The sequence below is a fragment of the Leptosomus discolor genome, chromosome 2 (genome assembly GCF_034619465.1).
Source record: "Leptosomus discolor isolate bLepDis1 chromosome 2, bLepDis1.hap2, whole genome shotgun sequence".
NCBI lineage: Eukaryota > Metazoa > Chordata > Aves > Leptosomiformes > Leptosomidae > Leptosomus > Leptosomus discolor.
The window spans coordinates 91,848,828-91,970,723 of NC_141392.1; the positions used below are offsets into that span (position 1 = coordinate 91,848,828).

The 121,896-nt window shown below is 38.1% G+C and overlaps 1 protein-coding gene across 1 annotated transcript; it reads left to right on the forward strand.

The window, feature by feature from the left end:
- The first annotated feature begins 58,475 nt into the window (after positions 1-58,475).
- On the forward strand, positions 58,476-120,231 carry IMPG1 (interphotoreceptor matrix proteoglycan 1). The gene is made up of 16 exons (XM_009959335.2): positions 58,476-58,542; positions 71,543-71,776; positions 76,509-76,675; positions 76,889-76,917; positions 79,566-79,633; positions 80,670-80,761; positions 83,760-83,906; positions 86,970-87,028; positions 88,853-88,873; positions 90,265-90,518; positions 91,806-91,882; positions 92,363-92,900; positions 112,148-112,701; positions 113,481-113,700; positions 117,307-117,517; positions 120,192-120,231. The coding sequence occupies exons 1-16, from the start codon at positions 58,476-58,478 to the stop codon at positions 120,229-120,231; spliced, it is 2,778 nt and encodes a 925-aa protein (XP_009957637.2).
- The last annotated feature ends 1,665 nt before the right edge of the window (positions 120,232-121,896 follow it).

The window sequence follows — 121,896 nt, forward strand, 5'->3', positions numbered from 1 at the left end:
GGCAGGACTGATTGGCACGCAGGAGAGAAGAGTTTTGGGACCCTCAGAGAATACCTGTATCAAGGTATCAGTGTTTGACGCAGCTGTCATCAGAGGGCTCTCAGGTCTGTGGATGAGATGGGGTGAAGCACTTGGCTACACGCTCAAAAGCAAATGGACACTTATTTGGAAGTATAGTGCAATTATTCTCTGGTTTAAATGAAAGAACTTGAAAGGCAGGTGCTGGGAAATGGTGTCTCTAGAGCCTATCTTGTTAGCCTTTATATATTCAACATTATCAAAAGCCAGCTGCCAGTTTTTCACTCTCTCACTGGCCAGAAAGGAAAACTTCCTTTTGTGAAACATAATAACAAGCACTAACTTTGCTTGAAATTCCCCACTTTGGCTACCATTCAGCTCTCCATAACAGAAATATTCTTCTGGGCTAGTGTTGGAGTTTCTTTGGTATGAATCAAATGATGAGAATAAGGAATCATAGAAAGATTTAAACAAAGACACCAATAGTGATATTTTTGCACCATCCACTGCTTTCAAAAACACTCATTATTGCTCCTCTATCTTACTCTGATTTAAAGGCATACTTGCAGTTAATTTATAGTGAGGTTTTGTTATGCTTACTATTCTGAGAAAAATATTTAAACTATGTTCTTGTTCTTATAGCTTCCAAGGGCAGGATAACAAGGTGTAGAATCCAGTTGGGGAATCTTCTGCTAGTCATAAAAGATCCACCGATTAAAGGGATATTAAAATAAAAATCCTTCTTACAGATTAATAAATCACTTGATTTCTTTCTAAAGGTAGCTTTCTATTCTTGATAATAATGAGAGGATTCAGATTTCTTATTCACAATTTTCCAAATAGAGGATGATTTTATCAGCTTGACATGCTACTAGGGAAGTAACACATACTACATTGCACATTAGTAGAAGGGAAGAAAGCCGTAAAATGCAAGAGCAGCTCCTTTATATATTAAAAAATATATAGTTTAAGAACATCTAGAAAATCATATTTGACTATTCAGATAGCATTTTGCCAAAATGCAAACTCCACTGAAGGACATATCTCCTTCAGAAAGAGTGTTCCCCCTTCCTTGTCTGTACAGGTGAACTTCAAAGAAAAAAAGTTTTGCTAAATTTTCCTTTCAGCATTATACAAAGATTGAAATAGGTATTCAGCCACAGGGAAAACCTGGTCATTTTCTTTGTTGGACAACCCAAATTCATAAGATCAAAATCCAAGAAAAAGCTACAAAAACTGCAAGGAAGTTTCTGGGTTCAGAACTGAATTTGAATCTCAAAGGACAAAATGATTGTTGTGTGCCAAAGCAAGCAGAAAAGGGTTATGATTTAGGATAGCATCTTCTGTAAGGTCTTAAAATTGCATGTTTCTTAACTTTTTCTAAAGGGCTAGGACTAATGCGAAATTGAAAATGTGAAAATGGTTGAAAACGTGTATTTCTGTGATGACAACAGAAATATATGTTTTGTGTATTCACCACAGAAATACACGTTTTCAACCATTTTCACATTTTCAATAATGATACAGATCTTTGAAGGAGGGTCGTAGAGAGCAGTGAAAGGTGGAAACTGTTGTGTCTGAGTGGACCAACAAGAGCAGGCTTTGAAAACATCTCAGAGCTATTTCTCTAGAACACATCTAAGAGTCAATGGAGAGAGATTCCTGGGACCCCCTGGCTCAGGCGTAAAAATGATGCAAACTGTCCTATCCATTACCTATCTTTCTTTGTTAATGGTAGGAGGTGCTTATCAAGAAGGGTAGATAAGACACTCACCTTTCAGATGGCTAAGATAGGTGAAACTAATTTTTTCCTAAACAATGCAGAACATGTGCTTCCTATTTCCAGATTTATCTGTTAAACTATGAGAAACCACAGTAACCAATGAAAACTCAGAGATAATTCATTATAAGCTGTAATTATGGAGCAGTGGGGGAGTAAGTATACAAAAGACTTTAAAACTCTAATTAACCCTAGGAAATAAAAAATGAAAAGTGACTGAATGTGCATCCTAATAAATGCAGATAAATTATGCTGCAGTGACAGCTCAGACAAAAGACTTTTTTCAGTTAAAAGAAGATGATTTCACATTTAAACTGAACTCTCACTTTTTGAATACTAAGTTTGTAAAGGTGAATTAATATATCTAAACTGGTAGTGAAATGCCCAGAGCTTTTATATTATTTTCTCCTGTCGAACAACTCCAAAATATTGTGACTCCTCCATCTGACAAAAGTTTACTCACCTCTCCTTGTCATGACGGGAAAGATTACTTAGGAGCACTTCAAGGTTTTCAACTGCAGTAAGAAAAGCTCGCCCTTATTCCTATTTTCCCATCTACCTATTTTCATCCCCACCTCCCAAAACAGGCACCTGTAACTGCACCTGAATTTTGCTCTGTTTTTTTAACTTCCTTAGTGAAATAAGAGTCAGTGCTCTGAGCTCCATCTCCACCACCTTGAAAAACTTCCCTTACAATAGGTCTCCCATCATTCACCATCTGCTCCTTTCCTATCTCCTGTGTGTCTAGGAGCACCAAGCTGATTAGAGACATATAACTTCTTTACCTTAGCATTCTTGCTTCACTCCATGTACCCAGTGAACAGCATCCAGGGAATGAAGCAATGTGATCTACTGCATTTTGGAAATGTTTCCAACTTAAATTGATCCTCAGCCCAGACTTTTCAAAATTCTTATGATTCATGGCAGCACCTAAATTCAGTGTGAAGAAATTCAATTTGACCTAAACCATCAAAATTCAAGTCTTAGGAACCACAAACAAGGAGACAAATTTAATGGAATGTAGTCTTCTGGATCAGATCAGTTGACTAAAATAGATATGTTCACTTTCTGGAGCGGTGTCAGTGTGAAATCTTTGTGAAGCACCCAGATTTTATATGATGAACCATAAAGCTACTGAAAAAAAAAAAAATTTTTTTTTTTCACAGTAGAGTTTGATTACCATGCAGTAAGTAATATATATACATTCATTTTGAAAAAGCAAAGTCAAGCATATGGAAATGTGTTTCCAGCCTTAATTTCAGCCTGTTATATATATGTGTATATATATAACTAATATATATATATAAAATATATGTGTGTGGTTTTTGTTTAATCAAGTATTTCATTGACACAAGTTTTTGAGAGAAGCATTACCTACTGGGGAATTATGCTGACAGTCCCAGAAAGCATTAAAAATACTTTTAATACAGTATTTTTCATGTTTCAGGGAAAAAAAAAGTTATTCTAAAGTGTTGGAGCATTTTGGGGAGAAAATGGTTTATGAAAAGCATTAGGCTTTTTTAACTGGTTTGAGAAAAAGAAAATTACAGAAGATACACTTAATGTGTTTCTAAGAAAAAAAAAAAAAGTAAAACCAATCCAAAATTTCAAGCAACGGTTGTTTCCCTGTTACAAACAATGCTGATTACTGTTCCATCTTTCAGACTCTTACAAAACCAGAAGCTGAGTTGGCCCTACAGGACATGCAGTTAATTTTACTGTCAACAGATGTGAAGTCCGTATTTTTAACACTGAAGTGCTAAAAGATACAAGATTTTAAGTTGTCACTTGTGCATGATTGAAAAATGCCTTCCTGTACTCAGACCAGCTTGTTTTGGAGGTAAAATTCCTTAGCTGATGGACAATAAAGTTTTATTTTTAAAAGACAGGGCAGCTATTTAAAGCACCTTAGAGACTTGGAGCATTAAAATTTTCCTAGACAAGATAGTTGCCTACATAGAAGAGTGATGAAATAGATAAAATATTAGAGGCATAAGAACTGCAGTTAATGATCTGACTCTGCAATTTATGATATATTTATTATTCTTGCCAATACTCACTGTCTCTGTAATAGAAATAAGTAGTTGATCAGACCAAAATAAGAAGACATTAATCTGCATTCAGGGATTATTTTTAATGAACAGACAGTTTTAAGATAAAGACACAAAAAAGTGGATGAACCACAATGTAAAAAATATGGTTCTGACAAGACTAAAAAGAGAATAGATCAGCTGACCTTGTTAGCACAGGAAAGGACAGTCTGAATATCTGGTCCTTCTATTCATACCTTTTACAAAAACTACCTGGATTTCAAGGAGACACACTGTGGTGGATTGACCCTGACTGGATGCCAACTGCCCACCAAAAAACACTCTATAAATCCCCCTCCTCAGCTGGACAAGGGACAGAAAATATAATGAAAGGCTTGTGGGTCGAGATAAGAACGGGAAAAGATCATTCAGCAGTTACCGTCACAGGCAAAACAGCCTTGACTTGGGGAAGTTAGTTAATCCGTCTTTCGAATCAGAGACGGATAATAAGAAATAAAGTCAAATCTTAAAACACCTTCCCTCCACTCCTCCCTTCTTCCTGGCCCCAACTTTACTCTCGATTTTCTCTACTTCCTCCCACCAAGTGGCACAGGGGATGGGGACTGGAAGTTGCAGTCAGTTCATCACACGTATTTTTCTGCTGTTCCTTCCTCCTCACACTCTTCTCCTGTTCCAGTGCGGGGTCCCTCCAACAGGAGACAGCACTCCACAAACTTCTCCAACATGAGTCCTTCCCATGGGCTGCAGTTCCGCATGAACTGCTCCAGCATGGTCCCTTCCATGGGGTAGGGTCCTTCAGGAATGGACTGCTCCAGTATGGGTCCCCCACAAGGTTGCAAGTCCTGCCAACAAACCTGTTCCAGCAGGCTCCTCTCCACAGCATCACAGGTCATGCCAGGAGCCTGCTTCAGCAGCAGCTCTCCACAGGGTCACAATTTCTTTCAGGCATCCACCTGCTCCAGCGTGGGTCATCTATGGTCTGCAGGTGGATATCTGCTCCACAATTAACCTCCATGGGCTGCAGGGGGACAGCCTGTGTCACCATGATCTTCACCACAGGCTGCAGGTGAATCACTGCTCTGGCACCTGGAGCACCTCCTTCCTCTCCTTCACTGATCTTAGTGTCTGTAGGGTTGTTTCTCTCACGTATTCTCACTCTTCTGTTGCAACAGCAACAGCAACTTTTTCCTCTTCTTGAATACATTATCCCAGAGGCGCTACCACCATCACTGATGGGCTCAGCCTTGGCCAACAGCAGGTCCATCTTGGAGCCAGCTGGCATTGGCTGTATTGGACATGGGAGCAGCTTCTAGCAGCTTCTCACAGAAGCCACCCCTGTAGCCCCTCTACTATCAAAACCTTGCCACACAAACCCAATACACACACTGAGTCTCACTTCTCCTGCTAAAACAGAAACCAGAAAAACCCCACAATCTTCATAAATGACTTAATCATTATTGTAAATACTGATCAAACGTTTCTGACTTCTAAAACATACTGGGATATCAAAAAGCTAAAAGGAGTGAGTTAGTCCGAGTTATGTAACTGATTTAATTTAGGTTTAATTAATACAAATGTTACAAATCAAGAAATTCAGAAGTCATTTGATAAAGTCAAGTAGCAGACAAACTGTTAGTCACCAACTCCCAGTAAATCAGTATATTCAGTCAGTTCTGTCAATCCAGGGGACAAAGCAAGGATAAGGTGCTGCACCTTCTTACACTCTCTTATTAAATATAATCAGTTTATTTTACACTAGTACCTAGAAGCCATAGTCCTAGACCAAGACCTGTGCTAGAATCTGTGTTATACATAATGATAATAAACTTTTATTACAGCTGCGCTTAAAGGTGCAAATCAGATTGAGAGCCTCCATTGCAGTCCATGGGGCGCAAATGGATAAAGACAACATTGATGAGGGTAACAACTATACGACTGACTAGAAAGCACAGTGATTGACATATCGACAGAAGAAAGTAACCAAGATCTCAAGATCCTGAAACAATGGGAACACAAAAATTAAAGATTCTCTTAGTACAGGGTCAGGAGTTGTGACGAAGTCAGGAAGGAATCAGGAAAAAGAAAACAGAATGTAAATGAACACCGCATTTGAAAGAGAAGATAAAATATGGAAAAACAGAAATTAAAAAAAAAACCCACAACAAAGAAAAGTAATACCATGTTGATAGGCTCTCCAAAACTGCCTTCAAATCCTCCTCCATCTTTTATATTATTCATTTAAAATACAGTAAGTTTAATCCTAAAATTGAGATACTCCAAAAGCCTCTTCCCATACATCTATGCCCATTTTTGCCTCATAAGAGGTAAGTAAAGTAGAAAAATAAAAGTAAAGTAAAGTAAAGGAGCCTTAGGAAAAGAGGCAGCTCTGGAAGAGAGAACCAGAAGAGATGATACACATGACACTGCTAAAAAGCTGCTAGGATTCCAAGAAATGAGGTAATGAAGAGAGTGGACAGGAGTCAGCTGGGGAAAACAAAGACCGACTACAACTTGTAAGAGCAGAAAATATGGAGGGTACATACTCAGAATAACTGACATCTAAAAATATGGGAAGTAAGCATCTGTTGGCGAGAAATGAGCCTGAATTCGTTTCTCTCCAAAAGCTCCATTTTCCTTCCTGACCCCTGTTGTGGGACCTGTGGGACCATATTGTTGTTTCTCTTCTCTCTCCAATATGCTCTTAGTAGGACGGGCTACTGCATTTCACAAAAGAAAACGTAATAACCATGTTCAACAATTTTACTTCACAGCCCGTGGCATATATATAAACCCAGTATTTATAAAAAAACTATTCATAAACCCAGTACAAACTAGCTGTGCATTGCATAGCAGATCACACCTTCATTTCCTGCTTCTCTCCTTTTGCAAAGCATAGTCAGCTTTCACACGTAAGAGGGTGGAGGATCAAAGCCTTATACCCCTTCAGTATGAAACTTTGTATTTGTCACCATCATCCTTTTTTAAGCTGTCCAAACTGCAGTGCTTCTAAACAAAGGGTACCACGGACAAATATATTTTCCAGAGGAAAACTCTTGGCTCAGCTCTTTCCACTACTGAGACACTGAAAGACTTTTATACAGGCACGAAATCATCAGTATGAAAATATCTGACAAATGGAATTGTAGGTAGAACAAAGTTGTAAATAAGAAAGCACAAGATAAATTTATTCTTGAAAACACAAATGTGCTAGCACAGGAAGAGTATTGTTTTCAGTTTAGTCCAAGATGGTCATTTACAAATTGCATGAGATTTTAAAACTCATTCCCAAAGGAAACTTTCCTTTGGGAAGGCTGTGCATATGTCAGCATTCTGCCTCATCATTTTTAATACTCAGGGAAAAGAAATGTATCAGCGAGTAAGGCAAATAGATTATATAGCAGATAACAACAGTTCAGTGAAGACAGTTTTTTCATGACAGTTGACGCAACATGTCTGTAAGATATTACCCATGGAAGTCCATACACTGCTAGAATATCTCATAAAGGGGGAAAAAAAAAAAAAAAGAGAAGATATTTCTCTAGCTTCTTTTTAACATCTTGTTTTATTTAGCATTTTTATTATTGCAATTTCTTTTTCATAAATACCTTGTCTAATTGTTTCACTTTTATTACTGAAAGCTAAATGGGATTGAAAAAAATACCTTATTAAATAACAAAAACTAAAGAAATGTGTCAGCCTGTTAGCCTGTTCACCAAGAATACCTAAGAATTACCAGTGCAAAGAAAAATCTTTTCAGTACAACTTAGATCTTATGAAAACAGCTGTAAACAAACTACCACATCAGTGTTACATCAGATAGGTGTTGCATTAAAAAGAACCTTTAAAATGGTTTGCAAATTAAATAATGTCCAATAACTGATAATAATATTAGGCATTGGTTGGTCATTGTTGTTTTTTAAAGAGACATCTTTATCATGTAATGAAATCATAATGTAAGTGGCTATACGAGTAATTTAATCTGAATTCATTGAAGACATTCAGTTTTATATGGCACATTTAGTCTAAATCTGGTTTGTCTATATGTATTTGCAATCAGTTATCACCGTGGTTGGTCACCGTGGTTGTTCACCATGGTTCTAATTTGGCCTTTATCTAGCTGCATATTTCCAAAATATTATTTGTCAGTTGAAAACCTCAATTTTCTTATTTTAAAGTTCACTATTTAATATTCAAATTGCTGGTGCACAAAGGATCAAAAAGTACAGCCTACAGGTCACATGGACTGTGAGAAGCTTTTGTATGCAGACACGTAGCTTTTCTGGCCACACTTCTGAAGTCATGATTTTCTTATGCACCTTCAGGTTATATCCTAGCAATTAAACAGTCTTTAACGAGCAAAACCTCAAGGCCCACTCCATTAGCACTTGAATGACAACACATTCAAGCAGGAAAATCCTATCTTTGCACCTGGCAGATAATGTGTTATTTTTCAGGTGTGTACACTCTTTGCCTCAAATGAAACAGAAAAGTCTTTTATGTGCAAACAGAGCGCATTCAAAGCCAGATGCATTGACAGCAACATATTATTTTCATCCACGGAGCCCAAGCACAATCCCATGCCCTTAGCTCGTACTGTATCACTGTACATCAGCTATCTCCTCACAGAGACAGCTCTCATCCTGCATCACAACTCAACAGCAAAATCCAGAACAAAAGCCTATGAAGTGCTATTACGCTCCTGCAGACTTTCTGGATAGAGGAGCATGTGTAGTGAAGAATGCACCTTACATTATTATTCCTAAAATACAGCAACTACATATTTTGCAGTTCTGACTTGTGAATGTTGGTAGATTCAATTTAGTGGCTAAAGATGCTCCTGCCACAAGATATCCACCCTTGTATGTTCCTCGGTTGCTGTTGCTAGACAGGATGGTGGAATAGCCCCAAACCCACTACAGCACAGTCATGTAAATGGATATTCATTTTCAGTTACCTTAGTCTGCTTGACTGTAAATGCTTCCGCTCAGGAACTGGTTCATTTGTGCTTCAGCTAGTCCTGCCATTCGTAGCAGCAAGATCTGCTACAGAGCAAACAATAGAAAGCACCAGCTCCCTCAGACACACGTCTTTAATCCATCTATTTTTGTCTGCATTTTATTAATATCTCACTAGCGGATAGAAATTCTCCCTTACTGGTGTAAACAGCAGCAAAGATATGTAATAGATGAACAAATGCTGAATTCTGTACATAAGCAGTCTGAAAATAACACTTAGCAGAGTGCCAAGTAACAGTGCATAAAACTGCTATGCACAGTAACATGATTGTTCCAGAGGTATTTTTTTTGAAAACCATGCAATTTGCAGAGACAAAACCAAGATCTAAGAGCAAAATGGGAGACCACATTCTGAAACACATCTACACTGAGAAAGATTCTGGGGTCATAGTAAATGAGCTAATTAAGCATGAACATTCAGCACAGTGCTATAGATAAGAAAATGACTGTGATTCCTGGATGCTTAAGCCAGCAAGTACTAAGATTACTGAAGAGCTGGTATTTATCTCTGTAAAGAGCATTAGTGAGACCATTACTGGAACATTATGTCATGCTGTGCAGTGCACACTTTGAAAATTACTTGGTAAAAAGATAGAAGGGACTCAAAAAAGGTCATCAAAATAACTTATAATATGGGAAATCCATCTGTGGATGTGTCAATAAGCTCTAATTAGTTTATCAGTTAGAAGGCTAAGGTATGACTTGATCAGCATCTACAAATACACGTAAGTAAAAGATTCCTGGCTTATAGCCCCTTACAATAACATTTTTTTAAATGTATAATGAGATCCATTAACCAGAAAGCAATGAAAGATAAAGTTCACACTCAGGTTTACATTTCAACAGTGAGCCCAAAGAACCCTGGCGAAAATATTAGGATAGAGGTGCATTCTCAAGCATTTTTGTCTTTTTTTAACTCATACCTTTTTTTTCCAACATGTGTCGTATCTTATGCAGAAATTATGTGCAACCTAGGGACTATTACTAAATGAACACAGTGGTCCCTTTTGCTCTTAAAATTCATGAAGCCCTGAGTATTCCTCAAATTGCATTGTTAAAATGAAATTTTTAAAAAGGGAGTCCCCAGGAAAAATACATTTATTTTCCCATAGGTTTCTCAAGTGGATACCATATAGAATAGTATCAGATTGTATTTCAAAATCCTTCACTGTCTATTCAGAACCTATTTGTCATATTCAGTACTCAAAGATTAGTTCCTAAAGACTTTTTAAAAGGCACATAAACTGAGCATCAGGAATCACCAAAGACAATCACAGAAAGTGCATTCAGCTAAGGGAATCTACATCAGACTCCTTCAGAAATTACTTTTCCCCCAATATGAAATTATTGCACGATGTTTTTAAGTACTGCTGTTTCCAACAAGTCAAGGAGTCTTCCTACAAAGAACAATATCCACTAAGTATCATATTTAACTATTCAAAACCAACTTAGCTAATTCCTGCTACCAACCTTCACCTTTTTGTCCTTACCTAGTAATTTTTACATCTCCGTTTCTCTAGGTTTCCCCTATTGCCATTTTTCTCAAGTTCACTGAGTGCAAGCATCTATTTGTTTACTTCACACTCACCCCTTTCGCAGATACCTTTCCAGCCCTGGCATCACCATCTACATCTGCTTCGTATCTATTTCTTCGATTTTTCAACACTCTGTATAGTTATGTTACTGCCTAGATACTATTTTCAGTCAGCTTCTACCCTTCTTTCCAATTCTCTTGTACGCCATTCACGTTCTTTTTGTAGACGTTTCTCAAAATCTCTCATTTTTTGTCACCTGATCCCTATACACAGAAATACTTTTGGAAATGGGTATACACATAAAACTTCCACTACCCTCTGTAATCTCCCCTCATGTCCTGGCATTTTTCCTAATCTCCCCAAAAATAGTTTTCTGATTTCCAATAAACTGAAGAGTGCTGCCTTGTTCTTCCCTGATTCACAGCTCAAGAAAACATTTTTTTGCCATCCATAAGACCATGTGTAGTTCACTTATGTTTCTAAAGTTAATCCGTCAAGATATGTACCGTATGTAAATAAATGTATGATATTGTTCCCATTACTTTCTTTTATTCTTACCTTGCATCTCATATTATTTATTCTTATTGCAGATGTCAAAATTACACAATAAGTCTTTGTAGATATCTTTAGCTGCTCTGTAATACGCCATGCTCACTTTTGGCTGCTGCATAGATGATGTAAGCAATGGAAGTTTTGTATGAACAACATGAAAAGAGTTTTGGTAATGTAAGGAGCACTCTAAGAAAGCATAAATCCCACAGGAAAAAATAAAATTGGACAGTTCATTGCACTAGGAGAGCACTATGAGATAGTAACAAAGAGACAGGTGGTTAATATCAAAAGCCTATTAGCCACTGATGATTTAAAATATTATTTGGTAATACTCTCATGCACACTTGCATCCCCATTTTAAATGAGTGAGCTGTCACAAAGATACACAGCTGCACTGTCAGCAAAAGGTAGCTATTGTGCTCAATAACCAGGCCAAAGTTGAAGTGGAATCTGAGCCAGAATGTGAAAATATGAACAAACCGAAGTTGTGAAAACAAATTTGCAATTGGCCCTACAAGTTGAAGTACAAGAGACACTCTGTTTGGTCTTGTGTGTTTAAAAAGGCACTAACAAAAGTAATTAAAAAATATATGACGGAGCATGCTAAGCTATTCACTATGTAAGGGGATATACTTTGGTACCCGTATTTTACTGCTCACCTTTTCAAAAATAGCTTTTGCACGTGGAATCACACTGGAGAAGCTGATGGGAAATCTAGCGGGCCTTGTTGATTTGATATCTTCCTTTTATCCCTTGCATTCAATTTATTAATCATGAAGTGCATCACGAATGCCATTCCCCCTTGGTGACCACAAGCTTTCAGAACTCTTTTCAAGTCACACAGTGCTGTAGCTTTGTTAAACAATAACTGGGCTGAGCTCTTCATACCATGTCCCTCATTTTGTCCTGTCTTTTCCCCATTCTCCATCACTCACACTAGGAACTTAGTTACAAATGCTAGAACAAATATCAACACAGCTGTGCTTTGTTTTAATGTTTGGTTTAACCAGACTTCATCTTGATAAGTGCACTTTTAAGACTACAGGCTGCATAGAAGAGGTGCATTAATCAAGCATAGCTAATAAAAGAGGGATTTAACATCAGTCTTGTTTTGCAAAAATAGGGGGCTTTTTAGACTCCCTGTTTATTTGCCATGTGGAGCATTCATCAAGATGGGGCTGATTCGATGAAGGAAGATTCTTTTCAGATGAACTGGAAAGAAAAATAAGGTTTCAAGGGAAAACACTCTACTCTTCATTCTGCAGGAAGTCGTGCAAATCTGATTTGACTAACTTGCTAGTGCTGCAAAAGTACAGCACACGTAATGAAAGAATAACTTATTTATTCATAGCTGTTTAGGGACAGTAGGCAAAAAGAAATCTTTCTGAGTTCAGTTAAAAATAAACAGACAAAATTATTCATATATTAGTATGCATTTCAAATAAATACTGAATTTATAAATAACATTATATTTCATTAAGTCTTCAATTTATCAATTCATAAAAGAATTTAGGGTAAAAGATTTAGGGACAAATTTTGAGAACCAACACCATCTGGACCTTAAGTTTATGTCCAGAAGGATAATTTCTGACATCAAACATACCTGTCATCTCATGTGTCTTTATCTATCTTATCCCAGTATACTGAAAGTCAAAATCCTCTTTTTTGTACCCACATCATTTGTGTTCACCAGTGGATGGTGGCTCAAAGTCGAAACTTGGTTTTAAAACTTGTTCTAGAACTACTTTACATAAGCTGTTCTGTGAAGAGAAAAAAACAAAAAGCAGAACACAGTTTTGCTACTTAGCATAGTTTAGAGGAAATTACTTTCATATATAATTAATTAAAGCTCCAGTATTAGACAGGTTAAAGTATTTTTATCTAATGGATTTCAGTGTTACGAATCCTTCAGAATAATAGTCAAAAATTGAATAATCTTGCTTTATTTGTAACTATGGTGGAGATAGGCGTTTTGGTTAATGCAGTTATTAAGGAACTTTCCCGAGCTGCAACTCTACTTCATTAAATTCCAAATATTGCCATAGATGGATGTACTGGGAGAAGCTTATTTTGCCCAGTCCATCCTAAGGACAGCGCAAATTAGCAGCATGGTCCATTTCAAGCTGCATCTCCATCTTTCTCTTTCTGCTAATTCTGAAATCAAGAATATTCTGGACTGCCTGCTGTACCATCTACGCTTCCTATTGCTAAATATATTTCCCATGCAAGCATGTATCTGTGATTCCATCTCTTCATGCAAATGATTTTTCAATTTAATGACAATGAAATATTTAATGACAATGAAATATTTAATGACAATGACATATTTAGATCAGAAATGTAAATATTTGTTTTCTTCAACAAAGCTAAAAAGCAGTGGTTTTTTATTATTTCAGGGTGAATCAAGAGTTTCTCTTCTCTCATTTTTCTTAACACCTAAATATTAACAATTAGTGGGATAGACTGAGAAGACATTCCCAGAATTGATGGGGCAGATGCAGCATCTTCATTTTTTCTGAGCAGCCCAAAAGCAGGGGCTTTCAGTCAGATGTGAGACTCATGTTCAAAGAGATACCTATTCTTTTTGATGGGATTTGAAGTTTTATATCCCAGGAGAGTATCTTTACCGACATGTTTTAGTATATTTCTCAGTAAATTGTTCTCAATCCCTCTTCTTGACACCAACACTTTTTATAGAAAAGTACAATATATATTGCTTTAGAAATATATATAGAAAGGGAGTAAGAACAATTTTACAGCTAATAGATAGCTTACTTGCAAAACCCAGTTTTCAGTCAGTGCCTCAACTATGTGCTTTCTGCAAATGGAATAGGAGGAGAGACCACAAGAGATACCGTGCTTGCAATTTGCCTATGGAAAATTTGGACCAAAATGGCTACCGAAGAATCTTCAGTTAAAAAGTGTCTGGAAAGCATTGCCTGGTTCTCATTTTTCTGAAAGATTTATTTTTCTATACAATAAGAAAAACCCAATTCAAAAATCACAAACAGTTTTGCATTAAATTTTTAATACCTTCAACAAATAAAATCATTTTAAATTATCTATGTCATGGATCCAAAGGCCATCCAGAACTTCTGGAAAAGCATTCTTATTTTGACAGTGGGAGAAAAACATTTCCAAAGCTGGATTGTAAGACACATCTATTTTGCTGTCTTCAGATAGCAAGTTGTCTCAGTACTAGCTCAGGTATCTGAAAATATTACTGGGTTTAGTTAAAGAAGTTTGCACTTAAAAAAAAACCCTCATAAGGGTTTACAGATGTCTGTCATGTTCAGATATAATTTCTCCACTTCTTGCTTGTTTTTCCTAGCAGACATATATTAAAACAAACAAGAAACATTCCCACAGCTTGGTCAACTCACCACACCAGCAAAAGATTGCTGTGTGGCTCCAGATCAATTGTAAAACTGACAGAGGCTACAAAAAGACTATTACTTCTATTTTTCTGTTGAAGTGTTGAAGGAGCCAACATATTGACCAGCATAATTCAGCAGACAATATTTTAGCAATCGAACCGAACCCTAGTTCAATCACATGATAAACTCCAGATGAGAAAATATTTGCAACTGCCAAAGGGACCCTGTGAATGCAGAATAACACAAAGCAGTGCAATCCCTGAAATAGCCCCAAGCCTCTCTGTATGGCAAAATGGCGCAGGCAGACAGAGTGAAATTATTTTAGCTACTAAAGGTAGCTAAAGGAGTACAGGGGTATCTCAGTGACACTTGGTTAAACAAATGAACTGTGCTTTGTAAGCAAATAAACAGTGCTTAGCAAAAGTACTTCATTGCTGCGAGATGGCTACGTTGCCTCCAACTCCAGTTTGGTGGGAAGAAGCAAGGTGAGTACTCATTCAGGGTTGCCTCTACCAGGCTCCACTGAACGACATGAGCGTGGTCAGAAGAGTTGAGGGACACAGGTCCCAGAGACTTTCAGTGGAGTTTCCATAGACCACCCTTGTTTTCTAGGTGGATGTGATTTAAAAGTAAATATTTTTGCATTGGTGCCACATTAGGTGGAACATGTGAGATATACACACATGCTTTAAAGGAGACCTATAGGAAAGATGGGGAGGGACTCTTTATCAGGGAGTGTAGTGATAGGACTAGAAGTAATTTTTTCAAACAGAGAATGTAGATCTAGATTAGATATTACGAAGAAATTCTTCACTGTGAGGGCAGCGAGACAGTGGAACAGGTTGCCCAGAGAAGCTGTGGCTGCCTCTTCCCTGGAAGTGTTCAAGACCAGGTTGGATGGCGCTTGGAGCAACTTGATCTAGTGGAAGGTGTCCCTGTCCATGGCAGGGGGGTTGGAACTAGGTGATCTTTACGGTTTCTTCCAACCCAAACGATTCTATGATTCTATGATTTTAACAGAGAATTCTTCCCAAAGAGTTGAAGTATTTAAAAAGGAAAACATAAACAGTATCTGTTGAAATTATTTTAGGGAATCATTCAAGAGTGCCCAAAAGGCAAGGCAACTCAACAAGACCCTAGCAAGGCAGCCAGCTGGCAAGTCCACAGCATTTCCAAAGCAATACCTAGAGCAGGATGTGGCAGCTACCAGCTGATGAGATAGTATTTTTCCATATATTCATATCTAAATCCACTACTATGTAAAACATACTTTGTTCACAAAAACGAGCATACAATAGACAACTGATGCAAAGAAGAAATTTAAAGGCAAAATTATATATTTGATGTTTAAATGGAAAAGTTACACTCCGTATTTCAAGAATGCACAGGGATCAAAACCATAGTTCACCATCTCTTCCTCAGATACTTCAAGGGATATAGTATATTAATAGATTTGAACCTTCAAAAAAAAGCCCCTTTATTCTACAGAAAGGCCTTGCACACTATCCACACAGAGGTCTGCAGAAGTGTTTTCAGGCTCTGGTCATGGGACCCCACCTGTGCAGATCGGATTGTAAATTCAAAGGAAGCACTGACAGGATGAGCTCTTGGGCTTGGAACTGCCTTACAAGACAGGCTGAGAGTGGGTGCTTTAAGGCACAAAGTCAGTACTCCTGTGCTAAAAGCAGCTCCTGCCCTACCTCCCAAGCCAACATCCAAATTACTGCTTTCTCTGGCAAGGCAACCACCATGGTTTGAAGGCAAAGGCATGAATGAAAGATGGCAACTCACGGTCTAAGTATGTTGTTCTAAAATCAGGTCACTGAACTCTGCACTGGCTCCTCACCTCTGAGCTGCATGAACTTTTACAAAGGCTCAAAATGGCATATTTTCACACTGTTTATTATATATATCGAACAAGTCACCAGATGTTGGTGTTTGCAGTAATTTAAGTACTTCAGTGACTCACTGAGCATTTATTTCTAAGCTTCTAGGAAACGTACAAAGCAAAAGAAAACAGAAATACCATGAAGCACTAATCCTGTCTCTCAAAGCTATGAAATTCAAATAGCCACAGAAATCTTTCAATGTTGATTCTGTTTTACGGGCTCTCATCAAGTACCAAGTGAGGAAGCTAGCTAAAACCATTATGTCTTCAAAAAAAGTGTTATATGACAGCTTGACAGGAATGTTACATGTGAACATCTCTTTTCCAAAACTTTTATTAAAAGTGTCAGTGTCAAAGGCAACAAGTTAAAAGTGTTACTCAAAGTTTATTTAAAGACAATTCAGCAGATGTGCACTTAGCCCTTACAAGGCCCTTGTATGTGCAACATAGGACAGGACATAAGACTCTTTAGCATAGTGATCCAAAGAGGTGAAGCACATGAAAGAAAAATTCCAACTGAAACAAAAGATGATTAGAATTTCCTTCAATAGCAGTTGCCCTTGACAATACTGGCTTCACTGGGCCCTAAGCAAGCTCTGTCATGGACCACTAAGACACTCTGCTCCCAAACTTCAGCACTAACTTTAACACTGGGCCTCCCCTCTCCGATGCAGTATGAAGTCTGTAAATCACACTGGCTACTGTGTTAGTTGTTTCATGATGTAAACAAACAGGGACTAGATGTTTAAACTCTTATTTTTGTAGATAGAAGACAGTATCCCACTTAAACTACATTCAAGCCTATTTCAGTGATTCCAGTTCAAACCCCAGTTAAATCAGAGCCACCTAATCCCACGATCTGGTGGGGTTTTTTTTTCCCCTATTGAACTCAGTAGAAATCCTTCTGTTGTTCAGTTTGAAATTTTCACATCCAAAGTTTGTTTCTCTGAATTTCTCAAATTTTATGTCTTTGGAGAGGACAGACTTCTGAAATGGTTCAGACTCTCAATTTATTACTTCATTGTATTCTTAATGATATTTTCAGCTCTTCAAATCTCCATGTCTACAGAATTGGAGTTGAAGAGAATTTTCTTTTTTTCAAGGTCAAGTGCAACCCAATCTCCTTATTTCTTCCCTTTCCACACCCAAGGGATGCCATCTTAAGGAAAGAGAGCTAGTTACAAAAGGAAGAACAAAGGAGTCTGAGATATTCCTACCTGTGTTGCTTGTAAGCCTCTGATCTACTTTTGCAAACATGAATATGCTATTCCAGCCTGCTATGGATGAGAAAGGGCATGGGGGGCGGGAGGAGAGTAATCCTCACAGAGCTGCTTCTCACATCACACATATCCAGAAAGATAGCAATGTATTGGAACTAGTGCAGAGAGAGAAAAAAAAAAAAGAATTGAAGCAAACTATACTACTCGCTGAATGAAGAAGACAAAAGACACCAGATTAGTCACAATGAGGTTTCCATCTCCCTGAAGGAAGCTAAACAAATACATTGTCTCAGACTACATCTAGATTTCAAAATTACAAAATTAATGATACACAAAAGAATCTATGTTAAAAGAGCATGATTAAAGTTGCCTTTCAAGTGATGGAATTCAGAGTTAGGAAATGACAGAACCGTCTCACAGATACCATCGTTCACCTCTCATCCACTCCAGGAACAGATCACCTATAAGAACATTTTGTTGTGTAATCATACTCTGGGTGCAGACCTACCAAATCTCAGAGATCAACAGTTTGACTTGGACAACAGGCTTGCCTACATTTAGCCTGTACCCAGGGCTAAACTGTAACAAGTTGCTTTATCACCCAATGAACCCTCACCAACCAGGGAAAAGAACTGGGAAAAAGGAGAGAAGACCCATAGGTGAAAGTACAACATATATGATGAAAACAGCACCAGTACATACAGAAGAATACTTAGCCAAATAGATACACTGTTGTCACAATGTACTGCAGAGTAGTCCTCAGTAAAAGCCAGAGGAGGAGCAGAACAAATCACGGGACAAATCCCACAGGAGCTACCTCTCCATGACATTATGGTGTGGGCTACACCTGTAGCTCACTCAGGTTCAGCTGCCCTGGCTGACTCAAAACTGCTGACGGCCTGCCCGGCATGGCTTGGCTGGGATTCTGCCCCAGCCAAACCAGGGCAGGGCTCATACCCCATTCTCTCCCACTGCAAGCTCTGTACCTTTCAGCACAACATGGGTCCTTCCTCTTGTCCTATGACTTCACATCAGGTTTGCCCAAGTGCATGGATCTGAGGCAGTCTGTGTGCAGCCCACAGATGAAGCACTGGGAGAGGAGTTGTGCCTGGTGGGTAAGGTGCTACCCAGTTCTTCACCACTGTGGTCCACTTCATGTCATATTGTCCAGATGTATTGGATTGAGTACAGCAAGAGGGGGAAAAAAATGAAGCATGCATCATTTCTTCAACTGCAGAACCTGTCTGATTTGATGTGCAGAATGGGCTATTCTCAGCTAATGGGCTGGGCTCAATGTCACTAGTATGGCTAACTTACTGTTCTTTCTACAGAGGTCCTCAGTAGAATTTCTGAAGACTTCATGCACTTTCAACCATCTTCCCAAAACACACCTGTGAAAGAGGCTAGTGGCATTAACTGTGTATGGCTGAATCTGAAGCAGATGATAAAGTCATCGTTTTTCTCACACATTCCCATGCCTGGGATCCTGCCTCACTAAAGAGATCCCTAACTAGTTATCCTGTTCTATAAATCGATTCTTGATGTACTTGGCCAGCCCAGCTCATTCTTTGAGTCTTCCACTCTAATTCCCATTCTCCTCATTCTGCTTTTGAACAGCTGGCTCCTCGTTTCCCATTTCTTCCCGCTTCTCCAATTCTAACAGCAGGATCTCTGCTATTCCTTAGCCATTACAGCAAAATCCAATATTTTGTTTTGTTTTATCAACATTCATTACAAACTGCTTTCTCCACTTTCTCCTCCAGTTTTCTTTTCTGACTCTCCTGCAGTCTGTCTCACCACACTTTGAATTTACTGCATTTCCCTCTTCTGCTTTTACTCTACACCCCACAGCCAGAACAGATTACTTCTCTCCTGCAGGAGACCAGGCCCACCAGAAATCAATTGAGGGGAAAGGCTTCTGCAACTCCTGTAGCCCTGACCTCAAACATACCCAAATATTTTGTAGCAGCAGCAGTTATTCAGCATGGTCATTTCTGAGCTATATGGACCATGTTCAATTATTCTATAGAGATGATACAGATGTAGCTCAAGCATTGTTTTGGGATATGTCTGAGGAAAACCAGTATGAAGACGAAAGGCGATTGAATATTTTTTGCCATTTCAACAATGGAAATTCAAAAATTCTCTATCAAATATTTATCAATTTCAGTTTTCACACAGATTGCAAAAAGGTTCCCCCTGACAAAAAGAGAACCTTTTCTCCAAGCATCTGGGAAGCCTAAAGAATTTCAAAGATATAATCTCAGAACATTACAGCATGGGCAAACCGAAATATCTTTCCTCTGATAGTATAACTGTAACGGGTCGGCGTGGCAAGGTTTTGGTAGCGGGGGGATTACAGGGGTGGCTTCTGTACAAAGCTGCTAGAAGTTTCCCCTATGTCAGATACAGTCTATGCCAGCCGGCTTTAAGATGGACCCACCGCTGGCCAAGGCCGAGCCAATCAGCGACAGCGTTTTTCGCCTCTGGGATAACGTATTTAAGAAAGGGAAAAAGTTGTTGCGCAGCAGTAATTGCAGCGAGTGAGAGGAGTGAGAATATGTGAGAGAAACATCCTGCAGACACCGAGGTCAGTGAAGAAGGAGGGGGAGGAGATGCTCCAGGCGTCAGAGCAGCAATTCTCCTGCAGCCTGTGGTGAAGACCATGGTGAGGCAGGCTGTCCCCCTGCAGCCCATGGGCGGTGGAGCAGATGACTGCCTACACCCCGTGGAGGGACCCCACACCGGAGTAGGTGGATAGCTGAAGGAAGCTGTGACCCCGTGGGAAGCCTGCATCAGAGCAGGCTCCTGGCAGGACCTGCGGCCCATGGAGAGAGAGAGCCCACGCTGGAGAACGTTTGCTGCTGGTGACCCCGTGAGGGGGGCTCACACTGGAGCAGTTGGTTCCTGAAGGACTGCACCCCATGAAGGAGACCCACGTTGGAGCAGTTCATGAAGAACTGAACCTGTGGGAAGACTCACGCTGGAGAAGTCATGGAGGACTTTCTCCCATGAGAGGGATCCCGCATTGGAGCAGGGGAAGTGTGTGAGGAGTCCTCCCCCTGAGGAGGAAGGAGCGGCAGAAAACAACAGAGTGATGAACTGACCCCAACCCCCATTCCCTGTTTCCCCCCCTGCACTGCTGGTGGGGGGAGGAGGGAGAGAAATCAGGATCAAAGTTTTCCCCGGGAAAGAATGCAGGGGTGGGGGGAAGGTGTTTTAAGATTTGATTTTATTTCTCATTATTCCTCTCTGAGTTAATTGGTAATAAATTACATTTTCCTGAAGTTGAGTCTGTTTGCTTATGACGGTAAATGTTGAGTGATCTCCCTGTCCTTATCTCAACCCCACAAGCCTGTTCTTTTTTTTTTTTTTTTTCTTCTCCCCTGTCCAGTTGAGGAGGGAGAGTGACAGAGGGGCTTTGGTGGGCACCTGGCATCTGGCCAGGGTCAACCCACCACAATAACAAAGGAGAGCAAATGATAAAAGGCAGTGACTGGAAAAAATTACTGTATCATTTTATCTAAAATTTTCTGAAAAAAATTCAAATATGCAAAGTGAAAGTTTGAAAAGCCACATACCCATTAAGGTATCCTGCTCACAACAGTTTCCAATTGCCACTTATTGTAAGGAAATGCTGTAAAAGTTTTATACAGCTATGCTTATGTATGTTTTAACTCCTGTCTTTCTGCAGGAATTAAATTATTTATTAGCAAAAATTTGTATCCTTTTGCATATCACGTTTATAACTTAGATTATAAAACTAGAAACTCTATGACTTTCTAGGTTTAACAAATATTGGCCAGAAATGGCTTGTGTGCAGTCATTCTTGACTTGGGACAGGAGGATGGATTCATGCTTTCCTAAGTTTTCTTTCAAATTCATTTCTTCTGATTAACATAAACTCTTTTTACAAGTCCTACACCTACACAGACTCAAAACTACAAATTCATTCATATCATCAGTAGCCTAAAACAACCCCTTTTGCATGAGCAACATATAAAGAGAGGCAGTAACTGCTTATGCTAACTGCAGCTAAATTTATCAAACTGACTATTTTGCCTCTAGCCATTTCATTTACTACAAGTCATTAAAAGATATCACAGAAATAAAAAATCTGGGGACTGCTGAGGCTACAATTCCATTAGCAGGAGGTAGAGGTGCCAAGAGAAGTGGATTTATAGGTGAAACAATTAGTGCTGAGGACCTACTATTGGCAACAAAAGACAAACACACATTTTGGGTGTTCTACTATGGACTAGCCCTACTCTGGTCCCATGGACAGCCAGTTAGCTGTTGGAGTAGAGTAGGTGAGTACTTGGAGTGCACTTTCTGACTTAATTTTGTCAGAAATGAGATAGGTCCTGTCCAGTCTCTCCAACTGAGACACTCATGTCAAAAGAGCACTCCTGGCCCAAACCAGGACCCTAATGTAGGCACACCCTGACAATGAGGTTTCTGAAGGTATACAGTACAAATCAATACTGACCTTACTGAAGTTAATGTTACAAAGGGAAGTAAGCAAGATCTAAATCAGGACACTGTAACAATATTACTGCGCTTTAAAACTTAATTACCAATGCTTACATAAAGGTTTGTATTTGCCTACAAGGAAAAGGAAGGAAAGCAGACAGCTTGAGGTCTGAGCAGGTAAACTAAGAGATGATGCTTATCAACATTTAAAAAAATTGCCAGGAACTGTTACCTTAGTGGGATAAGCTAGGTAGCCTGTAAATTCATTACCATCTTAGCTGAACTCTCCAGATATGCTGCAGGAAGAGAAAATGTACTTTACTTTTTGTTGGGGTCATGCAGAGCTAGATGCAGAGAAGCTGGGTGGACTGTGTGACATGAGGAATTCACAAACTCTTGCAGGGTAGCCAGAAGCTACCAATTTCTAGATTCCCAGAAGTCCCTATTATAACAGAATTGTAAAAATTTAAGAGGAAGATGTAAACATATACATTGTTCTAGTTATAATGCCTGCAGCCCAAGTAACTCTTATCCAAATGAGGCATACAACTTAATTCTTCTCATGAGCAAGGGAGATTCTCTTCTTATTTATCCAGTGTGGGTGAAAGGACCTGTGTGCGTGTGGAAGGGTTTGGGGAGCTGTTTGTTTGATTTAATGAGCATAATTTCTGTATTGAATTTTCAAGCATACATGAAATTTCAAGCAGATCATTATTTCTATGCAGAATCTCAGGGAAGTATACCCTTACAGATCTCTAACAAAGAAAAACACGCTATACGGTTTGAGATATTCCTCCCTTCTACTTTTCCATAGAATGAAAATAAAAAACCCTATAGCAAAAACTGTAACTTAAAAAAACAATATTCAGCAACTATGAAAAAAAACAAACAAACAACGATTCAGGCTCTTTCTCCATGACCAGCTTTTCTACCCTCCTGATTCAGCCAGCTAAGGTAAGTCCAGTAAAAAGAAATCAATGCTTGATCCAGATCCCAGGCCAGGTACTATTTCTTTGACACATTTCTGTCTCTACCACAGGCGTTTGAAAGATTTTTCATTCTTCTGTTGTACCAGGGCCAGAAGATTCAAATGCAAAAAAACCCTTATTCTAGTAGTTAATCATCATTCATAATAAAAAGAAAATTACACCTTATTAATATAGTGTATTTTAGTAATAATAAATGAAAAATCTAATGTTAGGTTGTAAAGTTCCCTACTTCCCAATATCTGCTCCCTTTTTTCCCTGTAGACTGTAGCGAAATACATTCTTAACATTTCCTTCACAGAAATAGATGAATTTCCTTAAGTTTTATGAGTATAATCCAGATTTCCAGATGCCAAATAATTTCTCTGGTTCTTTCCTAATATTCCCCAGTTTTTCAGCTAATTTTTAAGTGTGAGCTCCAGAGCCAAACTTTAAACCAGAAGCTTAAAATATAGGTTTCAGAAATGCCGAGTACAGGCAAAATGTTATTATGTGAAGGCAAATCTTCTAGGTCGCCAAACTAGAAAAGAAAATCTGTCACCACTAAGGTGAACCTGTTTATGAAAGTCAGACAAAACCCAAGTGAAATAAAATGGTATAAACTGCATGGTTTAAAAGCTTTCTGACAAAGGGGTCTCAAAAGCATCTAGTAGAGTTCCAGGTTAACATGATCCTTGTCTGAAGGACCGTACAAGCAAAAGGAGACATTTAGCATTGAGGCCACTTACAGACACCTTTTGTGTACATTGATAATGAGTTGAGGCTGCTTATCCCTCTTGAAACTGGTTATAAGGCACTCCTGTTTGGAAACAGAGGAGATTACTGCAATTCACTGTGAGTTTTGTCATCATAGCTACCATGCCCATACCTGAGTCCTGAAACTCCTCAGCCCAATTCATGCTTTTAGAGACCTGGCCTTTCAGAGGCATTGACAGTAGATCAGGTCAGACTAAGAAGAATGAAGCCAAGGTTTGTGACTAAATTAAAAATGGTGCACAGACTTCGGATCCTGCTCTTAACATCTCCTGCCTATGTTTTTTCTAGCCCTTTTCTAACCCTTTCTTTTCTTTGGCATACTTCTGTCTTCATTCAATAATCTATTGGCTTAGCATACCAGGACTATGTCTCTTGAAATATGTTTTGAGGTCATGATTACTGAAAAACTAGAAGTTATACTCAACAGAACATGTGACTGACAGAAGTTGTTTCAGCTTTGGAGTGTGCTGGGTAGCAGTCTTCCAGCAATGAAGTCAAGAGCCATTATCACCCTCGAAACTACCTAAATCAAACCAGCCAGGTGGGTTTTTCTTCTAGAAATACTCACTAGCTGAAAGAATAAAGATTTTTTTCTAAACATAAGTTGTATTTCACAGCTGTTGTTGAAGCTGATGTATACTTCAAGTGTTTTAACATCCATCCTAGTTGTATTAACATGTGATGCTGGTCACCTACTATAAACTTTTAAAAAAACTTAATTTTTAAAGAGAAACCTCCTACCCCTTATGTACATTTACCACTTCACTGGCAGACTAGTCACTTTTTGACTCTCCAGCTCAAAACAAGAGAGGGGAAACTGGCTTCAAAGCCAAATGAAGAGAGAGAGGAGAGCAAAAGGGGACCATCAAGAAGAGAGGTGAGACAAGTTCAACTACAATCACATTGGAAGACCTCAGTACAACTCCACTGGATCTCGCACAGGACCTGTGCTTTCTACGATTACAATAAAAAGGGTTGGGTTTTTTACCATTTATAATTAGAATTGTTATGTGTTACTAAAAACAACACATTTCCACATAAAATGGAAAGCAAGTACTGCCAGGAAGGACTATGTTGAGGCTTTTTGATAATTATCCATGAAACTTTCGAATTTCCCTTCTGTTTTTTCCCTCTTAACAAGACAGGCTTGACAAGTGGCTAAAAGCCAAAACTGTAACAATCAGCAGAAATATTCTTTCTCTTCTCAATCTCCTCATTTTACTCAAAACTGTTTTCTTTTATCTTTGGAACAACCTTTCAGTCAAAAAGCTACACAAAATCAATGGGATTATTTTCTTTGTAAAGCACCATTTCATGTTTCACATTGAAACCTTGATAACTTTAAAGCAACCCATCCTTCCCAGGGGAGGAGAATTTGTCAGAATCTTAAATCTACTATATGAGCTCTGTGTTGTATGAACTAGACAAGAAAACTGTTATACGACATGATGCAGTATAAGTCTGTAATACATGAAATTTCTTTAAGTGAAATTCTGTCAGGTTACCCTGAGACAGTCAGTGAGTCAGGACGACCTCATCCAATACAGGAAAAAGATGAATGGACAACAGTATTGTCCAGCTGGAGGCTTCTACCTGGGAACTTATACAATAAGTGCAAAAGTGTTAATAATTCTTGTTAAATTAGTCTGCAGGATCTCAGCCCTATCCCAATGGGAGATCTCATGGCTCCACTTTTCATTCTGTTTTGCTGCAACCTCCATATCCCCCACCTCATTCCAAAACCTATCCTCTCCCACCCCTGTTGGCTGACCCACAGCTGACCTCCACTCCCTCTCCACTCCATAACCCTACTTGTCCAGGCTCAGACATGTGTTTTCAGATAGAGGCCTACAATGATTGCATGATCATTAGTGCACTTAAATTGCTTGTGCCTTCTGCTTCATCTGTAGGAAAGGTCACCCACATGCCACAAGCCCTCAGCAGGATCCTGAACCACTGAGTCAGCTACTTCCAGTCGGCAGAGAGAGCTGCTGGAGTGCTTCAGGCTCTATCAGTGAGTGGTAATGGCCTGTACTGTATGATGTGAAGGGGAAGAAAACCACTTCTATTTAGAAGACTTCTTTAGCCCTGACCATTACAGCACAGCTGCACTGGCAAAGCAATGTGTGCTGAGAGTTATGGCACAAGAAAGGGATTGGAGAAGGACAAAACCCAAGACCAAATCTTTCTCAGCTGGTTTTGCTGCCAGAGACAAATGGAAAAACCCAGCTAGTCTGATCAGGTGTTGTCCTGGAGAGTGGGGCAGACACATCAGGATGGGGCAGGGACAGGAATGGTTCACAGCTTGGGCAACTCTGTGGCCTCCCCTCACCCAGGCCTTTCTGCTCAGCTTTGTGAGGGGTCATTCACACTTGGCTCTCAGGGCAGCCGTGTTCCTCCCATTCCAAGGAAAGGGCCTTGCAGAAACATAAGCATTTCAAAATGTTTGGAAAAGGCTGTTGTAAGGCCTGCCAATTTCTGACACTATGCAACCTTGACTTTTTACATATCTAAAGAGAAAGTCCTGTCAGAAAGGTTTATTCTAGCAGAAGTTACCTTGTGAGGAAGAACATGGAAGCCCCATTTCAAGCACTCCTTCTTCTTTTATCTTTGTCTTGGGTACACTGACATGAAATTAATCTCATCTCAAAGTTTAAAGGACTTAATTCCGTATTCTTTTGTGGCTGCTAAAAGCAAGAAGCAGGAGGCAAATTTAACTACAATGTGAGGTTCAATTATTTCAATTACCACCTCCTGCCTAAATGGAGTCTGTTCCTTCAAAGACATCTGCAATTTTACACTCATTTGCTCTTAAAATAGCATTAATGATAATAGTTTCACTGGAAATGATAAAAGAATACATGAACAAATTAAATAATTACATACATACATTAAAAAGTTGCATACATGTTTAATTTATAAATTAGTTATTTACCTTACATAATTAATCATGCTGCCAAGAACATCTAAAGTAGTATCTCATGAATGTAACATGAGATTTTGTTCCCTCTTTTACACATATTGTAAAAGTCATATTAATATGGGATCCCATTCTGGAGGCCATTTCACAAACCAGGATAGATCTTAAGTAGTTGATACTTACAAAAAGCATACATACAACTTACAAGGGAAACTATCATGCTGTCACTTTGGTGCTGTTTCTGGGTTGGGGATGACAGGTGTTGGTGGGTCTGTTTCTCCATATGGGACTTTGCTAGAGTGTGGATCAACGAAATGAAAGAACAAAGAGAAAAAAAAAAGAGAAAAACAAAGCCGAGGAGGAGATAAGAGGAGAAGGAGAAGAGATAAGAGAAGATTCTTCCACAGTCAGAAAAGGAGTGAAGTGACTGTGAAGCTGGCAATGGTTCCCCCTGCAGGGTCCCAGGACATCCTCTGCAAAAAGCCTTCAAGGAAAAACGTGGATAAAGGCCCACAAAGGAAGGAAGGTGGATCTTTGTGACATTTTCTGTGGGTAAAAAATATTTGCCAGGCTCTGTGTAAGGATTTTACTTCAGTTATGCAAAATGGTAGCGAATAAAGGACTTACAGTGGAGAAAATACTTCAGTGTAGCAGGTATGCAGCAGTGAATGAGTTTTAATTAGGGACTACCCTGTTGTATGGTTGTTACTGAATTTAGTCAGAACAGAAAAAAAACTGACACAAAGGGGTACATTTCTGAAAGATATGTTTTAAATCATAATCATGTTTTGTGTCTAAGGAAATTTTTTGCTGCACCCGGAAAAGGCAAGTGCTGTAATTTTGAGGTGAATAAGCAATAAATTAATTTAATTTCTGCTTAGACTGCCAGATTCCATTCAACCTTACCTATGGAAATCACCTTCTATTTACCCAGAGAGAAATGGAATGAAAGATGTATAATCCCAGCGTGAACAATCTGCATATCAAAAATTTCATTCCCAGACTTCAGCCAGAAAAACTACAGTGGGCATTGACAACAAAACATTACAAGGAACCTTTAATTCCTCTACTGTTTTTACTGTACTCCACAGCACAAACTGATGCCATTGCTTTGCTGGAATCAGTCAAAGACGGCCCTACTTATTTTCTGAGTACTTCTGTGCTAAATACTTACTGGCTTCCAAAGACACGTACATACTGATTCTGCATTACTAGTCTGTAAGACTGAGTCAGGAAAACAGAGAAGAGTATACTTCATTTTTTTTGCAAAACTGTATTATTTGCTCTATTTAGATCTAAGGATGGAGTTTGTCATGATTCTGTAGTGAGTGTGGGTGACCAGGTTTAACAGCATGAATATTGATGGACAAGACATTGAAATTCTCTGCACAACGTTGAAGAACCTCTTGTGTTAACATTGTACTAAACATAATGCCATCATTCAGCAAATAATAATGAATCAGATCCCAGATGATTACGTATCTTTAAACCAAACACACGTACATCGATTTTATTCCTCATCTATAGAAAAATTCGCAAGTATTTTATTCTGGAACCATGGTCTGTACGTCCAGTTACAACTCAGTGACTCTCTGTAGGACATGTGAAAGCAGGGAATGGACTATTAAGAGTAACCCCTGAGTAATATCAGCAGCATTATGGGCAAAGAAATTGTATACACATAATAAACCGGACTTAAAACAGCTAGCATCTCTTCGCTATTATTTCAAGAATTTAACTGGTAAAGAGCTCAGAAAATCTTAGCCTTTGGGGACTCACTAAAGGCATATTTGCTTATTAGGATCTTGCTGAAGGAGGAAATTTACTGCACCAGGGCCAGGAGATTACCCTTTCTGATTGAGTAGTGATTAATGAGTGATATAAAAAGTGGGTAGAAGCACTGTTGAAACATGCGCTCAGAGATGTTCTAGCTGAATAGTGAGATTGTTAGATAATTAGAGGTGCCGGCTCCTTGTTCCTCTTCATCTCAAATAATTCCAGAAGTAAATCTTATATACATCAACTCCCACTATCTGACCTCTGATCCTTCAATCCTCTCTCTGTCTGTGCATTTTACTCTTTGTCATTCCTTGGTGCTTATCCTTAGCTGCATATTTCGCAGTTGCTAAAATTCTGCAAGTGTGGCGTGATAAAAACACCTAATCCAATAGCTAGTGTATATGTTTAAACCTCAAACGTTGCTGTATTAAAAATGCAATTCTTTTGTTCATTGGACATTTCCCTCTGCTTAATCAGACAGTGGCAGAAATAGACAATGATTCCCAGAAACAAGAAAAGAACACTGTGCAAAAATCTGACAGATTTTTTCCATGTATTTTTGGTACACAGAAAAGGTAAAATTGTGGGGGGAAAAAACCTCAGATGTTTATCCCAAATAACCTTCATTCATTCTCCATAGTGATACAAACTGTCCTCTGTATGCCCTCAAAGTCATAGAATATGGTTCAAATAGTTTTAATATTTAAAAGGAACCTTCACAAATGGGAAATAATTCTAGAAATTGGTGATAGTTTTATTTTCTGCTTTTCTTTGACTTTAAATTTATAAAAGATATGACATATTCCTTTATTAGTTGACAGCCTATAAAATTGCACTTAAAAGCTCTGCCAATGATATCTAAGCAACTATCATGCAGAAATTTCCTTTTCCTAAATTGTCCTCATGAACGCACATTACTTCTGGACATGATTCTAACCCATGATAAGTTACAGCTCTGAAATCTTGGACTGAAATACTGTGGCCTCAATTCTACTGACACTTTTCAAGAATTACCAGTTCTGGTGTCACTGGAAACACTCATATGGAATTTGCTGGCCGGTGCAGAAGGACAGGAGTCTTTCTTCCTCTACTGTGGCATCACCATCTAAGTGACAGTGAATACAAGGAGTCCCAGGATAAAAGAAACTGGGATCTGAAGTGGTTCCCCTGGAAGATGATCTTATTGCCTCTTTCAGAGGACAGAGCAAATAGGATCTGGGGCCAGAGAAAGGCAAGAGCTAGATAAGCTATCTAAAGAGCCCAGCATTCACTGAGATCTCTCCTTTGTAATTTTTAACCCATGATCCTGTGTTGAATACCCTGATACGGTAATTTCAAAGTGATCCTCTTGGCTACCTACGTGAACAGCAGCATGACAGCTACATGGGTAACTTTAATTCTCACATGAATGCATGTGCTTCCAAGGATACCCACAGTATTTGCTTTTCCCCAGAATGACATGATGGGGTGGGAAGGCACAGAAACAGTGACAACATGAGGCTGACTGTTAATATCATAATTCAATAGGATATTTCTCCAGGGGAACACCAGCTGGCCTAACCTCTAACACGCACCAGCAGATGTGGAGCAGAAAGAGACATTCCCAGTAGGTATTCTTGGAGAATACCACTAACAAAAGGAATAGCAGACAAACTGTCCAGTCCTCCCCAAGAAGAAGACTTTGTGTGGTCTGAGGCTTGCACCAGAGGCCAAGCTAAGAGGACTGAGTGCCCGTTTAGTGTGTGCACAGGATCTGACGGACAGACAGGAGCTGGAAACATGTGGCAATGCTCAGGGAGCTCCCGACCTGCTAGATGGGCCATCTGAGGTACATTTCTAATGGCTGCCTATGGGTCATGTAAGAAAAAACTTGACTCAAGATTAGGGCATGAGTCACGTCAGAGGGAGGCTGAGAGAGTGCAAGCAATGTTTCATGCCTTCCTCTCCACTGTGCCAAGCAGGCTGCCTCATGATACCCTCAAGAGTGGTCAAAGGGCCCGACAGTCTGGACACAGGCCCCATGACCACCTCTGAAATGCCTGCCTTGCTGACATACTTGCTACTGTCTAAATAGTTCTACAATCTGGAGACAAAGCAACTAATCACTAGAGTAGTCTAATGTATTAAGCATGCTATGGTCATTCATAATAAAAATAAAACATACCGACATCATTCAGCACAACCCAAATCAACAGTGGATAACTTAATAAAAAAAAAAAAAAAAAAAGATTTGAACACTGCTGAAGATGGACCAGCCATATGCTGCATAATAAATTCATTGTTCAAATCCCCATAGAGATTCTAGGCTTTCATCATGAAAAGGGAGTAAAAAGTCCCTTTCCAGTTCTCTGGAGAAGTTTAACCATTACACAGCGCTGTAATTACACACTTGTGCTGTTAGAGAACACTGACATAGAGCATAGTGATAATTTTCATTCAAGAAGCACAGTGATGGAATAGACTGTCAACCAGTGTTCCCACTCACCTCTGAAGTTTTAAAGATGACGAGACATGAGGTTCAGAGAGAAAGAACTCAAAACCACGTATTTAAGCGGTATTTGCATTCATCTAGCTCAACGTGTGGCTTTTTGAGATTGCCCTAGAACAGCCTAAATTTCTTTATTGCTTAAATAGAGAACCTAGCCACCTGTTGATGCTGCTGGGCTCAAAACCTAGCTCTTAGGCACTGCAACATTTAAAAATAACTTCAGCAGGCAGAAGGGATTTTATGCATTGCTCTTTTTTTCCTCAGTACTTTATCAACAAAATATCAGCACTTGTTTTTATTCCAGAGGTGATCATTAGCTGAGGAACAACCAGATACTAGGAAAACGAGGAGAAAAAAAAACCCAGCTTTAAAGAAATGTGTGCATTTTTTATGAGAGCTGCAGGTACATACACATCTTTAATTCACCTGATCTCATCTTTACTATTTTATAATCCTTCATTCAAATAGGAATTTATGAAAGTATCCAGGTCCCTGAAAATATCTGTAATGACACTGTTCCTGCTGACCTTTCTGTCAACAGAGATGTTGACATTTTTTAAAGACGCAACCGATCCTCAAAACAACGTCTCTTATGATGCCAATATAAAGCAAGTAGATTTGTGCCCAAGCTCAATTTCCATCCTAGTAAAAGGAAAGATTCAATGTCCTTAATATTTAGGTAAGAAACCTGGTGAAATATATGGAATTCTTCTATAATTGTTACTGATCTCTTTCTGCAACCTGTTAACAGATATCTCAGAAATGGCTCATCAGGAAAGAGCATTAATTCAATCAAGGAGGGTTTCAGCTGCTTTACTGCTTAGATTTTTTTAGCAGGCAAGAAAAGCTTCCTCGAGAAAGGAATATAAAGAAATATAAATAATACACATACATACCTGTGTTCTCTCAGTAGAAAAAAACGCTGTAATGTTTTTCAATGACCCCTTTTGTATAACCAACCAGTTTCATACATTTCTTTCAATTTCTTTTTGCCTTTGCTATTGCAGGTTTCCAGCATCTCCTCCAAGGCAAAGGGAAACTTGACTAAACTATAATTAAAGGACAATACCGAACCACTGTTTGTGGGCAGATTAGAAAAAGCAGAAGAAACCAGGAATATGTTAAAAATATTCTGCAGGTATTTTCTCTTTCCTCATGAAATTTCTCAGCCAAATTTTGTCAATACACTTCTGCAGAGTATAAGAAAACAATGTTAATATTCTACTGTTTATAGATAGTATGTCTTTCTATCAATATTTCACTTCAACCTTCATTTGTTTTTACAGCAGTAAGGTCTTTGAAAGAATTCTAGAGTTCACAATTTGTAAGCTATTCTAAGTGTAAGGATTTGAAAATAAAAATACGACACAACGGCATCTTAAGAAACAACAAGGATTGTCCTCCCCTCCTAATATTTTTTAGTATCTTTGGATACAAATAACTGCTGTAGAGAAATAAAACTATGCTTTTACCACCTTGCGAGGACAAGAATGGGATTCCATCAGTTCCCAGGTTGCAATTAAATGACTGAGATCAATACATTTATTTCTCTTTTTCAATAAGCTTCTATGATTATACAAATGCCTGAAGTGAGGCTTCAGTCATCTTACTACACAGATTTTCAATGAACGCCTTCTAACATGCCAATAATTCTTACAAAGTCAAACATATTTTATAGTTTTGTCATTTATTAACTATCAGAAAATAATTTCTTCACATTTAATACGGATTAATTATTATCATGTAATGAAACAGGAGTCTAATGAAAAGCAGGAACTCTATAATATTATCCTGGAACTGACAAATCTGTAAGACGCAGTGTATCTCTTTTCTCTCAGAAGTAGTTATATCGCAGAAACAAGTCCTCAGCGAATATCTTCCCGATGGAATGGCAAATATGGCCATAGAAAGGCTCAGTCAAAAGGTACACAATGACAAACTCAACATTACTGAGAGAAATGGGACCTGGTCCTAACTGGAAAATGGCAGTCAATGGTGCTAAGCAACTGTGAAATAAAAACTAAAGCTCATTCTGCGAAGAGAAAGCCATAAAAAATAATGTTCCTATAAAAATGCAACCACTACTACCAAACAAAACAGTTACTCTGAATTTAGAAAATAAAATCAAACTGGTTTTGCAGGTTGTTTTACAGATTTGTTTGTCTCCCTTAGGCAATGGTTAGATCCGGGTCATAGCGAAGCAGGGAACACTTTGCCACAGTCACTGTGTGACAGTGACTCAGCTTCTTTTTGTGCTAGCGAGTGAAAGGGAAAAATAGTTACTACAGTCAGGAATGCTTTCCAAAATATCTAGGGATTGATGTAGTTCTTGACCTAGGCTGAATGCTTCATGGGATGGAAAGTGGGAAGTGCAGGATCTGTTCACCTCTAGGCTGATGTACTTACCTGTGCAGGCAAAGGTAAGCTCCGTCTGCCGCTGAATGCATTAAAAGTTCTGTTTGTGTTGAGTACTTGTGTGACCACATGCAGTGTACTGTGTCTGGTTCTGGGCTCCCAGGGTAGAAGAAAAACATTACACTGGAGCGAGTCCAGTGGGAGCCACAGGATGGTTAGGAGCTACAGCACAAGAAGTATAAGAAATGGCGAAGAGAAATGGGCATGTACAGCCTTAGGAAGAGAAGGTGCAGGGGAGATTTTATGTAATAAGAGGACAGACAGACAAACCATTCTCAGTGGTTAACAGTTTATAACGAATAAACAGCTTAATGAAGGCTGATAAACACTCTGAAGCAGGGTGAATTTTGCCACGATGTGCTCTGTTCTTACATTGTGGCTACATCTATATACTGGGGATACATGAGTAGATGTGGCTTATATCTGTGGCTGCACTCGCCAGATAACGTGGGCCTGCATACAGTCACACAGCAAGGACCCTTGAGGTGAAATGACGCTAATAAAAAAGAAATTGTCAGGCATTATAAGTGGGGAGGGAAATAAAATACAACCAAGAGATATTGTACAGATTTTTGCTACACATTATTAGTAAAAACACAGAAGGCTTGCTTTCAGACTTATTGTTCTACTTTACAGATAAATCATATCCTGTAGTCCAGGTGCAAAACTGTTCAGTCCTTTAATTGCAGCTTGTATCAGCCTGACAGTTCTTGATTCATCAGGAGTCCTCAGAGTTTTTCCAGTATTATGAATGTAGCATGCTAGCAGAGATTTCCAAATGCTGGTCATATATTTGGCCTGCAATGTAAAGGCTTTCCCATGTCAGTTGAAGGAATCTGCCTATAAAATATCTAAATTCTTCTTCTTTCATAAGAAAAGCTTTAACCAACTTCATAGTATGAATGGCATCACTTTAAACTGTCAACTAACAGGCCTACAAAACTGCTGTAGCTTGTTGCTGTTGTTTTCGTTTAGCTAAGTGGAGGGAGCAAACTTTTCAAACAGTGTATTAACATTTCAAGAAACTCCAGTCTCTCCCTGATACTTCAGTTTGTGGCAGAAGCCAATGCAGCTGAAATTCTGCAGGCCTTGAGGGATCCTTAAGTTTGTCTGACAGAGCTCTTCAGTTGATGATTTGATGCAGTCAGCTTTTCCTCTAGTTTAGTCTGACACTTTGGTTCACTATTTGCTATCTAATAGGAAGCGTGAGGGAAGTTTTGCAACGCCAAAGAGGTTTGTGCTTTGTCTTCAAACACACTCATCAGTAACAATACAACACTCAGTAATTCCCCAGCAGGTCCTTCAACATTAATAGAGCTGTGCTTAGCTCGGAGGATCGAGGAAGTGCAACTCACCTGATATCTCCACATATACCCTAAATTTGCCATTAATCACAGTGCTGCAGATCCAGTTTAACAGATTTTAAGAACACATTGGTTGTTTCCTCACAGCAGTTGAGGAGTATATTAAAAATCATACTTTGAAAATCTTCCTAGAGGTACTTTGGTAAATACAAAAAACATTTGGCTCTTGTCATTCTGTACTAGTTCATTTTCATGCTGGAGGATGTAACAGTTCAGGTAAGTACTCTGGATTCTGAAGAACTCTAAAGTTCTAGAGGTATATGAATGTGAACAGGCCATCATTTGCATTTAAAAATACATACTTAGATTTGATTTCATGTCTACATCCAAACCAAGGTAAAAGGGCTCTGCATATTAAATTTGACAGCTTTAAAATAAAATTAATATCATGTGTTAGAGAGAAGTTATCATATCTCCCTTCTGAAAATAGTGCAACAATGTGTGTTGTGCATTCTTCAAATTAGTTTGCACTTATGTGGGAGAATGTGATGAAATTTGTATTTCATGTTCAGACAGATGAAAAAATTTTACTTTCAAAATCATAAGAATGACTTCAGCTTTTATTTAAATGCTGTTCAAGCTCCATAGGCACAACAAAGAACTTTTCCTCTCCTGTCATTTGAAAATATGATCTAATCCCACAGTTCAACGGCTAAAGCTTTTGACACATATTAATCATGAAACAAATTTATACATCTCATCGTCATCATTTAAGGAAAATAATGATCCTTATTTGGCTCTCATTTGCATGAGCACTAATAGCTACCATGTTACTGAAGTTAAGAAGTTATTTAGCCAACATAGCTAAGAACACAAGGTCCAATGCAAGGAGGGACACATTATGTATATATGATCTGCAGGGATACAAAAAAATTTGCCCAATATAAATACTTAAAAGGTAGAATTACTATAGAGGTTCTGCAGGCATTCTTCAGAGCATATCCTAGCATGGTAACAGAATGGCTTGGGATCAATCAGTTACTGCCATAAGAAGGGTTTGAAAAGTCAGGCTCAAACTAAACATCATTTTGGTGCAAGAATATTCAAATTAGAAATCCAGTGAATATTGTTTCTCCTGTTGTGGGGAAAGGCTTCATGATTTGACTCTTTGAGGGTATTTTATTACTTTTGTACCGCCTGTGAGTCACAATTGCACTCCTATGCAAGATTAAGTACATTGTCAGGACTCAATAATTAACATTAATGGTAGAAAAAGCTTATTAAAACAGTAACTCAATCAGTAAAATAAAGCCAGTGAAAAAGCTAATATTTTTAAATGCTGGGTCATGCTGAATATTTCTTTCCAATATTTGCACTATTTCTCATGTCTTTTAGCATTGCAGAGTGACAAAGGCCTTATGAAAAATAAAACATCACTAGCTGACAAGTGAATTAAAAAACTTAGATGAATTTTAAGAACTTGCTAGGAATAAGAATACAGCAGAATTGATGTAGGTATTAATAAAGTTCCAGCAAGCCAGTATTTTAGATTCATCTCACCTCTGCCTACTGCATTTCTTCCTCACAGTTTTTAAACTTAGCCTGAAGAGTAGCAAGTTATTTAAATTTTTAAGAGGTGTGAGCCTGCATTCAGAAAACACATGCCATACCTCTGAAAAAATACTGGACAATAGATTTCAGTTCTACAGCCTTTCATTTGTCTTCCCAGCCTACCTATTAAGTGCCAAGGTGTGTCTCTGCGTGTCTGTAAATAATTTATATGCCATCCAAAACTGACAACCTGCAATCAAATTCGAACATGGCACAAAATAAGTAGCCATAAAGTTAAATGATTTATTCTTCTGCGACAATTGTATCCTGCTAAAATTTTGTGACATTTAGACATCACAGTCTCTGTGTCCCTTTCATCTATGTCATGAACTCAAATTCAGGAAAAGAACAATCATTTCCAAATTGTCACCTAAACCAGTCTAGAATCTCATAGCAATAGTCCTTGCCACACTCTGGAGAAACGTCTCATCACTTCAATCAAACATAAGAAATGCTAAACGGCAATATTTCAGTGTTCAATTACATAGCTGAGGATTTGAAAGTCTTGCCCCTTAAATGAAAACAAGAAAAAGAAAGAACAGAAACATCAGCTAGACTTGACAAATTTCTTCTTCCATGACATAGAAATCTCACATTAAACCCTCAACGTAATGTTATGTTTCAGATTAAAAGGTGATTTCAATCATGATTTTTTCAGCCATCATAGAGTGTTAGAATTTACTTTCTTGGTTAAACAAAGTGATTTCATTAACTAAAACTCCAGTTTCCATAAACAATTGCATAATGAATCTTTACTTATAGAACATTTGCTGAAAAATTATCAAAAAGGTGTTTTTAAAATGCAATTCTGAAATCACAAAATGTGGATAAGTACTTCACCCAACTCTCTCGTTTCCCAGATGTGGAGATGCCTCCACTTACCTTTAATGACTAAGAAATGTATAATGCAAGAAAATAAACAGCCTGAAGCCAAGAATTTTGCAAGGGGCTGGAAACAATATCAAGAAATTATTAAAATCACATCTACTTGTGCTAGAACAGAAACATTTGCATAATGAATTTTCCTTCAGTGGCATGAAAGTAATAGATAATATATGTATATAATCTGCGTATATGCTATTGAGAAACTCTAATTACAAGAAAAATATGCAGACTTTTTATAGATCTAACAGATGAGAGGCTTACCACAACATACTCAGATAAATTATTTCCTATTCATATTATTGCTGAAGCACACCAGCATGTCAGACTAAATCCTGCTTTAACAGGCAACGTGTAACCCAGCTGAGACTGGTGCCTCAGCACTTCTTCAAAGCCTTATTGTTTCCTATAGTTACTCCCCTGCTACTGGACTGTAAAACCAGTAATTTCTTAAAGGGACAGGCTTGATTCAGATGGACTATAGCTCCAGTGTGTTACATCTCTGTGAGAAACTCAAGTGAAGCCAGAGCACAGTAAAGCCTTAGCTCCCCTCAGGATGTGGCCTATGAAATGTTAGAAATGCAAACAAATTTAATTAAATCAAAACTAATCCCCACAAAACCAGACAGAGCTGCTTCATTTATTTCCCAGATATTTTCAAGAGAGGTTATTAATCCACCATATCAATCTATATAACAAATATTTTAAGGGAGACGGCACTGTGTTAATGCTCCCTTGAAGTAAGGCAGCAAGTCAGACCTCAGCTAAGACTATGAAGTTCTCCGGGCCAATCAGACTCAAGGAGATTCATTTTAAAACAGCAACAACAGCATCAACAAAATCTACTGGACATAATTTGCTTCAACAAAGCTTCACACAATTACTTGTCCCTATTAATTCAACAGAGAAAAGCAGCCTCAAGGGACACCTTACACAGAATCACAGAATGTTAGGGGTTGGAAGGGACCTCGAAAGTTTGTCTAATCCAAGCCCCCTGCCAGAGCAGGACCACCTAGAGTAGATCACACAGGGATGCATCCAGGTGGGTTTTGAATGTCTCCAGAGAAGGAGACTCCACAACCTCTCTGGGCAGCCTGTTCCAGTGCTGCTGTCTACAACTACCTACGGGAAGGGTATAGAAAGGACAGAGATGGAATCTTCTCAGAATTTAACAGTGAGGAATGAGAGACAACAGGCAAAAGAGGCAGCAAGGGGAACTTCAATAAGATACTAGGAAAAAAAATCATCATGGAAGTGGTTAAGTCCTACAAGGGGTTGCTAAGACAGATTGTGGAATCTCCATCCTTGGAGATATCCAAAACATGATTGGTCCAGATCCATTGCAACCTTCTCGGACTGGATCTGTTTTGATGGGATGGCTGGATCAAATAACCTTCAGAGACCCTTTACAACCCACATCATTCCATGGTTCTGTTCGAACATGTATAAGAGTTGCAGTAATAAAGAGTTTTAAATACCACATTAGAGAACTCAATATTAAAGGCGATTAACTTCCACATAGCAGCAATCACAGGATGTATGTAAAGATCTGTAAAATCATAACAGATACTGCTCATTCATGAAACCTTTGATTGTAGGGAGAAAAAAATAATTGCTAAACAATTTTACTAAGCAAAAAAACCCCCAACAAATTACTAAGCAGTGTGCTAAGTAGTTTATATTTATAGCTATAGCTACAGCTATATCATAAATTTTAAGAAATCTATTTGTTATATTTATACTGATTAATGCATTCTAAGATCATAATCTATTCCTGAAGTGTTACAAACATCTAAAACAGATTTAAATTTTTCATAAGTGACTTACAAGGAAAATAGTCAAAGAGAGCTCAAGTGGTGTTTCAGTTATTTCATTGCAACCATCCTAATTTGACAAGCTAGGAGCCTTAATATGGTTTGGACAATGACAAAAAGCTCAAAATGATAATGATATTTGCAACTGATTTCGTTTTTTTTTTAATGAAATTGGATGTGAATTCTATCAATGTATTTAACAAGTATTAAGCCAGTATCTTAATCCCTGTCATAAACTAAATTGCATAATATTTCAATTTTATGAAAAGTAATAAAATTTCAAAACAATAAACTAAAATCCCATTGAAGCATGATGTTACTTACAAAGTCATATTCTATTGAACTTGGAACACATTACTAACAAAAGAGGTGGCCGTGCTTCCCAACAATAACAAAGTTAGCTGCAAGAGTAAGATGCACATGGTGAAATGTGCAGTAGTTCAAGACATTCCTAGGCAGCATATCCTTACTTGGGTGGCAGCAGAAGAAGCAAATAAACTAATAATATTTAGACTAAGCTCACAATACTAGAAAGAGAGGGCATTCTTCTTACTCTAACTAGTGCAAACTTACCCACCTCCAAACTATAGGTGGGCCATGAATGGAAGCATGACACAAAAAAAAGAAATGAAATTAAAGAGTATTCTCCAATTTTATTTACAACTGTAAATACAGATACCTCTAGGCATAAATCCTGTTGAGTTCACACGAATACTCAATCCTGAGATTCCTAGATCTAATTTTAGCTCTTGCTCGATATAGAGCAAGGAACACAGTTCACATACACCTAGAGATGTCCACCTTTTTTAGCAAGCTAATAGTCCATCGATCTGCCTCCAGCAACAGTTACTTACACTCTTTTTTCCTTCTAGGGACTGGCCTTTGACCCTGCAGCTTCTCTGAACTTTGCGCTAACTGTGATGTGAACAGTATGGACACCTCTATCCAGATCCGATATGTCTAACCTGCTTTTCAATGAACTCAGTTCATTTAAGACATGCTTTAAGACATGAGACTTGCTGACATTCTGTGTGTTTCTATAATATGCACAGAATGACCCTGTAAAGGCAAGCACAAGTTCTACAATAATTCTGTGTTGCTCTGCAGACTGTGTCTGTTCATGTTTCAACCTCATAACTGAAGTGTCTGTTCCTATTGTAACTAAATTAAAATCATTGGTGTTCAGTCCAATACACTCATTTCATCGTTGCTGCCAACTGAAAGCCAGTTAGCAGTCCCAAGTTGTATGAGTGGGGTGCTACCAGCCTGGCTCCAGATTCTCAAATGCCCCAGTCCAAACATACTGCAGAGGACCTGCAGCATTTAAATCAGTGTACCCTACATAATTGTTCTCAGACATGTATCCCAACAACACACAGCAGCAAGAAATCCACCAAGATGTGGCACTTAGGGACATGCTTTAGTGGTGGACTTGGCAGTGCTGGGTTAACGGTTTGGCTTGATGTTCTTAAAGGTCTTTTCCAACTTAAATGATTCTATGATATCGTCTATGATAGGAAAAATCACACTCCTTCCAACTGATGAAGCTGTGCCCTTGACGATGAGGTGACTTATGTAAAATATTATTGTAGACTGTGGGGTATCCATCCACCCCTGAATTCTAAAACCTTCCTAGGACTCAACCTATTTCACACCAGTAGTTTTGCCTACTGACAACCATTTCAGTGCTGACCAGGACCAGTGCTGACTAAGCTATGTTGAGCATCATTGTGGCGTCTGAAAAGATACACAAAAGTTACTGCATGAATTTTTGTTCAAAACTGACCTCAGCACCTCAATAACGGAGTCTCCAGAATGCTTCTGACACTTCATGGTTTGAGGTCTTGGGCCTGAAATGACACGGTTACTTGCCTGGCCTCCAGCTGCTGATCCAGATCACAAGTCTAGCAGAGCCAATGTGTCAGATCTGTCAGTCTTGTACAGAAGTTTTGGATTCCTTTGGGCACCTCCTATGACGTAAGATCTATATGGCATAACTAAATCAAGCCCTGGGGATTCTCTTATCAGCTGAATTTTTCTGACTCTGCTGACTAGATCTCCACTGACAATGTCTTAGACACTTATCTCCTGCGTAGACCACTACATTCAGAAACCTGAATTTCTATGTTTTGTTCTTGACCTGAACCCTTTGCTTAAGTATGAAGGTGGTCTTGGTTATTTGTTTAAAAAAGAGTAGAAGCCCATAAACATAATTTATGAGGTTCAGAAAGTTCTGTGGAGAATTACTAGTACTACTAGTACTTCTTCTTCCTCTTTTTTTATACTTTGTCCCTAAATATCTGCCATTGGTTACAGTGGTGAGAGACAGACAAACCAAGAAAAACATATGACTTGATCTATTATGTCTATTTGTATCTTTCTTGGGTTTTTATGAAGAAAATTTTGAAAACTGAAAAAAAAGATATCCAAATACTGTGTTTTTTATTTTGACCATGGTAGTTTTACAATGTAATCAAATGTCAACTTTTAAAAGAGATTCTTGGATATAAGTTTTCAGTAGAAATTTGATTTAAGATACTGAGTAGTTCTTCTTTAATAAAAAGGTCAAAGAAACATCAAAGACTAAGCAAATTCCTCCACTTAAGCAATGCGATCTTCCTTATATAACATAGAGTAATATTTGTTATTTATAAGTGGTACTAGAAAAATCAGCTGTATTAAAAAAAAAAGAAAAGTAAAAAGCAAGCTGCAACTCTCAAAGTAATTATCAGCAAGATTGTTGAGGAGACATAATAATTTCAGAATTTTTCAAATTTTTCATAGACATGGTGTTTACTGCTCTACTAGCTCATAGAAATGGTAGTGGTTAATCACAAAAAAAATCAGGTTGAAAATGAATTTCTATGCACAGATAAAATTACTTTCTTGAATTTTATTTTCAGCAGGTGCCTCATCAGAGATACTAGGATTTCATGAATGATTTATCTCATTTGGGAGGTACAATAGGTGCAGGATGAGCAGAAAACTTGTTTCGCAGGAATTTCAGACTGAGGATTAACATTTTGAAGCAATCAATACTCATGGTGTCTCTATAAGCATTAAAAATCTTTTTCATCTTAAAAGCTAATGTGATGTAATAATAATGCACTGCACCTATTATATCACCTTCCAACTAGGGATCTCAAGATAGTTATTGGGCATTCATAAATTAAGCCTCAAAAAATCATTGTTACATCAGATTATTTTGCTGGAAAAGAAACAGGAAAAGAAAGGTTCCATGTCTTGCTAAAGGTTATACAAGAAATGTTGCAGAGGAAAGATGATAGAACCAAACACAATATTCCAGATAAGGAAGTCCATGAAAACTTTACATAAGTTCAGGATCTTTTCTATTTGCAGTATTCTCTAACCTTGTCTTAGTTTTCACTGACGCATCAACAGTGACAGGTCTTGGCTGTCTCCAGTACCTGGCTGGGTCTATATTCAGACCCCAGTGAGAAATATGAGAAGTTCCAGTTATTCCTTCTAACACTGACTACACTGCATACATCAGTCATGAATTATGTTTACCATCTTACTGCTCAACATCCTAATTCCCCCAGGAGTTCCCATAAAGGTTATTTATAGAATCATAGACAAACATAATAGATCTCACTAATAATGCTTTCCAATGGCAAATATACCTGCATGTATTTTTGTATAAATGCACTGGCACAAGTTCTGCTCTCATGTAAGACGGTATGGCTGCTTTGATGTCAAAGTAGCTGAACACATTTACCATTGTGTAGAACTAAACCTTCTAAAATTTTAATCAGGAAAGGACTATACCGTTGTTGCCATCAATTCGACACTTCTCAGCAGAAAAGAGTTATTATTAATATATTGGATAGTTTCCTTTTTATTTTTTTACATTTATTCTTGTCTTTTAATAACCATGTAGCCAAAGTAGTAGTTCTGAGCCAGAGCATAAATGCACTTCCATACTACTCCTGCTGTCTACGTCTACAGTTCTGTATTTGCAAGGTTTCTAATAATTTTAGACAGATGAGTTTGAAAAAAGTGCACAAATTGGATCAGTGCAGGTAAATTCGAAGAATCTATCTGAATCCAAAAGTAATGTTCCTATTCTAGTCTTATATAAACAAACTTAAAGCAGCCCTTATCTTTCCTACAAATAAGCTATCACTCATGCTTCAGGAAATGCAGAAGAGAAGATCAAGATGATTCCTGAAAATTCATTTTATAAGAGAAAGACACAAACAGGGAGAATGTTCAAAGGTAAGATTGGCTTTCATTTCTCAGGAGAGAAATTTTCAAATAAGAATTTATAAGAAAAGAGAAATGGTATGGAGAAAATCACATCAATGATTTAAAAGCAACAGAGAGGCCTATAAAGTATGAGATGTCCCCAGAGTCCTGTCAGGGATTCTTGTTTTTTCTTTTTTTTTTTTTTTCGGTGGCCAATGAGAGTTAAATCCTAGAAAGATATTACAGTTAAATTACAGTTAAGCAGGCAATGACAGGCAGTCTTAATAATATCAGAGTTCTGTGAAATCTTTTCTAAAATTTCCCGCTGACTGAAGAGTCATCTCCTGATGAAAACAGAACTGACCAGCTAAAAGTTTCTTTGCTAGTGCTTTTATTCAGATCATCAACCTTATCTTGAAGTTGTCTTGCATGGTATCTAAAAAAATCTCAATAAAACTTTTTCTCTTATGCAAGAAAGGATATCCATACTATTATGATTCAGTCAAGCATCTACATGCACTTTTTGAAGGTATAGGTAAGGTCAGCAACTATGCACAAGTCAGCATTCCAGTTTTGAAATGTCTGTGGCGCTTCTCTTACTATCATAAAAGCACACTATTTTAACATGTTCATCCTCCCAGTACTGCATTGAGATAGGAAAGTTTTACGGGAATTAGTTAGACTGATCAATGAAGCTCCAGACCATCAAAGGCTATTAAGCCTCTAACTCCCCCTGACTGCAGCCTTGGGGATCTGAACCAAGGACTTTGCTGAAGGTCACACAGATGTCTGTAGATGAACACAGAATTCAATCCAGCTTTCTAAATTCCCAGAATACTATTCTAATTACACTTCCTCAAATCCCTGTGCCTTAAGTAGATTGCTGAGATAATTTTCCTGTTTGAGCAATGCTCTGATTTTTTACATGTAGATACATCCTGTCATTTTAAAACTACACACTGTTCAGTGGCAAAAATATGGGGAATGGAGGCTGTTGGCTTAAGTTGTTTCAATTAGCTTTAATATTGCATCGGTTAGGATTATCTCACTGACAGCATCATTCAGCGTTCATATTCAGATAATGCTTAATTTTATTCAGATTATGTAAGGCAATATTTGCATATATGTGAGGTAAGTTTTTGAACACCTACTTTGCCTGCACGCACCCCAACCTATCCTGTGTACACTTATTTCTTGTGTGCTCAGGTAGCCTGAGGAATATGTTTAGTTGCAGTCTCTGATTCAGTCATTAGATGTCCCTGTGCACTGTGAAGTCCCTGTGACTACACTTCAGAGTCTAGTCCCTGGTAAACAACATAGAGATGAACTGGATTGTTCTGGGAAGTCTGCTTGTTGTATTTATGCTTGTTACTATCCTGTTAACAGGCCTCCTCTTTAAGAAGGCCTGTTTACCATTTTGCAGATGCAATCCAGCTGATTACATATCTAGAAACATCAACTGGCTAATCCTAATCAAATAGCATAGTTCCTTTTATTCAGTAAGACAAGGTGCTGTAAACTGTCCTTTAAGTTGACTCCTTCAGTTTGTCCAGTTTAGATTAATGGCTTTACCAATGTGAACTAAAGATCAGATTGACTTGCTCATGTGCCGTGAGCATCTTTGAGTCTTCCTTTCCCTCTCAACTTGAGCCTGTGCCTTTGTACAGTTCTCTGGCTTTTGCTGTCTACACACCCTCCTTGTGCAATATGCAGTCTCCTGAATAATGGATTAGATTCTGTGCAGATGAAAACTTGCTGATTTTCTCATAAGTTTGCAGTTTCTCATTAGGTTGGAATTCTGGACTCGGCAATTTTATAACCGTTCCCCCTCATATTCACTACAAATTAGTTAAGAAGCCTTAAAAAAGTAAACAATAAATCACAAAATACAAAATACAAACATGAGTATAAAATACGACGCATTGATTCCCTTGAGACCATAAACAACTTCAACAGGAGCACTGACTGCACATTTAAAGCAGAATGGGGCAGTTTGTATTACATCAAAAGAATTAATATTGTCTGACATATCAACAGGAGGAATTAATTTCTGCAGTGCACTCAACAAAGGGTGGAATTTTCAGCACTGACCATCAGTATCAAAGTATCCATTCTGCACTTGTGGACATGAAATAAGCCTTGCAAAAACAGGGGAGAAAAGGTGTTTTTCTGCCCTATCACATGGCAAACTGAATGACTGCTGCACAATATTTTTATATTTTCTAATGCTTCAGTAGCTGTCGTGAATTTCACAAAGCCCTTTTATATTATGGAGTGGAAAATATATTCAGAAGCATCAGAATTCCCTGATATTAAATGTTTCTCTCCATAATGAAGTCTCTGTAAATGTAACAAAAGTAACTACTGTAGCAACAACTCTAATTACTTTCATATAGCACTGAAAGAAATGATGGCATTTCCATTAAAATGGAATTTAATCTCTGCAATTTAACAAAAAGATGTGTATTCTTATTATTTCCCTTATATTGCTTTAAGTGTTATGAACATGTGTAGGACTGTGTGGGTTTCCCCACCCTCAACAAGCATCTCACCAAAAAGATTTTTAGTGAACCTTTCACTTGCTGCTCTTTTCACAATTTGTGTGTTCTGTATAAAATGTATAAATTATCTATATATTTTTAAAGAGGTTCTGACAAAGTGTGTGTCATGATACATTCACATCCTAAACTTGTGCCAACCTTTGTAAACGCCGGATGCATTTAAATTCACATGTAAAAAATTTTAAGATATCTATGAAACTACAACCTACTTTTAGAATCCAGTCACAATCTAGAACAAATCAAAACCAGAATCCAAAACAAATACGTAGTTTGGATTGGTATATTATTTATACCATCTTATGGCCTCTTACATATAGTTCTGAGATTTCTGTCTCTGTAAACTGTAGCTGACTATCTAAGGTGACTAATACATTTATTATGCTGAAGTAGAAAACTCTGAACATAACTTAAGAAAAGTATGTATCCAGGGCTTCAGTCATATAAACACATGCATGTGTGCGACACTCTGCTCACAAGTGGAATCGGTTGTATTGTTGAAACTGATCATGCACTTGAAGTCAATTATATACCATTTTGTGGAATTCAAGCCAAGAAAATGATGGAATCAAGTCCTTCATTAAGAGTACATTTGGGGCACTTAGTTACAGGACTCTTCAGATTATAGCTCTCCATCTGTTGTGTGTTAATGGGAATTAGAATAAAGCTAATTTAAGAGCTGAAAGGCAATGCACTTTCACTAAAAAAACACAAATCCAGTCTACTAAGAGGGTTACGAGAAGAAGAATTGGTAATGCAAATATAAGATACTTATCTGATGTTGACAGCTCTGTGCAATTTTCTGGAAGGAGAAGCTATCTTCCTGTTTAGCAACAGCCCTATCTTCAGTCTCTGCAAGTTTTCAGTAGAACTGTCCGCTTTCATATTTGGATTTTACAGAAGAAAATTATTAAGTCCCATATGGGACTTTTCAGTTACTTTTACAAAACACTTAAACTGACAACTATTCTACAGCACACAATTCTTTGTGGAAAGTAATATAATTTAACCAATGCAATAAAATTAAGCATGGAACATAATACATAACAATTTAAATTTATGTGGCATTAACTGCTTTTCTGCAGTAAAGCAAAATATAATTCGAAAACATTTCTCCATTGTGAATTAAGACCCAATTTTGAAGTAATGATGTATCACAGAAACCTTTCTGTACCTTTTGGTAGGCTCTGTAATATTGAATGAGGAGCTATGTATCTTTGTTTTATGCTTCTCAGCCATCCTAGTGGCAGTGGTCAACTGTTTTACAGACAACTGTTAGTTCTGCCAGTTAAATCACTTGTACCTCTAGGTCTAGATATACGCAATCAGCATTCTTCCTCACAGTGAATTCCATTTTTATCCAGCCTGTTGCCATGAGACACGCAGTGCACATGGCTTCAATATGACTTCTACAAATTCAGTAGTGAGATGTTTTTACTCACCAGTTTTGCTCATGTATTTATTTAGCTGCGAAATTCGCTAAGTAAGCAGTGTTTCCAAGGTGCAGGGGGAATGTCAATGTCAAAAGTCTTGCTGAGGGAATTCTAATGTATTTGAATTTTTTTACCATGTTACGTACCTTTGTTATCAGGAATCTTCGTCACGTATGTGGTAAGTCTTTTTGTTACTGCATTAGAAAAGTGAATACTGATAAGAGGCTATTACAAATTATGAAAAATTGATGAGACTGTCATATTGTAGCAGAACAGAAGCCTGTTTCCAGATTCAAAACATTACATTAATTAAAACATGAAGTACACCCATTCCTTTTTGTAGCTGATATTTTATAGGAATATTGGCAGTGGTCCTACTCGTGGATTTGTAAAATACTTGTAAGACTGGATCTCAGTCTATGTCTCCCATCCTCCTGCCTGGTTTAGCAAAGTTCTAGGAATTTTTAGGTAAGAATGACCTCTGTTTCCCAAGTCTTTATACATAGCACCATATTACCTTATTTTCCATCATTCCTATTTCTCACATTGTAATTATTAAGTGTTTGCTACTATTCGACCTCCTGTTTCTCCTCTCTCTACTTCTTCCTTATGATCCATTTGATTCCATTACGATGTCTGCATTCCATTCTCTTTTTATTGTATAGGTTTGTTGGGGTTATTACTCTCTCTTTCATATTATGATTCTGGATGAAATCCTGGTCACCATGAGGGATTTTTGCTAATCACAGTGGGATTTTTTTCTAATCGTTTCCATAACACCAAGAACTCAGTCTTTTAATCTATGCAAATTAACTTCTATTTTTCTGACCTCCATGTCATATTGGTTAGCTTGTTTGGATATTTTACTGACTTAGATAAGTTACATTTTATAGCAAAGAGTTTAAAAACATGTGTACTGTTTCTCAGAAGTGGCCACCGATCTTATCAGAGTCTTATAGTGTTAACACTCCTATTAGAGTGTTAGACTATCTGTGAAAGGGAATATCTCACATTTAAATCTATTCTGTGGTATAAACTGTGTCCCATTTCTGTGTTGCAGGGGTAGATTTGGCAGATATCTGAGCCCAAATCCAGACAGCACTAATCCCAAAACTACAGTCCTGAAGATACCAGTGTGGGAAACTGCCCCGCTTGACAGCTAGAGAGCCTGGCTATCAACAATTTGTATTGCGCCCTGCCCTATATATCTGACCTGAAACTCTGATCAACCACAGGCATCCCACAAGCTCATTCATGAAAGCCCTTAGCACAAAAAAAAAAAAAAAAAAAAGTAAAAAAAAAAAAAAGTTGCTTCTTACTAAGTACTTTTCTATTGTAAAATCAGCTGTCTAGATTTCATTACTACTACTAAGACACAATAATGCCAGTTCAAGAATTTCAGATTAGTGAAGCATTCCCTTGCATTATTCTTAAAAAGCTGTTGGATTTACCCAAATTGTTAATTCTTTCCAGCTAAGAGCAGAGAGCTAATTTCAACACTAAGATATGTAGACATGTTTGCCTTGGATGAAAATGAGTTCCAGTATAAACTATATGGAGATAAAATAGGGAGAAATAGGCATTTGATGCTATCTTCAATACGAAAGTGGGGCTTGTACAATACACGCACAGCATCCCTACTCTACAACAGCTTCCTAGCTAAATAGACAAGCAGAAAAAAGCTAGAGAGAAGGATTAAATATACGAACAGAGCTAGAGGAGTAACAGCCTGCAAATTTCGTATCAGTTCAGCTACTTTTGTTTACTTGTCCTTTGGACAGAATTTCATTAGAAAGGGATTAGCTGACAGAAAGATAGAGGACAGAGGATGTTAAAGATAGGCATGAAAGAGACAATGCAATGGCCAGAGCGAGGGAGGAGAGGCACACAGAAAGTGGCTGAAGTGAGGCTGAGCTCAAAGAGTCTGTAAGAAAGGAGGGTCAGCGGGTTGCAGAAGGTGACTGCATGGCAGAGGAGAGGTATTCGTAACTAGAACTGTAAAAAGCAGTCTGCTGTCTGTGGTGTTAAATGTATAGGGACAGAGGCACTATCTTGTCTCGCCTCTAACCAGTTCATAGCAAGGAGGCAGCCCTGAATGGGTAATGAGGACTCAGCCAGCCCATAGCATGTTTTGCATAGCTGCTTTATGGAAAGTTTTGGGGTTTTAACTTCTTACGTGCCAAAATCACCTTTCATCTGGCTCCTCCAAAGTAATTTGTCTGGCTGAGTGTCGAGGTGGTGCAAAAAGCTGACGCAGCCCAGAGGGTGCCTCTCCTTTGCTGTCCCAGATCAGAGACCTGAGGAGCCCCAAGGACTCCCAGTTCACTGCCCAACTATCTCAGGGATGAGGTGGGAGGAATCCGCGTAACACATCTTCTTCCATCTGCAGTGAGCAGAGGACCAAGTCCAGCTGACAACAAGGCCTGGTTTCTGGAGCCTGCTTTGACTCCAGAAAAGACCGTCATTGTACTGTGGCATTGGGAAGCTGGCGCCGCTGTGAGAAACTGAAAGTAACAATGAAGAAAGAGGAGTTGGAATGAAAAAGATGTCTGAAAAGGAGCTAAATAAATCCTCATGTTAACACAATACAATGTAGAAAGTAAGTACACTGCTGTTTTTATTTTTTCCCAATAAAAAGATAAGCTATTCAGCCTTTCTAAATGAGAATTCTCTTGTGAATTTTGAAGGCAGGAGCCACCTGTACATTGCTGTAGCCATCCGTGAAATGCAGAGGGAAGGAAGGAGGAACTGCCAGCGGAGGGTGGTATTGCATCAGATAAAATAAGTAGCTTCTCCTTACTTCGGAGTTACCAACCAGGGGTAGCTAATTAAACACCACTACAATCCTCTGCTCCATTCTTAGCTTTCAAGATAACATATCATAGTGGGCTGGAAAGTAACTTCAGGCCAAGGACATGGAGGAGATGAGAAAACTGTGGAAAGAAGCAGAATTAAATTAGGAGGTGAGATGAAATGGGAAGGTCAGAAAGGTGAGAAAACAGAAATGGAGAGGATGGAAACCTGGGGAGAAGAGACCAGACAAGAAGCCAGATGGTCACCAGGGCAGAGGATCAAAAAATGGCGCTTGGATAAATAATAACTTCGTGGAGAATATGATTTTTAAAAATGGAGCAAAAGCTCAGAGATAGGTTGAGTATTTAGTGTTCATTCTGGACTGAAGGGGAAGAAACAATAGGATTTGTGTACAACAGATTTTCTGACCCAGGTTCTCCCTTCCTGCCATCCGTATGCACCATCAATGGCATGCAGAGGGTAACTGTACCCTAACTGAAAGATGCAGGTTATAAAATGGAAGTAACTTAACCACAGTTAATTCTGTTTATACCATGGAAACCTTTTTTAACTCACTCCTATTACTTTGATCAATCCTGTGTATTCTTTTCTGGGAATGGTTCATCTTTAATTGAGTATTTGTACACTGTGCCTTGAATTGTTGAAGCCTAGTTCGGGAATCACAGTAAGAACGGTTATTAAAAATAAAAACCTGAACAAAGTATTAACACCATTTCTAACAATACACACAAAGGATCTTTTGACACATCACAGAATTCTATTCCAGAAAATAATAAATTCTATATTTTTTTTTTCTTTCTTTAAAATGTAATTTCAGCTTTCTAGACTTGATAAACTCCTAACTGTACATGGAACAAATCTTCCTGTTCTGTGTGTGTTATACTCTAAAATCTTTGTGTGTGAATAGATTTGCCACATGAAAGAACCCTATTGAAAATAGTTTGAAGCTGAATGTGGCTTTTAGAGGTCCTACAGTAGGCTGAAGTTGTGCTGAAAGAAATTTGAAAAATAGTTACTTGCCTCTTTACGGGGAGTTGTTTCTGTTCACTTACTATGACAGTACCATAGAATCACAGAATGGCTGAGGTAGAAAGGTGTCTCTGGAGATCACCTAGTCCAACCCCACAGTAAGACCAGGGTCAGCTAGAGCAGGTCGCTCAGGACTGTGTGCAGTTGGGGTTTGAGTATTTCCGAGAACGGAGACTTTACAACCTCTGTGGACATCTCTGTCCCAGTGTTCGATCATGTTTATATTTAAAAAGTCTGTTCAAATGGAATTTCTTGTGTTTCAGTTTGTGCCCATTGCCTCCTACCCTTTCACTGGGCAACACCGAGAAGCCTGGTTCTGCCTCTCTACTCCCTCCCATCAGGTATTTAAAAATGTTGTTAAGATTCCCCCCTGAGTCTTCTCTTCTGAAAGCTAAACAATCCCAGCTCTATTCAGCATGCAGAGTAACACATGTATAATACATTTGGCCTTGTAGAATAGTACACTGAAAATGCAAGCACTTCCAGAAATACAAATCTGCAAGAAAGGAAAATAAATGAAAGTGAGAGGCAATTGGCATCTTCATAGAAAAACAAGGTCACAACCTTGCTAAATAATACATGACAACTTCTCAAGCTGCTTAATGAAAGTGAAAAAGCAATTTTTAAACATGAGAACAACTTTACAATTACTGCTTTTGGAAACAATAAAAATACAACTGTCTTCACAAAAAATAGTCAAAACATACTGAAAATTTTTCTGTTTGGAATGGACACTGACTAAGAACTCATCTAATGGATATTTCCCTTAAAGTTTGTCAATACCAAAATATCAAAATGAGAAACGGCAACTGAACAATGCAAACAGGAACTACAACATGGTTTGAAAGAACTAAAGCAAGTATTTCCATATCCTTAGTCTGCATCAGCTGCATTTCCAAAAATGCAGCTATGAGATGCAGAATAAGGTCCAGCTGGCACAGAGTGCTTTGGAAAGAATGTAAAATAATAATAATAAAACTTTATTTAACAGTGTAAGGTAAGGTGACTAGTGATACAAGGAACAAAGTATGATCTGAATAATGGCAATGTCACACTAGTAATGTTATACTGAATAAACCATAAAGCAGTTTATTGATGGTAACCACAACATCAAGATTAACTGTGTGAGATTCCATGGAGGGATCCAGCAGCAACAGTACTGGGAAAAACAGCTTCTGCACACACACAGAATCTAGTATGTAAACAATGACAGGTATGATACTCTCAGCTGGATAGAAAAGAGGTAAGAATCGATCAAAAGAATAAAACAAACTTGTTAGATAAGAGTCCAGTAGTTATAAAGCTGGCATATAACTTGCTTCTCAAAGCATCTTTGACAGAAGAGGTTTTTCACAGCATTTCTCTGAGTTCAAACACAGCAGGTTTATTACTGAAAGTGACTGAAGCAAAAAGACCAATAATATAGATAATAACCATGTCTAAATTACTTAAATGATTCTCCAAGCCTTGTCAGGCTTAGTTAAGTGCAACCTCCATACTACTTCTTCCAGTTTTCCTACATTTTGTTAAGAAAATATTGGAATGAAGTTTGGATATTTACTCTTGCTGGAACTACACGTTATCATAGCCATTACTTTTGTTATGGGTGTTCCTATAACAAGGGGTTCCAGGGTGTGGTCAGGTCCATAAGAGTCCTGCTAACTGTCATCTGTCCCTTGCTGAAAACAAAAGCAACACCCAACCCTCTTGAAAAAGGAGAATAAGAAGATGTTAAGATAAGTATATATAAAAAAAAAAAAATATGGTTTCCACCATAAAGATAACAAATTTCCATACATTTGTGCATATTTTTATCTTTCTGGGTAGGTTTTTAATTTCTCCCCTTTCAATAGCTTGAGTGCCACACAACTCTGGAGCACATAGTAGGGTTTTTTGCAAGGCCTTTTCTTGAGGCGAAAACTCTTGCCTACCAGATCAGTCCTGTGTACAGGAAATATTCTCTCTCATACTTCACTCTCACATGGTAAATCTAGAAAGTAAAACACTGATGAACAAACGTAGCCACTGTGCATGACAAAGAATAACTGAAAGAAAAACTGTGAAAGAAAAAACTGAACAGTTAGGCTAAGCAATAGAGAGTAACTATTATCTCATGCCAAATATCTTAAAGAGGGAAAAACCAAGCTAGTATAAAGGTACAAGCACACCTAACACTTTAGATATCTCCCTTCTTGCCTTCTCACTCACTATTAAAGAACTTCTCCCATTACCATAAAAAGAAACTGACCTACTAGCTACTCCTAGGTTTCCTATTCTGATGAGACAAATATTGTAAAAAAACCACATCTCTGGAGGCTTGCTTCGTGTACAGAGATGTATTTGGTAGCTTGAGCTTTTATAGCTGATAACTATGACACTTAACTTAATTTGCTACACTACTGAGGTAAGTTTTATGAATAGTAAATCCATCAGTTAACAGTATCAGCTAAATCTATAAAGATCTTTTCTGAGCATCAAGAGAAAAACAACTTGTCAGGCATGGGAAGATACTTGCTTCAGCTTGTAACAGCTCCCCATGATATAAGCTTAGGCAGCTCCAGGAATAACAGAATGTTGTGTACTGGTATGCAAGTGCATGATAATCTGTTTGAGCAGATGTACTTTAATCTTTATCTCCACTGACTGGAAGCTGATGGTCAGCTTGCTGTATCACTGCCCACTAGAAAAGAAATCATTTTAATCCCATTTAGATGTCTGATGATACCAAAGAAAGATCATATAATATCAACATGATCATAATTTGTTTATCAGTGATCATACTCAAGGAGCAATCAGGCTGTGGTATTTTCCCCATAATTATGCTGAATTACTTAGTTAATACTGTGGGTTTTTTCATACCCTTATCTCATTTATTACACTAAATATCTAAATATATTAATCCTTATAAGATTGTACAGTATAAAAAGTTTCAGAAGAAAGCACAGATGATGGGGTCAAGCAGTGATCAGAAATATATCTGTAACTTGTCATGTAAATGCATGCACACAATATTTTTTCCCTTTCTAAATAATGAGGGGTGCTAGGACTTCATAACTGTGTTAGTAACAGCAAAACAGCAAAGCTTTTTGAAGACCCCAGAGAAATTTGGAGTTAACTTTTAATTGCAGAAGAGGTCTAGGTTTATGTTCATGAAAGGAGACAAAGAACTGCGTTAACGCATCACCTGCTTGAATTTTGTGTTCAGACTAGGATTCCACAGTGTTTGCTGCAACTGCAGAACAGAGCATCAGGCTCTTTGTTTTGGAGGAGAGAGGAATCACAGAAAATGAATAAGTTTGCTGCAGCATTCAGTATGGGCAGGACTTGTTATAACTACCAGGTAAGCTTGGCTTTAATGGCAGGTTAGGCTGAGTTAGGGAGTACAGCTGAGTGCCTAACAGTAGTCACGCTGGATCAGATCAAAGACTTAGTTAACCTACTATCTTATCTACATTTATGTCCAATAAATGTATAGGGAAATAATATAAAGAACAGGCAAGCAAAAGCAATCCAGTTCCAAACTTGTCCTCAGAGTGTTTGACAACCAGTGATTAACAGACTGTGCAACAGGTTGCAACTGGAACAGCATGTGCATCCCATTCCTTGATGGACTTCATGAATTTGTCATATTCCTTCTTATTCTTATATAAAAGTAAATTCTGACCAAATGCAAAATTGGAAAATTTGTTGTCCTAGCAAGCTGCAGAGACTAAAAATATAAAAGGCTCAAGAAGCCAGTAGACAATAGATGCCTGAAAATTAAATTGGATATTTTCCTGTTCTCATATTACAAGAAAAACTAAGCAATTTAATAATTTCCTTAACCTTTCTGACATCTCTGTTTCAGGCCAAAGACTCCTAGCTTGTGTAAAATTTCCTTGTATGGAAACCATTCCAATCCGCTGAAAATCTTTGCCACCTGCCACCGTCCCATTAACATTTCTAGTTTCACAAGGTATTATTGCTATTATAGGACCAGAAACTAATTACATATGCACAGCATACCATTTTATTAAAAAAAAAGCTTTACATTCTATTTCTTTCTAATAAGCCACTAATATTCTATTTCTCCTTTTGATCATGGCTAAGGATTGAGCTGCCATCATCAGAAAATTATGCTTTCAAACTCTCCTTGTCAAATGGCTATTACTAATTTAGAGCAAATAGTTATCTGTTCATTGATAGCATTATTTTTTTCACATGTATATATTTTATCTGCAGCTTTGTTGTCCACATTCAGCAGCAGGACACAGGTCTGCATCTTTTCACTATTACTGTAAATCTCAACAATTCTGAGCAATTCTATACCATCAAGAAATTTTGTTACCTTCACATTTGCCCCATCTTCCAGCATAAAACCTAATGGCAACACCTAGCCTTTGAAATGGTCATTTCTTCCCCCTATTTCTCATCTTTTAACAGGCTATTAATACAGAAGATTTTTCTTTTTACTCCATGACAGCTTAATTTCTTTGAGAGCAGACCTCATTGAAAACTGTTGGCTGTCCAAAGATACTGAATCAGCCAGATCATTCTTGCTATTGTGCTTATTTCTTTTATTATGCTTTCTATCAATTTGCCTAGTACAGAAGTTAGACTTGCTGAAGTAAAATTCTCCAGATTTGTACTGAATCCTTTCTGAAAATTCTTTTTTTCGGTATAGAGGCTGATTTAAACACTCAGTTGCACAGTCAGCAACTCCGAACCTTAACCTCTGAGTTTCTTTTGAACTCCTGGGTCACTGATGTCTGTTATTGGCTACATAGGGTACCTAAAATTCAGCACTATGCCCAGCAACTTTTAGATTGCCTTTATGTGACAATGTCTTGAGCCCCAGACTTACCAGCAATTTTCATCAAAAGTCTTCTAAACAGAGTGCTTGATGGCCTAAACTGTCTTTTCTTCTGCAAGCAAAGGAAACAGGTTTAGTTGTATTTAAACAGCATATCAGTGTATTTTTCTAGATATGTCCAGTGATTCACTGAGGTGACCATTAACGGGTCTGATTTAACCCATTTCCAAGCACTTATCCTGGGTGAATGGATATTTTAGCGTACAGTTTTGCCCTTCCCATGTCTTGATAGTATATTTCTAATACACTGTTGAATTTCAGTAGAAATTTTTAATCACTTCTTTAACAATATATAATTATTGTTGACAGCAAACCAACTAGAAGAAACACTTCTAGATTAATTAACAGTGACCTATAATTAAACACTACAGTGCTTAGAGATGGAGTGGTCCCTAGATAATATTACTTTAGCTTTAATGAGTGTTTATCGTTCTTGTTTGCTTCCACTGTGGCAGTTATCAAGGTTAGTTACAAAATTTCATAATTAAATGGAAATACATAGAAGGCACTGCCTTAACAGAAAACAGCTTGAAATATGCATGATTTAAGCATCATCTCAAAGTCTGCAGACTCCTGCCGTACAAATTTTCAGTCACAGTTGACCCATGGAGCTCAATATTTTCCTTAAGTTATACCTTGACACTAAACAACACTGTTGTGTGTTCTAGGTGTTCCTGCTCCTTTATCCTGAAAGATAGGAGTATGTTTTATTAAATGTTTATCTTCTCCAACATGTGAAGGGCTCAAAAACCACATTTTTAAATGAAAGCTTTGATAAAGGGTTTCTGATTCCTGGCTCAGACTTCACTAACAAATCTCTGCATAGTAATTAAGTAAATGTCTTTATTGCACTTTTTCAAAATGTAGTCTGATGCTTATCCTAGATTCCTAATGGAATTAAAGGATCATATTCCTACCAAATACCATAGGGAGTTTGGTATTTAGGGTGCTCTGAGGAAATAATCTGACTTTCACCAATCCTATACTTTCAGATGTCACCAGAAACAGCAAATTCCACTACCTCAGAAAAATTGCCTGTGCTTCAAATTGTTGCAGATAGAGAGCTAAAGCAACTAAAAATAAGACAAGTTATTGGGGGGAACTTCATCTTTCAACTATAACATGCTTATAAATGCATGCTAAAGCTTACTTGGTTAATAGAGGTAGTACCTATGTAACTATACTATATACCATGATTATGATATATAAAATATTTAAAGGCAAATATTGGTACTGCTAAAGAATGACCCTTATGTAATACTCAAATTTTCTCCAGTAGAAATCCTGATCATCTCCACTGTTGCTTTGCATTGTGCTGCTGGCAAGGTATTCTTAATTTGTTTTGTTAGAACAATAAAACAGTGTGCACGAAACAACATACATAAAGCATCAAAATGAGCACTGAAAATCAGAAAAAGATTGTGAAAATATAAAAAAAAAAAAGCAGATCTTGACTGGTCCCAGCCCAGTCTCTGTACTAACTGGTCTGAGTGGTTAAAATTAGGCAGTCTCGGGAACGGAGGGGGGTTACCATTGTTTAAATCCTAAGTAAAAATAGAATACTGATTGGGTTCAAATGAAGGTTGTTCTTAAAGTAACTTATACTTACAGATTCTTGCTGCCAGTCTAGATACTTCCTGTGTTAAAGCATAGTTGCACAAGAATCTCTAATGGGGACAGACCATTACAAATGCCCACTTGGTAGCTTTTCTAGGTGTAATGCAACAGTAAAAAACATTCTGGAAAATAAAAAGTAAGTATGGAACACTTACATATGGCAAATATGTAACCAGAATAGTTATTTGGGAAACTGGAACAGAGCTGTTTGAAAAGCATATTCACTCACTGTCAGTTCTTGGCCTGGTTATAGCTATGTGCTTGAAACAGCATTTCCATCCACTGTTTCTTATTCTCCCTTCATGCAGCACCTTCCCTCCCCCACTCCCAGTTAGGCATCAGATTGTGCCAGCCCTGAACAGTGCTGCGATTTACTGCTGAGTCACATCATTTGACTGCTGTCACAGAACATCATCATCACTGCTGTGATAGGAATATTGCAACAAACTCTTGGTACGAGAAGGAAGAAAGGCTTCCAAGACATATGCAGTGGAAAAGCTGAGTACAGTATGTTATCTCAGAAAAAGCTGTCTTCCTCTTCAAAAGAAGCTCCCTGGGTTTTATGACCAGTTAGCTCTCCCTGTGATTTCGCTTCTGCTCACATGCCATAACTCCGAAATGCCCAAAGGATCAACATTTGAAGGCAATGGGCACTAGAAGAGACTTCTGTTGTTTATCATGGTGCTGCTGAAGTCTTCTGGGGTTGACAGATGCTGCTCCAGAAGGTTAATAAGATGAAGAAAGCTCTTCCAGCTGGACCGTAAGAGGGATTATGTCTGAACAGCAGATAAACAGATTATTCCAGAAACAGACACTGCTTTTTTTTAAAACTTCGTCACTCTTGTCTTACCACTCCAGTCCCCCAGGCTAGAAGTGTGTGCGTTGGAAGGGTTTGTCCAGCTCTTGCATACTAGCACCTGTTGCACTCTTTGCCTAGCTGCAATTTAATGCAGTCCAAGGCTGGGGACACTTGAAAAATAACAAGAGGGAAGACATTTGCATTTTAGTTCTTTCAGACAACAAAATTTTTCTACTTGATCTAAATATTCTTATTTCCTGCATGATTGATATTGAAAACTGTGAATGATCAATAGACAGCATGCATTTGAGAACTGGATTAATATTTTTGATCATTTGCCTTGCTCTCCAAGTTCAGGGAAGCAGAGGTAAGTTCATATATTAGAAGTTTATATGAATTTACTTTGTGTATGTTGAAAAAAATAAAGTGAAAGATCAGGATATTTTCACATTACAGAATTATTTTTTTGGAGTTTGACGTTTTGGCAATTCGGCTAGGGACAGTACAGTTACTAACACTGCTATATAGTTGGAAAAGCAAAGGTTGGCAAGATTTCTTGTGTGTTTCCCAGGCTTTACAATCTCAGTAAGAGATATAATTTAGTTTCGATTTACCTGCATATGTTCTGTTATGAAAAAGTATCCTTTCAAAAACAATTATACGGAAGGTGTAAAATAGCTGCAAGAACATCTAAGTGCTGACATCATTAAAGATGGTCTTTCATCCTTGAAAATAAGAAAAAGTAGTAAAGTAGATCTTTGTATTTACCAGCCATTGTCAGAAAAACTTGAAAAACTTTTAGATATACAAATTCTGGAAGGATAAACCATACTGGCAAATATATAAAAAATGGCAATATTAGTAAGGATTAGTAAGGAGCTTTGGGGGAGGTTTCTTACTAACTTTTCCATCTATGTTTCCATATTCATATAATTGAAGTAACAGCCAACATTACAACCACTTTATGCTTACCCAAGGAACGTAAAATGATAAAAGAGAAGTCTCCTCAATGTTATTTAAACACTTGCTAAAGAGATGGTGTGAAACAATCTGCTGTCAGTAGTACTTGGAAAGTTTTATATACGCTTTTTTTTTTTCTTGGTCTTGCTTTTCTTTGCACAGATTTTCTTTAAAAATAAACACAATTCTTCTATCTCACTGAAATGATGTAAATCTTCTCTAGTGGACAATTACAGTACTGAAAAAATCCTTGGGAATAAGTAATGTGTTACTTAACTCTGGGTTTATATTCTGTTGTCCTTTGATTTTACTTTTTAATTCATGTAAATAGTGTCATTTAATCATTAATGATATTTTGGAAATGTGGCAAAAAATGAAAGAGTGAGTCCATGTCTGACAAGAAGAAAAGTTAGACTAAAATGCACTGCTTTTACATTTAAGTTGCATATTCCATGATGGGAAAAGACTGAATGAATTCCAGGTAACTCGTGCATGCTTGATGGTATCATTACAGTCCATATTTATAATTATGAACTGAGAAAGTGATAATGCAAAAAGTGGGGTCACACAGTTTTTCACCCACAGCAAATTGTAGTTGTGTGTTACAACACATTTCCCATAAAAGACTTCAGAAAAATTCAGAACTGTGTGTTATCTCCCTAAGAGATTTAGTAGACTTGGTGCATAGAATGTTTATCAACACTCAGGAAACAATGACCAATAATAAGTTTCACACAGCATCTTGCTTATGTAGCAGTGTTGGAATTTTCTTTCTTTTGATGGCTTTGAGGAGAAAAATCTATTTTTTCTATACATGCATGTGAATGATAATTGGAAAAAATCCTTCCCACCAGTTTTATAAGATATAGGTGGTATGCGTGAATGCATAATAATTACTTTTTATTGCTATGTAGTCATGCCATCTATAACATTTTAAAACTATGTTATCTCAAATATATGCACACAGATCTCAAAAGACTTAATGCTTGTGTTGATAAACTTCTTTACCAGAGCAGGGATGCTTCCAGAACTGTTATTTTATGACTTAGCATTAGGGTCAGATACTTACCAAAAATATTTTCAAAAGTACACAGGCTCTCCCAGTAGTCTGAATACATATATTGATCACTTACTAGTGATCCTAACATAGATGATTTGAGACTTTTATGGCTATTCAAGTTTGCAGTACATGTCAGATGTGACAGACTAGGGAAAAAAGAGACTAAGGTATAAAATAGCCCCATCTTAAAAGAAAAACCATAGAGTTAATAATCTCTAAATATTTATATTTTGTTAACAAAAAGTGGGTTAACAACAGTGGAGCTTGCTCAGTAATGTCTTTTAGTCCTTCCTCCCCAACTTTATTTTAGGACCAAAATAGTCCTTCTCCCAGCCATTTGGAGGCTGTCCAGGAGCACCTCCAATTCCACAGTAAACAAACGAGAAACTGTGTGGGCAAAATAAAGACTTTAGAGATAGAGTGTTTATCTTTGGCCATAAGGAGTGCCAGAATTCAGGAAATGACCTCAGGACTTGAACTCAGGTCTTTGCCGCTGTCCTGACACAAACTATAACAGGAAGGGAAAGTGAGGGGCATAGAACCTTTGTGACAGCAAAAAATCTACGCGCAAAGAATGACCATAATTTTTAAATGTTGCATTGCAAACCACTCAAAACCCAGACTAACTAGCAACATACAGAGGTGCTTTGAATTCCCAAAACTATATATTGATGCTACGTACATCCTAGCATTTGGTACTGAGAATGCAGGGAAGACAGAGAGCTTTAAGGTTGTTTAGTGTTATTTTTTTATTCAGCAAGCAAATATCTGCTATTTACTCAGACATTCCTTAGAACACAAAGGCTTTGTGTGTGCTCTATGAAATCATTTTAATTCATTCTGACTTATCCCTTCCCGCTCGGCTGTTCCAATTCAGCAATAAGTGTTGCAGATCTTCATTACTATAATTGTCCTTGAAAAAAGGGTTAAGCAAAATTGTGCCAAAGGGAAATGGAAGTCAAAGAACATAAAGCTTCAAAGAAATAAAGAAAGCAAGCACACCTGCTTTCACTAAGATTATTTTCTACTTTTATCCATAAAATAAGAATTACCAAGTGAAACTTAGCTTTCCTGGTTGTGCTTACAAACAAACAAATAGTGAAGTTGTTTTTTGCCCCTTCACAAACAAATGTAACACTGGATTATATATGTGGGGTTTAATGACACTTATTTTCTGACCGAAAGACAAACTTGAATAAAAATACTAGAAAATTGTTACTGAATCTTAAACATTATTTCCAGATATAATCACACCCATACCATAACGATTAGTGAACTATATGTGAATGAACCATTAGGTATGTGGAATTTTTTCTCCAAAAACACCTGTGGACAGGATTATCAATATTAATAATAAAAGGTTTTCTCCCTTTACAGGACATTTATTTACAGGCTACAACAAAGTAAGTTTACTTAGAGTCTTAACCTGCTAGAAATACAGATTATTGTTTATGCTATTCATTTCTCAGCTAATGGTGGTGTATTAGTGGCTTCAGCAGTGCACTAAGTGATATGATCAACATTCATCAGCTGTAGCAAACACGCTGTCTTCTTCCCAGGAGGAAAACTGTGTATGCATTCTACTGCATTTTGATGCTTCATAAGATTTTAAATATATGATTTCCCCTCTGCTTTTGTACCTCTGTCCTATTCCCAGTCCCTTTGGGATTAAAAGGAGTCTTCTGCTCATTCTCTGTCACACAGTTCTTCCATTTTTATCAGGAATTAAGTGCACTATCCTGCACATTCCATGTGCTTTGCACTGTGCAAGCCCAGCTGTGTTTCAAATAATTTCTGCCTCTTAGGAATGTGTGATAGTGAACAATACATTTCCTAAAAAGAAATATCTATCTATCCATCTGCTTGTATATACATATATACCAGCATTTAGTCACTATCAGCTGCTATTTACTCGACAGACACTTCAGAATAGCAACATATCTGGAAAACATAAGATTGACAATCCTCTGGGAGTGCCCTGACACCTGCCACAGTGGAAGCGTGTTTGTGTACCCTTACGTAATTGTAGTACACCTTACCATTTTATGCAAGCATACCACCAGTTTTAACCTTGCCATATACCTGTCTGACAGTATAACACTGTCATCCCCATTTCACAAAAGCATGAGGACCTGAGGTGCAGCACAGAAACTGAAACCCTGACACGTAAGAAGCATTGCAGTCGTAAAGCAGGACAACAGCAGAGTTTAGCAGGCTGGTTCTCAAAGCAACTGCCTAGTCATATAGATGTCTGCAAACCAGAAGGACCCAGACTCACAGCTACATAGCTGATTGTACTTAGACCAACATGCTTATCTTTTCAGTGGTGCCGTTCTACTGGCTTTTAAATTTCTACTTTAGTGCAGAGCAAATATTACCTTCTTATTGCCCACTCTGAATCTTTCAGTACCTCATTCAGGCTTTATCCAATTGTACATTAACAATCTTGGTAACCCTGTTACCTGAAATACCAGTTTTAATGGGTATGCTCCAGGTATACCTTTCATACATATGACTCAACACACACCATAGAGGCCCCAGCAGTTTCAGTTAAGAAGCAGTAATGCACTCATCTTTCGTTTTGTGGTTACAGTAAAAAATGAAGACGGTTCTAATCATGTTCTTTTCCCTTTCCTCTTCTCCCTCAAAATTAGATCAATTTCATTTAACTCAGAAGTTGTACATGCTTAGAGCAAGGAATTGGACTAGGTGACCTCCAAGCGCCTTCCCAACCTAACTTCGTCTGTGCAGCTTGACACATAACTAAGTAAAGTTAAGTCCAAGTCGCTCTTTGTCACATGAGATGTAGTCAATTAGCCAGAGACTGTAGATTGTATTGCAGGATGAATGTCCCTAAACGGTGAGTAAAAGTGAACAGTTACACCAATTACACAAATTCAAGCAAAGAAATGGCACTGTGGCTTCTGGCTCCTGGAGGCTTTATGATGTGCCTACCATCCTAATTGTCATCATGTTTGAATGCAGTTACCCCATAAGCACATTCTGCACTGTGACTCTTTGACTCACACCACCAAAATTGTTAAAATGTTGACATACATGGCATACACTGAAACTTGAACTTATGCTGTGTCACTGACTTTCTCAGTGTTGTACAGGATGGCTATATGCCTTGAGTGAGACTGATTAGAAAATGAATAGCAGAGGTGCTCAAGTGAGTGTTTCATCACTGCAGATTAGATGCATCCCTCCAAGAAGTTCTCAAACATTTAAAGCATTTTTTTGCATCCTTTGATGCAAACCATATCAGGTAATAGTACAGCATTTCAGGTTGAATGTCTCTAAGATGGCCAAGAAAATACAAGTAGATATATGTTTCATATGTCAACATTACAACCAAACATTCTTCTAGATTCTAGTCCAGGTCCCGGACCTTAAGCAGACTGTTATAGGATTCAGCAGTGAATTCAGGGTTTGGCAATGAAACTATAGACAGCCTTTGATATTTTCTATGAATTTCAGCAGCAGCGGTTAGTAGAGTTGATGAATAACAAGGAAGATTCTTCACCAGAATTTACACATATGGTGTCAGGGAAAACATGAGTCTCGTACAATGGAAATGTACCAAAATCACGTGTTGACTCATAAAGCTTTCAGCATGTGGTTTCAGCATGTTTCCAACCATATTTGTGGTTGGTACACTATTGTGAATGTGGATTCATTGTTAGTCAGCATACGACAACTATACTCACAAAAGCAGGAGAATCTTACCAGCGGCTTATTTCTATTCTTATCTATAATAGGTAGTTCACCATAGTTATTTTGCCATGAATTGCATAGTTAGCATAATTCTAAGATATCAACAAATTGTCTGTTTAGAGAGTGAGAAAAAAATATGCTTGTCTCTTAAAAGGCCTAAGCAAAAATTTCATTAATATTGTTTCAAATTATCTTCTTAGCTTTCTTTCTGAAGTTGGTTGATTTAACAATTGTGCTTCTCCACTTGGCATAGAAAACCACACAGATTTGTGTGAATATCTGGGAGGAGGGGAGCAGCTGAGGGATTATGATATCTATTTCAGTTTCTCAGTGTTACCTACTTGCAGAAATTAAATTATTCACACTTAGTGAAATTCCAAAGCACATTGGTTGATGACAACCGTGATCTTTGGTACTGAAATGTACATCCAGGTTAATTTAAAGGGTTCTGCAGAAGAACCATTATCTAATGCTATCTCCTAAGTTTGAATGTAACATCATTAAAACAAAGATTTTGGGGGAGTTTATTAACATTGTTATACCATATATTTTAAAATAATTTATCATATTCTTCTCCAGATTTATTTCTGAGGTATGGATTGTTTCATTACAACAAAATGTTTAGTATTTTTAACATAAGGATAACAACAGGACTATATCACATAAGGATTCATGAGAGCCTTGCCTTATTTGAGCACGACACTGACAGTAACTAAATTCTTCATCTTCCATAAAAGTTTAAAGGAGCATCATCACGCCTTCCTGCCAAGCAGCAGCATTTATGAAAACCCACTACTTTCCTGAATTCTCAAGAAGGAAAATCCCTCGGTAGAGATCTAATTCAAAATAAGAACATAGCCTTTAAAAGGTTGGAAATTACAGAACTTACCTTTTAAGCAGGAGCCTGGAGCTCCTCTCCTGTGTCATAGAGAGCTTGAACACAGCTTGTGAACATGTGCAGGTGATGTTGTATCATGCTGAATCCAAGCAAGAGGCACAGGCATCAGATGTATTTAGTCTTCAGTACAAAGTCCGCACTGCACAGGCAGGGCCTAGCACCTCCCTGACACGTAAGGTGATGCTGAGTCTTGCATGACACGAGATATTAGTACATACATGAAAGGTTCTCTAGTGCTGAGTGTGTAGACAACAGCTTTGTGGTACTTGTGCAGGAAGTTTGCTACTGGACATTGGTCAACTGAACACAGAGACTTCCAAGCTGGGGCCTGGACCTAGCTCTTTGCCAAAATTAGATACCCAGGCCTCATTCCACAAGTAATGTTATTTTGTGACATCTAAGAATGGCACTCACATAAGCCACCATACAAAGAGGAATTACCAAGCTCATTGTTGTCAATATTCATTTTGAGGAATTAAAATTAATTACTTTTAGTACAAATACCTTAGCCCTCTTCCTCTCTTTTAGGAACACAGGATTCTTCTCTGGCCAGTGTTCACCTTCTTCTGAAGCTAGGCATCAATGTCAGCTCCTTATCTTTCAGCAAAACATCCCCACATTAGTGGGTAGTGCCCTCTTACCCAGCAGTTCACTGTTTAAGTGCACTGAACCTGAAGAAGTGAGATCCAAACTGATCTCTCTCCTGTGCCTCAGCTACCCCAGTTAGCTCCCAGACAAGACCCACTACCCACCAGGATGCAACAACTGTTGGGGGCGAGTCCCCTCAGCAATTCTTCTCAAAGTTCTTTCACGGTGTGCATTAAAAGTAGTTAAAGACTATATTAGACCCAAAGATAAGCACAAGGAAGACATATAATCCAGTGTTTAAGGGCACTCAGCTCTTCTCAGAGACAAGATCTGAGCAGATTAAATATTATTAATTTTTCTAATATGGGATTCCATACTCTCAAGTTTTTAAAGTTGAATTATCAACTCAGGGGCTGTTGGTCCCACTGTATATTTGATTGGATCATAACAACACATTTATGGAATCTTTGCTGATTTAACCCTCTTTGATAAGCTTTCTTCAAACTATTTCTGCAGTTCCTCTTAAGTAAGCCTTGTCTTTTAATTAATAATTATTTTATTGTGCAAGCAATATGTCTTATTTATCAGTCAAGCATTTCTCTCTATCCTAAGAGCATCCATTTACTTTTCAGGCCAATCTGCTTTTTCATACTTGTCAAACCTTGTGATGATTTTAATGACGAATTATTCAGACTTCAGCAGTTTTGTCCTGGTGTCACTTTGAATTTTGCTGCTGAAACCTTTAGTTACCATATTTTTAATTCTTTTCTTTGTATACAATAACATCTTAATTTTCTAAGGTCAAATAAAACTAAAAGTTTACTTCCAAATTACTGCTGTACATAAATGTTCCTACACAGAGATTGCCTACATTGTTGAAAAAAACTCAAACAACCCACCCCAAAACTGGAGGTCTCCCAAAACTGGTAATAACAACAGCTAGAAATTAATAAAACTGTATAGAAAAGCATCCACTACAGCTGTACAAAAAGGGTGTGAATACAAGCTTCTTGCTCCTCTGTTTATAAAAGCAAATTAAAAAAAAAAAAACCAAACAAAAAAAGAAACACGAAGAAAACAGAAACTCCAAACAAATCAAATGCTGACCAATTATATGAATGTCTTTAAACCATTTTTTTCTAGAATCCAGTTAAATACTTTCCCTTTTTCATCATGCATATTATTAAAAACACATAGGAACTCTCACCTTTGAAATCTATTTCACCTGCAATGTTTTTTGTTGAGGATATAAATTTGATAATGCACATCTCAAGAGACACAGAGGAGCTGCCTGGCTGAGTTCCAAAGATTTCAGATTTTTAATTTGAGAAATGAACACATTTATCTGCCTGAAAACAAAACCTGAAGAACAGTACTATGTGTTTGAGAGACCCGTGTGGACCTCAAAGCGCTTTGATTAGGTCTCACACTGATAAGATTGTTATATTATATTTTGAAAATTGCTTTATCGTATTTTGAAAATCTGTTATATTTGTCTAAGTTCAGAAGTAGAGGTCAGGAATTCCAAATTTTAGTAATGGCTGACAGTGACTCTGTAGATCACCTTGATGAATCTACCTCGAATTTTTTCCTCAAGTATGCCACCTGGAAAGTGGGGACAATGATTCAGAGTATTTCATGTGAGAATAAAGAAGAATAGTTACAGCTTTGTTTAAGGAACCTTGGAGATTTAGCTAAAGTACAGTAAAACGTTACTAGACATTGACAGTTATCCGCCCTTCTGCCCTAGAATTATCAAAGAAAAGTAAAAATCTTAGACATACCTTTAAATGGTAAAACTGAGAGAGTCACCTTTGTGAAAGAACAGAGTTAAAAAAATAAAATTCAGATTGGGCAGGGTAAACACTAATATTAATTGTATATGTTTATTTCAGAAAAGAGAATGAGAACAAAAAAAATTACAAAAATTACTTATTTGAAGAAAAGTAAAACAGCTGAGTATTATTGATATCTTTTACATGATCAAATTATGTACGCTGTAAAATTCGCACCACTCCAGTTTACTCAATTACTATGTTGCATGGTAAAAAGAAAAGGGATCAGCTAATATATATGGGTTTAATTTCATAATAACACAGGTCTGTTCAGACTATAATTTTTCAAGCCAGGACACTGAAGGCAAAGCACCTAAAAAGTTGTAGATGGAGGAACATTCTAGTAAAGCACATGACTGAACCATCTGGGAGTCTTAGGTAAAAATTTCTCAGTTCAGAATTTCCACAGACACAGAGGAAAGCACAGGTCTGAAGAATTATGAACAAGTAATGTTTGTACCAGACAGGTTTTCTTCCATTCACATTCAGTAAATATTAGGAAATATGTGTTGGACAATCATCTGGACAGAGGGGCTGACACTTTCTCCAATTCAAATTTTGCTGAAGTTTAGTAAAAAAGTGATTTCAAGAACTGATGATAATAAAAGTCATTCTAGTAAGGGAAATTTACCAACCACAAGATAGAAATGAAATTAAACCTATTACAATAAGCATACTTAAGCAACAGATCCCTCCAACAAAAAAGTGGAAATTGAAAGGAAAGTATGAGAATAGAAAAGATTTACAACTACCCTGAATAGGCTAGCAGAACAGTGATAACTGGAAGCCAATAATGTATGGTCAGTTTTTCAGACTGAAAAGCCCAAATATTGACCCTAACCCAGAGAGTTTGAAATCATTACAACAATCATTTGAGAAGAATGTCCTCTGTCAGTCTTATGAATAGTATAATTCTTAATTCAATTTAATGACTTAGGGCTAAATCCTGGGGAAGAAGCAAATCCTTCAAGAAAGGCCTCTGCTCCATACCAAAGCTATCAAAGAGCTTAGTGACAAAATCCTTTGCCCCAGTTGGTCAGACTGCCTGGGCAGCTGGTCTATTGCAGTTAATATACCTTGTAAAAGGTAACAGACTTAAACTGGCTACTTTCCGTGTAGATTTCTGATACTTTCTTCTAGAGGATTTCAGGGGTCTGCTTTGAGATTTCAACGGCATTGAATCTTTCACTCTCACCCCATATATCATCCAAATAATTCAGTGTCTCAGCTGATCCAGTGTTTGGACACTTGTGGTTTCTGATTGACCCAGAGCCATGTTTTCACAGGGGAAATTCCTTTTATGCAGTTTATGGTTCATGATCTGGCATTACTGTGGAAAAATTACTTCCATTTAATTTAATGACAAACACTATACGAATGCATCATCATTTTAAATTACCTTGCAACAATTAGACAGCTATAGGCCTATAGGTTGCTGCCTCTGGCATGCTTTACAAAGCAATAACAATCACCTGTTGTCTTCATTGTATAACTGCCTGTCTTTCATATAAAATTCATCATAATCAAGCAGTCGACTTTTTTCCATATCAGAGTACCATCTACTTCATAACACCTGTGTCATTATTATCAGTTTGACACTGTAAGCATCGGATGTTCATTCTGAAGTTAAATAAAAGCTAAGATATGCATAGATACACAAATATCTGTGTATATAGTGACATACATAGTAGAACCTTTCCCATTCTTTACTTCTAGCACTATTCTTTTTGTAACAGTATGCTTTTCAATTATTTTTCTCTCATCTTTTATCTGCCCACTTGTCTTTAAACATTTAATTAACACAGTTCCAAATTGTCAAGATAACGTGTTTTTACCTTCCTTATTATCTCTTGATTTGGCTAAGAACACGGTAATTAGTGTTTAATGTTGTTATATGCAGAATGACATTTCTACTTTCTCCAGCAAACTGATAATTTTTTACTCTTTATTTTTTATAGTATTATTCTCATTGAACTTGTCCCTTTTGAACCCTATTACTTTTATTTTTCTTTTACAAGGTTTTAAACCATTCTTCAAAGCAGTTTTTTGGTTGATTCATCAGCATTCAGGTACAAATACAGTATTTCTTTCTTATATTTTCTCCCTTAGAGTTTTCCAATTATCTACAAATTTTACACTTTTCTTTGAAAACAGTTCTTTCAGAATGCCTTTATTATGTTGGGTTTTTTTTTTTTAATTTTTCATCTGTAATGACTCTATCAAATGTATGAAAATACAACCAAAAAACCCTGGTATTTCCAAATTAACATCTTTGTTGATATGTATGCAAAATTTTGGAAGATAATCTGAAATATACTAATTGCTCCTGTCACACAATCCTGCAAAATGCTGTATTTGAGCTCATTGACATGTGTACCTGATATGCTATTTTTGTCATTAATATTTTTACATATAAATTTAGCTGCTATGTCACATAATACTGCATCACAATTACTTACAAAGTGGAACCAAATGAATCTTGAATTTTTATGTGCCTTTTAGGATGGAGGTTCCTATGCCTGAGGCTATTTTGACCCTAGAAGCATTTCCATTTTTCATAGTTAGGCAGGAGTGTAGATCCACTCAAGGGTAGGAAGGCTCTACAGATGGATCTGGACAGGCTGGATCGATGGGCTGAGGGTCCTGCACTTGGGTCACAACTACCCCATGCAGCGCTACAGGCTTGGGGATGAGCGGCTGGAAAGCTGCCAGGCAGAAAAGGACCTGGGGGTGCTGGTCAACAGTCAGCTGAACATGAGCCAACCGTGCGCCCAGGTGGCCAAGAAGGCCAACAGCATCCTGGCCTGTATCAGAATTAGTGTGGCCAGCTGGAGCAGGGAGGTGATCGTGCCCCTGTACTCGGTACTGGTGAGGCCGCACCTCGAACACTGTGTGCAGTTTTGGACACCTCAATACAAGAAAGACATTGAAGTGCTGGAGCGTGTTCAAAGAACAATGAAGCTGGTGAAGGGTCTAGGGAACAAGTCTTCTGAGGAGCAGCTGAGGGACCTGATGTTGTTTAGCCTGGAGAGAAGAAGGCTCGGGGGAGACCTTATCGCTTTCTAAAACCACCTGAAAGGAGGTTGTAGAGAGAAAGGTGTCGGCCTCTTTTCCCAAGTAACAAATGATAGGACAGCAGGGAATGTCCTGTTGTGCCAGGGGAGGTTTAGCTTGGATATTAAGAAACATTTCTTCACCAAAAGGGTTGTCAAACATTGAAACAGACTGCCCAGGGAACTGCTTGAGTCACCATCCCTGGAGGTATTTAAAAGACATGTAGATATCATGCTTAGGGAAATGGTTTAGTGGTGGACTTGGCAGTGCTAGGTTAGCGGTTGGACTTGATGATCTTACAGGTCTTTTCCAACTTAAACTATTCTATGATTTTGTATCAGAGTAGCTTCATAAGTAAAATGGAAGACTAGATCTTCAATTCCCACTCACTGATTTCACTTTTTCCTAGTGTAGCTGCTCCCCTTTGCCAGGAACAATTAAAAATCTATTGAGATACAATGCCAGAGCTTTCACAACACCTATCATCCAGTGGCAAAGAAACGTAATTGCAGTCTGTTCTGATTAGCGCTTCAATTTACATGAGGGAAGGATAGAGCAGTGCACTGTGGAGTAAAAGGAGGAGACTGGAAACAGCTCTTTCTTTCCCCAAAGACAATCAAATTCCTGTTCAGCTTTTGAAAGAAAGTGTTTCAGCGTCCAGTTCTTGGGACAGGTTCAAGACTATGAAACTGATGTGAAGGGAGATATGCCTTGAATCTGAAGGGAAAGATAAGAGTATCTTAAAAAGGTGCAGATTTAAGATACAGCTATTTCTCATTTTCCTTATCTGCTAACATAGACACCTTTTTACACGTAAGCCGATACAGATATGCTTCACTTTCCCTAAGCTCCAGACCGTTACTTATCACTGTACTGTGGATTTCCCTACAGGGTGATAGGCTCACAAATGAGATGCTGTAGCATGAAGTTCAAGCACTTAAGTGTCCTTTGTGGATCTAACCCAAAGTCACTTCTGAAAACAAGATTTAGGGCTTCTGAAACTTTTAACCTGTGTGTCCTGGAGTCACATGTTGAGATATAAAGAAATTAGTAACAAGGTCTGTTGAATCCCAATTCCACCATGTGATCACACATTTCTCTCAGCACATGAATTCAGTGAGGGCATTAACACCAAAATGATGTAACAAAAAGAACTCTCAGGTTCATGCCCATTTTCCAGACATGATCTTGCATTGGTCACCTACTGCCTATGCAATGTATTTTTATGTACATGCTTACTTTTTATCTTTTCCAGAAATCCCTAATAAAATAAACCATGGTGAAGCCAAACAACTTGCAGATGCCTCAGGGTCAGAAAAAACAGAAAGAACAACAAAGAGGTCCAGAGTATCAACCATAAGGCGGATATTTGACATGGCAAAACACCGAACAAAGAGATCATCCTTTTTCTCAACTGGTGTGAAAGTTTGCCCACAAGAATCAGTGAAGCAGATTTTAGCCAGTCACCAAGCTTACTACAGATTAAGAGGTAAGATGGTGATCGTAGCATGTACTTGGTCCTTGAAAGTATTTCTTTTAACTGAGGAAACGAAATAATTTTCCAGAATCTTGTTCTTTAGCTCTAGGCAGTGTATGTTCTTTTTGCTTTATGTTTTATTTTTACATAGATAATCAAATGTTACATGTGCAGCAGCATGGTTCAAGACAGACAGTTACCAGAACAGAATAAAACAATGCCCTCAAAGGACTAACAAACTCAGTGTAATTGCATAGTGTTCTGGCACAGCAGAATGTGAAGACCAAATTATGTTTGCACCACTGTGTAAAGATGTACCACCTTTCAGGTGCAGCAGGTACCATCATTGCTACTCAGAATTAATCCCATCAGTTCAAGACAAGTAATGAAACTACTCATTGTGCATTGCACAAATATGTTGATGTATCTGTAGTTATATTAATTTGTGGCAGTGTTGGTATGCCACGAACACTGACATAATTGCCAGCAGCTCATGCAAAGACCTGAGTATTATTTTAAAAAACTCTAGAATGGTTTTTCTGCCCTTTCCAAATCAATTCACCCCTGCCCCACCCCTTTCTTTGCCTCCCTTGACAGTAGACAGCCTATAGAGATACCACTCCAATTTTAGGTCCCTAGAGGGCACAGTGCGAATAGCCCCATGGTTTTTGTATTTTCTGTCTTCCTCCCTCTGCCTCTCTCAGGTTCAGTCTCTGGCTTTTACAATTTGTGTTAGAAAAATGCATATTTTTGTGCTGCAGCTAGACAGTCCAAAGCTAATTCTAAAACCTGGTCAGCACTTCTGGGATGTAAGTATCTAAGGCAACATCTACTCTCTAAATCAACTTTGCTTATCTATTTGTCCTCTATATTGGTCTCCAGACATTCACATACGTGTATGTAGCCTGGCTACTCCTCAGCTCTCTTTCAGGGAACCAGCTAGTTCTCTCTGAAATGAAACCTGGATGTAGAGCTGCAAAAATTTAACTCCAGCAGCCACTTGCTATAGGCAGCATGGGCAAACTATACCAATGTCTGTAGCCATTCCTATAGATACAAACACATTTGGTATCTGTTGTGGGACTGAATTCCAACCTAATGGGCATTAGACAGAAATCTGAAACGCGTTAAAGAGGCTGATCCAAAAAGTCTTTCTTAAATACTAATTAACCCTGAAAGTCCCTAAAACTCACTGGTCACATATTTGACTGGGCTGAAAAAAGCTATCCTGGGACAGGCTGGTATCATTGATCTGAACTCAAAGAATTGCAACTATAACATTTTAATTTAGAAACTGATGGTGCCAATACTACCACTTGAGCAGCTCATAGCTGGGATATCGGGGTCTATAAGTCTTGTAGTGCAAGTGGGTTTAAACTTACATCTCCTCTTTCCCAGCTGAGTGTCCTGCACTTACAAAATTCTCTGAGTAGGTGTCATCCAGTTCTTCAACTGAAGCTGGAGTTCTTCCCAAAAAGTAGAGAGCAAGAGAACAGGTGACCGCAGCTGAGTAATTTGCACACTCATTCCGAAAAAGGTGGTTCTATTCTCTTGAGTAGTTGCACATTTTCCCTTGCAATGTCCTTCATTAAAACCTCAAAAAATCTTCCCTTCAAGGAAAGATCAGAATCAAGACTTCTGCCCTCCAAGCTGAGCATGCTAACCTACCTGATGAAAGTGATAAATAAAAATTAAAAAAAAAAAAAAGTAGAAGTGGAAAATGTGGGGATGCAAGAATTATTGTTGAAGCTATAAGCACACTACAAGCCTTCATGAAAAGATAATCTGGTAGCCATGCTGGAGTCTTACAGCATATGCCTATCTGTGGGACAATCATACCTTCATTTTGGTTTGTAGACATATCTTTAGGTCCATTCTTTCCCATACCTAACGTCTAAGAGACCACTTCCACCCCTTCAAGTCCTCCAAGCAGCTCAGATACAGGAGCTCAAACAGTTGCTATCGGATAACCTGAGCCTACTGTACCCTATATCAGCTCTGAATTAACACACCATAGCTTAAGTCACCACGAAGACAGTCCCTCACATAGGGCAAACTGAGAGCATGCATGGAATCAGCTACAATGCTTCCTCAGCTGACCGTGTGTCATGTTTATCTAAACCCTGGTAGCTGGATTACTTTATGTCTTTACTCAGCAGTTGCTGCTCAGAAAAACAGATACCATAGAGTTGTAACAAAAAAAATGATAGAAAATAGCCTTAACTGTTAGCTCATAATGAATAGGTCTCTTCAAAAGACAGCCTGTTCCTGTTTAATAATCTGAACACATCTGCTCCACATGCAGCTGCTCTACTGGGAGGGCAGGTCGTTCCTGAGGTATTATTGAGGTGCCCTAACACAGCTAGGTGAGTACATCCCTACAGCAAGTTTAGAGAATACCTGGAGAAACTGATTGCACTAATTTCAGACACACTGATATTTTAGATAATGCAGATGATGATCTCACTTTTAGTCAAAGCAGGTATCAAGTACTGAAAACAAATGTCCCATCTTACTGTAACGAACTTCACAAAGTAAAGAGTTAAAGGCAGCAGCTTTTAAATTGCTAGCACGTTTTTGTTAAAACCATTTTCCTAATACATTTGAAATCCCCTTCTCTACAAGCATTTAACTTTAAACAACATTTCAAAGAAGTGTGTTCCTTCATCTTGAGTGAGCATACATTATATTTTCACAAAGCCAAAAACACAGCTGGCTTTGTTGACTCTAACAGTACCAGAGGAATCGACAAGTAGTAACAGAGGCAGTAGCCCCTGAATGTGAAGGTATAGCGACAGCTGAGATAAACTGAAGAGTTTCTGTTCAAAACGCGTTGGTTCTAGCAGCCACCAAGCCATGGTGGTTATCCTACACCACGGAGTTCACTCACTCATCAGAGTACAAGCTGTGTAAGTGGATATTTCTGCAGTTAAGCAGGGAAGTCCCCACAGAACAGCAGTTCCTGGCTGGCTCTGTGCTAGCTTGAGGATCTCTTTGGAACACTCAGTGATTTTAAACCTGACTCAGGTGCAGCCAGGATTCATTCTATGCTTAGTTTGAGGCTGTCCAGAGTGAGTTAAATGAAACACATATATTTTGGATGTGGGGAAGGGCTGGTATCTGAACAGAAATCCAAAGACATGTTAGTATAGTTAGGTAGGTAGGCAGTAGCTGTCTGGAGGAGGGAACAATTTATCCTCCAGAATATTTTATAAATGGTTTCAACTTACAAAAAAAGAGGAGACTTCAGCAAGATGGTGGTAAAAGTGCACTCAGAAGTGTAGCCCCACCTGGCCATCTGTGACTCTCAAAAACTCACTTCTGCAGACATCTAAGACCTGTGTTTTCACATATATCTAAGATTCTGTGTTATCAGACATATCCAAGATTCTGTGTTATCAGAATCATCAAGGGAAAGTAAACCCTATGAAGTATTTCTGAGCAGTCATTTTATAACCTAGCTGCTGCTACTTTCTCCCCACCCTCATGTACTCATGCATGTCATGATCCTCACTCATAGTGCCAGAGAGCAAGATCTTTGCAGCAGGAACATATCTTTTACAAGTTTACCCTGAAATGCCTGACAGAGTTTTGACCACTAGAAAATAGATCATAAAAACTGGACAGCAAGCCCAAATATGCATTCTAATATATTTTGCAACATACTACAGATGAACTTCACAGCTTTCTTGCATAAGGAGCGAGCCAACAGAATATGTAAAAGTCTTAGTCTCCACCATTATATTATGTGGTTTACATTATCTCATGTAACTAGGTCAGTTTGCATTCGGTAAATGAAGCTCCCTTAGAGCCATTCCTGAATAACACTTTTTCAAAATCTCCCTCACTGTCTTACTCTCTTTATGTTCATTTTCATTTCCCCAAATGATAGAATGCCACTGTTTTCTCTGCAGCCACAGTACCTGCTGGTCCTGTCTGAAGTAGCCTGGCATTTAACTGGGTGATTCATAACCATGGAGGAGATATTTAACATTGAACCAATGACTGTGTACAGTTGTGTAGAGAGGAAGGAAATCATGTTCTTTCCAAAGGAATTTTACCTATACTAAGTCATTCAATTTTTCCGGAGATGTTTAAAGAAACATAAAAGCATCTACCTGCTGCTTAATGTCCTTTAGATTTTGAAAAGACTAATTACATTGAAAATTTGGAATATAATCAAATCTTTTTAGCCTAGTGCATTTAAAAAATATATTTTCCATTAAAATATGTTGTGCGGAGGGGGAATATGAAAATCTTAAATATGTTCTGTTTAGCTTGTTCTATGCATAGTTAACCATACTAACGTACAAAAGTTTTGTATCCAGTTAAAATTATGATTATTCAAATACGATGACTGCTAGATTATTTTTTTCCTTTACCTCCCTGTTTGCTCTCACTAGAACATCTAGTGTGTATCTTTGTATGTGTGTACCTTTGAGGTGAAGGAAATTTGCTCTGTGTTTGCTCCTTGTTCATGACGATGATGTCAGGCCAAATAAATCTCTTTTGAAATGAGGGAAATTAGCAACCCTTAACTCAAAGATGGTTAATCCTTCAACATAAAGGTAAATAACTGACAACTCAAAAATACTTAAAAGATCTGAATACCTAAAAATACCTAGAAGCTGGATTTGTTTACTAAGTACAGTAAAATGCGTAAATCCTCAATCACTTTAGAAAGGCTTTCAAGTCTACTTTTTAGTACAAAGCATCCATCCCCCGCCCTTTTTTTCTTACTCAGTCTGCCAGGAAGCTGTGTGGGAAGCCTTTCGTATTTTTCTGGATCGGATTCCTGATACTTCTGAATATCAGAACTGGGTTACTGCCTGCCAGAGGGAAACCTTCTGCATATTCGACATTGGCAAAAACTTCAGCAATTCCCAAGAGCACCTGGAAATAATCCAACGGGTGAGGATCACTGACATCTATTTAGAAACTGGGGGAGACTTCCAAGTCCCTCCCCATCTGCTTATATAAGGGCAAAATATTGCTCAGGAAGAGGAGGGGGCATGTGTTAGAAGGAAAACATAAAAGTACAGTAAACGAAAGCTCTAACAGGCTTCTGCTCAATGGTTGGATACACCCACTAGTAAAATGCTGTTTTTCTTAATCTTTTCGCAGCGAGTAAAACATAGAACCTTCCAGGAAAGGTAAGTAGCACGAGTAGAACCTTGCCACTTGATGTTACTGCCTTTTTTGAAAAAGATATATGTAGATGTGCGTGGATGTGAACAGATACACAGATAGCACTGTGGTGTATTTGGTGTGTGCTGTGAGAGATGTGTATACTGTATGTATCCTACATAGTACACAGTATTTAAATCACAAATAGTGAAGGTGACCAAATGTCTGAGTTGCCTCTTCACTTCGAGACCCAACAGAATGTCTTCTTAGACTAACGTGAACAGGAAAACCTGACAGAGCCACGGCTTTGCATTAGACTAGTGTTGATCAGGAGCATGACAAAAGATTACCCACAATTGCTATAATTCTCAAAAGGAAAGTCAGAGATCTTAGCAAAAGTTTATCTGGGAGGCTACATTAACCAATAATATGAAAACTTTATACCTTCATTTTAGCTTTCACCTGTATTTTTACACATCATGATAGTGTTAACTAATGAGATGCTTTGTTCATAAACTCTCGGGGGAAAAAAGTATGCTCCTGGCAATGCTCAGAAGTCTGAGAATGGCAGGATTAAAGTTACAACACTGAACTCTGTCTCTTTGCTTATAAATACTATAGCACAGCCAGACAAATCATTGTCCACAGTTTCTCCAATACATGTATTTTTATCCTTCAAATTTTCTTAGATTTTCAGGTGTAGCAAATATCTTTTCCATTTATAAGTTATACTGTCTCATGATCACAGAGGTCTTATGTATCTTTATTCGTTATGACATGGGAGCTTTGAGTGTTCTTCTTTCTCAGAAATGCTTTTTTAGTAATGTAGGGTCTAATTAAACTCTCCTGGAAGTCCAAAAGGAGGTCTTTGCACTCAGTCGAGTGCAAACAGCAGCAGTAAGGCAGTAAGTGAAGTCATTGACCTCAGAGTTCTTATACTCTCTAGGAACAGTATGGTTTTCACTAGACACAATTCCTAAGGTGAAGTAAATTCTATGAAATTACTTGTATTTTAGCTGGAAACACAGACAGCCATGATTAGGCATTGTTGGACTTCATCTTTACTACTGTGTAGTTTGGGAAACGTTTTGTGTCTTCTGTAGACACCCTGTAGAGAGATAAGTCTCAAGTTAAAAATGCAACATATAATTAGTTAACATTGTGAAAACATAACAAATAATACTTTAGTTCTCACCACACAAGATAACCAGAGGATGTGGTAAATCAGGAGTTGTTTATGTTATTTATTTATATTACTAAACATTTAGGTTGGTCCTGTCTAGAAATGCAGCCCAGCCATCTCTTCTGACTGTGCTACAAGATTCACGTTGCCTCAGTTAACGCCACACTACACATTTGCAGTGCCCTGAATTTTTTCACTCATAGCAATTTTCACAAACCCTCCACCTGTGTGCATTGCCTTAATAATACCTATTCTTATAGAAATTTTGGGGAATTCTGTCCTCATTTATTTCCACAATTGGGCTTTTTATTTTATGCTGTGGTTTTTTCCACACTTTAATTAGAACCTGAAACAACTAAAATTCTTCACACCCTGACTTCAGGAAAGAAAAATCTCACAATGTCACTGAGACGATTCTTATCTAAGTTTCCAAAAGCTACAAATGAATAAAAATTTGTGTTTAAAACAATAATTGTTCTATAGTCTTAAATGCAGGAATCTTTTAACACATCTATTATAAAATGTACTTACATATGCATGCCACTTCCACTTTTTTCATACAAGTTAACAGTGATAGTTACAAAATTTATTCATCAGCACATGACTGTAAAACTTACAACAGAAAATAATACAACAATACAAAAACAAATCCTGTGATGCAAGGCAGACAACCTGTATATCACACCCACCATATTCTTACTTGGATTTTCAGCTGTCTGCCATGGGTACCACAGTAGCCATTAATCTATGAATATTACAGCCAGATCCAGACATAAACCTTCCTATAATTCATAATAATCTTGATCCAGGAATCTGATTTAAAAATATCGCTAGTTGGAAGCGTCCTTATGATATCACAATGCAGGCTGACAACTCAAAAATAAGTCCACCTATCCTCTCCTCACACAAAACCATACGAAATATCCTTGGAACCAGGAAACGTCCATTGCCTCTAAAATTAGAAGGAGCCCAAAGTCCTCACTGATCTTGATAGAATGAGATTTAGCAAAGGAGACAGCAGTTGTTTTAGATAACGCACAAGAAGCCTTGCTTCCATTTTAGTCAGTTGCCAACCATTCACAGACTTCAAAGAGGTAAAAAGCAGACCCTGTGCACTGATTTAATATCTGTGACCCCATCCCTCTGATTGGAGAAAAAATCAGTCATGAAACCTCATGAACAGACTGTTGACAGGATTGGTAGTCTCGGTGGAGGAATATATCAAACCAGTATTTTTTGTTCATGGTAAAAGTAAATACCATATTGAAGGAGACGAAAGGAAATATATAAACTGTTGAATACAAAATGTGATCTACTGTTCCAGTGGCTGTTTAACCACTTTACCAAATACTCGTTAGAAATAACTTCTCTCATTTAAAATACACTTAAGATAGGAGTCATATCTATGGCTTTTTTAATTTTTTTTACACTTTTGCCATTGCCAGTACAGCATGCTGACCATTAAATCACTCATTTGTATTTGATTGATAGGAAAGATGAAATATCCACAGAGAAAACAGGTGGGAAAAAGCTGGAAGACATTCCTTCCATTTCTACAGGTAAAATCAGATCTGCTTGCTGTGCGTCTGCCTATTAAATAGAATTGCTAAAACCAGCGACTCATAGATCTTACAAGGCTATAATTTAGTGAATGCAGTAGAAACATGACAAGTTCAGCGAAGTACACTGAAATTGCTTTAGCGAAATAATCTATAAGCATTTTTTTATTTCTTTACAGCATGTCTGCTACTCAAAATGTAGCATTCCAGGTTTGTTTAAAAGTCTTTAAACGCATATGTTTTCCTAGTTTCACGTGTGGAGAGCAGAGCTAATTTTGCTTCAGTTATGAAATAACATTTTGAATGTCAGCTGCTGCATTTTATTAGCCAAAATAAGAAAACATATGAAAATAAAGAATGACTTTAGCCAGATGCCAAGACACTAATTTGAGCAGATTATTCTAATTAGACCTACCAACACTGTTGTGTACTACAGTTCTTTAAAGTAATGTTAGAAATTTATGCAGTGATAAAAATCTCTAAATATGAGCATTTTAGTTCAAGGAAGAAACATCCTGCATACATGTTTTTATGAGGGCCAAATATGACAGAATCTTATTGATAGCAACTTCTGGCACCATAATTTTGCCTCTAGCTGGAAAACTCTGTCAAAACCTCTTGTTACTTTCAACTGACCCCTAATGAAATGTGTCTGTCATAGAGACAAAGATCTCAATTGTCAAAATCAAGCTTAGACATTTGGTGATATACAATGAAGTATGGCAAATGATTAAATATTATTATTTCATTCACAAAATTTCATTGATGCGTGGTCAGTGCCATTTTTTGCTTTCAGTCACACACGCAATGCTACTGATGTTTTGACCTGGAAACAAAGGCCTTCTGTTGTATAAAAAGTAGTGGCTTTACACATGCCTTAAGTCATGACCACCTTTCACTGGTACAGGCTTGTGCTCAAACACACCCTGCACAATGAAAGCTTCTCCAGTGAGTTGACATCCAACCAACAGAGAAAAGGGAAGATTTTTGATGTGCAAAGCTGTTCTTGCCTGATTTTACTTTAATTCCTCCCCAGGCTCCCCTGGCACATCCCTCTCTCCGTACGTACCGGTACCTAATGGCACACTGCTCAACGAAATCGTTAACGACACGAAGACTCCTGTGAAGGTGAGGGCAGCCTGTTTTCCTATCCCAATTTTTCACTCACCTCTTCTTTTTGAGCTCAGCTAACAGAAAAGAGGGGGAAGCCTTATAAACACCCAGTGTTTATAAACCATGAGTGCTCCCCTCTGTTACTGCTCGTAGGACTGAAGGGTTTTATTAGCATCTGTTCTGTACTGGAATAGGGCATATTGCTTCTTTCATATGCAATAGAAAGTATAAAAACATGTCAATTAGCTTTTAGGCAGACTTCATTCTTTCAATGAGGGGCCCGTTGCCTACTTTGCACAATTTTGTAACCTTGTTCTTCATTAAATAATCTAAAAATGCACTCCTTTTGAGCTTTCCATGACACAGGGGACAGGACTGGACTTGCTTTTCTTTTTCTTTTTTTTTTTTTTCCTTTTCTTGCTTTTTTCCTGCTAGACAGCCAGCTGTCAAACAGGGAATCTCCGCTGATGTCTCCTCAGAGCAACCATGTAGCATGGCGCTGGGGGCTGCCGCCTCTTTTGCGGGTTTACAGCAGCTACCACAGGCCACTTACATCCAAGACAAGGGTGGGGGTGATAGGAGGGACTGCCATGTTCCCTGTCCAGGCTGCAGCACCTGGGGGTGGCAGGGAGGCAGCCCTGTTCTCAGTACAGCAGCGTGGTGTCAGGGAACCATCTGGAACCTCCCTCTGGAGAGAGACCAAGGCCTCGCCAGGGCCTGAGGGCCCAGGGTGGGGCCTGCTCCTGAGGAGCCCCGGGGGGAACTGGCCCCTTGCACTTCCCCTCTGCTTTGCTCTGAGATTTTTTTTTCGATTTCTGAGAAGTTCGCCCTTCTAGAGCAGCTCCTCAAAAAGCCACTCTGAGGGGTTATCTTGTTGTTTCTACTGGCTGTAGGAAGAGGCTCGTGCTGCCTCCTCCTTACTCGGGTGAACTCAAGGTCGTGGTGCTACTGCCGCCAAGAATTTGAGGGCAGAAATGCTGGCCGAAGCCTCCCCCATCACACCGCTGGCAAATCGCCACCATTCTCCAGTCCACCTCTGCAAGCTGCTCAGCTCCAACACAGGAATTGTATGGGAGTGATACCAGATAAATGCTATTTTTACTGTTCAAAATGATTACGTCCTCAGGATCTAAGAAAGTAAAATAATCTTAATATTGTCAACTGTGTGCTAATACCTGTATCATAACTGTTGGAGTAAAAAAGCAGACCGAATATGAGGAAAAAGTGAGTTCAAAATTGCTTGTTTGTGACGTTTGAGACGTACTGGGAGACTGGCATTAACTGGTTCCTCCATGTTATAGGTCTCCTCATTCTTTCTTGGCCCAGTCCTTGGTGACCAGCTCCCTAAAGGCTGGCTCCTCAGAAGTCACAAAGCAGCTATATAGGACGTGCATATTCCTTAATCTTCTGTTTATATGATAGAACATTACAGAATGCTCTTTCTCTAACTGATGAGCCATATTTTTTACATACAACACAAAGCGTATGTCCCTCTAAAACTGGGGCATCCTAAGGAATGACTTAGCAGAGCTGAGTCATGCAAAATCAATGACTGCAGAAAGAGTTGTCTCCAGTTTCATTCATTCTTTATTATATTAACATCTTATTTTCTCTCTTATCTCCTGACATACCATAATTGCACACATTTCTTGTTCTGCTTATTCTTGGAAGCTATCAAAACTTTGGTGTTACGTATGGGACAGATGTCTCTGGCAGCCTCGTGCCAACCCACCTGGCAGCAGAAGTGGAAACATCAGCTCTCTGTGGGATTCAGGCTGATGAGCTTCCCGCTCCTTTGGGCCAGTTTCTTCTTGATCATTGTCTTGCTCTTGTTGTGTTTGTTTGTTTATCCAAGGTATAAAAAGTCTATCTGGGAGTAGAATTGCCCTTGAGCAAATAAAACTATAAAAAATGTGTTTAAAGAATACAGAGTATGTACTGCTAATAAGTATAAATATGCAATGTATATGCAGTACATGCAGTAAAGAAAAACCTGTTTTGTGTTCCAAGACTTTCATATTTTTAACAGACAAACTTTACAGAACCCTGAAAGGTTTTGTTCAGAAAAAAAAAATAAAAATTGTGTAATGAAATACATCAGCAGTGAAACGCAGGGATAATCTGTGTTAACATTAGCAATAAGATCTGTGAAGGACTGAGAGATTGGCAGGAGGTTCCTGGGTGGCCTCTCTGCATCATCTCTTCGGGCACTTATATTCCAGGACCTGAAATTTGAAGCTCAGCTCTGTTTGCGAATAAGGAACAAGAGGCAACTTCTGATCTTAACTTAGCAAACTTTCTATCTAGGATGAATTAGGAAATCTTTCTAAATGCACCCATGGTGGCTTTTCTCTTTGTGGCCAGCACATCGTAGCCTACAAATGAATAGATCTTTGGCATTTAACATTAAAGGAAAAAACTAGTAAATATAGGCCAAAACTGCAAGTAGTGCCAGAAAACAGCAAACAAAATAGCACTTTCAGTAGCAGTAAAGTCAACTACACAGGAAAGGTGTAACACAGGTGGAGCTAATTCTTCTCTATTATCAGGAAAAAATGAATACAAGCATCTGAACATAAAACAGTAACAGAGAGTTTAGCAGTCGCTCTGGTTGACTATGAGTTTTCTGAGGGTAGGATACCAACTGGCTTTTAGCATTTGTTTGTTACTCTATGTCACACACTTTCCTCCAAAGTGGCGAGTAAATCTGCATGACTTTAACGATGATGGAAATAAGAAGACTTGTGCATGAAATGGCTTGATCCTTTTCATTGCCTTCATTTATGCACATCAAAGGCTACTCTCAAGTTACAGTAAGAGAAACTCGTTTGCAAAGGCAGAAGAATTAAGCCAACAGATGTGGCTAGGAACCCTCGCCTTTTGTAGGATATGGTTCAGAAAGTTGTTTTGGGGATGGGCTTAAAAGGGAACCCTTCTACCTAGTAAATACTGAAATCGGGGGGGAAAATCACTTAGTTTTATTTCTCCCCTTTTTTTTCCTCTCCTTTTCCAGGAGCTGGGAACAAATACAGTCCCAGAACTGCCTGTGGAGCAAATGGTAGAATTCAGTGTCACTCTCACTGATCAGGAGTACACAGCTGAACTTAATGATCCCAACTCCCCACAATACCGACAACTAGCTGCCAAATTTCAGCTACAGGTAAGGAGGCTGAGCGAATGCCAAAGTGTTGGCTTTGTACCTTGGCTGAGATTCATACTATGAAACTACCTTCAGCATGAAACAGAATTAGAATCTACTGCCCACACTTGAAATAGATAATTCCTGTTGTGTCAAGACCTTCAGTTTTACTTCATGTATAGTCAGCATTTCCCCTCGTTTAGGCCACCTGTTCAGCCACCAAGCTAACAAGCTAATGTCTTTGTCAGCAGTAGAGCCTCAGATAGCTGATGAACAGAGTAACTTTAGGAATATTGTTCGGGCTTAATCAGGAATTCATGGACAGTACTTTGTCATAATTTAATTTCTACAATAAACCTAATGAGAAATGTAATACAAATGTTAAAAGTAATTAGCTACTGTTGTCGGAACTATTCTTCAAAGGACTTCCAGTCATTTTGTTGTGCATTACCATAGTTTCTGTAAGAACTGGAACATCTGTAGTGTTTTCATATAATTAATAATATTCACTGAATGTTCAGCTATCAATTTAATAGATAGCAGTTAATGACTAGAGGTTCCCAAAAGGTTTTCTTAGTAAAATTAACTAAAGCTTCTCATCAGTTTCATGAGCAGTCCTTAGTGCAAGCTATTTCACTATCTTGATTCAGTTTCAGATATGCACAGAAAAATGCTGAAGGATATGTTGGCAGAGCTGATAAAAAGTGGCTTCTCTGGAGATTTCCAGTATTATCCTCAAATGGAACTTCCTGCAGACTTTGTTTACTACACATGTAATGATGTAATTCAGCAACCTGACTTTTAAGTTATTTCATTAATTGGAGGGGGAGAATTGCAAAGTTTGTTAAATTATTATCCATTGTCTTCAAATTTTATCTGTCACTTTAAAGAGTCCAAAGCTGTTCTTGGCATGCAACATTGAATAGAAAATTATTTGTAGTCCGGTACCATGAAATACACCTCGCATGCTTTCCTCCAAAGATCAGTCATGGAGGAGGCAGAGGGCAATCTTGATACAAGACAGTTTTACAAGAGCACTCAAAATGTGAGAGTGAGTAGGTTAGATTCAGAATTAAAACATCCAGCTACATCAGCTCCTGTAAAAATTCCAGAGAAGTTTTGCAAAGGTTGAGGCTGTGGAATTCCAAGCTCAATTTCTAATTCATTCCAGGACAGGGAAAGAGGGAAGAGTTACAGCAGACATTATAGTGCAGATGTTCAGAAGTATATCTGTATACCACAACATACATTTAAAATCACATGAGAAACTGAATGCAGATTCAGATGCTTATGTTACTCAGTAAATTGAGATTCACTTGTAAAAAGGAGGAAATAGGAAGCTACACATGTGCATACAATTAAAAGAAAGCTTCAACTTCATTCAGATATAAGGAGAACCAAGAAGAGACTGAACAGAGCACATGCCAACAGTCAGCTGGCAGAACATGGCTAAAAGGGGGTTCAGTTACCTAAACATAGATATCTGGTGCCATTTTAGGTTCCTGAGGTTATCCAATACATCTGCAAAGGCCTCAAATATGACAGCTGCACTCTTTTGAACCAGCAACTGAGCAGAAGATGACCTTAAGGCATCTAAAATTATAGTGCTTGCCTAGGTTTAGGAAAATTAATTGCATTCTAATGATTTAGACCCTTAATCTCTGCTATTTTCAATAAGTACTAGTCACATTACTAACATTTAAAAATCTTCCCACAGTCTAATTGCTGCTTCTGCACCACTTTTACTAAGTCAGATCAAGCTCAAAATGAAGTATTTACCTCAGTTCTTTTCCTACTGTCTTCTTGTGAGAGATGGGCAAGGGGAGCGCAGATGGCAGGGCATTTTCTGCACTAGACATTATCTTCTCTTTTGCTTCCTGTGATTTAAAAAAAAAAAAAAAAAAAAGATATCTAGGCTTATACAGTGTGGCTGATAGCTGGTATTGTGATAACATACTGATGTTCTGCTACTTTTTCTTCACTTGACCTACATTGGAGATGCAGAGAAAGCCATGGGTCTGACCACCCATTCCCTACCAGTTCTGACCAACTCTCATGCATGAATGAGTTTTACATGTATGCTGGGTTTGTACAAAATTATATAGCTAAGGAAAAGGAAAGAGCACTGCATTATTTCATATACTTTTTTAAGTGATACACTGAATTAAAAGGATCTGATTCCTTAAAAAGATTTTCACTTCTTTTCAAGAGCTGAATTGCCTCAACTCCACGGGCTTTGCTTGCAGATGAAAGGCTTAGACGATGTGTTGCCTGGTACTTAACAGCACCAGGAAGTGAATCAGAAAGGAACTGTTGAACTGCGTGTTTAAAAAAAATCCCTGTCCTCTGGCATAGTAGATGTACATAATTTCATTTGACTTAGCTGTATAAATGTTGCTACAATTGGAAAAGACTAAAAGATCAATCAGCTGGATCTCAAAACATTGTTGGTTCTTGAAGTGTTGATAAAAACACTTATTATCCTAAAATAGCCTAAATTATCCTAAAGTCTGAAAAATTATACAGAATTAACGTTTTCTGTTGATTGTTTATTCTTCACACTGTCTCTTCTGTTCAAAACCGTGTAATCGTACAATTGTTTATACCAGAATTAAAAATACATGAAGTTATTCTATTTGTACAAAACAAAACTGTTTCATTTATAAATGATTTGTCAAATAAACTAAATCCATCTGCATTTGTTTAATATTTCTAAATAATTAACAATTTACAGTTAAGGTGACTTGAATCACAAAATTATTCATGAACCAAAACTGCTGAAAAAGAGAAAGCTGTTTGATTCATGTTTGACTTGCTCTATTATGAACTAGATTAGCACTGATTTACATAATTACACTACTAAAAAAAGCTGTATTTTGTACTTCATATTAACAGGTAATACAGGCAGCATATACAAGCCAAATACTGTGTTTAAGCTGAGCAATCATGATACCACAAAGAGGGCAGTTGAGGCTTTTTCCTAAAGCTCTTTCAGAAATACAAAAAATGCTAGGTAGTCAACCTGTGCTTGCTTTTTAGTGGTAGAACTTACACCGAATTAATGATCTTATGGGTTTTTTGTAGATGCAAAAAATATTTGAGAAACTTCCAGGATTCAAAGAAATCCATGTCTTAGGATTTAAGTAAGTAAAAAATTAGACTAATTTTTATCTTGGCTATTAGGATTCTCCTCTTCATTCTTTCCCTCCAACTTGAGAGACCTATAAAATAGCGGGGGATGTATTGCTATAATAAGAAAATAGATTTCTGGGAACAACACAGAGACTGGCAACAACACAGAGACAATATGGAGAGAAGTGCAACACATCCCAAGTGAGACTGTGAGGTTTTGAATTATTAAGAAGCAGCTTAGATTCCCTGAGGGGTGTAGTAATCAATAAATCCTTTGAAATTGTTTTCTAACAACATTGCATTAAGAACTTCTTTAAATGACAAGGTAAAGAGTTAGGAGTATCATTATTTTGGTGGTTACTTTTTTTGTGTGTGGATCCTGTAGATCACAGTTGAAGGTGTCTTGACAAGAGAAGGCTGCAGGACAACACACGTTCATCCATATAAAACTTCCCCAATAGGTGATTCCCACATGTTTCAAACAATTTAAAATTTTTCATTTTTTAAATAAATTTGTGTTCTATCTTGCCATTTACTTTAGTTTTATCTTCCTTGTATGTTTACTGCTAATACAAGCTACTGTAGAATCTCAACAGAGATCTCAATCTCAACAGAGAATCTATGGGGCCGGGGGGAGTCAAAAACTGAGTATTTGAAATGGGTATGCTTCTACAGATAAGAGCACATTATGTAAAGAATCAAGGGGAAAACAAATTACTAATAGTAAGAAATAACATAAAATTGAAAGGTAATAAAGAGCAGGAAAAAAGACATAAACTCCTATGGGCTTATGGCACAGCATCAGGAACATTCAGTCCTTCCAGTAATATTCAATACATATTGAAAAATATTCACACAGCAATGCAATTTTAGACAAGAACATACTTCTTCCTAGCTTTTCTCTCTGCAAAATTGCTGGGGAAAAGGAGAGAGAAGAGCAAAACAGAGTGAAAATTACTTGCTTGCATTTTGATAATGAAAGCAAAAAACCAAAACGCTGGCTACTGCAGAACAAGGAGGGAAAATCTGTAGTAGTATCTCATAGTTACAACCTGTGGTAACTAACCTCTTTCAGTTGTGACTGCAGGAGGTCTGGGATCCATGTCTGTTTAGTATCTTGGTCTTAGGAGCTGATATGAAAGCACATTCATCAATGTGGAAGACCAGGATTGCTTCTCATCGTCTGGTAATTTAGTTAGCTCCTGAGAGTTACAGATCAGCAAAGACAGGTGTTGCTGTCCATTCTCTCTTTAGCCATATTGCGGCACATATTAGCAGCATTTCCCACAAGACAATATGGAAGAGCAACATTAGAGATATGCTAAAGAATTCATCAGGGAAAGTAACAGGACATTATATTACAGAAGGTCAACATAGCCATGTCTTCCAGAGGTAATTAATAGGTCAAGTTACCCCTGTGACTAAGATCTAAATAGGCACCATGTGTGGTGACGGTAATAGTTGCTACGGTTGTCACAGGTGTTCATTGCCACCATAAAGATGTAGATTAGCAATGACAGTGCTCAAATTACACCATTTGTAGTGGGAAATAGGAAAACAGATATTTAAAACTATTAAGGTAAAACAAAATTCCTGTTTCCCCACTCAAAACATGGAGATTCCCATTGTGCGGAAGGGGAAAAGTGAAATGATGGAGAGTAGGCTATCGTATTCACATAGAGATAAAAATTACAGACTACACATAGAAGATAAGAAAAAAATTGTCAAAAGATGTTTTTGATGTACAAATGATTGATTTACCAGTACACATGAATCTTTGTTTTTCTTTCTTTTGCAATCCTTTATCACGCTGTTTCTTCTGTGATGAAATGAAGACAGAAGAAGGAGAAAGATGGGTAATTTGTCTGCAATTCATAATTAAGATTTATCATTTTATAGACTATTAGATGTACATGGATATATCAATGAATGTTCTTTATCTTGATTAGACAGAGTGAATTGACTTGTGTTCTGCCTAAGTACAAAATCTGTGATATAAAGCAGCGGTGACAGCTTTTACTTCAATCTGAAAGGTTCACATAATCAAATTTTGTCAAGATCTCTCTGAAGAAAATTGTTTGACCTAAGAAAATTCACATTCAGATGAGTAAAGATCTCTGTCAGTCATAAACTGAAAGAGAAAAAAATAGGGAAACTTCATATTTAAATTTTCATTTTTGATCTGCTGTTTCCTAGCTGCATTCCCATATACACATTATCTTCAATAATTATACAGAATTTGATTAGTTATCTCTATTCTTGGGCCAGATAGAATGGCAAAGAGACAAGTTACTAGCTTGATAAAACGCCCACAGCTCTTGACTGGTAATACAAACAGCTACAGAGTCTGTTGTTGTTGCTTAAAAGTGCTGCTAGGGAATAATTCGTCTAGCAGTTTCCAGAATTTCTCTTTTACTCGTAGTTTAAAAGGAAGAGTTGTCTAATGCTTTTCCTGAATTCTTGCAATGTCATATAAATGCCAAAACATAGCACATACTAGATAAAGCGAAATTCCTCTCTTCTCAGTTATTTGATATTATAAAAAGCAACATAGTGGAGTACAGATGTTTTACAATGTACTCGTTATTTTTTCCTTTTAATTAAGTGAATTTGGCATTTATGAAAAGTGATGTAATGGTGAAAATTTGAGACTTCTGTTAAACAAGTACATCCAGGGAGAAGTTATACACATTCATTTGGACTTGGAAAAGCTAACTCCCATTGTGAAAAGTGATTTGCTTGCCACATTAGCTAACTTCCTTGCTCTTCTTCAAAAAAAGAGTAAAAAATTGCCCCAGATGTGATAGGATTTTTTCTTATCTGTAGTTGAATTAACTGTTTAATCCCTTTTCATAGGTTCCTGCATAATTAATGGGCCATTACGGCTTCTAGTAATGCTAACATGCATTTATGATTAGTTGAACCAATCAAACTATATTACCAGTTCTACAGGTCCCTGAGTAGTCAGATTAAACTGAATTATGTTACATTTTCATAATTTTCTTCAATATTGGAATTTTTATTAAAGATTATACCTAGAAGAAAAAAGGTTTAGGTATAGCAAAATAATTTGAAGATTACAGTCTCATTAGAAAGAAGTATACCTGCATTATTTTTACAGAAGATAATATGTTATGGTTGTATGTATTTTTGTTTGTTTGTTTGTTTGTTTGTTTGTTTGTAAAATCAGTCCTCAGCCAGTAACTGATTTTGCTGCACTGGGCATTTTTGCATCTTCCCCTTGCAGATCAAGCAGCACTATTGCACGATATGTGGTGAACTTTGAGAGAGATGGCTCAGAAATCAGAAGCACAGCAGATGACATCTCAACTATTGGCTCCAATAAAGTTGAAAACGAAAAAATTCTACTTTCTCCAAAGGAAGAGAGGGAGATATCAGCAACTAAACTCACAGTAACAGACCTTCAGCAACTGGTTGCCATAGCACTCCACGAAGACCAGTCCCTGCCAATGGATCTTGGAACACTTCAGTTTACTGATGGTCAGTAGGCAGGCCGGTGCCAGGCACAAGTCTGACTTGTGCCCTTTCAAAATGATGGAATTTCATCTTTGCTTCACTAACAGATTGTTTTCATTTAATGTATCCCGCTCTCCTAAGTGTTGCATAGCATCCAAAGGATGCACAGATATAAGTCAAAATACAAATATTCACTGTATCATTTTAATTTCCCAGTTTGGACAGTCTCCTTTCTTTAATAAGACAAAAAGGCTTCTTCTAACATAAATTTAGCTTTCTGAAAGCTAAGTCTCAGTTGTAGGCAAGCCATCTAACCTTCCAGTGAAGTCAGAGACAGACATCTTAAAGAGCATTTGATCCCAAGCTAAAATCAGTGGTGTGAAACACAGAGGGAGTGTAGATGACAAGTTAGGTGTGAAGACCTCCAGCAGAAGTTTGGAGGGCTACGTCCTGTTTAGTATTCCAGCTAATACCTGTCCCCTTCTAGAACATCAATGATTTTTTTCAAAGCTAGCTTAGCCCCAGTTTTGGGGAGGTGGGTTAAAAATGAGGAAAATAATTTAAAATATTTTTTGTATGCCTATTTATGAAAACAATCCTAAAATGCACACCAAATTTTAGCTGTAGTGTTTCCTTTGCAAATAGCAATACTTTCTTGCCAAAACAAATTTAGACAAACTAATACTTTCTGTAATAACAAATTGTCATATTTTAATATAGATTAAAAGGCCCAAGGAAAAAATTCATAGATACAGAACACTTTAATAATAACTATTTTAATCAACTTTCCAACTAGTTACTTTTAGTAATCAGTTTTAGAAAAACAGTTTGCACACAAGTACGTTTAAAGAGCTCCTGTGAGGGGGTGAAAGGAACAACTGGGCACTAAAGCCAAAACACTGAGAGTAACAATGTGGACTCTGGGTAAAACTGAAAAGAATTTAGGCTTAATGAACAACATAATATAATGAGTCACCATAGCCCATGCGGATTTAACTGAGCAGTTCATATGTCAGCTGATTTTAAGCATTCAGCCATGGTTCAGCTCTCTGCAGACCTATCCCGTTTATCCCAAATAAAGAGTACAATGAATACTGCATATAAAATTCCTGTTTTCATCATAATTGCCAGTTTAAATGGAAATGTATGCCTCTTTCTTCTTAAAATGGATTTTTAGAGTAATTTTTTTAATGGAGAATAGTTTTAATACTGTTTTTTATTGAGTTTATGTGTTTTGATCAGTTTTCATTGTGCCACCACTGAAATACTGTTCTCTAATTCTTTCTTTCTTTTTGGTTTTTTTTTTTTCAGAATCTATTATACCACCTAGTGATTTTGATAATGATATCCAGGCCGTGGTCACTATTCCTCTGGCAGGCCCTGATTTGGTAAGCTAATACTAGTTGTTATATTTAATTATTTCTCAATGAGAAATTAAAGTAAACAGTTTAAGATGTGCATAAATATACAGAAAAAGGCTCTTATGCTAAAATACATGTCTGCCTTTTAGAAATGTTGTAAGTATGGATGTGGTGTTATATTGCAACAGAAATACTGTTTAGAGCATTTGCAGGTGAATATTACTGCTCGATTATCTCTTCCAGTTTTAATTATAAAGTAAACAACGTCTTACCAGTTCAGTAATACATCTCATGACAGAAGGAGAGCAATTGACAGGGATAATGAAAGTCATCTTTGACCATTTTTTAAATTACAGGCAACATGATTAGGATCACATGCAGATGCCAAACATTTTATACATCCCATGACTTCATGCTGAGTTAGCTGTTTGCAAGTTCCTGTGGCTAAAAATTGTTGGCCTTTTTAGCAGTGGAAGTTAAACATAATAACGAAAGCTACTTTTTCAGGAGGACTCCATGAGTGTGGAACTCCCACTAGGTTACCCCAGCCCAGCAACAGTGGACCAAACAGGAGACATCTTGGTCAAAGAATTCACAACCGGTATCCCTGTGCTAAGTGGAGAGATCAGTGCCCCTGAAGACTTCAATAATTTTGTTTCATCTGAACCTCTGTTCCCTACCAAACCCTCCAGAGAACCTTTTCAGGACAGATCTCCTCCAGACACAGAATATACCACTACTGATCACCAAAGTTTCACAGTGCCTTTCAATGCCCTTGGTAGCACTAGCAGTCCTCCAAAACCAGAGGATTCCTATTTGCCTCCTCCAGCAGATGATTCTGCTAGCAACGACTTAATCACCGACGGCTATGAGTCTCCAACGGAGCAGGCTACCACGCTGGCAATTTACACCACAGGTAGCTTTACCCCGCCTAATCTCCTGCAAACCAGAGATGAGGACAGTGAAGCTGAGGAGAAGAAAGAACTGACTGATACAACTGGACCACCTTTCAAGGAAGCTGACCAAGACAGTGTGTCTGGACAAGGTAAGATTCAAAAGATTTTTCCATAAGAGACAGGAGGAGAGATCCAGTTGTTATGACACATACAGTCACATGTAAGTACAGTAAGCATTCCTTTCAGTTGTGACAGAAATTTTTCTGCACCATCAAACGTGAAAAATTTACATTTCTGATGCCCTCTTCAGGAAAATGTTCATGTAGCTGACTTCAAGGTTGTCAGAGCAAAAAAAAAAAAAAACCACACACCCCAACAACAAATGCCTAAGAATTATACGTTTTGTTCAAGGTATTGTGGTAAAAATTCAAAAAGGGAAAGCAAAAAGACTTTTCAGGGAAAAAAAAAAAAAAAAAAAGAAAAAAGAAAAGGAAATCCCAATCTAGCACAAAAAAAACAGTATTTAAAACATGGAAGATAAATTACTTTAGGTTCTACAGATGTGGATGACAGCAGCGAGAGTATCAAAGAATAACTTATTCCAAGCAAAGAGTACCACCACTCAGAAAAGTTTACATATCTACAGGTCTGATGAATGTGAAAAACTTTTTTAAATTTCTGTTTTCCTTGTTTATTCGTGCAGTTTTATTCACATAGTAGAGTTTTTTAGAGGCAACCAGACATATGACAAAAAACACATAATAAATCAAAAAAGTATATGCATACATATGTCTGAGTGGGGAAAAATCTTTATAATTTAGCCTTTAAAATGAAAAATACATGATAGATGTGTTTCCCACGGTTGTAAGAAAAGCCCTGACCCTACAGATGAAAAAAAGTTCAGACAAAGATAGTAGAGTCAGCTTTAGGGCCCAGGCAAATTAGGCTTTCCCCTAGGAAGCAAAATGTCAGTAAGGCTACTGGCTCCACCTCCACCAGAGGCTTGGAAAGCCACACTAGACACTGCGGAGATCTATGGTGTGCGGGTAACTGGATAGTGTGGGGCAGCAGCCTCCACTGGCAAAGCAGCAAGAGCCATGGTTTCCGCTGCTGCACTCCTTCTGTCCCAGTTCTTGTCTGCTCCCTCTCCTGCTCCCCAGTCAGACCTTACCATCTCAGTGTTAGGTCAGTAAACTTTAATTTTACTTACACTTCTAAGAAGCCTGTGCTAGCTGCGTAAGATGCAAGAGGTCACTACAAACACATGGGATTAATTAGTTCTTGGATGACTGTTCAGATATGCTGTCTCAGATTTTTGACTGACCCTCTCAACAGAATAGCAGAGGGCAGGTAAGAACTTCATAGGAGTCAGCATGATTTTCTGAAGTCCCCATGTAGTTTCTAAGCAATACTAAAAAACCTGCAGAGAAAAAGAAACCAAAACCAAATTCAGGGCAAAATTCCCACAATATGCGTTAGCTTGCACGATCACACTGAGTGTCTCTGGAGCCCCAAGAATGACATCCTCAAAGCCTGTAAGTTTGCTCCCTGCTGGAGGAAAGTCCCCTGCTCCCGTAAGAGGCTTTACTCTGTCCCTGTTCAGCCACCTCTCTCCTTGCTCAGTCCTTGGCCTTTCATGTCCTACCCTGCACTCCAGAAGCCTCTTGGAGTGAGCATAATGAACCCTCCTCCTTCTTTCAAGATGTTCTTCCTGACCCAGCACGCCCAGAAGCAGCAAAAAGACACCTTCATCTCTGCTGCCTGGCCACACCCTGTAAGGCAAACCGGCAATGTTTGCATAACCGATCGGAAACGCCCCACTGCCTGCTGCTATCATCCTTCACAATGGGCCCACACAGCAGAAATGTGAGAGGGGGGAATGCCCATGTAGTGTACTGTCTATAGTATTGTTCTTTATGGATCCATGAAATAACAAGGTCAGCATTTTAATGGATAAAAAATGTAAAAGCTGCCACCTGGGATCATGCACTAGTCAGCTGTGGACAGGGAAGACCGTAGTGTGTTCCATGGTCATATTGTTGCACCTGGTAGTTTATATACTGACCAAGAACTTCCTGTTCTATATTCTTGCCTTTATACACAGAGTTCTGAAGTGAGAGAAAGTGAAATACTTTATGATTAGCAAAGTGACTTAAAGATTAGAAAATCACTTCTTATAAGAATCAGTTGTCAACTGTTTCTGAAAATAAAGTTTATGACAAAAAGCATTAAACACAACTATTTTCAAATGCATGCTGAGAAGTCTTGTAGTGCTACTGATAAAAGCACAGCACACCTTCAAATAACAGTGCAGCATACCTTTAAATAACATTCATTATAACAGTGGAAAAGTATTACATTTGCAAGGCGGGAAAAGTCATACACATTTTTCATTCTATTCACTTGGGTTAGGGATTTGATGTCATAAAAAACACATAAAGCCACATATTTATTTCTCAATTTGCTAAATAGCTGGGAAATCTTGTAGTCTAACAGCTCTAACCAACTGAAGAGAAGAAGCAGAGGATATTTGACCCCTCAAAAATGCATAGCAGCTTACACTGAAGATACTAGTTCCATTCTTTTTCTTTAGATCTATAACTGCAATTGTTTATTGCAATTCATTACAGTTACTGCCTGACTTATTTTCACTGGATGGGAGGAGAGATACAGGAGATGGATCTCTCTGGCCCCAAGGCTCAAGCTTGCTTGGTTGATCCCCAGTGACACTGTAGGACCACAGTTCACTTGACTCTTGCACAGGCTCTGATACCTCAGTTCAAAATGGGGATTAGATTCTCTGTTTCTAAATGATCCTCAGAGACAATACATTGCATAGTTTAATGAGTTTCATTGTCATTAGGCAAATATCAGGATCAAGGGAAATTTTAGAAAGGACAAAACAAATGGAAAGTTCAACACTTACTAAGAGATTTCTGCAACAAATTTTTCTCATATAATTTGAAATTCAGTAAAAAAATTTTGCTAAAGCCATTACTGCCTGTGCCCCCAGAGCATGGAATTGTTTGCTTAAAGAGATATGGATCTTCTGTAAATGCAGGTCTGATCCTGTAAGCACCTGGTACTGATGCTTTAAACACTATAAGAAATTATTTCTTGCACATTTGGGTTGGAACCCATCAATCTGCAAAACAGAACGAACTGTCTAGAGCTGTAAAAACAGCTTCTCCAAAATAAGGCTCACTATCTTGTTCCTCTTTTGAGGAACGTAAGTTATGTCTAAAACAAGCACTAGAATATAAGAATTCCATCATTCCCTCTGCAGCAGGAGAAAAATAATTGTTGCCTGTCTAAAAAGAAGGGATGCCATGTTAGCAATGACACAGAGCTGCTTAAAATCTTATAGCACACAAAACATACTGCATGCTTAACAGAAGAGAGATGTTGAAAATCTATTTATTGAGTGCTTAAAAGGGTAAATAGTGTATACTCTTTTTTCTCTTTCTATAGCTTTTTTCAATTCTGCCAGTCCTGCGTACAGCATTCCCTGTATTCTTTTCCTAGACGTTGCGAATTTCATAGGAATTGATAGAATTTGATCAGGAGATTCAGGACTTAACAGTATTTATGACAGAAGTTTTATTGAAGTCAACAGTGTCAGTGATACTAATTTTAATACAGCAAGCAGAATTCCTCACTAGTGGGTGCAGAATTTTTCACACTTTGTGTCTGGCTGCATTTCATAGCTGCATTTCTTAGTAATATCTAAAAAAAAAAAAAAACAAACCAAACAACAACCAAACAAAAAACCCATAACTTTTTACTGTTGCCAGTGTGAAAGAGCAGGAACTAACCAGACAGTGCTGTATGAGGTTGAACAGAAGGTTAGGGTCTAAACAGTTGCCTACAATTCTACTACATTAATTTCCAGCCATTTCCCTACCCTACGGTCAGGAAGAAGGAGCAAATTTTAGATGTTTAGAGCGTTAAATTCACTCTTCTTTACCACAAACGGAAAAGCTGTCTACTGGAAATAACATAGTCTGAGGTTCTTTCAGGTATCGCCATCAGCTATATCTTTCACAGATGGACCTTATTGCATTGGTTATCATATGTGTGCAACTACAAGATGAATGTAACTACAGACCCCTGAACATTGAATGTCTACAACCTACGCCAGCTACTTTAATTGTGCCTATCTGAGTTCACTGAGCAAAGCAATAAAAAAAAAATCCTTTCACAGCTCCCAAAAAGATAATCAGACTCTGACTTACACACACAAATGTACACAAATTTCTGCATACAACTTCTAGGGAAAGGAGAGTAAAAACCAGTGAGGGATAAGGAGTCAAAATAACGAGAGGTGTCCTTTTAACCATGCAGAATGGGATTTGTCAGGCTTGGGCAGCCAGTGGGAGCAATAAGCCAGGAGCAGGTGTGAAGCTTCTTTCAGATGATACCGTGCTCATCTTGGACGGTGATGCTGTCCGTGGGCAGCAAAGAGCAGGCCAGTGAGGATTAGACAGCTGTGCTGGCCAAACAGTGATGGCAGTTGCTCCACCCCTTGAAGTAGCCGAGAACTACTAGGAAGATGCTAAGCTCTAAGTCTTTAGAGCAAGCCTAACCTTTGAATTTGAAATAGAATAGAATTAAGAGAAAAATCCTGGTACAAATTTCCAGACCTCTTACTGAAAATTTCTGAAATGCCTGGATCAGATATTGTGGTTTAAACATTTGACTACTCAAAAAGGTTTTTCTGTAATGTAGCACCTTCAAAATCTGTTTTTCATTTACAACCAGTGCAAAACCCTCAGGTTAACTCATCAACATCTCTTCTCTATCGTTAAATTTCTTCTACTGCTCTTTGCAGTATTCCTATTTCTCAAACAGCATGACCATTCAGAAAGGAAGCCACTTTTGTAACATATTAGACAGATTGTTATTTCAGAAAGAATTTTGGCGATAAAATAAATGCAAATGAATGTATAAGCAGAAAAAGAGTTCATGAATTCCGCAACAACAATAATTATATACTTTTACTTCCTAAACAGTAAGAAGAAATTTAATTTGTATTTGTTTTAATTGTAGCTACTAACAAATTATACAATCCAGGTAAATTGTTATCCCAAAATCCTGACCATCATGCAGGAAACATTATCTCTGGAGAAGTTTTTCCAGAAGCATGGGACAAAATAAAGCTAGCAGTAAAATACGTCATTGATTCTGTTGTACTACATCACAGTTTCACCAGCCTGGATCATCCTCAGCCTCTCAACAAAGACTCTGAGAGAAGAAGACTCTGCAGGGTGTATCACAGACTTTTGTCTTTGAGAAAAAAACACTGCTGAGCAGTAGATGGTGATCTCTGTATGTGCAACTGATAAAAGCCTCATTAATTTCAATAATTGCTCTCATGTTCACACAGCCTTGTGAGTGAGCAGTCCCCTTTAATATCTTCCTCCTGCCCAACAGTTAATTCGGCTGTGCACTCCTCACTCACTACTATTTCTAGGCAATCTCTAGAAAAAACTCCGTTTTCTGAATGTTTGGGATCCTTTCTGCCTCTTGTTCATCTCCAGCTGCCTAAGCAGCATCTGTGCTTAGCATAGTTTTCTCTTTGGCATAACTAGCATTGTCATGGAAAAGAAAACCGTATTACTTCTTGGAAGAACGGCTCTGGATGTTCCCAGGATTGGAATTCGCCCATTCTTTGTGCCAGGAATGCTCACCAGTTTTTTCACATCGATGGTTATACAGGGTAAGAACGCCCCTGTTCCCTTGCATGTTTTTCTGTTTTTCTTATGTTTTCTTTGACCATGAACTGACAGGATTGTCTCAACATTCTCCCCCATCAGCTTCTCTCTGTGCCTGTTCACTTGTCGCTCGCTGCTTCAGAATGCTTTTCATGGAGGTGTTGCTCAGTCTCAAGCTCGGAGGAGTGAACAGGTAGGTCTAGCTGAGTCATTTTCTCAAGCATTATATACAATATTGATTAGTCTAGAAGCTATCTGTGAAGACAAGGCTGAATGCAAAAGTTTCAGCTGGCACATATTATGATACGTCAGATTTAAGAAAAAGTTCATAGTATGTTCACTGTCATAATAAAGTTAGAATCGCATACTCAGACTACTACAGGTATCCTGAAGAGTCCTAAACGAGTTAAAGTGAGTAGCATATGGCCAAAGTGTAACAAAAGCCTGCTGCACAGCTATCTGTGTGCTGGGAACAGCAGGAATAACCTGAATAGGACAAAAACTGCATCATGTCTTCAAAACATACTAAAAATGCTAAAATGAAATGACTAATCCAAGCAAAAATGTATGAGAGAAACAATCTATTTTCCCAATTTAACACGCCACTTATTTAAATTATTAAGCTATCCGATCACTTCAGTTCAGTTTTACTTTAAGGTTAAGCTTTGCTTCTTTCAAATATGATTTCTTATTCATACCCCCCAAATACGCAATATAAATGCCTGTTAACCAAAACAAGTGAAACTTTACTTTATACGCAATTGGTAATTCCAATGACTTGTTGAAATTACCGTGTGAAGTACAGAAAACAATTTATATTTCTGCTAAGAAAATTTGCTTATCAGGAGGCAAATATCCCGAGCCATTTGTATAATGAAAAAACGTAACACCTCATTCTCCACCTATATACACAGCAGGAAGTTACACCTCAGCGCTCTGCCACTTGTTCACTCATACTTTTTACTCTCAAATCCCTTCCCCAGACAGAGTCACACATTGCTACCCCATTGTTTCTGCATGTGTACACTTGGACAAGATGTTCATATTCTATGCAGGCACCTGGGGTTTCTCTCTCACACAGTCGTCAGTGTATATTGATAGTCACCTCCATTGCTGCAGCCAGTTCTCATGTACCTCAAATGTGCCCTTTTAGACTCAAAATTAACCACCCTTCAGTACCTTCGTTTCCTAAATGCTATCAATTCTCCTACAATTAGCATTTGCCTGATGATGCCCCCTTCCATGTTCAATGCTATTTCACTCCAAATTAATCAGCTCCCTCCCTCCAAATTCATAATAACACTGCTGACTTAAAATCACTCCCTTGGTCAAAATTTGAGCTTTTCGTTGGTTGCAGGTGACCCTCCGCTATGAGTGAGATGTAACATACGTAATACAGGCTTTCATACATTTCAGATCCCAACTTGTGTTAAAACCAAACCTTTCTGCCTGTGTGCAGAGACAAGATCTAGAGCTGAAAAATGGGAAAGTTCTCTTGCCTGCTGCATAGGAAGGAGCAGCCACAAAGGCTATAGAGACTCAAGTGAGAGGAAGGAAGGAATACTTGCCATATGATAACATTGAAAACCTGACAAACGTGCAATCCACCCATAATTCTTCTCCATCTTTGCTACTGTGCATGAAGGAGCTCTCTTTCCAGGAGGGACATGTAGCTGTTGCTGCATGTGGTCTAAATGCACTTTGTTCCAGAAAATGAATTTTCTTTAGAACTAAAGCGCTAAAATGTTCTTTCAGGAAGTTTACCGTCTTCAGACATAATTGTAGTAGTTCTAATCCTCTCATGAAAAAGGAATATAAAAAGGCAGATAAAAGTTCAGAATTTGAAGAGCCAGTACCACAAATAACTTTAAGACATTAATGTCACAAATTAAGTTATTTAAAAACCTCTGACAAATGCAATAGTGAAATAAGAAAAATATTTTAAAACAAATAATACAGACTTTTGGGCTGGGGGTGTAAGATTACCCTTTACCAGGTCATAAATGAATGAAACTGATGAAGCTTCCATGTCATGTAGTCCAGTTGGAACAAGTATCAGGTAAAGTGGTACTGCTGAGAGTAACATGCCCTAAATAAAGCATTTCTAAAATTATTACAGTCCTCTCTTTGGAGGATTCAGTATCCTTCCAGCGCAGGAAAGTCCATCTGAGCTCAGCCTGGAATTTTTAATAGTCAGTTCCTTGTTAGGTGATAACTGATGCCACCTGCATTAGACTACTACAGGCAAGTTGTAACTTGGGTGCTCTGAATCTGGTCTTTCAACTTTGATTCTCTCAGCCACCCCTGAAATGCCTCACATAGATGACACTGGTGCTAATATCAATTTAAGCTGCTTATTCTTCAGTCTGAAAGTTGCCATAGTATTTAAAACTAATAAACAAAAATACATAAAAATCTTAAATGAAGGCAAATCTGCAATAATGTTTCTACTAAATTTAATGATGTTTGAATTTACGAAAATCCAGAATGTGCAAAACTCCTACCAGTATCGATCTTACATATTTGCATACTGAAATTTAAAAAAAAAAAAAAAAAAAAAAAGAAAGAAAGAAAGAAAGAAAGAAAAAGAAAAGTTCTGACTTCTGGTTGAAGATAATATGCATTTTTTCCAGTAAGTTCTTAAGATTGCTTTCTCCATGCAACTTAATGGAAAGGTCTGTAGAGGAAAGGACTAAACACAATTTTAAACAATGACACCCAGCTGTAAATTAGGAGGAGGCAGAAGTTTCAGTTTCATCCTGTAGAATGGTAAAATCATGATGTACATTAGTAAGAACATGACTAAAACAAGCCTGGATGCAAAATAGTTCATTTCTTGTTCATTTTATTGCTTTTACATGTTCAGGTTTCTTTTTCATTCTTCCCCAGTTGGTCGATTTTTTTAAATTATTATAGAATGAAATACTTGTAGAATAGTGGTGCAAACAACAGAAAACTGAGTTTACAATTAGAATTTTATATATGGCCAAACATTCCTTTAATAACCATCCTTATTACCATGCAATTTGGAAAGATGAGCGTTCAAGCAGAGTGGGAGGAAGGTGTTGTTGGCACAGCAAAACCTGCCAGGGGTTGACCAAGAAAAAAAGAAGTATTATTCATGAATAGTGTCTTCATACCTGAGGTTTTCAGTTCCTAAGTTCTACCTTTCAATAAGACTTGCCATTGTTTTGATCTTTTTCCTAGAGATTAGAAGGAATAAAGTTGGAAAATTAATGCTGCAGTAATACATTTACTTTCCCCTAAATATCTGTGTACCCTAGAGCACTGGCTGAAGACCTGGCTAAACTTTTCTCAGATCATTAAGATGAGGTCCAAGTTCCATTCTCATCCCTATTAAATATCTTATTCCCCATTTCATAACTGACACTCTAAAGTGAAACAATAAAAATCGAAATTATGCTGAACAATTCTTGAATAACTTCACAATACGCCTACATGATCCTGCAAAGCTCCAAAAAAGGAAAAAAGTAGTGTGGCTTGAGGAGAATACATACCTGAAAGCATCAGGACAGACAACTTCGTTGGTGATAGATGGCAGGGCAGAGGAGAACACACCCAGCATCAGCTGCAGCTACAAAAAAAAAAATTCTTCCTGCAACCCAGTTTTCTCTCCTCTTATTGACAAGTTCTTTTTAAACTATTGCAAGAAGGTTAGTATTGGTTATACTTAGTGTTTCTTTCATATGGAGAGAGGAAGGTAGTTTATGTATAGCTAACTAGTTTTTTTTTTTCCTTGGTTTACTTTCCCATTACGTCTTTAAATTCTATGAGCAGTTACTCTTTCTTTTTGTTACAGTAGATTCAATACAAAGTTTCATCTTTGTATTATCACCTGTACTCAACAATAGTTAATAAAGTTAAATAAAATCCATGTACCTTAACCCAAATGTGAGAATAATCCCAAATATTTATTTAAATGTAATGTTTTGAGTAACTAGCATATGTTTTAAGACTTCTGCACCCCAGTGTTCTATGAAAGTCTCTTAGGGAATTTCAAAGCAAACATGAAGCTAAAGGCTGTACGGATCCATTTTACTGTACCATGTAGTTATTGCTAGTTTTAACATTTAAACGGCCTGCTCCCAGATAACAGTGCTCTGGCTGTTGTGAGCTGCTCAGATTCAGTGTCTGGCCATGATGGATGGATTTAACAAGCCAAGTCAGTGCTAAGGCATCTGGCCCAAAGTCATTATCTATATCACTAAAACTGAAATATATTCTTACAGCGCAACATAGTATAAAACCAGCAGGATCTTCCCAGTTAAATATCTCCTTCCATATCTTGCTCACAGACTCACTGGTTCCATTTCAAAATCAGATTACCTACATCCAAGGCACAACAGTTTAGAAGAATAAAACGCTCCTCATTCTGTGACTTTCATTCCATTAATTCCATGATTTTCACATACAAGTGACTATATAGTATGAAAAAAACCCACTGTATTCAGTATTTTAATTTTTCTTGTCAAGTCTCAAAGTGCTCGTCTGATTTTAGAGGCCACAGGTTTACCTTTCTAATTTCATGTTTTTCTTTCCTGTTTTTAGGTCCTTGGGTCGACGCATTACTTGAATTTATATCATGTGACTTCTGTTTTGTTTTTACCATTTTGCAAACTAATAAACTTCAATACCACAAAAATGTCTGGTGGTCCCATCATCTACCAAAATTTGCTCTTCTCTTTCCTATCACGCAGTTGAGAAAAATAGAGAAAGTGGGCAGGTATTTGGAGGGTGCTTTCAGTTCTGGAGGACAGATATTGTAACCTGTCAGATTTTGTTTCTAATCATTCTAAAGTAAAATAAATCAAAAATAATATTCCAGGATCTCCATTTGGGGGTGCTCTAAAATTGTTGCAGTGGCATGCAGAAGTATTTGCAACATTTAGATGTTTCCAGGTGTTCATAAAGCTTTAGGTTATTTTCACACGTTTCTTATTCAGGTCTGATTCCATTCCTTTGCAGAAACGTATTCATATTTGCAAATTCACTGCTTCTCAGTCTTGCTTCTCTATTGATTTTATTGATGTGAATACCAATCAAGTCTGGACTTCTCTGTTTAGCATAATATCTTTCTTGTTTAACATATATTTTAATATGATTTTACTATGGTAGCAAATAGTGCAGAACTTCTATATGAAATAGCTTACAATAAATAATAGTCACAGCAGCCTCTGGCATTTTTAACATGTTTTCATTGTAAACGTACTTACTAATTCCCATAGTTTGCAAGAGTAGTCTAATCTCGGTTGAATCACTTCTTCAGCGATGACTTTAACGAGAAAACTGACTTTTAGAGCACTTGAGCACTAGTATGTCATTTTATCTGACAGCAGATAAGGTAAAGATTCCATAAATGGTAAAAGTGACTTGTCATGTTATGGAAATAACCTACCACTGCCCTTCTGTCCATACAGGGTATCTAACTACGCATCTCTATATTATTCTTGTAAAACACAGGAATGCTGCCTCAACATCCACTTTATAACCCCTCAATTATGAGTATGAACACTGTTAATTGCCTAAAGTAACTAATATGGAAACACTGACTTTTCTTCTGCTGTAGTCAGAAGAATACTGAGGCAAATGGATGTTTCTGCATCTTTCCCGAGTCTTAATTCAGAGAAGCAGAACAGTCACTGTAACCAGGTGCAGCAGCTCTTGAAGTCAGTGGAGAGATTGCAGTGGGATGACGGTTCAGTCCCAAGTTTAACAGGTTGTCATTGACTGCTCTTCAGCCTCTTTTCCGCAGATACATCCATTGCATAGTTTCAGTACAAAATGAAGACAAACACTGCTGCTCAGAGCTTTGGGGATGCTTCAAACACCAACTATTGCTGTATTGTTCAAAGTGCTCGTGTTTTTCTGAAATGCTTAATCCTCTAGAACTGCTGAATCACGAGAATGTCAAAGACAGTCATTGACATTTAATAGTCAAGTCAGTGTATGAATTTGACACAGGTCTATAAGGTAAGCTGGCCCAATTAATTGTATTTCTATTATATTTCCACCTGTTGTACTTACGTAACTACTTTGAAGCTGGAAAAGTTTTTAAGAATCATATATTAAATGCATTTATTGCATTATTTCAAAGCTTTAAAGAAAAGGACTTATTCAAAAAACATTCAAAAACCTTTAATGAGAAAACTATTAGCATAGTGTCCTTAATGAGACAGAAACTGGCAAGCTGAATTGCTATTTTTCAGCCATGCATTGGGCAATGCATGTGAAAATGATAATCAAAGGAAAAATGAATTTGCAATAGCACAAGAAACTTGTCTTTCAGGGGACTCTTACAAGTACAGTTACCAAACACATGAAATTGCTATATGCATACGTGACTCCCTTTTGCTACAGACTGAATTCCGTGAAAGCTAAGGGAGCTTGCATTTCCCAAGCAGAAATGGATCAATGAAAATATTAACCCTTGGACATTCCATAAAGGAAATTCTTTCTCTGTACAGAAGTAAAAGTAGTCAGGCCTTGTTCTTAATGATTCACTCTAAATCTTTATGCATTTTTGAAGTACAAGTGAAGAACTCTTTGCTTTTAAGCTGTTTCTTCAGTCGTTGCAGAAGCATATGATACTACTGACATCCAAAAAAAAAGAAGTCACGGTAAAGATCCTGAAGGGAGATGAAGGCCATATTATAACTCCGTTTGGGAGCGAACATGTCCAAGATCAAACACACAGTCTGTTGCCCTGGTCAAATTGGTCAGCTAAGCATGAAAGTCAGTAAAATAAGGCCATCCAGATTGTCCAGTTGTAATGAAATAGATGCTGGTGTGTGGAACCCAAATAAAGAAGCACCCTTGGAAGACTTTTCAATAAGGAACATACGCAAGATCAGTAAATTATAGTTGCTCAACAACCTGAATTCCACAGTGTTTTAGCTTTTCAGGTCTTGATTTTGCAAATTTTATGTTATCCTCTTAGTTTTCAGAGCGTGAGGTAGAACTGAATTGTTCTGAGAATAATGAGAGATGGTTATCTTTACTATTTTATTGGAGTACAAAATACTCCTCTTGTAACATCATGTCAGAACAACATTTATTTGCATCTTTGGTGTTGAATACATGATGACAAAGCACAGTTGCAAGGTATGAAAATTTCCAAGCTGAAGGCTTCTGAAGTTACACAGAGCACTACGCAGTACTGGGGCTAGATCTGCAACTATCAATCTGCTCTGTGAAAAATTAGATGACTCAAAAAGTTTTAGCCAGGATGCTAAAGAGGAAAAGCCAAGAGATAAAATAATTTTTAGGCCTAGAGATGATGAAGAGATGGAGTTTGCTCCCAGTGAAATGAGGATCACTGGAGTGAGTGGAGAAGGAGTTCAGCTGGTTACATTGGACCCAGCTTCTGGGGAGTTCATAAAGACAGACAGAATGACAGCCATAGATCATTCTGGCTTTTCTGGCTTGGCCTTCAGTTAAAAAGGCAAACTTAATCTGTAATTATATGCTGCGAGACGTTTGTTGTGACACGTTAGGTTAATGATCCTCTTCCCCTAATTCTCTTAATCCTCATCTTACTTGTGCCCTAGTTAAAAATGAAAGACCTCAAACACGAATTTGGCACTTTATCAATTTACTTGTATAGAGCAGTCCTGCATCCAGGGATTTAGTGGCATTTCAGGCACCAACAAAATATGTAAATTCGAATCCAGCTACTTGCTCTACCAGTCCATCTGGTATTTATATCAGCAGAGCTGCTCCTAAGGAAATTCCTACCCTGCGTTATGGACCAATCTCTTAATTGCACACTTCTTCCGTCATTAGTTATTTTCTTAATTCATATATATAAATAAATATATATATATATGCGCACACTGTTGTAACACTGTAACTTTCATATACTGAACAATATCTGTCACTAGACCTGGAAAACTTGTCCATTGCCAATAGGAAATGTCAGGTCTTGTTAAGCTCATGAATTAAATGAAATCCAGGTCTTCTTAATGTATAACCTTCTGGGCCTGCTATTAATGCAAACCCACTAGAAAAATTTGTCATGACAATTTGACCTTTCCCAAGCAATAATTCTTTAGTCATGGTCAATTAGGAGGGTTTTCCTCACTTAAAAATATGTAAGAGGACAAAATAACTAGATACCTAAAATAAAGTTGTTGAAATGACAGCTGATTTTTTTCTGATAATTCAAACCTATGTATTTCACTCCCACAGTTGGGAATAAACGCCTGCATGCAGCAAGCATTCTTTTAACAAAGACTTAATATAGCAATGCGCCCAGGAAATTGCCTCTTAATTTAGTGCTCACATTTCTTCGTCAACAGCAGTTTAATTTTACATATAAAACTCTACTCAGTACAAGATTGTCCTGCCTTGTCCATGTAATACAAAAAACATCTGGAGAGTTCAGTGAACATCTTTGTGGGAGGGTAAGTGGTGGCTGAGAGTTAAGAGTTGAGGTTTTTATTGCTGGCAACAGTTTTTAATTCCACGCCGTTGTTTAACGGTCAATATGGTTACTCTGGGGGTACATTTGAGTTCAGGATCCTATTTTGTGCTCTCTGTGGGTTCCCTATACGTGAATGATGGTGTTGTAGACTGAGCGGTATGCTGAAACGAAATATGCTTAGCTAAGAATGTCTAAATCTTCAGTGTTTGTCATTTTAGAGGTTTCATAAAATAATTGCCTGTGTTTTTTCTAGCCTTCTGCTGTAAAAATCTCATCTATAAGGCAAACAGGGTGAAGCATTACAAATAATTGCTTTATGATGAACCAGCTTAAGTGTATTTTGTGTTCACTTCCAAAATTATATGTGTCTGTGTATATATATATATGTGCATGTAAAACTATATAATAGTTTGGGTTGGAAGGGAACATTGAAGGTCATCTAGTCCAATCCCCTTGCAGCGAGCAGGGACACCTTTAGCTGGATCAGGCTGCTCAGAGCCTCGTCCAACCTGACCTGGAACTTTCCCAGGGATGGGGCTTCTACTATCTCTCTGGGCAGCCTGTGCCAGGGTTTCACCACTCTCATTGTAAAAAATTTCTTCCTTATGTCTAGTCTGAAAACCAATACATTTTGGTTTTATATATAAAACCAATATTTTAAATGGAAAGGGTGGGGGGTTTTCATTCCAAATATTTAGCTGTTTGTTTCATCCATATTTTTTAACTCCTTAGGATTGATTTTTATCGAAGTCTCATGTAGACAGTGGAAAATCTTGGCAAAACCAGTTGCAGGCCATTTTGCTGCCAATTTCAACATGTCCCTTGTATAGGCACGTCCTGCAGCAGTAACATGACACGCATTAGACAAAGTGCGACCAACAGAAGGGGTCAGTAACCCCTGGGTCAGAACTGCTGCTGTGCTTCGGTAAGCACTCAGCAGCCTTTTAGGTGAGCCCATTCCCTTTCATATTGCAAGGGACTAACACCACCTCTGTGCTCAGACATGTCTGTCTCAGCTGGAGAGGCAGTATCTGATAAATGAGAGTTGTTAACTTATGAAAACAAGCGATACGTGCACAGAGATCACCTTGGTGTGCCCTCAAGGCCTTTTAAGTTACTTTGCTTGTAATAAGAGGATGCCAGAAGACCTTTAGAGTCTATGTATAGCCTGCATATATATAAACACATGCTTACGCAAAATGTGCAATGCGTGTACAGTTATTCTGCTTCATACTTGCTGCAGTTTCCAAGCCATTTCAGTACTTCTTTCTCCTGTAGTTACCTCTTTCTAAAATGTAATCTGCCTAACAAATACCATCACAGTCATATGCTCGAGTGTATGTTGTCACGCTGAGAGACGGTTGCTCTGTGGAACTGCAGGTTCATCCCATCAGTAGATCATCCTGCATTAATGCCTCAAGCGCTAATGCTAAGAAATCTGTTCTGAGTTCCCTTAACTAATAAGTGACTCTCACTCCTTATCAGAGTAACAACTAACAGCGAGAGCTTTGTAAACAGAGAACATCACTAGGCTTTGTTTTTCTAATCTGTCCATATCCTTGATTACACAAGGAACATGAGGACATGACAAGAGAAAAGCATCTCAAGTTCTCAGTGAAGTATTAGGGCATCAAGCTGCGGTGCAGTGTTTGGTGTTACATCCTGCATGCACAACCCCGGTTCTATGCGGTACTTTGTTACTCTCTTTTGGCTACTCTCTAGGACTGCAGGGACTAGGACTGTAGCCCTTGTGTTACACTGTAAGCAGTGCAGGTTACATATCACAACAGATAAAAGGAGACCGTACAACTGTGCTAGTTTAGATGGGAATTTGCTGCTCCCACTTCATGGTCCTGTCGTGCTTCCAGATCACCAGTCTGGCCTTACAGTAAAAGAGAACACAGCGCTTAGTCTTTTTGTACATTGCATACAACACAGATGCTTCATATTAGCAATGTACTTCAGAGGCCTTTCCAGCATCACCAGTACGCTAAGCTCGCTTGTTATTTCGCACACTTCAGCCAAGAACAGCAACCGGGGATGTGGGAGGGAGGTGGGAGGAGCTCATCACGTGAAAGATAAGGAACTATTTTATAATCTGGCAGAAAGCTTTTCCCCTAAGGGCACTTCTGATCCTCAGGGAAAATCCAAATATCCTGATCTCACTTGTTCAAGGTTTTGTGCTACCACAATTCCACTGATTTCAATGAGCTCACTGCTGATAAATGTGGAATTAGAACTCAGCCCTAAATATCAGACCCAAAATAGGTGAAATATAATCTTATCAAGTGGGAATTTTTGTCATCTAAATCATTTCGGTTTCCAAATATCCTGCCAGTTAAAATGAGGCACTCAGCAAAAGATGTTTTCATGTATGCAGATGAAGGCAACAAAATTGGCTACGAAAACTTGCCTTATCCAATATGGGAAAGGGGTGCTAAATATCAACAGAGATGTGATCTTCAATAACTGACAATCAGCAATCTAGAGTTAAGGGTAAAATAGGCATCCCCTGCTTTGCAGTTGCCTCCCCCAAAACCTGGTCTCTGGAAAAATTTGGCAGCACCCAGCTCCTACTGATTTGTTCCAGCATCCCAAAGTACAACAAGATGTTTGTCCAGCAGCAGCAGCTGTCCAGGATGGTTTGGGAACTGTCTTCGATGACTGCTCTACTTTGAGCTGTAAGATAACAGAGGAATCCTGCAAGAACATGTAACAGTAACTAATAAGCTGGTCTTCAAAAGAGGGGGAGCATCTCGCAAGGCTGTTGTCTTACAAACATGCAGCACTTTGTGCAGCCAGAAAGTAGCAAATGTGGAAGGTGTACTTTCCCTGATTACCCCTGTCAGAGTAGTCCTCATCTTGTTTCTAAAATGCTTTTTCATGCATAGCTACGAGAACATGCATGGCTGTTGTGATAAACTCTGCTCTAGCAAGAATTTGCCTGATATTCCTCAGCACCTTGCTGAACCACAGATGTTAGCATCTGTTACTCAATATCTGTTAAAAACAGTTTTAAAATACATTGTGCTTTCAGATGGGCTTATTAAACTTGTTACAAATGGAAAACTTAGAACCGAGAGTGGGAAGAGGAACACTCCAGTAACACCATGTTACTGGTATTCCAGAGTAAAATTCACTGACCCTTTGCCAGAGCCAGAACCTCCCTGCCCTGCTGGTAGTGTCAAACTATGACATAATGGAAAGTGTCTCCCTTTTCCAAGATCTTTAATAGTCCTTCTCAGTCTAATACCTGAGCACCTCAAAGCAGTGAACCTCAGTAATGCTACAAGGAGCTGAAGAGATTGATTTAGGTAACAGAAACCTTGTAAGGGGAAAGCCAGACATCTTACATAAATTCATGGTGTATGTTCTGAAGTCAACAGAAAAATTCAGGCACTTCAAAAGATCCAGTATATGGTTGGACGGTTTTCTTCAAGTGAGATAAATGTCTTGCTATTGACTAAGAAGTGAGTAAAGATGATTGGCTTGGAGGATGCATCTCGACTTTTATATGTCTCCTAGAAGTGATCTCAATACCACACAAAGGTGTGTTCTTAAGAGTCCTGAGGAATTTGAAGCAGAATGAAAAAGTAAATCTTGCTCTCTCACAACCTACCCCAATAGTTTAACCACTGGTCAGTCTAATATGTATTTTACTTATTTTATTACTACTGAGACTATTTATTATTTTTATATATTAATTATATGTACATAATACTATTTATTATTTTATATTATTAACTTTTAAATTTATTAGCATGCTTTATTTATCTCTTTACCTTGCTATCACTGAATCACCATATATAGACTACAACATACATAATAAAACAAACAATAAAAGGGAAAAAATACATATGTAGCGGGTTTTAGCGTAAGTTTATGCAAAGTGGTTACCAGATGGGAGAAAATTCTTTTCAAGCATGTAATTACAGTAAAACCACATACTGTGCCTTCGAACAATTCTTTGCTGTTTTGAGAAGAGCGGTCAGCTTAGCAGGATGGGGCTCTCTATGGCTCTATGGAAAATAAACCACATTAGACCAAGGCATTGCAGGGAGGAAGCAAAGAGCTAGTTCGTGCTGTTAAATTAACACTGTCAAGAAAATAGACAGCTATCTCGTATTAAGCTTTTCTTTGTTGAAAATGTACATTTGTTCCTAAAAACAGCAATACAATAAGCAGAAGATTTGGCCTCATTTGTTTCGAAACAATGAAGCAAGAAGGGACACAAAGAACACCCATGGGCAACTCCTATGCCATGGGCAGGATAGCTGCCACCTCCTTCAGTCGAGGTTATTCCCAATGCAAATGTTTGCTCTCCTTTAGTACTTCCAGTGGCCACTGGGAGGAAACTAGTGCATAGGGAATGGAGGAGTTCATCAATTGGAGGAAAACTTCTTTGCTATCAGCTGATAATAATTTTGCCTAAAGTCTTTGCTAAAAGTCCCACGTGAAGAGCACACACAAGTCTATCCGTGGAAAAGCACAAAGTGGTCAGCTTGGGTAGATGTCTGTTTCCTGGAGGCCATCGTTTTCTGTGAAGCCATTGTGGCCAAGTAGCTGCGAGCCAAATTCAGAGTCTCATTCATCTCGCTTTAGATCTGGATTTCAGCTACATCTACCACACATCCTAGAGCCATGCCGAGCCCCACTGGGGAACACATAAAAGCTCAGCATCTGGATCAAACGGCTGCTTCAGGTGCAGCAGATGATGTCTTCAGGTTTGAATTTGTTTTCGCTAGTGTTGTTGTCTTTTAGGTAAATCAACACAGTTTGCATCTGAAGAGGCTGTACTGTTTTTCTTAACCACATTTTATGATTACTGGCAAATAATAGCTTTAACTTCTCACAGAGGGGAACAGAATGACTCTGGCATACAACTGATCTGAGCAGACAGCTCAAAGCTGTGATCTACTCTTTCAGTCAATATAAACTGACAGTGTGATTATGTACCTTCAAAACAAAAATGTGCTTTGGAATGGCTCAGGAAATACTTACCAAGTGTAATTATTATTTAAACAGAGCACCCACAGAAATCTCATCACCCAAACATGTGGATGAGGTGTTTTATTCCCGTAGTCCTTCCCTGGTGATGGAAATAACATTTTAATGGTTAGATAGTGCTATTGCCTGTTTTTAAAAGTGCTTCAGTGGAAATACATGTTTTTTCCATGCTTGATGCTTGTTACGCTTGATTTTCAAAATAGCTCTTTGTTTTTCCCCCATTTTCATGCAGCAGTTAGGATCATGGATGAACCAGAATCATCAGGCGAAGAAGTTTTAGTTACAGCCAGCACTTACAAAACATTGCCTTTCTTCATTGGTTCAAGTGATCTCTCTACCACACAGCCCGAAGATGTTATTACAGACGTGCTACCATCAGACCAAACAGCACCACTGCCTGCAGCAACCAGCCCATCCTACAGCCACTCTGAGATCATCGAACAGTCCCTGGAAGTACCGGATTCCTCAGTGCCTCCCGACGGCACCGGAACAGAAGTGCAGGATATTGCTGCCGAGTTAGATCACGTCGGCGTGATGAGCACAGCGGCGCTAGATGAAGCGGAGCATGGCAGCGGTTACATCTCAGTGCTGACGGCTGAGCCGGCAGGAGCCACCCCAGCTACTACGCTGAAGTATGTAACTACCAGCTCCATGACAACCGCAGCCAAAGGCAAAGAGCTAGTGGTTTTCTTCAGCCTGAGGGTAACCAACATGCACTTTTCTGATGACCTCTTCAATAGGAGCTCGACAGAATACAAAGCACTAGAACAACAGTTCACGCAATTGGTGGGTGAAAATCAACTTGAACAATATATGCAATAGTCGGGCACAGTTCAAAGAAATACGCTGAAGAGCACAGCAGTTTAACGATATCAGACCCTAATACAGTTCAGTCTGATAAGCTGTATCTTTAAAGCATCCATAAGCCTGGGATGCTCTCAGGGTGTGAAGAAAGAGTTTATGAAGCCAGTGATGAAAGTTTTTACTTGTTCAAGAGACTCCCGTTCTATGCCTGGCATGTAATTTATTTGGCTTTTTCTTAGATGCACGTCAACAGTAGCAGCGCTGATTACATCTAAGGTCTATGTCTACATGCTGGATTTAAAACCAGGCCTTTTAAAATATATGATAACTTAGCAGGAGGAATGTGATTAGATATGGATTTTCTCTATGGGTACAATAGGGTAGCAGGTCAGCTCAGTAACATGCCTATTATATTATGCCCGAACCTACCTGGATTGAACGTTTGAAAATAATTAAAGTTGGCTTTTGAGTGAGGTGATTTTTTTCTCTTCCAGATGAATAAATTCCCCAGCTGCTATGCATTTCATTACAGGGGAAATTGCTGCCATCCATCTCAATATATTATTGAGAAAGACGCAAAAGTCCAGAAGATAGTGCTAAACAGAAAAGTGAATTTGGTGGTGGAGTTTAACAATTGTACTAAATTGAGACAAATAAGTGTGCGATGGGTGTACTTGATAATGAAATGTGACTATAAGAGAAATTAACAGCAGGTAGACATCGACAGTAAGTTAAAATAAAGGCAAATTTCTGTTTTGCAGCTACTTCCATACCTTCAGTCCAACCTGACAGGTTTTAAGCACCTGGAAATACTTAACTTCAGGAATGGAAGTGTGATCGTGAATAGCAAAATGAAATTTGCCAGGACAGTGCCATACAATATCACGGAAGCAGTACACTGCGTTTTGGAAGATTTCTGTGATGCTGCAGCCCAGCACCTCAATTTGGAGATTGACAGCTACTCCCTGGATATTGAGCCAGGTAAGATCGCGTTACTCATGTACGTGCAAAATCAAAACCAAGCAGCAATCGGGAAAAATTATTCCAGAGCGTTACATGTATTAATGTTTTGAAAATAACGATATTAGCAATAGCCTCCCAGTGATCAGGAGTAACAAGAAAAATCAAGATGTTGCAGATTATCCGCAGACATGTCTTCATACTACAGTGAAATGCTGGGTGGAGGTGTTGGTCTGTGCATGTACAACAACTGCTTTTCAAAGCCAAATATGGTGAACTAAAAACTCTCTAGACTAAGGGCTGGGCAAAGACAGGTGTAAAGGATGCTCATGTGCAGTTTACAGGAGTTACTTTCCAGATCTTGCACCTGAATACGTAAACATAATTTCTGATTGTTTGTGCAATGTTGTAAGCAAACCATACTTCAGAGCACAGGAGATAATTTCTAGGAACAACTAGATTCTACAGATACCCACTGACCAGAGCACGACTATACGTAGCACTCCATAGATTTGTTAATTCCAGTATCCTTCCTGATTCAATACCTTTCAAATAAGTCTGCAGTCTCTGTTGAACAGTAAAAAGTCAGTTACAGCATATCTGGACACCATTGCAATGTCAGAATCTTAAAGTTTTCAAAAACTATATTGTTTTATAAAATTAAAGCCTGGATCTATTTTCAGCTTCTGGTAATTATCAGGGCTGAATTTTATTTCATTGGCTCGGAGAAGAACAATACCAATACCTCAGCATGGAGACGCCTTTAGCAACTTCGGTTAAGCTGTCTTTTTATGTTTAGATCCCTGAAAATTCCAGAACAAAAATCCATTTACAATTCATGCGGGCAGTTTCTAATCTGTTTTCATTTTACGCATCTCCTTGTGGCCACTAACTAAGAGCACAGGTAGTGTGTGGTAAAGAAAGTTAACAAACTCACAGTATTCAAACTTTCAAATACTGCCATGATAAACTGGTGCTTTGCTGAATAAAGTATTAAATGAGTTCACTAGAAAGAGTGAACTTTGGGCTACCACATGTTCTCTGCTTTGGCAGTAAGTTTTCATTAAATAAAAATTAAAATTAGGAAGTTGCTAAAATGCAGACACAGAAAAATGTAAAAATCTTTCATCTTCATCCATATCAGCTCCTTTACTGATTTCAACACTAATTCAAGAAAACGATATCACAATGATTTTGCTGAGAGTTGCTCTTTCAACATTTATGAGCAGTAGTAAAATGACAAAATAGAAGAAATTACATTTAGAGAGCCAGTATATTCCCATACAGGTGTTTCAAAGCCCTACTGACTTTTCACTTCAGGAAAAAACCCACCACCAAACAAAACAACAACAAAAAAAAAACCAGTCTGTTTAGTAAATTAAGGTAATTTAAGCAAATTCCTGTTTATTGTGACAGTAAGAGCCATCTAGTGGTAATAATATTATACTGAATAGAAACACTGATGGGAACTGACAGTCCAAAATACACATTGAGACTCAGAAGCTGCAAAGGGCTGACTGCATTGGTCATAGATGACACCATCAAGAATAATACAACGAGTTTTTAAAAATACCCACATGCACTATTTTTGTCATTACGCAAAGGGAAAACACAGAAAAGATGACAAAGTATGGCAGGTACATAGCCCAACACTTTGTTAGGGAAAATGTAACATTATCACAAAAAAATGACTCTCTAACCCTGCAAAATGCTCACGCCAAGCTCTACTAGTCAAACAGAAATGTACTGAGACCTTTCAGCTTCTGCAGACAGCAGGGCTGTAGCACGCAGCCCTGGGCAATGCTGACACAGAGCCTGGGTCTCCTTACCGGCAGTACCAACCTTTATTTCCACGGCTATGAAGGTAAACTGTGACCATCAAAACTGGGGAGAGGCTTACAGGAGAAACGCAGTTAACATAGCTGTTACTGTTTTAACCACGTACTCACTGATACAAACTCATTTATTGACCATTTTTCCTTTGGAAATGTTCTGGTTTTGCTTGGAGTGCAACTCTGTGTGGGGTAAGAAAACAATCTGTAAGAATTAATATCCCCTCTTGACTTGCCAGCTTGTTTTGTTTAAATAGAGACTAAACTTGCAAGTCCCAATCAGCAGTACCCATGACCAAAGCAAAGTGGATTTTTAAGTATTTTATTTAAAACATATAAGCAAGGGTTTGCCTGACAATAAAGTTACTTTGCAATGTATTGTATTATTTTGATGCCCAGTTGTTGGGGTTTACATGTACATATGTTTACAGTCCAGGAGCAAAATAGATCCCAAATCAAAGGCCATAGAATTACAGGGGGGATAAAAATGAATGGCTCTGCTGGATTAATTTCTACCACTTAAGCACATCCTACTGTGTGTCTGAGATTTCCAGTACCACTATAAAGAATGTGATGCTCATTTTTCATTGGAATTAGTATTACTGAGCATCTAGTATGGAGCATGAAGTGGCTCCGGAAGAAAATTCTCAGCCCAACCAGCACCTACAGGTACTAGCTGCAATATCCAGTGCGAATCTTCTTTTTAATCTGCAGATTTTTCTTCTTAAAAAATGTTAAGCCCACATTAACTTAAAAGGGCTGCACAGCCCAGCTCGTACCTGTGGATCTGCTCTCATTTCTTTCTCTGCGCTCTCTTTGCTGGGTTTGGGACACTTTCTTTTTTCTTTCTTTTTTTTTTTTTTAGTTATTTTTGCCTTTCTGGATTCACACATCCATTTGCTGGCAAGAACAGAATTTGATTCCCTGGTCTGCTTCTCATCTTTTCCCTTCTAAGGGCTTTACCCCATAGTACGCAGGAAACTGCCTCCATGAGACAAGATTGGTGGATGCAGCCCTCCTCCTCATCACCCCATCAGCACAGGCTGGGCAGAGCACTGGGTTAAAACGACTCCTTCGGGGGCTTTTTTTCATTTCTAGTAAGAAGCAGAAAATGGGAAAGCAGCAGTAGACTTGTGTGACAGCTGAAGTTAGGACTTCAAGCTCTATCTGACTTGGGCTTTCCTATGAACATCAGCAGGCTCATTTTCCCGTTATCTCAGAGGCAACCCTTACTAATATCTTAAAAACAAAACAAAACACCCAGCAAGTTTTCCCAATGCTAACACATCACGTAAAAAAAAAAAGTGCCCAGCAACACATATTTTCTCTAGACTGTGGCAGTATTTCTAGGTTGCAGTCCTCATTGTATCGTGCAATATTCAATAATCTGATCCCCTCTCCTTGTCATGCCCTAAATTATGTGTTTAAGATCATTACAGCTGAAACTATTTCCTGCACACATACGAGGCTGTAGCATAGTACCTGTGAGTATAAAACTAGCACAGCAAAAAGGATAAAAACACCCAAATGTGAAAAATCCTTGTCAGCGAGACAAAAATAAGATCACAGCTTAATAGCGATGAGGTAAACAAGCGTAGAAGTAAATGTAAGCCTGCATGCTTGTGTGTCATCTACAGACCGAAGGACGTGCGTCCTTTTAGGCTAGACTACATCCTCCCATTAACGTGCACAAGTAGCAGGCCAGTAAAAGGGAATTGTTTTCTCTAGCTGCCACAAAGGCTGCCAAGTTACTCCGGGGTAATGCACCAATTAATGATTTACCCATCCTTCACAGCTGATCAGGCAGACCCATGCAAATTCATGGCATGTGACGAGTTTTCCGAATGCATAACGAACGAGTGGACAAAAGAGGCTGACTGCCTTTGCAAACCCGGCTACGCCAGCCAAGACGGATTACCCTGTCGGAGCCTGTGCGAGCTGGAACCGCATCTGTGCGTCAACGGTGGGAAATGCGAGCTAGTTCCAGGAAGAGGAGCTGTCTGCAGGTAAATAAATGGTGCTTAACGTGAGTGCTCTTAACAGACCCCCGATACGTCTGTTGCATGAACAAGTAGGGCTGAGTATATATTTCTTTTCAACGGCATAAACTATGCCAATAAGCCAAGACTTCAACGTTCAGACACTTAAGGTACATTGCAACACCCTTCTTCAGTATAGACATTCCCACTATGGATAATCCCATTTCTGCCTGTTAGTACACATGGAACATCATGATCTAGTTATTTTTTAGAGATGCTTTAGAAATTTATTAGAAATTCAGCATCACTGGCAGAGATGACATGTACAAAGCCATGCATTCCTTTCAGATTTGTACATACATCTCAGAAAAACGAAATCACACATTCATGGTTTTGCTATTGATTGCATGGCAGTATTTTAAGAAATGACATTTTTCAAAGATGTATTAAAGAGGAAATCTATATTCTTTTAAACAGCCCCTGTGAGCGCTGTTCTGATTCCAGACCACCCAACCAAGCACTGAAAGCTGAGGCTGCTTTCAGGGCTTTCTGGGAAAGACTTGAAGATTAGCGGCTCCTCCTAACTGCAAACACATTCCATAAGGATTTTTACAGGAAATGATGTTACGCTAATATTGAGAACTACTACAGTACTTGAACATATTAATTCCATTTTAAAAGTATTGAGCTCCATCTTATTGTAAGACTAGACTGCCCAGGGCACTAGGTGAACCTGTATACCAGACTGGCAGGAAGTAGCTGACCAGCCACACGTACAAGCAAGAGACAAGTTACAATTCTTGCACTCGTTTAGTCTCTCTAATACTGACTTTGCTAGGTTAATTATACGTCTTTTAGCAGATTTAGGATTAGTGCCAAAAAACAAGACTACTGAGCAAATTATTCATATGATAATTTCACTGTAACAACTGCCATAATTCATTTTGTGCAGTGGGCGTCACAGAAATTATAATAGAAGATTATACTGAAATCACCGCAGCTACTGCTACATTCCTGCCTTGTGAAGTCACAGTAGCGCAGCTGCAGTATTTTGTACTAGAAATCAGCCTATGAGCTAAAGAAGTCCTCTTCAAAACTCTGTTGAAGTAGCAAAGGGTATAGCCTACTCCTCCAAGACCAACACACTAAGGAAAATAACACCTTTCCATTTCAGAAAAGCCCTGACTTGGTGTACAGTAATAACCAAAACACCATTTGAAATTATTAAAAAAAAATGGTAAAAATAATAAATGAAACTCTTTGTGAATTAGAGCAAGTTACAAACAAACAAGCTTACTGCCAGTCTCAGACCGACAGCTTGTGCAAACTTGTACAGCCTGCAGAGAGAAAATTATGGCCCATTATTTGCCTTAGTCAAGCACTTGTTTTGCTTGTGAATTTACTCAGAACCACGCCAGTTTTTCCACTAACTAGAACCCCTGTGCTCTCATCTAAAACATGGCAATCTTGTCCCTTGCTTTGAAGGGAGCTATTTGTAGTAAAACTCTTATTTCAGGCCTTGCCACTCAGATTAAAATACCAATAAGCAAAATATAGGCTTTTCGAGATGTGTTTAGATGTTACTCCAAAACACACCTGAACCCAAGGTTCTAAACCACAAATGCTATTTCAGCTTCACCTGTGGGGCTAGAAATTTGTCAGAGATGTTCCAAATCCATAATTTCCCTAGAATTTGTAGGTTGGCAAAGAATGTATCAGTAACACTCACTCGCATGAATCCAAGAATATTAACTTCCCTCTATTACCAGTCACGTTATTTCCTACAGACACGTAACAATTAAATCTATCAGGAATACTGTGCCTATATTTAAACGCAGATTTTCCTTTGTTTTCATTTGAGGTACTCTGTATTTTCTACCTTCAAGTTCTGTACATTTTTCTCTTCCTCTCCCCATTTTAGATGCCCTGTACGTAGACACCAGCTGTACCAAGGACAGCGCTGTGCAAAATTTGCTCCAGAACCCATACAACCCTTCATTTTTGAACCTCTCATTCTTGGCTTACTAAGCCTTGTTTTTCTTGCCATCATTTTAATCATTAAGTTAAGAAGAAAAAGCCAAAGAAATTCTAATTTGCAGTAAGCTGCTCACGATCTTTTTCTTCACATTTCAAAATATTCCTTTTTTTTTCTTTTGAAATTCAAAATCTTACCTAAACAAAAATGTTCTGCATTGTAGAAGTCCTACTCTCAACAGCTGCAATTCAGAAAATGCTGTAAGGATTAATCCTGCTTTTGAACATGACGAGCCCATAACTAGCTTTTGTCGTACGGCTTGTGGTGTAAGTGCTTGTGTCAGTTCCTCAGAGATCATTGGTCACGGAGCATTACACGAACTTGAAAACACAATTCAGCGTGGAGGTAAAATGCATGGAAATCCTTTTCTTACCCCTCAACAAACAGCCCCACCTCAGATAACAGGTCCATCTTCGTGTATTAACTCTGCAACTAAACCAGATTGGATTCTTATCTCTTGTTTGGCAATTTCAACTAAAAATACTAATTCCTTTCTTTGCTTTCCACGTTTACAGCTGTGTAGGTTTCATAACAGGACTGTAGAACTGCTTTTCTTACAGCTCTCTTGCATGGCTGTGGCTGGCCGTCCTATCCGAGTGCTTTTCATGATTTAGTAAAGTAACTAATCTACTGCTTTTATTTTTCTTTTTTTTTTAACCGTCGTAGGTCACCAGACCAGTTTGCAAAGCCAAGACTGACAAGTTAGTCTCTGAAATTCTTCATTTCCAGCATCAGCCAGACAAAACCAAGGTTTGTGACTATTTTTAAGACCTTTAAAAATCTGTTACGTTTCCTCTTTGTACGAATTTCATACAGAGAACGCTTGGGTTTTTAGATGCTTGATATGACGATAACGAACCCTTCTTAAGTGCTTTTATGCAACAAAATGTTCCATTCTGTATACCCATCTGCTAATGTGGCAGTGACCGAAACACATGAAGGAAGAACGAGTATCTAAAATGACAAAGCAACACAAAATGCAAACCAAAGGGGAGGTTTTAAATAGCAATAACAGATCATTTAAAAATCACTTCTGCCTGTTTAAGCTACATAGAGTTTGAACAAGTAGGAATTCTAATTTCAGCAGAATACTGCTCATATCTCAAATATTATTTCAGGTTTTGCAACTTGAAACTTTTTGTATCTTTGGTGGGGGAAAAAAAAAAGACAGAAAGGAGAAAAGCAGAGTAAAAAAAAAATCTCTAAAATTGCCACATTGTCTCTTACTTCTGCTGCATCCGAGCACGCTCTCTTGAAAGGCAGACAAAAAACTGTTACTTTGCCATTTTCATTTTTCTGAATCACAGCCTGGTTAGGAACAAAAAGGGTTTACTAGAGCTGTTAGTTATAGCCCCACTGTCATGGAGAACAGCAGCACGGGATTGCCCTGGCACCAGCTATGCACTATGGGAGGCCAGACACCCGGCTACGCGAGTCTGGCTTGAGCCAGTCCATTGTTGTGGCAATAAAGGAACAAGTAACGATACCATATGGAAAGATTTATTTTCACTGATCTTGGTCATACCCAGGTCTGGTGACTGTAAGTGCTCCAGGTCACAGCTACAGAGCGAGCTGCCAGCGGGGGGACGGGAAGGCAGTGTCAGAGATCAGCAGGGAGCAGCAGTTGGGAGATGCTCAGGAATGAATTGGCTTCACTGGTGGTGAAACCAAGAGCACAGACACTTGCAATTAGTATTTACACCCGTCTTGAAAGAAATGTGTCTGTGGGTAATTGTAGACCAATAAACTTTCATACAAGCTGAACTACTTAAAATTGCTACTTTCAAAAGCATTAAATATTTTATGAAAGGAATAAAATGGCTCATTCGGGGGGAAAAAAAAAAAACAAAAAACAGGCCTGCATCATCTAGACATTATTTGAATTGTCAAAAGTATATCAACAAAGCTCTTCTCAAGATCTAGTTAAGGAAATTAATCTAGGTAGAAGTGAGGCAACCACAAAATAGCAACGGATTTAAAAAAAAAAAATAGGTGGTTTTGGCCATTTTTCACCATTACCTAAGTTCAAAATGAGTGTTTACATCATATGTTGAAAACATTTTTAATGAAATAGTCGATGGAGGAAGAAAAATGTATGTAGAACACAGCTTTCATTAGCTGAAATTAAGTACACCACTTCCATATCACAGTCTAGAAAACTCTTTTGGGGCTAGGACTTTTAAAAGAGAACACGGACCCTGAATTCTCTGGAGGAGGGGAACATCTAGAACTCTTAGGATAAATAGAAAATTCCAGTCTTTGAATTCTGTTTTGCAATGCCTAATGACACCAGTGACAGCTTTTTAGGACGTATTTTCTACAGTAAGTACAGCTCTGTATTTATGAAGGTGTCTATGGAACTAAGCATGGA

Excerpts from the sequence above, each read along its gene's own strand:
- IMPG1 (XM_009959335.2), top strand. The coding sequence starts at position 58,476 with ATGCATTTGAGAACTGGATTAATATTTTTGATCATTTGCCTTGCTCTC. Across the intron at positions 79,634-80,669 it reads CATTCCTTCCATTTCTACAG|GCTCCCCTGGCACATCCCTC; the intron begins GTAAAATCAGAT and ends ATTCCTCCCCAG. Across the intron at positions 80,762-83,759 it reads ACACGAAGACTCCTGTGAAG|GAGCTGGGAACAAATACAGT; the intron begins GTGAGGGCAGCC and ends CTCCTTTTCCAG.